The following is a 144,179-nucleotide window of genomic DNA, read 5'->3' as shown; positions in this document are numbered from 1 at the left end:
GGGTGTGCTTAAGCACTGGTGAAATGGGAAAACATTCCTAATGAATTTTTAGGAGTGACTAGTATAATTGTGACTATGCATGACTAGTATAATTCAGAATTGAAGAATTTTACATTTAATTAGGTGATGTCCACCATATTGGTCTTCCTTCTCATCTATCAGATCAAGCTTTTAACTTTACTGTTTTTGGTTGTTTGAATGCTGCTTTGATTAAACCCAAGCAGATAGGCAGTAGTTTTTATTTTGGTATCATTAAAATGAGAAGCAGAGTATAACAGCAGAAATTTTATATTTCTTACACACATCAGGCTACATATAAGGATAGGAATTGTTTTGTTTCTGAATGTTTTTTTAATTTTTTAAATGAGGAGCAAAAGAAAAATTGAGTGCCATAAATTTTTTTCAAGTTTCTGATGTAAAGTCAATGATAAGACAGTTACTGATTATTGTATTTGAAGATACTCTCAAAATATTGAAAACTCTTAAGTAATTTCATTGAATAATAACTAAAATTTGCTTACAAATCAGTGTGATGTATACATTACCTTAAAGGCAAGATTCTTGCTTCTTCATATATTTGGGTTAGGAGAAGTTGTCATTCATCAATCATTCAGCAGGTTCCTATGATGTCTAGATACCATGCAATACACTAGTGATAAAAGATGCCTAAGACAAGTTTCCTATCTAAGAAGCTTAGAGTCTAGATGAAGAAGACAGGCATGGAGACTAATGAAAGAAATGAGGCATTATAAGAAATATGATAAAAATCTGCACTAGGAGGTAGTTGGGAGCCCAAGTCAGACAGGAGAGATGAGAGAAGGAGAAGCTGATGAAGAGTTGAATTTATATTTGAGGGAAGAAAGGTAGGAGATGAGATCAGATCTTTTCATATAAGAGGTGCTGAGCTGAATATTAAAAGATAAGTAATCAGATGATCTGGGTAGTTGAAACTGGATAGAGGGAGCAGCATGAGAAGGCAGTGATCATAAAATAATCTCGCTGCCCTTTGGGAAGTGAAATGTAGAGTGATGTAGCTGGAATGTAGACGCAAATAGGGGAAGAAAAGAGGCCGTCAGCACCTGGCTAGGAAAAGCATTCTGTGCCAGACCAAAGCCATGGCAGATTATGCTGTAGGCCGTGGTCAGCTATAGAGGATTGTTTTTCTTTTTAAGCAGGGGAAAATCACTGAATTTCCCATTGTAAAGGCAGGATCTCTTGTACATTGAATGAATATTATAACTGATCCAAACTTACTAGGTACTACCCAACTAAATACTTTCCAGCATTTTCTGTAGCACAACTGTTTTTTCTTTTTTTCCAAAAGAAATCTTGCTGTGCTTCAATAAGAAAAATAGATAAAATGAAAAGATAGGGTCCTTAACAGTTTTAAATCTTGGTTTAGAGAAAATAATTCCCTTTTCTAACAACCCCTGATACTGCTAAATTGAAAACCACTAATGTGTCCCATCTCACATGCACAGAAATGACACCCAATTTTCAATTGACGGAGGCGACAGAAGAGAGCAGTACAGAAACGTGAAGCCCCCTTTCAGGTGGAAGGCTCAGATTCCTAAAATAGGCTCTGTTTGGACTTTCTTCCCTTTTTTTACGTTTGAAAGTCTGACTATATTCTTATAATTGAGGGGGCAAAACTACCTTGACAAGATCTAGGAGAATATCTTACAGTATATTCAGTTAATGAATTCATTAAAATCCATACAGCAACACATGTATGATTAACCGTTAACGATTAACAGTTTGTGGTTGAGGATTGCTTTCCTAAATACTCCTTTACTTCAGTGTAGGATATGCAAGGTCTTTGCTAAGGCATTAGTTGGTTTCTTCGTTTCAGTCTTGCTGTACTCTGCCCTTATGGTAGGTTTTTTTTTCTTTTTTTTCGGTACGCGGGCCTCTCACTGTTGTGGTCTCTCCCGTTGCGGAGCACAGGCTCTGGACGCGCAGGCTCAGTGGCCATGGCTCACGGGCCTAGCCGCTCCAAGGCATGTGGGATCTTCCCGGACCGGGGCACGAATCCGTGTCCCCTGCATCAGCAGGCAGACTCTCAACGACTGTGCCACCAGGGAAGCCCTATGGTAGGTTTTTTAAAAAAATGTATCTCAATCATTAATTTGCCATGGTGTTTCATTTTTTGAATTTCACTTGTTTAGATCATATTTTAGGTGCTTTATTTCTTGTCTCAGAGCAAAGGAATACACATGCCAACCATGTAAAAATTTGTTGAGTAGAACAGTCTTTAAAAGTACATCATTAAATCAGTATGGATTTATCTATTTTAAATTTTCTATTAAGTTATCTAAAGTAGGACTGTGTAAAACTGATAATCTGTTAAATTATAATAGGAAATGTACCAGTATTCCAAGTTAGCAGTTTTTTCCCATCTTACAGGTATAAGGTTTCTTTTCTAGTTATGTCAATATAGTTTCAACATTGTACATGTTGCTTAAGAACATGCAGAAGAAGGAGGACAGTAGACAAGAGTATTTGTGATATAGGAGATATATATAATTTAATAATATAATCGGTTATAATGGGGCTAGGCTGTATATATAATATACATTTATTTATATACTTTTTTTTACTGTGTCTTACAACAGTAAAAACATTATAACACTGTACTGGAATAAAAGACTTTTTAAGTGTCACTGTATTATTTTGCATATAAATATGTTCTTAGGTGGTATCAACTATGCTGATGAGGTGCTTCATAGTAATTGTTTAAAACTCCACAATGAGATTTGTTCCCATTCTAATCGAGAAGGATAAGGCATTTTGAAAAAAAAAGAAAAGATCGATTCTCTGGTAATTAAAGTTAACCATATGGCACCTGGCTGAAAAGGTTTGGACATCGTAAATCCACGTGGTTTTTCTACCCAATCCACAAGCCTAATGACTTTGATGATCCTGTTATATTTGCTTGTCTATTGCAAAGATAGATGGATCAGCCAGGGAATTCTCCACTAGCTCTGCCTTTCTGAAACCACAGTCAGGAAATGTAATCAGAGTGCTCGGCTGAACCAGAGCAAGAGCTTTCCTAATGGGTAACTGTGACTTGAGAAATCACATCCATTAGATAAAGTGATTAAATATACATCAGCCCTTTGGCAAGGGAGCCATGAAGATATTGCAATAGAACATCATCATGTGACCCATCTCTCCTGCTTGAAAAAAGAAACATGTTTTTACCTTTGACATGTATCAGCTCTAAATTCCTCAGCTCAGTTGCAGGGAGACATTTTTTGTGACAAGATTTATGCCGTTCTGATTTTCTGTGAACCATAAAGTAATTGTGTAGTTGATAAAACATTATAAAGGAAATATTTCTGACTTGCTCATTCCCCAACTCTGTTTTTGTTTTATATTGTTGTTCTTCATTTCTTAGGCATTTCACACTTCAGTTACTTCTTAAAAATTCTTCCAGTGGAAGCTTTTTGTGTCCCCAAATTAGGTTTTTTTTCACTTTAGGTATACACATCTTAAATATCTATTTAGAAAAAAAATTTTGTTGTGTCTGTGTTCATGCAGATTCCTCTTAGCTTTCCAAATAAGTTTATGTTAAAATAACATTTAAAGAAAATTTAGCTTTATAAAGAAATATCACCATCAAATAGCATTGACTTTGACTATATTTATAGTTCTAGAGATTCCTGTTTCTTACTCTTAGTTATAACCATCTTTTGGTTAATAATATGCTGCCCATCATATATTAGTATACTTGCTACTAACGTACTTGAGGTAATACATGCATTTAGAATGTTCTTTTTTTTTTTTTTTTTTTTTTTTTGCGGTACGCGGGCCTCTCACTGCTGTGGCCTCTCCCGTTGCAGAGCACAGGCTCCGGACGCGCAGGCTCAGCGGCCATGGCTCACGGGCCCAGCCACTCCGTGGCACGCAGGATCCTCCCGGACCGGGGCACGAACCCATGTCCCCTGCATCAGCAGGTGGACTCTCAACCACTGCGCCACCAGGGAAGCCCTAGAATGTTCTTTTTAAACGACGAATAATCTTTCACTTTTTCTGTGGTGACCATCAGCAGACAACTGCAAGATGACTGACAGAGCATGTGTTTACAATCATGGAGTCATAGATAACTAAGTTGAAAGTACCCTCAAAAATTATAATCGACTTCCTCACTTTACAGACGAATCCCTGAGCACTCAATTCATTGTGTTTAGCATAATAGAAAGCACAATTAAAGACAAGATTGAAAGTAATTGTCATTTTTAAAGTTTCATTAGTGAATTCCTGAGCACACCTCTATACACACTAATTCCTCTCCCCCAAATCAAGATTTCTCTTCATATTCTTAAATCTCCAAATCCTCAAAGTCAGCAGAGATGAGAAAGTGAAGCTCTGATTTTCTTGGGTTTTGTGCACATGTTTATTGGGTTCTAAAGCACATATAGGGATGTCTACTTTCATGAGACCAAGTGGTGGGGATATTACATACACAGAGAAAGTTGTCACAAACAAAACCAGACAGGAATGCATATGAAGTGCCTGGAAAGTTGTCTTCACTAACCTGTTTAATAATGTCTGCTGTTACGTAAAACACTCAAATTACCTGTAAATTATACATGCAGGAAAAATGGAATCAGAATTTTTGTACAGAAAGGAACCTTACAGATGTACTAGTATAAATGTTCTCTGTGCCAGAGATAGTTTAGCTATAGCATAGCAAGTTAGAGTCAAGTCTGTGAACCATTCATTGGTAGAAAGGCTTTCAACTGAAAATATAGCAGACCTAGCATGTTACTATGAAATATTTTTATGTACATGATGACTCTAGGCTCCTATAGTGTACTGCCCTCAGTGTCTACTTAGAGTGTCTAGTAAAGTTGTGCCCTAACTTAATGTAGTGGAGATATTATAATTTGCAGAATTGACAATATTTTAATTCTCTCTGACCACTGAGAATGTTTCACTTAATATTCCAAAACTGGGAGATGAGGGGAAAGTACTCAGTAGGTAAGTAAAATACGTGGTTCAGTGCAGAAATTGAAATAAATAAAATGGATTGTATAGAAAGTAATAAATATGAGAGAGAAGTGGAGAACTCATTACATAAGTTTGTGACATTTTTCTTTTTCTTTTATTGGGATCTTGAGTTTTGAGCTTTTTCTAATCTTTTCTGGAGTATGGAATAGAGAAAAATGTATATAACCATTGAATCAATGTTTGTTGTCTGCGTACTATGTGCCTCATTGGGAGTTGAAAGATGAATAAGATGTCAAATCACGATGAGAGTAACTACTTTGGAGATTTAAGGAAAGTGGTCCTGGGTGAAATAATCCTTGGACTGGCTCCTGAAGGATGAATGGGAATGCTCCATTGGACCAGAGCCACTTCTCTAGAGTTCTGAATAGGTGGGTGGCCCTGAATTTCATAGAATGAGGCTGGGGTCACTTAAGAAAGGCCTTTGTAGTTAATCTCATAAACCAACCATCGATGTTTTTTTTTTTTTTTTTTTTTTTGCAGTACGCAGGCCTCTCACTGTTGTGGCCTCTCCCGTTGTGGAGCACAGGCTCCGGATGCACAGGCTCAGTGGCCATGGCTCACGGGCCCAGCCGCTCCGCGGCATGTGGGATCTTCCCAGACCGGGGCATGAACCCATGTCCCCTGCATTGGCAGGCGGACTCTCAACCACTGCACCACCAGGGAAGCCCCCATCGATGATTTTTAAGTAGAGAAGTGAAGTCATTAGTTTTTATTTACCACTTTGATAGTAATGTGTAGTCTGTAGATTAGAGGAAAAGGGACTGGAAACCTAGACATTAGGAAACTATTGTGATAATGCAGATAAGAGGTAAAGAATAAAGAGAAAAGCTGTGGGGATGTAAAAGGGAATGAATTTAGGGATGGTTTAGGAGGAATAATCAGTAGGACTTGTTGATTGGATATTAAGAGTCTATTCTGTATCCCTAGATAGTGAATGATATTTGTTACTTCTAGTACTGACTACTGATTAACAGTGTCATTTAAGTGATCAGGGTAATATAAGAGTATAGGAAAAATAGATACCAGTTTGCTGAACCTGAAGGATGTATATAGGCTGGAAAATAGTTGTTTCTCAAGTTTTTACAGTGGAAAGCCTTTCTGTTCTTAGTTTGTAAAAAAAAAAAAGTCCATATGATAATCAACAAATAATTGCACATGTGCAGAGGTGGTATCTTAGCTGATTTCCATTGGCTCATGAGTTGACTGCTTCCTGGCGTCCTCTCTGAGAGTCACAGCGTGACAGTTGGGAAGTGGGCAATCTCTCACCTATGTGTTCTCCCTGCATGTGCACCTGATTTGAGTACCCACCATCTTATTATACTGAAAGAAAAAGGCCTAGTCCCTCTGGATCATGGTCATGAAAAGTTGCCAATTCCTTATGTAGGTCCTGGGTCTATTTGAAATTCAAATTCAACTGGGTACCGCATATTTCATCTGGCAACCCTATCCTATAGTTTAAAAAAAATGTTCATCCTTCTGTCTCCTCATGACCTCATTATATAAGCTGTAGATCAGAATGTATCCCTTAAATTCTGGGACATGAACTTCAAATGCATGTGAAGGGTGGGGTCGGGAGGATAGTCTACCAGTCAATTCAAGGTACTTAAGACACTAATTCCTGGATTTATTTTCAGTGTTGTTGTTTATTGGTGACTTCACATAAAGCCTTAATGTGTTTATAACTCAGGAAGAATGATGGAATAGTACTAACAGTGCCCCAGGTGTGTTTTGAGCATTAATTAGTTAATTATGAAACACTTGGTTGAGAGGCATCCTAAATAGCTCAGAACTCAAGGCTTTTCACCTCAATTGGGGGTCCACTTAAATAACACTTTACTATGCCAGGAAAAACAAATACAACTTGTCCATAAGGTACATCATCCACTAGGAAGGCTGATCTCCCAGTATGATCACTTGCATGAAAATATATCCCTTGGGTGTCAAAGGCTTTCTAAGAGAAATGATTCATGAACCTCCTGGATTTTTAGGACAATACTGTGAACATATTTTCATCTGTATTCTTTTTTTTTTTTTTTTTTTCTTTTTGCGGTATGTGGGCCTCTCACTGTTGTGGCCTCTCCCGTTGCGGAGCACAGGCTCCGGATGCGCAGGCCCAGCGGCCATGGCTCACGGGCCCAGCCGCTCCGCGGCATATGGGATCCTCCCAGACCGGGGCACGAACCCGTATCCCCTGCATCGGCAGGCGGACTCTTAACCACTTGCGCCACCAGGGAGGCCCCTTCATCTGTATTCTTTTTTTTTTTTTTTTTTTTTTTTTTGCGGTATGCGGGCCTCTCACTGCTGTGGCCTCCCCCGTTGCGGAGCACAGGCTCCGGACGCGCAGGCTCAGCGGCCATGGCTCACGGGCCCAGCCGCTCCGCGGCATATGGGATCCTCCCAGACCGGGGCACGAACCCGTATCCCCTGCATCGGCAGGCGGACTCTCAACCACTTGCGCCACCAGGGAGGCCCCATCTGTATTCTTAAACAGTTACTTGACATGATTAAAATATTTTATGCTTTGATCCAGGAGTTGTAGATGTCAGTGGAAATGAGAGAATACTCCAAAAATATAAAATCCCAGAGGAGATTAAGAAGTGGGAGAGGACAAATGGGCTAGGAGGATGGAGAGAGTGGTAGGCCAGTGCCTAAAGATTTTAGACAAACTTGCAGTACTAATCCTTCTAGTTTGTGTTCTCTAAATTCCATTCTTATTAATTCAGGGTCACCGTAATACATAAAAACATATTTTTAAAGAAGAAGACCAGTCAGGGATCAGCAAATTGATGTGGAGAAGGAGAAGGACGAGGAGACACGTGGGGGACTCAGCTCCAGTCCCAGTTCCCCATCCTGATCTTCATGTGAAATAGTCAACCCTTCAAGCAAACTGAATTCTGTCCAGTCTGAGGCTCAAATGATTTGAATGGTTATCTCAAAACTATTGTGCAGGTGTCCATTTTTCTATATTTTTGTGGTCTTTTTCTTCTCCTCACTTTTCCACCTACTGTTAGAAGTCATATTCTTTTTTTTTTTTTTTTTGCGGTACGCGGGCCTCTCACTGCTGTGGCCTCTCCCGTTGCGGAGCACAGGCTCCGGACGCGCAGGCTCAGTGGCCATGGCTCACGGGCCCAGCCGCTCCGCGGCATGTGGGATCCTCTTGGACCGGGGCACGAACCCGTGTCCCCTGCATCGCCAGGCGTACTCTCAACCACTGCGCCACCAGAGAAGCCCTAGAAGTCATATTCTTGATCATGTACATTTATATATTATATACCCTTTTCACTGAGCTTGATTCCCACCTGAACCCATGCTATAGAGAGAACAATGATAGTTTTCTCTGCACCTGTTCCATGTTTAGTAAGTTTCCAGTTCCTTTCGGTATCAAACAATAGATATCTCTGCAGTCCCTCAGGTCACTAGTGTGCTTGGTTTTGTTGTCAAGGTAGCAGCTGAGCTATATCTTTCACAAACAGGTGGTAAATTGTTTTCCAGCTTGAGCTGAGCACCTCCCATTCATTAGGTAGAAATGCCCCTGGAGGCCCATCTTTATGTTGTCGACAGGGCCAAAGCATTGTATACTTTAAAATGTCTAATACGTACGGTATTGAATTGCTTTAAAACGTTAAATATCCTTAATGTTTTAGTAAATCCTCTTTGTTGAGATGAATAAAAGGTGTCCAATTTCCCAAGGCAATACTGAAAAGATCTATGAGAAATGCCAAGTCATGTTGGATTCATTTGGGGAAAAAAGAGAAAAGGTTTGTGCAAAAGATCTATGATCTTTGGTATTAAATTTTGGAATTAAGAATAGGCCTAAATAATGAGAAGATTTTCTGATGATCTGTTCCGTATTCATATCCCCTGACCAAGCCTGTTTTCCTTTTGAGAAATTGGCTAAGGCAGGAAAGAGGGAGCAAGTGTCAGAGCACCACTGGTGCTTCTTTCCTTGTTTGTTTACAAGTGGTTTGACAAATTACCTACCACAGCAGCACAGGTTAATCAAGAGGCTCAGAAGAGCAGGAGAATGAGACACTCCTTACTGATATTTCAGTACAGAATTCTCCATCTTGGTGGTTTCAAGGCAGATGACAAAAGTTCCCAAGCCTGTAAGTCCCAACAAGCAGACCTAATGACATAGGACTTTATCACGTGTTCTATGGTGGCCATTTTAAGTGTATTCTGCACTTAAAATACTCCCTAGCGAGGATGCTAGGTCTAGCTGTTCTTCAGTAATATTGGAAAGTCTAATCCATAATACCTGTGTTTAAACAGTCTTGTTTCTAACAAGTTATATCTTTGGAAGATATTCTCTTGGGTGGGAACTTTAAAATACAGGGTAGGCAATGTTAGTTTTATTTTGGGAGGAGGTGGTAGTAGGGGAAAACGTAACCAAGGATATCATCCTCATTCCTAATCACGGCAACATGGAATTCTGGGAGCTCAGGAAGAAGGAAAGCAGCAAATACTTTTACCTTCAACAGGACCTTCTGGCAAATATAGCTGGGTTTGTTTGTTTTTTTGTTTCTTTGGATTTTGTTTCATTGTTTTTTTAATTCCTCTATTGATTTGAAATACCTATTTGTATTGTGTGTTATAACTTACACCTTTATGTCAGTCAGTATCCCATTTTCCATAGCTTTCTTTCCCCTCACCTTTTAAAGAGCCTACTGACCTCAATGTGGTGAAAACTTTCAAAACAGGGAGAACTGAGTTTAGCTTGCCTCTGCCCCTTTCTTGTAGTATCAAAGAAGTTCTCTAAGTCTCCATGAATTGGAATGAGGGTAATAATACATTCATAGTGTTTCTGAAAAGATTACATTTCTAGCACAGTACTTGATACAGAGTAGCTGCTTTATATATACATTAGCTTTCTTCTATAGCACAACCAAACTCGACCTACTCTCAAAAATCATATTCTTTGCTGATGGCATTTACAGCTTTGTAAAAACTCTCATGTCTAAGCTATGTGCACCACAACTCAGTACCAATTTTGTCATGAAATGACCTAAAGATAGCCTAAGAATAGAGATTCTATGAAAGAATTTTGGGTACTACTAAATCAAGATATGTATTATCAAGCAGCAATTTGCTGGCCGTTCTTCTATACGGATGAGAGGTGAGGTCTCTATTTAGGGCGCTTGATGCCCATCTTACACGACAGTTGTGATATTTTAATTCTTGCAGTAATTGGGGGAATACTTGCAATACAATCAGCTCAAATCTAATTTATCAATTTTATGAGGTCTGAAACATGGTCAGAGCTCTCTTTTGGAGCCTTGAGGAAAAGCTGCTTTGGCAAGACAACAAAGGGCATGACTCAGGGCTTTCTGACTTGCACTCCTGCTTCACATCAGACGCAGAGAATTTTATGTTTAGTGACTTTCTCCTCCCACGTATTTTGGATTTTCTCATCTAAAGGCACAGCTGTGACATCAGCGGTGGAAATTTCCATCTCTGGGTTTGTTATCTTGATTAGTTTTTCCTGCTTGCACAAAGGATTTTAGGTGGCTTTCCATAAAACACACGTGAAAGGGATCACTAAAAGGAATTTCAAAATAAATTATATATTATTGGCAGTGGAGAAAACAATCCAAGCAATAGGAAATTTTGTTTTGTCTTTGACAGAAGGTCTACCACATACTGATGAATTTCTAGTATAATGATTATTTTTACAGCTCAGATACATCTTCTTCAGGTTTATTCTCTAGTTTCTTTTGACCAAGCCCAGTACTCTTATAAGGTTGAATGAGTCTGATGATAGATGACTAGGAGGACCCCTTTCTAAGCCAATGTAAAAAATTATAAATCCTTAGTTTCATAAGATAACTTCGCACCAAAAGGCTTTACTTTGTGGTTTCTCATGTTTCACACTTCTGTTAACTCCTAGGTGATGGTTAATGGTATCCTTTATAGCAGTGCAATGTTGTTAGGTTCAAATGAAATAATAATACTAAAAAGCTTTACAAAGATAAAAAATATACAAAATGTGGTTTTAAAGATGCTTCATTTATTCTAAATAATATGATGTAGTTAATAATTTTTCAATTAAGTATGTGTCTGTGCCAGTTTAGTTTGGTTGATTGAAATATGATACTACTAAAGCTAATGCAATGGATTGGATCCATATAGGAACACTTAGCATTTATTTCTCCATGAAAAGACATATTATACTCTCAGGCACTCCTCCTTGACCCTAGCCGATTATCCACATAAGCATAGAATTGAACCCTAGCATTTTGAGCTTTAATATTTTATTGAGTGGTTCTTGTGTTCAACACCCCCTCATCACTTTATCTTATAAAGTCATCTATATAAATAGATGGCTTTATATGCAGTATCTATTGTAATGCACACAATAACATAATGAGGAAAGGCACTATTGTCGTCTCCACTTTTTAGGTGAGCAAACTTGATCTTAGAGAAGTAGAGACACTGGTCCATCACACACAACCAGAAAATGATAGAGCTGGACTTCAAAAGCTGGTTTGTCTGACTTATAGTTCCTAGTACAATAACTATGTTCCTCAATCCAAAGGCTCTCTCTTGGCTGCTTTTGAAATGTATAGAAAAATTCTTGGGGGAAAAGAAAGCAAGATTTTATTTAAAATGTTTTCTTTCCCAGAAAAGGTATCTGGGATGTATTTTGCATCAACTGGAACTTCTTTTTTGAAACACAAACATTTCCAGTTCTGTAAAATACTGACATATGTAATGTCTTCTAAAAACTTGGGGTTTCCATATGTAAAGACTCCTTGCTTTTGTTTCAAAATAAAATACCAGTCATAACTCTAAATGGGTTATCCCAAATATGTAATTTTCTCCTCTAAAACCAGCACAGGATATGACAAAAAATTTTATGTGTTCTCCTTTTCACCACACCAAGAAAAATCAGTCTTATCATTATTTCATATAAATATACATTTAGTGCAGATTTCGCCTGCACTAAATTATGTAGTTACTTTCACAACATCTAGAAAGGTGTAATACAGAAGATGTTACAATTAATCTTGATGTTGAAAAAAATGTTAGTTTTAAAACCAAAAGTACTCTGTGCACTATAAGTATTTTTGCAGTATGAAGGTAGGAATAGATGGGACATGTTTGCCATGGTTCTCCAGGGAAGTTTTGGTGATGGATGTGAGGCCTGAGTTGAGCTGGTCAAATTATGATTTGGACATGGGAAAGGTGTAATCTGCAGTCTCCAAGTGGATTATGCACATCTAAGAAGGATGCTGGAAGACTTTTTTTTTTAATTCTTGTCTTTAAATTTTCAATCTTATATGTACATATTTTTAATTTATATAATATTTTACAGTTGCACATGTAGATTCTTTAAAATTTAGCGATAGTATAAATTCATGTAGGAGATGCTCACTTTATTATTATTGTTATTTTCCTAGTAAAAATGAATCTGGGATGATTCATTCATTCATAAATGAATGAATAAATCATTCATTTAATGATTCATTCATCATTAAGGATGATCATCCTTAATGATAAGGATTGCAAACTTGATCCTATACGTATTATCATCTTAAGGAAAGGAAGGAAAACTAACTGCAGGAATTACCTCTTGGCATGTTGTAGGGGTCATGATTGGCCCAGTGTATCAGCAAGTGACCAGACACAAACATCTGCATATGGCATTGACTGAATAGACTGGCCCCACCTCTGATTTAAATCATTTGTGTTTCCTGTACAAATTTGAAATAACCCAATAATTCTAAATTATTTTAAAGTAAATATAATGTATTATTATATTATATATATACATATGTGTTCATATATGTTTATTTGCTCCTCTTTTTTCTATTTGTAAGACATCATAATTTCCCAAATGTCAAGGAGAGAATCTTCATGACAAGATTTTTGGAAAGTATACGCAGTCTTCTCTCAATTAATTATTATTTTGATAGATATTTATGCAACACACAGAGAAATAAGTCTGAGACATTTCCTGTGTATTGACCTCATTATTCTGCAAGTATGCTTACAAGACAATAAAAGAGAGACCAGAATCTCCTAGTTTTCTTAAAATTAAGATCAAAACTTGCCTCATATTTTCTGAATGAAATGACAGGTTAATATTATTGATGAAATGATTATGGCTTGGCTTCCTTGAAATATAAGCTGTTAGAAAAAAAAGGCAATTAGGAAAATAAGAAAAATGAAACAGCAATTCCTCTCCCAGTTTTTCCTCTGTATTGTGTCATGAGCAAAAGAAACATAATAGCCATTAGCTATAGGAAACCTCTCAGACTTTGTAACTGGATCTCTCATTTTTCCCACAGCAAGGGTGAACTAAGAATTTATTCACAGATAGGCCTGGTTCATTCCCATGAACTCTCATCAGTGTGTCTTTCTGAGAGCCTTAAAAAAAGAGAGACCCATGTACATATTTAGACATATTGGCTAAACTGCCTTTTTTTTTTTTTTTCTGAGAGCAATTATCTTTAGGCTTATTGTTGCGTATTCTTCCATTTACTATCCAAATGACCTATCTTAAGCAGAATGAAGTGGTGGAAGGCATGTGAACTCAAAGCTCAAAATTTGACTTCTAGTCATGGCTCCAATATCTCCTTCAACATGACTTCGCAAATACTAAACTGTAAACCTTGATGTCACCATTTATATATATATATATATATATATATATATATATATATATATATTTTTTTTTTTTTTTTTTTTGCGGTATGCGGGCCTCTCACTGTTGTGGCCTCCCCCGTTGCGGAGCACAGGCTCCGGACGCGCAGGCTCCGGACGCGCAGGCTCCGGACGCGCAGGCTCAGCGGCCATGGCTCACGGGCCCAGCCGCTCCGCGGCATATGGGATCCTCCCAGACCGGGGCACGAACCCGTATCCCCTGCATCGGCAGGCGGACTCTCAACCACTTGCGCCACCAGGGAGGCCCTGTCTTTGCTTTTAAGTCATATATATCAATGTTAAAATTGTATAGCTTGGGAGAAAACCCATGTCAAATGCAGTCGATATAAATTATAAAATTTCTAAAAGTACATTCTTTTCAGTTTGTATTATTGGGGAATTTTGTTTTCACTCATTTTCATTAAGGAGACATTTCCCGTTTGCTTGCTTGCTTCCTTCTGTCCTTCCTTCCTTTCTTCCTCCCTCCCTCACTTCCCTCTCTTCCTCCTTCCTTCCTTCCCTCCCTCCCTCCCTTCTTTCCTTTCTTCCTCTCTCTTTCTTTCTTTTTGCTGTAATGCTGTAGAATAAAACTAACCAGTTTGTCGACACGCTTATCTCATGCCTTCTTCCTAACAGATTAGCCAGATAAGTTCCTCACCACTGAAATGGGATGTAGAATTCCTGAGTATCTGAGAGAATAAATTACTTGCTCTTTATACGACAGTGTGAAGCCAACATTTGGACCTGTGATTTTGTGACAAGAGTGCTTATGATTTGCTAGCTGTAATATGCTACCTCTCTAGACAGTGGACTTTAGTTTCAAAAAGAAATATCATAGGAGATGTTGTATGTACTTATATTCCTCACTAAAGTTCTCATTTATTTAAAATGTTTGCCATATTATTATATAGAGGTTATTTAAATAAAAGTCATCTTAAGATGATTTTTATACTATCATCAAGTTTCTTCTTTGCAGTGGAGAATTTACAATTCATTAACCACTACTTATTGAGTAGACACTTAGATGCAAGGGACTCAATTTTGTTGTTAATATATTTCTTTTTTAGTTAAATATAGAGATTCCATATCAAATATTGGGATGAAAAGTAATAGATTTAATAAGCTTCTCTTCCATCTTCATAAATTCATTACACTTAGAGGTCGGGGCCTGTAAAAATACAAGGACCAATAGATTTGTTGTACTTCAACAAAATATGAGAAAATGTGTTTCCTTCCCAAGGTATTTCTTTAATATTCTTTTGTCCTCACTTATTTTTGCATATTTACTAATCTTTAATTACAATAATTACAAATTTAGAAATTCCCAAATTATGTTCCTATCAATAAAAGATTACTGCCTACGAAATGAGCTTTTTCTTTGACACATGAAGTATCAGAGAGTTTGCAATTACTTGTGCATGCCTTTAAGGAAGTTAAGAGCAACCTGCCTGTCATTTTAAATTTGATTTTCAAAGAGCAGTGTGACAGAAATGTGACATAAGCACCCCAAGAAATTGTAGCTTCTAGGTGTTACTGATGGGTAGACATTCCTCAATTAAGTTTCTGGAGATTGTTTTATTTAATTACAAAGGCAGTTTACTAGATAAACTACTTGCTGATTGAGTTTCTAGACTCAAGCCTGCTGAACAAAGCCAAATGAGTCATCAATTAAAAACTTCAGTGATTCAGATGCCAAGACCTTTGTGACAGGTACATACTCTAAGCCATATACTTCTGCATTTTGAACTTTTAAAAACATGAACATCCCTTCTCTAACGTTATCTTTTTTTCTACATTGGGGATCAGCAGACCTTCGTCCTCGTCCTGACTCTGCTTTACACAGCTCTGTCATCTTGGACAAAGTCACCCTCTAGATGACACTTCAGTTTCCATATTTGCGAATTGAGAGGTCTGACTTAGATTTCCTCTAAGCTCCAATCACTGTAGAGTAGTATTTTTAAATGGGATTAGTGAGTTGTAGTGTGTAGATTTAACACACACACATACACAAAGACAGTGAGGGTAGACTAGAAGAGAGAACCTCCTGTGAGTATTACTCAACAGTAAGAATATATATTGTTTGTGAAACTTTGTTTCAAATATAAGTGAACATGTATACTCAGCCACAGTGTAAAACATAGTTTGCACTGTGGGTCATGGTCAAAAACTGTGAGAACTTCTCTAGAATCTTACCCATCTTTCCCACTCTGTTTATAATGGTTGGTTTGCAAATGAAAACTTAAATAACACCTGTTCCCATTACAGAATTTTAATTGTCACAGCCTTAAAAACACCATGTCCCCAAACAGTAAGCCTCAAAACAAACCCAACACAAACCAGGATAATTCATGCCTGGAATATGTACAATATAGGGTTTTTTGATTATCCTAAATGTAGCCATGGAAAAGCAGAATGTGTTCAAGGCACTAAATAGTATTTTGCCCTGTTAAGGTGAGGTGCATTTTTAAGTATTTGCTGCATTCTAAAAGTCTGATTAGTGGTTAAATTTTAATGTTGGCTTTGCTGCACCCTGTTCCTTTCAGAATAATGAGTCTGATCATTGCCATCTGAGATTTGCATATTAAATCAAGATGATTAATAATTGTTGAGCCTCAGTAGATAGTAATTAACGTAGTCTTCTTAAAGTATTCAAATTGGCTTTTTATTTCTAAGCTATAAAATAGATTTTAGCACTGTTGGTCTTGGAAAACTTCAATTAGGAAAATTTGTTTTAATATAGCCATTTGTATGCAGACCCTTTGAACCAAGGTCTGTATGCACTATAATTTTTGGCATCTTATTAAAATATTACCTCTGGATTCATGGGTATAGTCCTTGAGATTTTCTTATAAGTGAAGCTGATATTTTGCTGTACCTTGAACTTCCTCTCAAATGGCACCTAAGATCTAGTTGCTCTGTGCTTCATTCTTCTCTTTGGAAAAAATAATATTAATTATGGTATTAAAGTTATTCAATTATGAGATTGGTTTTATAGCCCTCTGCATTTCATAAGGACTGTGCTTTTTGAGGAAACCAACTTGTGTGATAACATGTCAAACACTAAGATAATTTTTAAAAGTTAGGAATAATTATGAAAAATTAAAGTTTGATAAATGTAAAAGAACAGAAGCATGTAAAATGTGTTTCAGTGTTGTATATGATGTTATTAAGAATAACTTCATTCAGAGTTAATCAGTTTATGAATCAAATTAATATCACTTAATTGGATAGGTATTCAATATTGCTTTCGTGTCATTTGGAATTAGATTCAGCTGCTAATAATAGCGACCTGAACACAGTAGCTCAAACTTTCAAGTTGTTATGCTTTCACTTAATGGAAGGCCAAGATAGACATCCAGGACTGGTCCAATGGCTGCACAAAATCAGTGGGTACCCACCCAGATCCTTCTTCCTGCTCTGTTACTTCTGACTTCCAACCAGAAGTTCACATTATAGTCCAGGATGGTTGTTGGAGTGCTAATATCCAAATTCAAGGCAACAGAAAGAAGGGAAGACTCAACTTCTCCCTTTCCAGGCATCTGCAAGGAAGTTCCATTAACATTTCTTACCTTTATTTAGTCAAAACTAGTCACACCCCTACCTATGAGGAAAACTGAGTAAATATGGTTTTTCAGTTGGGCAGATAACCCGGGATTCTCGTGGAAAGAAAAAAAGTGAGAATGAATATTAGAACACATACATTTCCTCTTTTGTTACAAATAATGGACCCATGTTGGGTTTTTTATTTTTTCAAAAAGCAGTCTCACTATCAAGTAATACTGAAGGGTTTATGAAATAATCATTTATAGACACTGTGCTCTTTATTCAGAACAAGTTAAACATATTCTGGTAGTATTACTAGTTCAGAGAAGCTATTTAAATTAACTTTTTAGACCAGAAAAGAACTTAAAGATCACCATCTAAATTCTGTGTTTTCTAGGTGGGATAACTGGCACCAGGGTAAGCTGAGTGACCTGCTCAGGGTCTCATAAGTGACAAGAGTAAGAGCCAGGACAGAAATATAGGTTTCTTAAGGTTCCTGCTAGTACTCTTCCTACTACATGATGGCATAAAAATTGCTGAAAAGATTCCCTTAGAAGGGGAATGCCTGTCACCACTACTCTGCTGCTAGCAAGTTCTGGTTCATATCATCTGTTCCTGGGTTTAGGGCTACCAAGTACTCCACAGACCTCTCTTCGTTTCCTTAACTTACTCTGCATGTTTTGATGCATCAATGCCCTGGTTCAGTTTGTTCCCTCTGCCTGATTAATAATGATAATAACAGCAATCATCATAGGCATTTATTAAGGTCTTACTGTTTCAGATACAGTTCTGAAGAGCTTATATTTGTTGATTCATTTAATTCTCCATCATCCTTTTCATACTCATCTTACAAATGAGTAAATTGAAATGCCCAATTAAGTAATTTGACCAAGGTGACATAGCTTCTAAGTCTTGAAGTCAGGATTAAAAAGAAGGTATACTGGCTCAGACAGTCCAGCCTTGAGAAATACACATTCAACCATGTACTTCTGCAGAATTCTGACTTATCTTTCCTGTACTAGCTCAAACCCACTTCTATTTCCTTGTGTTTCTAAAGTACTTTTGAAATACTTCCATTCAAGTAACTATATCATCCCTTGTATTATGGTAATTTGCATATAAGTCTTAAAGGCTATTAACCTATTAAGAGTAGAAATTTTCCTGGTCAGTGTCAAATAGTTCTTTGTGCTGATGACTCCAAAGTTACTATTTCCAACCCAGGCTCATGGATTGAGTTCTAGAACAACATGGCTAACTATTTATTGGACCTGTACACTTTATGTCTCCAGGCATCTCAGACACATTATGACCAAAACTGGAACCATCATTTTTCCTCCCTTGGTTAAGCCTCATCCTCCTAGTTTTCCTACCATAAGAAATTATGAGAGCATTTCTTTGTTGACCAAGTCAGATACCTGAAAGTAATCCTTGATTCTCATCTCTTTCCTAGGGTCCCACATTCCAGTGTCAATTCTAACCTTTCATTATCTCTCAAATATGACCACACCTCTACATCATGATATGCTACAGTTTCACATTCATTTGCTAGCTGATCTCTGTGTCGTAAATTCACCCTCTGCACAGTGGGAGACCTGAGCTTTACAAAATACAGATTTGATCATTTTCCTGCTTAAATCAATTCACAGTCATTGCATCTACCTTCTTCTCCAACCCCCTTTCTCTCCACTCTATTTTTTCAAAGACATAGTTCCTTTAAATATAATGGAAATGGTGAATATTTCCCAAGTGAATTAGTGTCAGTGTCTAGGGTCTATAGCTCTGCACAGATAGTCTCTATAGAGAGTACTACAATAGGAGTACCAAAGGTTGGACCAAAGGTAATGACAATGTAATGATTATAAATGAAAACAGTGGAGACTGGATTTATTGACAGGCTACAATACCCTTCAGGAGATAGAGAACTAAAAACTGAGCCATCTGCTCGGGGTGTTTACAATGTAAACAGCAAGTAGATAATGTAAAAATCAATTAGAGCCAAATTAGCAAGTAAGTTCCTAAGAACCCTGGTCAGGGCTGAATCAGAGAGGCCTACAGATGAAATTGTGGTTTAAGCATAGGTTTCTCAACTCAGCAAGGTTGGTATTTGGGCCATATAATTCTTTGCTGTAGGAGGCTTTCCTGTTAGCAGCCTTCCTAGACTCTTCCTACCAGATGTCCATAACAAACACTCCTTCCTCTTATTGAGTTAGGAGTTAATCATAAAAACTGTACTTCTAAAGCAGAAACTGATACACCATTGTAAAGCAATTATATTCCAATAAAGATGTTTAAAAAAAACAAAAAAAAACTATACTTCTTTTGGTGGAGACAATACAAATATAATTTGGTGAACGTTTGCCTAAAGGTGTGTTGTTTATTCAAAGTTGAAGCAAAGTATAAATGAGCCTCTGGGTGGTGTTGGCTATTCTGCCGTATTGTACATGATGAACAACATCTGGTGTCCTTTATATTGACAGTAAAGTAATTGTCATGGAATTGTTTTCTTATTTTAGGATTCTGTTCAAGCAGAATGATTAGAGGATTTTTGTGTTTTTGTTTGCATTCCTTATTCTTCAGTTCTCTTGCATTCTAAAAAGTTAGTGGCTCTCTAACAAATGAGGTGGAGAGAATCCTCGACTATTGAAGCACTGAAATCATACATTAATTCTGAAAAGGCCCTACAAATTCTTGCTGACTTTTTAAATATCTCATTGTGTGAAGCCTACCTATTTCCTGTTTATGGTTTTCAATTTCTCTTTACAGTAGGATTATGCTGTTTGAAAGAAGAGTAGAAAGTATTATTGAAGTATTCCACTGCTTTAAAAAACTTATTGAATGAAAAAAATGAGTGAAAATGTTACTCGTTAAATGCCAAGGCTGTTTTTAAAAGGGACAACATTACTTAGGAACACGTGGGGAAAAAATCCATTTGAAGTGAATGATTTTTACAACAGTTTTCATGACTGTATTTTGAAATGGATTCTACCTCTTGAAGAATTGGATTCTTGTATATGAATATTGCTAAATACTCTTCCAGAATGGGAATAATTGGAGTCATGTGTAGTCAAAGAAGAGAATAAAAATTCACGACATTGCTCTTGTTTGTCAGTAGGCAACATTTTAAAAAGTTGTAGATCAAGAGATACAACTTAGTCCTGAAAAATACAAAAGCAAGTTATGTCATGAAAGATAACAACTCTGAGCCTTGCTGTTTCTAACTTTATATACATATGTGTTCAGTATCCCAGCTTGTAAGGCTAATATTGACCATGTTTTCTCATTAATGAATGTACAGTGGACAAAAGAATGAAATAAGTGGATGTGACCACTATGGCAGATATGTTACAGTGTAAATGGAACATAGACTCTAACTGCAAGAAATTTTATGAGAAAATTCTGCAAAGCAAGGAGCTGTTAATGAAAGCCAAATCATCAGATATTCAGGAAAGATATATATATATATATATATATATATATATATATATATATAGTTTAGATACTGATCATTTATTTCCGATAAACAATGAATGAAGTTTTAGAATAAGTATGCTCTGTGTATATGTTTTATTTATCTCAAAATGTGCATAGGCAATTAGAAATAATTTAAATTTAACTGAGTGTTGTGATTTTTTACTTCCTAACTTTGGGAACCCTATCTGAGAGGTGAGTAGGGAAGAATTGCCCTGTTGAGAGAACCACTAATTTAGGCCAAGATCAAGTAATATAGTGTTCTTATGATTATTTAAATTACTTGATTATTAGTCTTTATATTTCTCATAATCACAATATTCCTGTATGTCCCAGACTTTCCTGAGGATGAAAAACTACAAATATTTTATTTTGAAATGTATTAAAAATGTAACTTTAAAAGAAATTTTAATTTTGAAGTATTTTAATCACTTAGCAAAACTGCCCTGTCTAAAATTAGGCTGTTCTTATCATAACCTAGTTTCCACACAGTGAGTAAGAAGTAATTTTCCCTTATTAAACAAGAATATTGGTTGACAGCAAGAGAAATAAACATTGGCTATCTCAAGCCAAAGGGAGATTTATTTAAAGATTCTGGATCCTCACACAGTCACTGGAAGGCTTTGGGTATCTGGACGAGCTGACTGGGGAAATGAGCAGACCAGCGGGAGGGCTAGAGGCTGTTTGGCAGACTCATCTGGCCAGGACAGAACTGCTGGATGATTCTGCCGGAATTGGGCTCTACTGTAGTTGCACAAAGGAAATCCAACTAGACCTTCCTTCATGTTGGCCTCACTCATTCCGGGATCCAAGTAAAGGGAAAGTTAATCCATTCGGATTGGCTTAGGAGATGCAGCCTTGCCATACTAGCAAGAGTAGAACGGAAGGATAATTCACCTTAGATTTCCACAGCAAGAGGTAGGACTCGAGTTCCATCACCACTACTCCCAAGGGGAGATCCTTGTTCACCCCAGTTAAGAAGGAAGATTGGGGCCTCCCTGGTGGCGCAGTGGTTGAGAGTCCGCCTGCCGATGCAGGGGATACGGGTTCGTGCCCCGGTCTGGGAGGATCCCATATGCCGCGGAGCGGCTGGGCCCGTGAGCCACGGCCGCTGGGCCTGCGCGTCCGGAGCCTGTGCTCCGCAACGGGAGGGGCCGCGGCAGTGAGAGGCCCGCATACCGCAAAAAGAAAAAAAAAAAAAAAAAAAAAAGAAGGAAGATTGGCTACTGGATATAAATATAAATATATACACATATACACACATATGCATAAACACACCTATAATTTGCTTTGGGGTTTAAAAATGAAGCAGATTAATATCTGATTATGCAAGATTGATCAGGTATGTGCAGTCAGACATTGAGTGACTGAATGGTTAGAATGGATATACCTTATATACTTGAAGCAAAGGAAGGCATTTTACCTCAAGTAGTATAACGATTAAATAAAGTATCATTTTACATTTGAGTTTAAATAATCTGGTGGCAATGGATGTCCCTCCTCCCCAAGGTAATAGATAATTTGTGGTGCTTTTCTAATTTGTGAAGTTATCATTCTATAGTTCAGAGAATTCTCAAGTGATTTATACCCAACTATGCCTATTCTCTAATTTGATAAGTGAACTATGAAGTAGTATATTATGAAAAGATGACGTAAGTGTGAAAGGTAATGCACTAAAAGTAAGTTATATTAAAAAGAAGCAGTTAAAGTGGAGGGCATGGCATTTTGTCTTTTTTTATCATTGAATTCCCAGATGTTATGCAGTATCTGACATAAAGTGGTTATTCATACTCTATATTGGTGCTTCAAGAAAAGAAAAAGAAATGAGAAAAAATTGTCATTATTTCCAGAAGATATAATCATCTATTCAGAAAATATAATTGACAAACTAATAGAAATGAAAATTAAAGATCACAGGATATAAAGTCCAATCAGTAGCAATTACCAACTAGAATGTATGTGTTTTTAAAATAGGACCTCATTTACAATAGCAACATAAAAACTATACAGTGTCTAGAATTAATTCATTAATTTAAGTAGTAATATACAAATCCTTATGTAGAAAAATTTAAACTTTAATAAGGGACATATAAAATTATTTAACCTCTTCAGATGGGAAGACATATTATAAAGGTATAATTCCTTCATAAATTATTCAATGGCTTCAATTCAATTCAATTATTCACAAATTATTCAAGCCAATTGACATTGGCTTTTTGGAGAAATTGATAAAGTAGAAGACTAAACGATCATGTATAGGTAAGTTAACCTCAATTAGAGAGAAAAGGAGAGGACATGTCTCAATATGGATGAAAACATACTATAAGAAAACTTTGTGGGAGGAGAGGTGAAGAAGCCTATATGAAGCAAGACTTTCAGAACATTAAAATAAGGCCAATTAAAGATACCTGTTCAATGAAGAGAAGATACCACTGACAAAGTTAATGATAGAATAGAAGATACTTGCAATTCTGAAACTGAGGTATTACAGTCTGGTTTATATGGGAACACCTGCTAATCAACCAGTGAAAGACAACAATCATAATAGAAAAATTGGAAAAAGGATAAGAACAAAGAATTCACATAAGAAGAAACCCAGAAAGTGAGTAGGCATACAAAGAGATGCTCAACATCATTATAGACCAGAGCAATGGTAACTCAGTTTGAAAAGTGATAGGTTTTTCACCTCATAGCCTGATAAAAGTTAAAAAACGGAATAATGCCATATGTTGTTGTTGATATAGAGATATAGAACCTTCTCTGGAGGGAGAACAGAAAAGTGCAGCCATTCTGGAGAGGAACTTGGCATTACTTAGTCCAATTAAGTATGTATGTACCCTAGGACCCAACAATTATGCTCCCTACCTCGGGAGATTGCCAAAGAATTCTTACACAGCTCCATAAAGGGACGCATACCAAGTTGTTCATGACAACGTTATTTTGTGGTGGCGACAGAAGTGAGTTTAATGAGGAAATAATAAAGTTTAATCTAGGAGGAGCTTTAGCAATTTTTTCACATGTTACCTATTTTGGTAAGATTTACAAAAGTAAGATATTTTAACTATCGATATTACCATGATTTTCCCTGCTATCAAGTAGTGTTGGAGTAGCCATGACCATATCTGGTTTGTAGCAAAGAGGAGCTGAGTTGGAGATACATTTAACTTGACTTTATTTATGGGGTTTATAGTTACTTCCGTGTACATTTATCGCACACACTCTTATAAAAACACTAAGTATATAGAATAGGTGCCATGTTCAGCTCTTTAATCTTGCCAGAGAAGCTTCCCAGTAACTGAAATCGTGATTACTTTGGTATTTTTCAACAGTTACATTTTTTTTTTTTTTTTTTTTTTTACTGATCACATTTCATAGATGGCATATTTGAAACACAAATGCCAACTTGGAATTTTCTTTTATTTGCTCTGCCTATATAAAGCTTCCCAAACTACATGAAATAGGTACAATGAAATTCCAAAATATATCCTTAATATATATTTTGGGTTTCTTGAGAAACCCAATTACAAATGAGGTACAAGATATTTATTCACAAACACAATAAAGCTCAAATATGACAGTTTAATTGCAATTTAGAAAGATATATAAGAATGCTCTAAGTTAAAAATTACACATTAACTAAATATATATAATATATGTATATATATGAAAGGCACTTTCTTTTTCATCTTTAACTTTTTGTATTAAAATACTGAGAGAAAATTTAGATATACAATTAGTGGAATATGAAACAAAAATTGTAAAAAGCAAGGAAATCATTATATATTAACATTGAACAATGAAATATAGCAAGCATTTTGTCATATCAGAAGCAAAAGTAAGAAACAGTATTTCTCTAAAAGGAAGAGGTGAATTTTTAATAGAAGTATTAAATAGTCTCTTGGATTGTTTGATAATCCAGTTAAAGAAGAGTGAATCATATAAATATGTTGGGGGAAAAATACTTAAATTTCTTGCTGGTTGGCCATGAAATACCCAAACACATGAGATGACATGAAATTCATTGTATATCACTACAATGAGGACGTCGATGACAAAGTGGTTAATGAGTGTTGTCAATTCAGAGTATATTAAGATTAGCCGTTGAACAAGGACACTCAAATGCTCTGGTATCTTAAAGCTCAAATATGAAAGGAACTTGGTGGAGGTTTTCCCAAATCTGACAGTAATACTAAAAATGTACATGCCATTACCAAGACACATTCCAATTAGTTATACTAAAGGAAAGACTAAATTGCCTCTGTTTCCCTCATTAAAAAATTGTTACCCTGTGTAGAGATGGTCAATGAGAATGAAACCAAAAGTGGAAGAAAAGTGTTAAAAGAGGTGTACTAGGGAGTTAATTCATTAAATTTTGGAATTTATGGTGTTTCTGGTATATTCGTTAGTTTTTTTGTTTGTTTTTTTTTTTTTTTTTTTGCGGTACGTGGGCCTGTCACTGTTGTGGCCTCTTCCGTTGCGGAGCACAGGCTCCAGACGCGCAGGCTCAGCGGCCATGGCTCACGGGCCCAGCCGCTCCGCGGTATGTGGGATCTTCCCGGACCGGGGCACGAACCCGTGTCCCCTGCATCAGCAGGCGGACTCTCAACCACTGCGCCACCAGGGAAGCCCTATTCATGCATTTTATTCTACATAGTCTTAAAATCCATGATATAGAATTATTATTGCTTTGTATAGTCATTCATTTTTGTAGAGTCAGTTTTTCCTTTTATATACACAGACACGTACCCACTCCAGTGTTCTTCATTTCTCTCTGTATTTCCACTCTTCTTCCCTTAGGATCTTTTCCTTCTGCCTAGAAACTTCCTTTAATGTTTAATGTATATTTTCATATGGTGATGAATTCTCTCAGTTTGTGTTTTCTGAAAAAAGTTTTTAAATTTTACATTCATCTTTTTAAACTTTCCATGAAGTACAATATACTTACAGAAAAATACATGTATCCTAAATATATAGTTCCATGAATTCCTCCAAACTGAACAAACCATTCAACCAGCAATGGGGTAAAAACACAGAACTGCTCACTCTAGAAGGATATTTTTATACCTTCTAATGTTCTGGATTGTCAGTGACCATGAGACTACAAAACCAAGTGGCAGGTCTACTTTGTTCTAAGCACAATTACAGGCTAAGGATACACTGCTCTCTAGGATCATATAATCTTAGAGATTCCTAGAGACACCTAATTCTAACAGTCAGTCAAGTGAAGCTATATATTTATGGGCTATAGTTCAATGATGACACATATTAGTTCATCTAACCCATCTTGTAAGGGAAGGCTCCTTAGTACCAGCTAGATGTGAGGAATGACTAGGATAAATCCACAATGAAGATAGGCAATTAAATGATAAAGTGTACTATATTTAGTGACTACTGATGACATTGTAAGAAATTATATAAAGTTAAAAGCAAATTGAGGAAATAGAGGATTGCATATAGATTCCTAAAGGCTGTCTTAATTCTAGTCTCCTTACTGCCTACTTAAGTGAAAAAATTTTGGTTAATTTTTTTTTTTTTGCGGTACGTGGTTCTCTCACTGTTGTGGCCTCTCCCGTTGCGGAGCACAGGCTCCGGATGCACAGGCTCAGTGGCCATGGCTCACGGGCCTAGCCGCTCCGCGGCATGTGGGATCTTCCCGGACCGGGGCACAAGCCCGTGTCCCCTGCATCGGCAGGCGGACTCTCAACCACTGCGCCACCAGAGAAGCACTGGTTAATTTTTAAATTCCAGCTAACGAAACAAATAATATGGCCATCACCTAAATCCCTAAACATAATGGATTACAGCCACTGATTTTACTGAACCGTGACCTGGCAAAGGGTAAGATAAAGCATCAGAGGTAGAACAATTGACAATTTGAAAATTTGTACAATTTTCAAAAATGATAAACTGATAGGAAGTGTTAGAGAGAGTCTGCCCAAATTAGAGCTAAAATTATGTATTTATTTTGATCAAAATTAGACAGATATATCAAGACAGCAAATTAAAAGATTAGTCAAGGGGTTTTATAGACCTTTTATTGCATATTAAATGCAGTGCCAAGCAGTATTTGAATATAAACCATGGTGCTTCCAGCCTGCACCTGAAGCTGGGAATCTTCAGTTATCTGAGGTCCCAGGCTAGAAGACTCCCTGGGATGTCATTTAAGCAAGGTGTAGGATTTCCAAAGAGTAGCAATGTCATTATGATTAAATCTTAAGAATTTAAGATTTAAGTTCTGCCTATGTTTATTTTGGTACTGCTGTGCAGCCATAACGTCTGTCTTTCAGCAAAGCACACAGTAACTGTGGTACACCTAGACAAATAATGATCAAAACAGTTAGTCTTATATGCTCCCATAAAAAGGAAAGTATTACAAAGGAATGCCTTGTAAAGATCTTAGGTCCTTTTTGGTAACTTCTAGGATGTCTCAAAAGTAGGATGAGCATATATCGAAGTTTGTCCAGAACAGTCCCAATTTATGTCTTGGTGTCTGATGTGATGTAGCATTTATTCTTGACAAAAAATCTTGCTTCGCAACATAAATGCCATGGTCATCCTGCCATGAATGGAACAAAATTTGTACAGCCAGGGCATATCTGTCTATTGCCTTCCTCCAGTGATGTTATCAGGTGTTCACGTATCAGCAAAATGAACGTCTATTGAGAGGCCTTCTAATTACAATTCAGGGAGCAGCTGGGAATGGACTCGAACCTGGTTTAGTTACTGTTTTTTTCCCTATACTCTCCAGATTCAGTCCTCCAGCAGCTTTCACTTTCTTATCTAAATAGTAGAGCTACTGGCTGATTAATGTACACTTCCTCTTATCTTTGAGTGTTTCAGCTTCATCTTCCTTGTCCCTGACAGATAGGATTTGTATGATCTAGGTATTCCTCTCATGTACTGCAGCTGGGTATAGGAAGGATCCAAGTGTTTCCTTTGGTGCCAAGATGTAGAGCAGAACTTCCAGACTCATCTGTAGTTTTGTAGTTCTGATAAAAGAGAGCTTATATCATAACAGTTCATACTGGAAGTAAAGGTTGCCTCTCCCATCTCCTGATGATGACTTTCTCTTTTATCATGGGATTTTAGATTTTATGAGTAGAAAAATTGTAAAGGGGATGTCACTGAACATAGATGAGGGTTTTAAAATGCTATGGTGGCAACAGAGGACTTTCGTTATAAGAAATGGTTAATTAAGTGTATCCCTGACTATTATCAGGTGTTTAGAAGTCAGTAAAATGAGAATTTCTGAGTCAGATAGATTTCCTTCATCGCAGTGTTACCCCACAGTTTCTAAAGTAATACAGAAACCAAAAGAGAGCCTTTTATAGCTTAACTGCATCATCATGACAGACATATAATAATGCATTAATTTAACAACTTAAAAAATACTTGGTATGCTTAACACTACCGAGTGAGCTAAATTACCCTTATTCTAAAAGAAAACACATATGAATCCCTTATAGATGAATTTTTTAGCCTACTTAGTCATAATGATCTCAAGTATAATTAGGACTCAGACATTGTGACTCCAGTCTAGTTCTGTGTTTATAAGTTGTAAGCGTATTCCTTACCCAAGAGGGCATATTTATAAAAATTACCCTCCCAAGCATAATAACTTAAAAATTGTTCAGCATTTCTAATGGATCTCCTGTTTATCAAAGTGATGCTATTTTTTACTATGCAAAATATTTTTATGTATTAATTATAACCCATTTTAATTAAAGTAGCTCTGTTTTGTAGGTCTATTATCACTTAGGTACATTCTAAATAATGACAATGTATTTACTTGATAAAATAAAATTACTGATACATTGTTAACTTTACATAATATTAGTGTAATTTTACACCTGTGTTGTCTCTTTTTTTTTAAATGAACTTTTTATCTTGGAATTGTTTTAGATTTATGGAAAAATTATGCAGGTAGTACAGAGAGTTCTCATGTACTCCATACCCAGTTTCCCCTATTAATAACAATTTACATTTTTATGGTATATATCTTGCAATTAATGAAACCATAATGATACATTATTATTATTAAGTAATAATACTTTACTCAGATTGCCTTAGGTTTTCCCCACTATCTTTTTTTCTCATCCAAGATCCTGCCCAGGATACCAGGATTACATTTAGCCATCATGTCTCCTTAGACATCTATAGGCTGTCACAGTTCCTCACAGTTCCTCAGACTTTCCTTATGTTTGATAACTGATGATTTTGAAGGAGTACTGGTCAGGTATTTTGTAGAATGTCCCTGACTTGGGGTTTTCTGATGTTTTTCTCATGATTAGGATCAAAGTTTTGAATTGTGGGAGGATGACTATACAAGTAAAGCACCATTCTCATCATATATCAAGAGAACATATCATCAACATGAGTTATCACTGTTGATGTGAGGTATGATTTATTTTAAATTGCCCTTTAAAATGCTTGTGTATGGATTCCATGGTGCCTTGAGAAGGCTTTAAAAATGAATGGTACTCCAGCTAAAATTTTACCTGTGAGAAAATATCACTATCTGTTTCCAGACAAGTGACATTTTCAAAGCAATTTTTCATTTGACAACAGTGAGATCAATATAACATCCTATTTTACTTATTTTTACATTTGCCCGCCCACTGTCTTAAATAATTTAGATTTGACCAAAGTTGATTCAGATTTTGGCAGATCTTCAAAATGGTTTATTGGATCTATTTTAATTTTATATAAATTTAAGTTAGCTATAGGTAAGAGACTCAGTGATGGAATGTAAAGCAGAGCCTGAGTTTATTATAGAATTACAAACATGTAATTATTCTCCTGTTCCTTGAAATGAGGAAATATCATATCTTTAATTGTCTAATCACAAAGAAATAAGAAATTCAAATATTACCTGATCTCTACAAGAAATGTTGAAACTTGTCAAATGAAACTAACTGCTAAAGTAATTCCATAGGAAATATTTTAAGAGAATAATTCTATTTTTAAATATATATTACATGGGTAAGACAAAGTATGCTGATAATCATTACAAAAGCCCATTGCTTATTACAAAATTATTTGGACATGATATACACATATCCTACTTGAACCACAATAGAGTTGACACTCTGGCATTAATAAATCAATTGGGAACTGCCATTTAGAGTTCCAGTATTAAGCACCTGCCATGGGGCTAAGAGGCCACTGAGACCTTTACCAGCACAAGATAATGGGCACAGACCACATTTTTTCCCTTTTCCACATTTAAGTAAAAACTGGTGTTGAGATTCACTTCATTGATTTCTGGGAGATTCCCAGTTTGGACTGTAAACATCTAGGGGAACCCACACCCATCTCACTCTCAGAGATTATCCCTATCTGAGGGGCTTCATAAGACCCTGAGGACTAAAGGAATCCCCCAAAGCAGCTTTGTCATGGCTGCTGCTGATACATGACTACAAGAATATAATTTTTGGAACAGTATGTTCAGAGCCATAGAAGGTACCCAGAGTCCCTAAAACTCTCTAGAGACTGGGATATTTCTTTGCTTGAAGGAAAGGATCATTCCTGTACTCTGTTCAGAGACTCCATTAATGATACTTAAATGCTTCTCAGAAGGTGAACCAAGTGGTAGAATTCACTTCCTTTTGAGCCTGTACAGAAATACCACTTCAGTTAAAAAAAAAGAAAAAAAAATCTTAATGATAGTTCTTGAACCACATAATTTCATCTAAATAAAAAATTATCTCACAAATGTTGATATAAAGTTCAAGGCAACAAAGGCAAAATAATGGGAATTTACTTAGACAAAGGAAACTCAGCAGCAGTCTAAATCTCTGAGCAATGAGGATTCATTCTAGGGATACTTGTAGTATTTAACATTATGTTTTACAAAGTAACTGGTTCTGTTGTAAATGCTTCAGTGTCTTTTAGGCTCAGATAGGTTGCATAACTTGGATATACAAGATCACATAACTAGTAACTAGTAAACCCAGGATTCAAACTCTAGGATTTCTGGCTCCTGAACTTGCACTTGAATCATGTCTCTAAATCAAATCTCTGCTTGTGTTATACATATATGTGAACTATGTTTCTTGTTTAAAAGGCTAATAAATTTCTATAAATTGAAATATCCTCAAGTTTATTGTAATTAGTATATCTTAATTACAAATGTATGATGTAAATGACCAAAGCAAGGAATTCAAATGGAAAGATGGGACAAGTTAATAATATTAACGGCACCATATATGGTTACTATGTGTAAAATTCTCCTAAACACTTTATATACACTTAACCATGCCAACCCTAACCACTCTTGGAGGCAGTGATTATTAACCCCATTTTCAAACTAGGAAACTGAGGTTCAGAGAAATTAAGTCATCTGTAAAGGGTCAATAGCTATAAAATGTGGAACATGGGTTGTGATGGGAAAGGTCAAGATGATGACTGATCTGTGAGCTACTGAAACCAGTTTGAGTTTTTCTGTATTGAATACAAGTACACTTCATGGTATATATTATGAAGGATTTTGTCCATTTTACATTTTTGGAAATTGAGCCATATTTTCAATGTCTTGCAGAAACTCAGATTTGAAGAGAAACTGGAGAAACTTATGTAAAATGAAAAAAAAATTTTTAAAGTGTGTACATTGCTAAATATTTAGCATTCATAAATTAATACATACCTTTAGTTCTTAAGCTGATAAAAATGTTTCTTTTAATATCTTTGTCTTCTTTTTTTGCAGCGCTGTCATTTATTCCTAAAAGTTGAAAGATCAGCTTTTTTAAAATTGAGGAATAATTGACATATAACATTATATTAATTTCAGGTGTACAACATAATAATTTGATATTTGGGGTTCCTGTCTTAATAGAGATGAAGTAATATGAGTAATATGACATGAATGATGCTTAAAATTGAGAATTAAAAATAAAAATTAATATGGTGAAGACCTTGCTTTGTTTTTTTTTATTGTCTTGGACTTTGTAGCCGGAAGGGAGCTAAGGGACCAAGGGTATTTTTGTTAGTCTCTCTCCCTTTCACCCTATTACACTCTCCTTTCCTGTTCACTTTGTTTATCATCTTTTCTCGTTCGACCTTTTTCATTTCCTTCTTTTTTCCCCTCATTCCAAATCTTCTTTCTTTAACTGAGCATAATATAGATTCAGAGTTCAAAAAATGTGTTGTTTTTATTGAATAGAATTTATGTTTATCTTTTCAATTTTAAAATGGAGACTTTAAACTTTCATATTTTACATTCCTACTACATACTCTTCAAATAAAACAAAATCCGAAAACTTTTGTGTGCTTTTAATTGTATTTGATTTCTCTTATTGAATAATAAAACCTGGTCATTAATTTATATGTATTCATCTGCTGTTTTTGATTTAGTTCATTTGTTGCTTTAAAAATGGTGCTTAAAAGGGGAATCACATCAATATTTCATGCTTTTTTAAAGTAGATAAACTTAAACCCTCCCTCAAAAATTTTATTTCAGCATTACTTAGATAAGCCCTGACAGCTCTAGTTTTTAAGTTATTCAGATGATTCTTTTATACACCCAGGTTGGGAACCAAAACAGAGTATACCTTCATTCTGACATACATTTTTTGGCAGCAATAGGGAAAAATGACACTTAGCTGCCTTTTTTTTTTTTTTTTTTTTTTGGCTGCATTGGGTCTTTGTTGCTGTGTGTGGGCTCTCTCTAGTTGTGGCGAGAGGGGGCTACTCTTCTTTGCGGCACGTGGGCTTCTCATGTGGTGGCTTCTCTTGTTGTGGAGCACGGGCTGTAGGTGTATGGGCTTCAGTAGTTGTGGCACCCGGGCTCAGTAGTTGTGGTGTGTGGGCTCTAGAGTGCAGGCTCAGTAGTTGTGGCTCCAGGGCTTAGCTGCTCTGCGGCATGTGGGATCTTCCTGGACCAGGGATCGAACCCATGTCCCTTGCATTGGCAGGCAGACTCTTAACCACTGTGCCACCAGGGAAGTCCTTAGCCGCCTTTTTACTGTTACCTAAGTGAAATGAGCTTTTAAAATAGTAGTATTTAAGAAAATAGTAGGGAATAGGACTCATTAATTTTATAATATGGGTTCTTGATATTGTTTAACATGATGCCAGTATCCATACCTAGTTATGGAAGAATTGGTGTGAGATTCAATGAAAATTGATACCATTGGAAATCATACATTCAGCAAGCCAACCATAGGTGGCACCTAATAAAGCTTTCTGTATTCATCTAAGCAAAGAAAGTAGAAGAGACATTCCTGACCCTGTGGGAGTTTGCAGTGTGACACATTGGTCCCTTGAAAGGAAGATATTAATAAAATAAATTTCAGACTGTCTCCAATTTACCCTAAAGAGATCAAAACAATGGATCTAATATATGGATGTTTTTCAAAATCTTGTCTTTCTTATTGGAATTCTAAATTTTCACTAGAATCGACCTTTTTAATTGAACCTCTTTTGTATTTTCAGCCTGATGACTCTTGATTAATTTTCTTCTATCTTTTTTAAATTATTATTTTCTCTTTTCCATTTGCTGCTCCCTCTTTTGGAAGCTCAAATGAGACTGATGTTGGGACTCCCTGGATTATTCTATATCTCCTGAATTTTATTTTGAGCTTTCCTTTGCTTTTTTGCACTACTTTTTAGGAGAATTTTTTGACACAAATCCAAATTATAGAACTCCATTAATTTTTACATATGTACGTACCCATGTGACCATCACACAGATCAAGATACAGAACATTTCCACACCTTAGAATGCTCACTTATGCTCCTTCATGGTAAAGTGCCCTTGAAAGGTAACTAAAATTCTGACTTCTAGTTCTTTTCAGCAAACATTCTATTGAAATTTTTATTTTGACCATCATGCCTCTAATTATCAGGAATTTTTGTTTTGATACCTCTTTTTTTTTTTTTGTAGCCTATTCTTTTCTGTAATAGATTCTCTATCCTCTCATATTTCTCTGGGAATACTAATTTTAAACGCTTAATATTCCCCTATGTTTGCTTTTTCCTTTCTTCTAGAGTTAGGAGTTTGGTCTGTTCATCTTAGTCCTTCAGTTTTATGTTTGGTAGTCTTTGATTACCAATTTATCCTTAATTATCTATTAATAGTTATAAATGAAAGGCTATGCTGTTGTTGGTCAGGATTTCTTCTGCCTTTATGTAGGCCTGTTTTCCAAACAAATACTCCCTTGAAAGAGAGGGATGACGGCAAGCTCTCTGTGTGTCTGGTGTGTTGATAGGCTGGCTTCCTTTTAGGATGTATGGGCAAGAAGAAGAGTCCACCTTTCCCCAGTCTCCACTCTGCTTTCAGCTAAAATGGAAATGGACACCCTAGGGGTCTTATCTCAATTAATTCAGAGATTAACTTTTTGGTTTTAGCCTGGGGATAAATTCTGCTGCTTTATACTTGAATATAGAGGGAGTAGTGGGAAATGTGACCTGCAAGTTGTTAAATCGGTAATCCTTGGGTTAGTCAACTTGTTTTCTGACATCTTTGTTTTCAGTGCAATGGGAATTTGGAAGCCAAGGGGTGGTAAACACATGGGTCAAGACCATTGTCATGAACTGGAAGCTGACATTGCTTTGACTGGAAAAGATGTATGAGATAAAAATAGGTAGATGATAGAGAGAGAGAGAAATGCATACATACATAGATAATAGCTAGAAAATAAGAAGAGTTCAGAATAAATATTTTCATACCTTTTATAATTGTAAGAAATCATAGATACAAGGATAATACCTTCAGTTTGTATTTTCAGAAGTTAAGTATCTTCTATTATGAGATTAATGGTAAGTTGGCAAAATAGTCATGAGAACACAAAAATATTGTCTTCATGTGCAATATTGTGATCTTACTCTGAAGAAGATGCAGTCATAGTGATATTAATAAGTGGAAACATGGTAATTTTCAAAATTGTAAACTAAACATGGAAAGAATAAACAAGGGCTGATTTCATTAAATATATTAAATCAGGTCAAATAAATTTAAGTGCTTCTTTTTAAAGTACATTTTTTTGGATAAAAACGCATGACATTTTTATTGTTAAAATTTGAAAAATAAGTATAAATAAATTAATAACAATAACTCATAAGCCCTCAGCTAGGAATGACCTTCATTAATATATAGTGTATTTAATTTCAGAGTTTCTTTCTATACATTTTTTCAAATTAAGATGAATATAAATATATGTTTGTGTACATGTACCCTGTATTCTATTAATTATCCTTTATAAGATTTTTAAAATTTATTAGTCTTTAAAAGCATTCTTTAAATGCCACTCAGTTTTTCATTGTATGTTTATTTTCATTTAATGAAACCCTGACTGTTAGACTTTTGGATTGATTACAATTTTTCAGTATTATAAAAACATTGCAGTAAACATCTTCATAAATGTTTGAGGATATCTGAGATTATTGCTTTTGGTTACATTCCTAGAAGGGAGGTTATTTGGCCATAAAAATGAATCAACATATTTGAGGCTTTTGATAGATATTGCAAAATTACTCTCAAAATTTGGTACACATTATTTTTTCCCATCATCCAGACAGGAGGCAGTGATTTCCCCTCTACCCTCCAAACTAGAGGATGATTATGGAATCTGACCGGAGTCTCTTCAACTTAACTTTTCAAGGCCCTGATGTTAAGCAGGTGCTTAGTGTCTTCCTTCAATTTAGCCTGAGGAAAATATGTCCCAGTGGTACCACTGACTTGAATCACCCACCATCTCTGCTATTTCCATATACTACAGTGACTCAGAAACTGTATATTGAGAATGTGCATGAGCAAGGAGAAGAAAAAGAGGGAAAAAGAGAATAGGAATATTGAAAGAGTGGAGCTGGTGACTGGACATCTGAGTTCATGACATCTACTTACCTGGATTTCTGTCAAATAATTCTTGAAAGAGGTGACACCTTCATTTGAATGTAAGATGTACAAAAATACCAGTTCTTCAGCCATCTCTTCCCAAAGGAGACCATGTATGTGTACACTGAAAGTCAGTTGACACAAGTAACCCCTCCTCGCCTTTGTGATTTCCAAAAGTGTTGAGGAATCTCCTAAGCCCAAGTGGCAACTACACTCACCGCCTTGCTTCTCAGATTGATTTGTGACCACAGTTTAAAAACCTGTACCAGGCTTGGCCTTCAAGTGCTAGAACTAAACCTTAGCTTCTCCTGAATTAATCTTACACCAAGAGCAATCCCATGTTTATACTGAGACTACAGAGACATATAGTGATTGGTGTTGAGTATGTGCATTTGTTTCCATTTTCCTAAACCACTCTTCTCAGCTCAGGGCAGTTTTCACAGATTTCATGATTCAATTTTCTTAGAAAGCTTTTATAATAATTTTATTGAGGTGTAGCTCACATACCATAAAAATCATCCTTTAAAGTGTAAATTCAGTGGTTTATAGCATATTCACAGAGTTGTGCAATCATTGCCATTATCTAATTTCAGAACTTTTTATCACCTCCCCAAGAAACTTCATTCCTATTAACCATTAACCCCATAACCATAAGGTCTCTGCTCACTACCCCCTCCCCCCAGCCTCTTGCAATATCAATGTACTTTTTGTCTCTGAGGCTATGCCTGTTCTGGACATTTCATACAGATGGAATCATCCAGTATGTGACCTTTTGGGTCTGGCTACCTTCACGGGGTTTTCAGAGTTCATCCATGTTGTAACATGTATCTGTATCTGATTTATTTTTATTGTCGTATTCCGTTGTGTGGATACACCCCATTTTGTCAGTTGTGGGCATTTGGATTGTTTCCACTTTTTGGCTATTAAGAATAATGCTGCTGTGAACATTCAGGTACAAGTTTGGCGGGGACATGTTTTCAATTCTATTGAGTACTTACCTAGTAGTGGAATGCTGAGTCATGATTCATTCTTTCATGAGTCACTCTATCCTGCTTTTGAATACGCACATGCAGTGTCCCTTATTTTTCACTACGTTCTTCGAAATTCATCTCAACTTTAGTTTCCATCAAAATATATATCTCTTCTTACTGGTTTGAATTTATAGAAATAACAGAATAAATAATCTTAGTCAAATACTTTAAAACCCAGGGCAAACCAGCAGACACATAGTCAATTAACTATATGAATTTTGTTCAAAAGCAACAATTTTAGCTGCTTGTGGCCAGGAGAATGGACTGACTTTGCTCTGCTTTTTCATAATTATAAAATTCCATAATTCTGAATCCATAAGTAGAGATGTGTTCTTATTTCCAAATATGCCATTGCATGGCTTTCAGCAAATTCTCTCCCATGAACTATTTCTATATATCTACTATTTATAAGATGTTTTGAGTTCTCCATGTTTGGAGAGGCTCCTAAAAGAGTCCTGGAATTTATGTCAGAAATGTTTGAAATTTTGTACTTAAATCGCAGGAACTCGCCACTTCCTATTACCTATGGTACCCTCTCTCCTGGCACATGCCTATATCTCTTTCTCTGTGTCTACATCAGGGTATAAAAGAAGGCTGTGAGTTATTTAAGCTGATTGTATTCTCCTGTAGTATGGTCAAACCAGGCTTGTCTTTGCTGTATGATTTGGTATGATTGGTATTCCTTTTTAGAATGTAAGGTCCTTAATGACAAAAACTGTGTTTTCTCCTTACTCTCACAGCTTTAAATATCTGATATAGGAACATGCCCAGATTAACTATTTGGTAAAAAACATTTTAAATGAATATGGGTTAGCAGATTTAAAAAGAAATATGATGATACATACCATGGCAAAAACCAGACTCAATTATGTGATAAAAACATAAAAATGCATTTTTCAGAAAAGCTATATTTGCATTATAAGCCTTTCTATAATTTTACATTGCAAAATGATTTTCTGTTGTTTTTAAGCTGGTTTTCCACCTTAAAAAAATACATAGATTTCTGATAAGGGTTATTCTTATACCGTGCCCAGATAACTAAGGGGAAAAGTCATCCATTTTGCTCTAAACATAATTGAAGTAAATTTTGTTTGACATGGGAATAGGAAAAATCTGTAAAAGAATAATTAGTTTCAGCTTCTTTTCACTACTTTTTCTGAATCTATATAACCTGTGTTGTCACTATTGTGATTTGCTTAATTTTTATGTTTCGCATTGGAAAATAAAAGAACAGACCATGGCTTCTCTTAGCTTATCCTCCCTCTGTGTGTCATGATATCACTTAATATACAACCTTTCAATTTGTTCACAGTGGGTTGACATACTAGAAGTTGGTGTGTCCCAACTCTCAGGCAATCCTAATGCAGAAGGACTCATTTTTATTTTCCAGTGGAGGAATTATGAAGTTACCTTAACTCATTGAAATAATAAGTCTGTTATTTTTAAAATAAGAACAGTTGTTTTTTATGCTCTTTTATTTAGAATATTCCAAAATAATAATATATAGAAGTTTGAATTTTTTATTTTGTATTTTTCTTTCCTGTAGTTCTTGTAATGTTTTGTATACACATGTAAGTTAATTAGGGAAGTCATAATTTGGATGCCTATTATAATGTTTTTTTTACTTTTTAAATTGAATCTATCCCAAACCTTTCCCAAATTCCTTGTATCTTCTTTGTTCTTCTGAAACATTTGCCTAAATTGTTTTTAATTCAAAATGGAAATATATTTTTTTCTGATTCATAAAGGTATATGTATTTATTGTAAGAAAATCTAAATGTGTAAAATAGAGTAAAACAATCTTCTACCACCTCACTTCACAGAGATGAGTTTTCTCAAGAAAGAGAAGCAGAGGGTGTGAGTATATTAAGAGATGTCAGACAGAAGAGGATCAGGTGACCAGAGAGGCAAGAAGGGAACCTGGAGAGTGGTGCTATCAGAAGCACTGTCATAAAGATTTTTAAACAAGGAAAGCTGAATTGAATTGCACTAAGAGTAAATACAGATGAAAGATAAAGGGAATTAAACATATTTTTCATTAAGTTGTCACTTTAAGATCTGTGAAGTGTTAAGTTCAAGTTCTTAAATAAAGATCATTAGAGAGCATAGAAAATAAGTCATGTACATAGTAGTCACTTAATAAGTGCTCATTCAACGGGATGATAATTCTGTGAACAGAGTACTTCTTGTAGTTGAAACCAAAATCTGTTTTATTATTACTATTACTATTATTATTTTTTTCAAGTGCCGTCCCTGGCTGGCAACCACTTAAGGCTTTGTTTGTTTCTACTTAGGCCTCTTATGTAAGGAGCTGAAGGGGAAATAAAATATACAGGATGAAAAGATGGCAATGTTGCCTCCCCCAGGACCTCAGAGCTTTGTCTACTTCACAAAACAGTCTCTTGCCCTCATTGAACAACGTATTGCTGAAGGAAAAACAAAGGAACCCAAAGAAGAAAAGAAAGACGATGACGACGAAGGGCCAAAGCCAAGCAGTGACTTGGAAGCTGGCAAACAGCTGCCTTTCATCTATGGGGACATCCCTCAGGGCATGGTTTCGGAGCCCCTGGAGGACCTGGACCCTTACTATGCAGACAAAAAAGTGAGTTTATTGTGCCTGCAATGGTGTGGTCTCTGTTTACCTCTTTTGTACAGAAAGATATTTTAAGTTGAGATTAAGTGGAATTTAGTGAAAAGCCACATCATGACAAAAACATTTAGTTAAATAAATATGTAGGCTCTTTCAGAATATGTACTTTTACTAATTTTTCATCAAAACTGGTTCTGTCACTGGCATACTATTTTGATTTTTTTTAATTTAATAGTGTTCAGTATAATGTTCTGCCTTTTGAGACATAACATAAGGGCATCCTGGTAGGAACAAAATAATTGTCAGTTTGAGAAGTAAGACCTGGGGATATGTCCAGAATGCATTTTCATGGAGATGACAGTTGAATCCATGGGAATATATAAAATCACTCAACTAATAATGGGATTTAGAGGGCCACTCATTTAGGGGGTTGGAGAGAAAGAGTCTGAGATGGTCAGAGAGGCAAGACATTATAAATCAGAAAGTTTTCCATTATTCAAAAAAAAAAAAAAAAAGGGAAGAGAGTATCTCATAAAATTATCTAGAAAGTTGAGGCTGGAGAAAGGCTATTGGAATGAACAAGGAGGATGAGTTGGTAACTTTTTGGAAGCAGTTTGTGTTAGGTGATGGAAACCAAAGCAAGATAGTGGTGGATAGCAAGTAAAAGAGGAAGTGGGTGGCAGTCGATGCATGCTGAAAAATTTGAGAAATTTCCACCAGAAAGATGGTCATCTGAGGCAATGAATAAATTGAAAACCTTTTCAACGTAGGGTATAAATAGCACGTTTGAAAGTGGAGAAAAATTATTCTCAGAGAAAAATACAGAGGGTCGAGTAAGTAGCTAGTTGCTGATGTTAACAGAAAAGGGATAAGCCACAGGGCAGCTTGTATTTGCATTAGAAAAATGGAGCAAAGCCTTACTGTGTGAGCCCTGAAGGGCAAATGGGAGGATGAATTTGAGTCCTGATACGTTGAAGTAAAGGTAGGCACATCTGAGGAAATGCATGTTAAATCGTATCAATATTTTCCGTACTACAGGAGTGGAAATTGTCCTTTGAGAGTCAGTCTTGAGAGCAGCAGATCTGAGAAGGTGTGGATTGCATTAAGGAAATGGGAGAGTTTGAAACAACTGCTATAAAGGTTATTCTACCAAGAAAATGAGAAGGGGATTACAATCATTTCTGCGACAGTAGCAGATACAACCAGATTGAACTTGACAAAGAGGAGACAGTAAAGGATTAGATCAGCACGTTCCATAACTTTCTCCAACAATGCTTTGCTGCATGGCAACTGCAGAGTTATCTTTAAGGGGTCAAGAAAGGCAGGATAAAGTCCATTAAAAAAATTATTTTGACTTAAGATGTAAATAAAAGATTATTTATTGATAACACATCTAGGAAATAAAATAAAGGTCACTGAAACGTCTTGAGAAATAGAAAATGTGATGAAGTTAATTTTGATGGTAGAAACACATCTTCTTTGGGATATTTGCTATGAATAGCAATATGTAATATTTTGCTTCACATTAAAGCCAGCGTCTCAGCAAGCTGACAGCACAGAAGGAGAAAGCAGAACACCTGAGAAGCCTTTGAGATACTACCCAGCATTCCAATTAACCAATCAGTATTCTGACACAGGAAGGAAGAATGTTAACACCTATTCAGGATCTCTGCGTCAGGCACTAGACTTTTGATACAAATTAGCACACATATTTACTATAACTTGGTAAGACAGGAAGTAACAAAGGACCTGGGGAAAATAAGTAACTTACAAAATGCTACATGCTAGTAAGTTTTGTCACAAATTTTTTAGTTCAAGTTGATTTGACTCTCTACTGAAATATTCTGTTGTATAACATCTCTTAGTTTAATTTCTGTTGTATAGCAATCACCATGCTCACAGCTTTACAAAAATGAATGGAAGAATGAATGGGTAAATAATGAAACCGGCAATATAAAAAGTACTTTCTCATTTTACTTACTGCTTCATCCTGAAAAATGCCTGGCTCTTCATGGATACCTCCTGCATTTCCCATTTCTCAAGGGGGCCTGGATGTTACTTAACCAGGAACCCCTGAAGGAGGAAAGGAATCTTCCTGAAATAAATCCCAATTCAGAGATATAAACTAATATTGGTTTAAAGTGACTTGGGAGGTAAGGAGAAAATGTTTGTATTTGGATGGAGGATTACTTAACTAATGGAATCATTTTAGGTATGTGGTAGACAACTTTAATGGAGAATATTTAGGGGTGGGACTCCAATCCCTCACCTTGGCCCCAGCTCCTTTCAAATATGACGCCAACCACATCAAAAGCCTAACGCACATCTGCATCAGTATACTTGGGTAGAGCTAGGTCAAACGAAGTAATCTATTTTTCATGGTCCTCTATTAACAGATGAATAAATACCCACAGGTATCACCGAGGCTTTTTATTTTATTTTTGTGGTTTCGAGCTTTAAATGATCAGCTTTTTGTACCATGTCCTAGCCCTTCAATCATTCTTTTTTTTTTTTTTTTTTTTTTTTTTTTTTGCGGGCCTCTCACTGTTGTGGTCTCTCCCGTTGCGGAGCACAGGCTCCGGATGCGCAGGCTCAGCAGCCATGGCTCACGGGCCCAGCCGCTCCGCGGCATGTAAAATCCTCCCAGACCGGGGCACGAACCCGTGTTCCCTGCATCGGCAGGCGGACTCTCAACCACTGCACCACCAGGGAAGCCCTCTTCAATCATTCTTGATTAAAGTAGTTTTTTGTTGTTGTTGTTGTTGTTGTTGTTGTTTGCGGTACGCGGGCCTCTCACCGCTTCACCCTCTCCCATTGCGGATCACAGGCTCCGGACGCGCCGGCCCAGCAGCCATGGCTCACGGGCCCAGCTGCTCCGCGGCACGTGGGATCCTCCCAGACCCGGGCACGAACCCGTGCCCCCTGCATCAGCAGGCGGACTCCCAACCACTGCGCCACCAGGGAAGCCCCTAAAGTAGTTTTGACTTCCACTTGCAGCTTCAGGATTGAGTTCTTTGTGGATTGATTCCTTAATGTTTTGGGTTATTCACACCAATTGACAAGAACTTTTTTTCTGCTACATTATAATCACTGCTTGGATTAAAAATCTAAATGACTCCTGATTTGACCTGGGTTCAGATTTTCACTTATATTTGAGTGTAATTATCAATGCTTTGTTAAAAAAAGACACTTAATAAACTAATGATAGAAATTAGGGCTTCATTTTCATGTGTGATGAATATATTAAGTGCTTTTGAATAGTTTTATGCAGGGCCTTTATTAAGGATGAAAGTTTGTATCTTTAAGAAAGAATAAATTACCAATCACCCTCTGCTGTGGGTATTAAGAGGACAGGTACAATGTCTTGTTATCTTCATATCATTGGTGCCTTATATGTTGCCCAAAATATCAGCAGCTGTTCCCACCATTTACTAAGAATTTACAATATACCAGAACTTAAAAGCTTCACAGACATGAAGTGCTAGCTCTCAAGTTGTGAAATGGTAGATCAGGTATTTAGAATCCTATCTGTCCAACTCTAACGCTTATACTCTTTAAGTACCTTAATTCTCTAATTTTATGTTCAATAAATTATTAAATAAGTGAGCAATATTAAAAAAATTTATTCAGACCTTGACATCTATGCATTTCCTAGTAGGATTTTAGACTTTGCTAAAGAGACTCATTCTGCTACCCAAAATTTCATAGACATATCTATTCTTCCCACCTGTAATTAACTCCTGGTTTTTTATAAACCTAGACAATCCTAAAGAAGTTTTTAATGAAAATGAAAATTGGGAATCTGAATTTAAAAATAGTAAACCAGTTCTTTTTTTTAAATTTCAAGTACAGGGTAACTTTATCTTGCCAAGTTGAGGCAGTAATATGATTTTCACATTAGCTCAGATGACCTCTGGTTCATGAAGTCCCCTGATTATTCTGACAGACATGTGACCATGCCCCCTCTTTACTCTCATGCTCTGCCATTTGTATTTCTCTGTATGCTACTTGTCACATCTTGCCTTTTATTAGAGTTATTGTGTTCTTATCACTTTTCTAGGAAGCTCCTTGAATGCAAAACTCATGCCTCATTTATGTTCAAATTCCTTTCATTGCCTCTTATGCCATAGTTGCTCACTTCACAATTGTAGAATATAATGGCTGAACAAATTTTAAAAAGCACAGTGTATTAAGATTTAAGAAAACAATAGTTGGACTCAAAGGTAAGATATTAATTTTAACACTAATTTTCAATGTAAAAGTGAACTTTATGTTAAATTATGTTTAGACATAACTGCTATAGTAAAAGGGACCAGGAATATAAAAGGGCATCTGAAAATAATAGATTCTGTTTGTTTTCTTGGGGGATCTGCCACATACAAAAGCAAGATTACCCGAAGTTACATCTCCAATTTAGTGAAAAATATTTAGTACCCGAAGCTCCCTTATAAACTTATATAAAATTCAGAATCAACAACAAAAAGAACAAATCAGTGTCTTCTAGATAACACAAGGAATTTGTTTGCCAACCACAGAAAAATAAGACAAGGATTTGAACTTGGTCTTTCTGATTTCCAAGCCAACTCCTTCGGTTGTTTTAATGTTTTGTTGTTATTGCTGTTTGTTTGTTTGGGTTTCAAATTTTTCAACTAAATACCAAAGACATGGAAAATGTCACTCATTATGCAATGGTTACATAACATATTTCTTAAATGTTTGGTTCTATTCGTATTATTTCAAAAAATTGCCATGGATAGTAGCAAGCAAGTCCTTTAATTTATGTTCTTTTATTTTAGCTGTTATTGGTATTAACATCTAAAATAGGAAAATCATATGGAGTAGTAGGATTCTTTCAACCCTAATATTCCTTAAATTTATGAAAATATTTTTGAAAACTCATATTTTGGAACATTTGCTACTAAACCTGACAATAGCCAAGAAGTATTAACATTCTCTAAGTGATATGATAAAAATCAAGGATAGCTAGTTTCTATTTGGTTTGCATAAAATGCAATGTAATGAAAGAAGGAAGTTGTATTTAAAATATTTCCAGTGGCCACAAGTTATTGTTACTGATTTGGGTGTTGAAGGGATATGAACAAGTGAAAACTGTATTTTGAAAGCTCTAAATAATACATGCTGATAAATGGCTCACTTCTTATTTTACTGAAGAAATGGACAATGGACTTGGAGTTCATTGGCCAACATGACGTGAATAGCTGCATTAACGGTATTGGAACCACATTGCTTGAGTCTGATAGCAGTGTTTCTTTAATATGACCCTACCACATGGAGAGGTAAATTGCAGATATTAATCTACTACATTGAAATTTTGGAGTGTCGATTCATACTGTTTTCTTTTTGCTCCTGCAGACTTTCATAGTTTTGAACAAAGGGAAAGCAATCTTCCGTTTCAATGCCACACCTGCTTTGTACATGCTCTCTCCTTTCAGTCCTCTCAGAAGAATATCTATTAAGATTTTAGTACACTCATATCCTTTTTAAAATGCTTACTTACAATGGTTTTTAAAATGCAGTTTTTGTTATTTTTTTAAAATATAGATTTTAGTCCTTTTGTACCTGAAAAGACTCTGGTTTATCAATCTCAATATAATTTGGTGTAGATCTGTGAGTAGATTGGGAGAATGGCAATTTTAGTATTTTAGGAAAAATTGCTTTTGTCTATTACTCCCTTGTTCAAAGAGATTTTTTTTGTCTATAGACGTGCTTAGAATTTTTTTCTAAGGAAAAATTGTTAGCATTTCAACAAATGTCTTTATCAAATATTCAAAGTTCCTACCGTGGTCTTTTATCATATTCCTTGATTCTAAGCTACCGCATTCAGCATGCTTATCATGTGCACTATTCTGACGAATTGCATATTTATGACCATGAGTAACCCTCCAGATTGGACCAAGAATGTAGAGTAAGTGGGTTTAAGTACATTTTAATATAGTCTTAGTATGATCATTTTTATCCTTTCCTTTTTATACCAGTAAGTTATTGCATCTATAAAAATTGTGGTGTTTATCTTCCCGTGTTACATAGTTGCTTTTCTTTCAATAATTTTTTTCTCCACTACAATATTAACCTGCTAATATTAGAATAGAATAATACATGCTACAGTCTTTTCTAGAAAAAAAACCTTATCAGATACCCTGCTTTGTTCTTAGACGTATCTCATATCTCTTGTCCTTGGGTATATTTCTGATAGGAACAATACAGGAATTTTCTAGGCAGATCTAATACCTGTGTTCTTAGTAATTTTTAAATACCTCTACTTTCTGAGAGTGTTTCTGATATGTACATTTTAAGATTTTCTGTAAAGACCTTTGCTGTAGTTTATTCTAATAGTTAGAATGGGTCCATAAACCAACAGCCATACTCCAATAGATGCCTTCCTTTGGTTGATCAGAAAAAATTGATTATAAAGATTCACATGGTATTGTATTCTTTTCACACTTAATATCCCAATGGATTCTTGTGCCTAGGTACACTTTTACTGGAATATATACTTTTGAATCACTTGTAAAAATCCTTGCAAGAGGCTTCTGTATAGGAGAATTCACTTTCCTTCGTGACCCTTGGAACTGGCTTGATTTTGTTGTCATTGTTTTTGCGTAAGTACTTTCAGTTTTTTGAAATGCCAAACCCATGAAAGTCTCAGACAGCACAGTATTCCAGTAAGAACAGACTTTTGGGGTTTGACTTTTCCTGCATATAATGGTTGCATTTAAAGGATACTGTATGAAATTTAGTCAGCAAAAAAATATTAATATTTTTTCAGATAGAGCATTTTCTACTCAAAAGTGTGTGACATCATTAAGATAGATGATCTTCCTCCATGCTCAGTACTTGGATAGATAATGTATGTGGTGCTAGTTAGGGTCACACTTTTTCCAAGTTCTTATTTAAAATCTTGTAAAACCTATAAGAAAAACAGAAAAAACTCAGACATTTATTATAAGTATGGTGCTCTTTTTTTTTTATTAACCTATATTATTCAAAAGCTAATAAGTATATTTTAATATAGAAATAAATCTTTTTATAAGGGCTGTCACTGCATACTAAACCTAACATTAATGCATTGTGTATGCATTACATAGGCATCCACAGTTTATCTTCAAGGGAAAAGTATCACATTAAGATATAATTTTAATTTATTCATATTGCTGCTCTTTTCCTAGATACATTTGTCAGAAACATTTCTTTATCTTTTAAATCTCAAACCTAGATACAGTATTTTCCGTCTGTCATTTTGAATTGTAAAAGTAATACATGTTCATTGGAGGAATTTAGACAATACAGAAGGGTCTTGAATTTCTAGTCTTCAATTCCTGCACACGTGTCCCACCTCTTTGTCCTTCAGGCTGGCTCTTTTTGTGGTCATATAAGACTGCTGTAGTGCCACCCACCACCTGCTAAGACAACACTGTGTCAAAGAAGGCTGCATCTTCTCAGGGGTCTCCTTTTTAAAATTTATGTGCCATAAACTTTACCATTTTTAAAGTATAAAATTCAGTGTTTTGTAGTATGTTCACAAAGTTGTGCAACCATCATCACTGTTTAATTCCAGAATATTTTCGTCACCCCAGAAGGCAGTCACTTCCATTCCCTTCTCCCCCCAGTCCCTGGAAACCACTCAACTGTGTTCTGTCTCTATGGATTTGCCTATTCTAGACATTTCACATGAATGGAATCATACACTATGTGGCCTTTTTGTGTCTGGCTTCTTTTAATTAGCATACAGTTGTCTAGGTTTGCTGCTGATATTTTATAGAATATTAAATATCTATATTACCATAATATTGAAGTTTAGTAATTGAAGCATTTAATTGTTTATTTAGGCATTTATGTGTATGAAACCATTTTAATAATACATTTGTATTTTGCTCACATCAAATGACTCAAATCAAATCAAATTAAATTAGTAATGATAGAAGCAAAAGACTTGCAGAACTGTAAATTTAAATAAGAAGTCCCAAACATAGGAAACACCTTGACTAAAGGCACAGGTAAGTATCATAGACTCTATCTAAATTCTGAATAACTCTGATTTAATTCTACAGGTATTTAACAGAATTTGTAAATCTAGGCAATGTTTCAGCTCTTCGAACTTTCAGAGTGTTGAGAGCTTTGAAAACTATTTCTGTAATCCCAGGTAAGAAGTAATTGGTGTGAAGCATTAGGCCACTCATAACTCCAACTATTTGGGAGTTGTTCTTTGTGTGTGTGTTGTTACCGTGTTTGTGTATAAACTCCCCTATTACAGATATGTGACAGAGTTTGTGGACCTGGGCAATGTCTCAGCGTTGAGAACATTCAGAGTTCTCCGAGCTTTGAAAACAATTTCAGTCATTCCAGGTGAGAGTGGGGTTAAACACCGGGGCTGACTTTGATCTTTTGAAGGAAAAACAAGAAAAACTTTCTCTTATACAATTTTCATTAAATTTGATCTCTTATGTTTTCCACAATCGTTATTAAAAGTCAGCCTTTGAGTTTAATCAGTTGCATGAGTCTTAGGCAATGAAGATGGCCATTTGGTTCACATCTCAACTTGAAATTTTCCCTCCTGTCTAACAGTTCATTTTCCATTTTGCTTATCCAGGAATGAAAATTTCAATTTGTTTTATTGCTTTTCACATGGTTAAGAAAGGAGATATAAAATATCAGCATGGGGAGGATTGCATGACATAATGTTTTTTCCTTTCCTCAACAAACCATTTCTTAACTGAAAATTAGTAAGTTGTCACTGTGTGCTGCAATTCAGCCTCTTTTCTGTTATGGTGTCGTTATAAAGAGATGTTTTGTCTGACAAACATTCACTGAATTGACACTTTTTTTTTTTTTAAAGACACTTTTTAAAAATTATTTTTTCAAGTGAGTGTGCATATGGTTTGAGCAACCAAATTATTCATTTTGACAGTTTGCTTATTCTCCGGAAATATTTTAAAGTTTTTAATCACTTGCTGTAATATACAGAAACAAAATATATAAAACAGCAAGTCCACCCTTTTGAGCTGGTAGACTTTTTTCCAACTAGGTTATTTAAGATCATTGGTTTGATAAAATGCATGCATTTCTAGGAAAGCTTGTGTTTTGTTTTCGTTTCTCATTCAGAGGCTTTATTTCATTTTGAACACCTATTTCTCCTCCCCGTATTCAGGCCTGAAGACCATCGTAGGGGCCCTGATCCAGTCTGTGAAGAAGCTTTCTGACGTCATGATCCTGACTGTATTCTGTCTGAGCGTGTTTGCACTGATTGGACTGCAGCTCTTTATGGGCAACCTGAAGCAAAAATGTGTGCGGACTCCACTTGAAAATAATGAAACAATAGAAAGTATATTGAATACTCTGGATGAAGAAGACTATGGAAGTAAGAATGCCCTTGTAGTTATTAATAGGTTGAAATAAGGCTAAGAGCATTGTTCTCTTCTGGCAATGAAATGTTGCTTTCATTTTAATTATTTCAAAAACACTCAAATATAGAGAAAGTTGCTATAATGTGAATTTGGATCATGTTATATTTTCATAAATTTCCCTGGATCTAAGCTTTTTAGCAGTTCTGGTATTAAGAACATGGGATAGTTCCATAATTCTCAATTTCTGTAAGATAAAAAAGAATAAGTTTGCTCTAGAAAAATAAATTTAGCTATGAATTAATGATATTGACCATTAAATTTCATAAGTTATATATTTATATACTGTAGTTTTATTGAGTAATTTATACTTATGTTTATTTTATAGTATAATTTATTATATAGTAATATAATTATATTTTTACCCTTGTATTTTTCTTATGACTATAACATTGTACAGTCATGTTAATCATGTTATAATGATATTATCACATACTAAAATGTTTGTCTCAATAGTATTTCTAAAGATTTGTATAAGCAGAACAGTTTATTCAGCTTTATCAGCACTATCGTCATACTATAACCAATGATGAGTTTTACAGCTCTTTCTAATGGCTTCCCTCGATCTAGCTAATGACCATCAAAGTTTAATTCATCAGAACTAGTTCTGTAGATACCATTTAAGATGATCTGTACACACAGTCTCAGAAGTCTACTTAATTCACAAGTGTATTTTAGAGTATCTTACAGAAAGCATAAATGGCATGTTTTCTAAATAGTTATCCCCTAACACAGTTTCTCTCACCAGAGCTGATGAGTTTGGGTGAGAATGAAATCTAGCAAGATTGTAATTTCTGTCTAACACTTGCAGTGTGTCTGTAAGATGTTGCCCACGTGAACCCATAAACCTTAATAATTAGATCCAGAGGTAAGGTGGACATGCAAGTGCCTTTGATAGAAGGAGATCAGGGAGTAAAGGTCAGGTGTTAATTCTCCTTAAATAATAAAGAGTCGTATACATCATTTTTTTTTTTTTTACTTTACTCAATGTGTTTTTTCCTACTCACGGAGTAATATAAAGGCAAATAAAACCTAGCTAATATAGTAAAAGACTGTAAATAAAGAAAACTGAAAAAAAGGAAGCCTAAAACAAGAAAACTGAAGGTTTTCAAAGTAAAATTTTTAATGTATATATTTTTTACTACCAGCATTTGATGAGGAATGTAGCATATTTTCCTTTCCTTTATTTTTTCAGCTTCTGCTTTTTATTAATATGACCTTAAATTTTATTCCTAGTTTCCAAAGGATTTTATTTCTTAATTTATATACCATGCAAGTTATAGAGCTTACAGGTAATTGCTGACATTTGTACTCTGTTTTATGAATCAGTTTACAGCACTTACTTAAACTTGACTTTTTTTAAACTAGGATCATTACCAGTCCTTTTATTCTGAATCTTGGTCTCATTCCTGAGTTCATGCTTTGAGTGATTTTTTTTTAACCTTCTGGAATTGCTTCAAGCAATTTTTTTCAAAAGGAGTAGAAAAAGCTCTTGGATTTTGCAGTGTATCTTCATATTGCATTTACACATGAGTAAATGACAGCTTAGCTAACAATGAAATTTTATACCACAATCTTCTCCCTCAACTCTATACATTATTCTTGATTTTCTTCTGAAATATAGTTTCACAGCAGAGATGATTGTGTTAAGTCTGAGTTTGGTTTCCACCTGTTTCCTGTGTCATAGAAGCCCAGTCTCACTGCAATATTTATTCAAGTATTCATTTATCATATGGGTTTATTGAGTGCTTCCCTGAGCTAAGCATTGTACAAGTTTCTGGACCTGTAGCAGTGAGTATGATAACCTCAGCCCCTGCATCCACAGAACTTATCTTCTAGGGAGAATGAAAGAGTAAAAGGAGGGGAACAGACAAATAAAAAATATTGCAAATTATAACAAATGCTATGTGAAGAAAATAAGTCTCAGGGGCTGAGATACCAACTAAATGAGAAGCCCTCTCTGAGGAGGTGGCATTTAAGCAGAGATCTAAAGGATAATAAGAAGCCATAAAATAGTGTAAGTGTAAATGGGGGCTGTTCCTTGAATTAGAAGGAAGAGCTTGTGGAAAAGCCCTGAGACAAGAAAGATTATCATGTGTTTAAGGAATGGGAAAAATAGCAGTGTGGTTAGACTTTAGCAAAGGAGAGGCAGAATGACAACTGAGAACGTTAGAGAAAAAGGCAGAGGTCATATCATGAAGAATGTCTTAGCCCATGGAAAGGAGTTTGGATTTTATTTTAAATGCAGTGGTTTTAATCACTTTACCATATGGGGAGCTGATTGGGTAAGAGTAGATGGTAGATTAGAATAAGGAAGACCAGTTAGGATGATGTTTCTATCATTCCAAACAAGACAAGTGGTTTCATCTAGAGTGGCGGCAGAAAGTGAAAAATGTGAGTTCAAAATGACACCTATAGAACCCGCTGATGAATTAGAGAGGAGAGAAGGGCTTGGGGATCTCGTCTACGTTTCTGGCACAGTAACTGGATAGGTGGCAATGAGAAGTGAGGGAAGAGGGGGCAGGTTTGTAGGAGAAAGTCACAATTAACCGGTTAAAACTGAGATGTCATTGGGATATCCAAGTGGAGATAGAAAGTAGACAATTGGAGATTTAAGCATAGAGATCAGAGAGAGTGCCTAGTTTAGAGATATTCACTTCGAAGTAATCAGCAAAGGGAAAAGATGTGTACACACATACACACATCCTTCTGAAGACCCTGATGTTTATAAGTAGGTAGAGAATGGGAAACCTGGTGTTTAAAGCAAATTTGGTGTTTAGAAGATGTTCATCTCCACAACCCTAATGTCTAGAAGGCAGGTAGAGAGGAGTTCCCCAAAAAAGATGCAGAGAAAGAGTGGCCAGTAAAGCAAGAAGCAAAGATATAAGTAGGAAAACCAAGAGAAAAAAGTATGCTGAGAAAAAGGGAGTGCTTGTGTTGAGTGACGCTGCAAGATCAAGGATTAAGATCAAGATCAAGGATGATGAGGATAGAGAAATGTATATTAGCTTAAACAACATGGAAGTCATTAGAGACTTTCATGAGCAAATTTTCGTAGAGCAGTAGGACACAAGGTTGGATGAAGGTGGTGACGGGTGAATATGACGTCAGAAAGAAGAGAAGACAGTATGTGTAGACAATTCTTCCAAGAAATTTGGCTGTAAGGGAATCAGAATAAGAGGGGCAATGGCCGGCATTTTTTAAAAGATGGATTTTGATAGGGATGTTTTTCTAGTGCTAGAAATGAATGAGTGGTAAAATATGGATTAATAATTCAGGAGAGTGGGGGAGAGCAAGTCCTTGAGAAAGTGAGAGAGCGAAGGGGAGAGACATCTCCACCATAGAAGCAGGAGGAAAGATGGAGGAGCAAGCTCCAGCGTAATCAGAGGAGGATTAAGTCAAGCCCAGTAGCTTTTATTTCCACAGAAAAATGTGAGATGGGATCATTGGCTGGGAGTGCAAAAGAGGAATTCTTCTCTTGGTATTACATTTTCCCTTTACATGTTAACCTTAAATTCTCTTGAGGCTAATTATCCTAATAATTTACTGTTTATTTGTTTGGGAATTATTTTCAAGTGTTCTGCAAGACCAGAGTGAGCTACTCCCATTGCTACACCTTTCACCATTTGTGTATTGAATTGACTATTTCAGTCCTGCAACATGCCCATACAGGCAGCTCTAGAGCCCACTTTTATAAAGCAGCTCCTCAGTGATTGGTAAATGTGAACTGGTATTTCTTTAAAGGATAACTCTAAAGTAATCCTTCCACAATAAAAATATCTCACAGGTTTATGTGTAAAACGTTGCATGATAACCTCCTCCATCATTCTACCATGCCTACCCTCCCTAAGGCACAGGATTTTTTGCAAAAATGAACACTGAGAGTTTTCACCCCAAACTAAGAGGGCTTATTGGTTTATTTGTGTCTTTTAATATTTGTATCTTCTACATAAGCCCAAACGATGGCATATAAATCAGTTAGTCTTATCTGAAGTTGTTTAATAAGAGCTGCTGCTCTTTTAGCATCGATGTAGAAAATGTGGGTCACTGTGTTAAGTGTTTTACATGCAATAGCCTATTAGTACTAATTCAACAGCTCTACAAAGTAGGTGTTCTTATCCACATTTTACAGATGCAGAAGCTAAATCTTAAAGTGATAAAATAATTCACCTACATAGGAAGGGGTAGAAACAATATTCAAATCCAAGTACATCTGACTTCAAAGTCTTCGTTCTGCTGTTACTCCAGAGCCTCCTAGAAATTACATCTTTATTTATTTTGACTTGAGCCAGATAGGAAGTTGGGCCCTTATTAAAAAAATTATTTTTGTCCTTTATACCTTTACTGTATATGTTTGGATCAGCCCCCTGTATTAGAATAAGTCATTATAGTAAATAAAGGAAGAGTTATGAGTTCATTTGCACCTGAAAATGGGCACAAAGGGTACCATGAAAGGGGAAAATTTACATTTATTTCAGTTCTGTATCCTCAACATCCAGAACTTAGTAAGTCCTAAATAGATGTTGATTGGTGAGTAAACAATGAGAGAATTTCCGAAAATAAATTTCCTTCACTTATAGTGTTGCCTTGCCAACTGTACCCCTTCTGGAATACTTGGGGCTGAGCTGGGGGCTCTTTTCCTTCTCTTTCCCTCTCTTGCCTCCCCTTCCCCAGCTCCACTTTCTCTCTGGGTTAACTCATCAGGTCCCAAGGCCTGACGATGACACCCATCTTTGTATCTCCATAGTTGATACCTTCACTGACCTCAAGACTCATATCAATCCAGTCACTTACTTGACAAATATAATTTAATACCTAATAATCATCTTACGTGAAGCACAGCTAAAACGGAGCTCCTAGTCGTCCTTCAGGCCATTCCTTGCCCCACTCTTCCTTATCCCAGTAACTGGTACCACTCTTGACCAGTTGATACATCCTTGTGTCTGCTCTCTTCCACACACCCCACATGCACTCCGTCAACACATCCCATCCACTTGATTCTATCCCCTTCTCTCCGTATCCACGGCTACTCTCTGAATCGTAGCCATGTCACCTGTCACTGTAGTCACTTAGCTTGTATACCTGCTTCCACACTTGCCCTCCTATAGTCCATAGTCCACAAAGCAGCCACAGCAACATTCAAAAATGTTAATTATTGTCTCACATCTCTACTTCCTACTTCTATTACTTCCTATCATACTTACAATACAAACTCCTTTCCATGGCATGCAAAGCCTTGTTACGTGGCCCCGGCATACCTCTGACACCACAATCCTCCCCACTCACTGCACTATAACTGGGCTGGCCATTTTGCTTTTTTGTTTCCATATACCAACTTCATTTCTACCTTGGGGTTTTGCTCTTTGCTCTTCACTCTGTCAAGATGTCTCACGAGGGTCCTCGAATGGCTGGCTTCTCTGTAGCATTTAGGTTCCAGCTCAAATGTCATCTCTTTAGAAAAGACTTCCCTGACCACATTTTGTCACATTGTCTTATTTTCTTTAGGGCATTTATCCCTATGTGAAAATACCTTGTATATTTACTTATTTACTTGTTAAGTGTCTTTCTCCATCCCCAACCTCCACCCTTACCTAAACATAAAGAAAGCTTCATAAAATTGATGATCTTATTTATCATGTTGGTCATCATATTCACTGCCTGGCCCATAAGAGGTTATCAACAAATATTTGAAGGAAAAAATATAAGAATACAATAAATAGGGCCTCCCTGGTGGCGCAGTGGTTAAGAGTCCGCCTGCCGATGCAGGGGATACGGGTTCGTGCCCCGGTCTGGGAGGATCCCATATGCCGCGGAGCGGCTGGGCCCGTGAGCCATGGCCGCTGGGCCTGCGCATCCGGAGCCTGTGCTCCGCAACGGGAGAGGCCACAACAGTGAGAGGCCCACATACCGCAAAAAAAAAGAAAAAAAAAAAAAAGAATACAATAAATAAATGAATGCCTATTGCCTGGCACTGGGCCTGAATATGTTTGTAAATATATCTATATTAATTAACTGACCTGCTGTGTCACTCTTAAAGCTTACACTCCATAATGTTATATTGTTCAATTTCTTCCTAAACAGAATATTTTTATTACCTGGAGGGATCCAAAGATGCTCTCCTTTGTGGTTTCAGCACCGATTCAGGGTATGTAATATTTGTTTTCAGTTTAGTCTAAAGGCTGGGGGAAAAAAGAAAAATCAAACTCAATCAGTTTGCTAATAAGAACCTTTGATCCTATATTATTTTCATATATTTCATGGCAGTTTTTGACTCATTTTGTCCCACAGTGAGTCCAAAGTTTAAAACTTTCATGGTTAATGCATACCATGCATTTGAAAGCAATACTTTGAGATAGTGCTTGAATTAAAAGAAGATACAAATCATATACATCCTAAGAAAGTAGAAAAAAATTACTTCCAAAAAACCCCACCAAAAGTTGGATGGATAGTTTCCAGCCTTTCTTCTTTCTGGGAAGAAGAGTGACAAAAATCAACTTTTCTTTCCATCCCCAAATTATACTCATTCTCCCATCAAGTATGGTTCATAGGTGACAGAATGCAGTGACAGTTTGGCCACTCTAAACAAAAGGATCCCATGGACTGGGGTAAAGATATTTTAAGAATGTCGTATTTATGTAAGTACCCATTTTGTTCTTTCTCCCACACACCGACTCTATTTCTGCTGCAGGGCCTTTGTTCTTGCACTGCCCCCTGCCCAGGAGGAGGCTCTGGGTACACTGGGAACATAAAAACAAACAAGATAAGGTTGCTGCTCCTAAAGACACTTCAGAACACTGTGTTTATTTGACATCATAGATACCAATCCACTAATTTTAAAAAGAATAAAGGTCTTAAACTAGAAATCTCTATGCATTTACACAATTGTTATCTATTGACTGTTCTTGATTCTAATTCACCCCAAGAATAATTTGGGAAGACAGTTTTATTAGAGGCCTATATATCAATCTTTATGGGTACAAGAACGACTATATGACATCTGGTGAAAGTTTCCAAGTCTTAATGATTGATGTTGATGATGATACTAATAGAAGCTACCATTTATTAAATGCTTTCTATGTGCAGGAACTAGGCGAGGTAATTTGCATACATTATCTTCTTTAAACTTAATAACAGTCTTAACCTTTGGAGGTAGGTATTATTATCTTGTCTCACAGAAAGAAGGAACTGGGCCTTGGAGAATTTAAGTAATTTGACAAAGTCAACAACTAGTAAAAAGTAAGGATGGGATTCAAACCCAGTTCTTGCTGACTCCAAATAATGTGTTCTTAATCATTATTCAATATTGTCCCCCGGAAAGGAAACCTTGAGTTTCCGACTTCTCTGTAGTACCCTTTAGCTTGCATCCTGAAGGTACTCTGACCTGTGATATCCTTTTTCACATGTAGTCAGTGTCCAGAAGGGTACACCTGTGTGAAGGTTGGCAGGAACCCTGATTATGGCTACACGAGCTTCGATACTTTCAGCTGGGCCTTCTTAGCCTTGTTTCGGCTAATGACCCAGGATTACTGGGAAAACCTTTACCAACAGGTGAGTGCCAAGAGAAACATTCATTGCATTCATTGCACAAAAATCTGATGTATGTTCCTTACCAGCTTTATATATGAGATGTTTTATTCAATTTCGAATGGAGAAAACTATTGTCTTAGTACTAAAATTAGACATGTTCTATTTCTAGCACTATTAGAATGGATAGTTCTTAAATCATAAATTATTTTCTTACTCTTCTGGGCTTTTTGATCTCTAGATCTCTTTCCCCCTTTCTGAATATAGCATCCCACAGGGTCCTAGGTAAATAGCAAGAAATATACTGTAATGTTCTCTCATAGCACTCCTACACACACTGTGCTTTCCACACTTGCCTCCCTGCCTGCAGTGCCCTAAACACCAGGCTCTCCTGTGCTCACTGTTCTTTATTTTGTGCACTCCCATGTACAGTTGTTCTGGACTGAATAGTATCTCCCCCAAATTCATATGTTGAAGTCCTAACTCCCAGTACCTTAGAATGACTATATTTAGAGTTAGGGCCTTTAAAGAGGTAACTAAGTTAAAATGAGGCCATTAGGGTGGGTCCTAAACCTATCTGATGTCCTTATAAGAAGGAAACATTAGGACATGAGTAGAGATACACACACACACAGAGAAAATACCTTGTGAGGACTCAGTGAGAAGGTAGCCATCCGCAAGCCAAGGGGAGAGACCACAGGAGAAACCAAACCTGCCAATACTTTGATCTTGGATTTCAATCCTCTAGGACTGAGAAAATAAATTACTGTTGTTTAAGTTACCCAATTTATAGCATTTTGTTATGGCAGCCTGAGCAAACTAATATGAGAATGGAAGACTCAATTCATGTCTCTGAGATTTTCTCTCTCAACTCAGTTGTTCCTTCTTCTACACCTCCATGCCCTTTGACTGTTCTTCAGTTTATAGCATCCATCTCTTGTCCTGGAATTATTCATTCATGTGAACATCTCTCTAACTTACATGTGATCCTCTTGGGATTGTGGCTCTATCTTTTCACCTATATGTTATCAGTACCCAACCCCAAGAGGAAGGAGACCAAAAATGATTATTCTATATTATAAAAAATAATGAATCCCTTCTCAAATTGCTACAGATTCTTCTTTTGGCCTGTTTTATGTCTATTTAATTTCTGAGAATATTATAAATGAATGTAGAAATTATATAAAAATCTTACTTCACAGGAAAAAAAAGAAATACAAATGACTTTTTAAGTATGCAAAAAGATACTCACCTTTACTGCAAATTAAAACGGGAGTGACATATAACTTTCACTTGTCGGAATGACCAAAATCAAAAAGTTGATCAAAGGAAAGATACTGTCTGACTAGATGTGGGGAGGTAGACTTTCTCACACATTTCTGGGAACCACTGGAGAAGATATCATGGCAATTTCTATGAAAATTAAAATGAATATACCTGTTGACCTAAGAATTCCACTACAAAGAATTTATCCAAAAGAAGAAATCAGTAACAACAGTAACTGATAGAAAAGGCAATTGAGTTACCATGCATCAGAGATAGAATAAAGAGACTTATTTTTCATTTAATATCTGTTTGTACCATTTGAATTTTTTACCATGTATCACAGTTAGAAATTTTTAATAAATGTTAATTAAAGATACATAAAAGATGGATGCATAAATTCATATATTAAGGCTATCTACCTTGTGTTAACATAATCATTAATACTTCTTAAAGATATAATTTTATCAGTAAATGATACTATGGAAATTATCTAGTCCTATAATTTGAAAATGAGTAAAGCAGCTAGTTTTTGAGTAATTTTCAGATTAGGGGAGAAAAAATCCAGGGTTATTGTTATGCTTACTAATAGTCAAGAATCATACTTAATTTCGGTACAAGCTTAATTAATTGCTATATCTTTTGTACTGAAAAAGTGTGTATTTTAATACTGATTGTTTTCAGTGAAGATACAATTTTATTCCTTTATATTTTTGATAACATGAGAGTATACAGAACTGTACGATTTACATACCTAATATGCCATTCAAGTTGAAATGATTTACCAAAAAAACCCTTTGTGTTATTAAAATAATAATTACCATTTTTCCCTAGACACTGCGTGCTGCTGGGAAAACCTACATGATCTTCTTTGTTGTGGTGATTTTCCTGGGATCCTTTTATCTGATAAACTTGATCCTGGCTGTGGTTGCCATGGCCTATGAAGAACAGAACCAGGCAAACATCGAAGAAGCTAGGCAGAAAGAGTTAGAATTTCAACAGATGTTAGATCGACTTAAAAAAGAGCAAGAGGAAGCTGAGGTATTGTTATTTGATTTAAAATTCTTCCTAGAAGTAGAAAAGCAGCGGAAACAGCAGAAGCCCTGTGGCCTATGCTCAGCCTTCCCCGGGAGATTTTCCTTCCTGGTTTCCTTTCATTTTTATAAATGAAAACTGAATTTTCATTCTGGTATGGTCAAAGGAAGCAATTCTGGATTGAGTTAGAACTGACATCTGCCACATTCCACCTTCCCACATAATCAGCTCACTCCAGCACGGAGAATGTTCTAAACTCTTCCTCCTAAACCTGTTACTCACAATTCCTCTGTGTGTATGGCATTATGCAAAGTCCCAGAATGTATATGATGTATTTCCCCAGAGTAACAATTGTACACAAATGTTTAGGGAAAATTATTTGATGTTAAAGTTAGATACTCTGTGGGGTAGAAAGCAAAATGTTCATCAGTTTTGGTTAGTGTTGCAAGGATTTTAAGATAACATGTGAGATGTTAAGGAAATCATACTTACGATTGTAGCCACTTTAGGTTAAGTCACAAATTCTTGAGGATTTCTTCTTACTCCTCCCTCCAAAGGGGTACTTCAGTGGAAAAGTTTGAGGAGGCTTGTACTAAGAGAACCAAAATTTCAAATATTCCACACGTGTTTGATGATTTGACCTAGCAAATCTCTTCAAGCAATCTAACCTATTTGGGGGAGGGTAGTAATCTGTGATGCAAAGAAACTTTGAAGCAGAAAGATGTTCAAGACAGTATTTAAATAATATTAAAAATCAGAAAGCATTTAAATTTCCAAAAATTAGAAAATGGTTAAGAGGACTATGATATGTTTGTGTCGTGGAGTATTATTCGGCCATAAAATGATGTGTTTTAAGAATATTATGGCAGGAAAAGGTGTTAATATAACAATATATTAAGTTGTAGAATACAAAATAGAATATAGGATACAAACAATTTAAAAATTATATATATAAAGAATGGAAGAAATGTTAACACCAATTATTGCTAGGATGTAGGTTTCTGACTGATTTTTGTTTTTTATTCACAATATCTTTATTTTCCAAATTTTTACAAGGATTGTTTTATTTTAATAATAAAAATTTAATTTTTATAAAAGGGGTAGCACTAGGCTATCCCAGGAATTTCCTAGAGAACCCCTAAAAGGCTCTTTCATTTTCTTGAGATATTATTCTGTAATAATTTATTTTATTTGCAAATAATTCATTCTTCATTAAAGTATAGCTGTACCTGAATTTATTGATAATATTGAGTTAATTACCGGAACATGATATACAAATGAATTATCACATGGTTTATGTGTTTTATGACCCAGAGTTACCTAAAATTAAAACTTTTACATGGTTTATGTGTTTTATGACCCAGAATTACCTAAAATTAAAACTTTTACATGGTTTATGTGTTTTATGACCCAGAATTACCTAAAATTAAAACTTTTACATATACAATTTAAAATTCCACATATACTACTTAAATTGATTTACTATATAGTAATAGTGTGTAATAGTTTAATTCCAAGGCACAGTATGGCTTTATTACAATGCAGGAGAAGCAATAAACATATATTTTCTAAGCTCTCTATTCAGAGTGCAAAGAAAACGACATTACTTCCCTTACAAGGGACGTGATTACATGAACAGTGTAATTGAATTTGTAGTAAACAGGTGCCCCATAATAGGGTTTCCCAGACTTTGGAAATGATTCACTGTGTGTGTGACCTCTTGGTGCAACAGGCAATAGCAATGGCAGCAGCTGAATATACAAGCATTGAGAGAAGCCGGATAATGGGCCTGTCCAAGAGTTCTTCCGAAACATCCAAACTGAGCTCTAAAAGTGCTAAAGAAAGAAGAAACAGAAGAAAGAAAAAGAATCAAAAGAAACTCTCCATTGGGGAAGAAAAGGGAGATGATGAGAAATCGTCCAAATCTGAATCCGAGGAGAGCATCAGGAGAAAAAGTTTCCACCTTGGTGTTGAAGGTCATAGGCGAGCACGTGAAAAGAGATTGTCTACCCCTAACCAGGTACCACTGACACCGTCACATGCATATCACCAGAGGTGGCATCATAGAGCAAAGTGTTCTATCTGAGGGAAGGGACCTCAGGAGAGGAGTGAGTTGTTGTTGTAGCCACTGACTACAGAACAAGACCCACATCTTGTCAATGCCATGGACTGGCTTCACCTCAGTCCTACCTTTCTCAACCTTCGTGTACCCTCAGTCCCTCATGATTGTTTACTCTCACCTACATACCCTACATTTTCATTTCTTTATTACTTGTTACACATGGTCTCCTCTAAGTGGGATGATTTTCTTCCTTGTTTGCCTCCTGGCATAGGACCATCCATTCTTTACCCATTAGCTTAGATGCCACCCATCCACAAAGATTCCTCTGTCCTCTCCACTCTTCCCAATCTGTTCTTCAGTTACCCATGCAGAATTCCTATCCTTTTTATCTACATCATCATTTAAAATTTCTATCTTCTACTACTTAAGTCTGTAAGACCCTTCCAGATACATACAATTATAAAAGTCCCTGCCTTCAAAGATTTCATAATCTGGTTGGGGAGACAGAACTTGAATACATGTGATATCAATAAAAAGAAATATGACAAGAGCAGTCCAAGCTAGTTTTAAGGTAATGACCCTGTCATACCCATTTCCCATTATTCACTATGCCTACCACCTTGTCCTGTATATAGCAAGCACTAATGTTTATTCAATTAGATACTTCCAAAGAATATGCAGTTTGGTCTATATACATGGTTTATCTTGGACATGAGTCATATACATGGGACTTTTTTCCCCTCTTTTGTACTGGGCAGCTTCTTTTCCAAGTTCTAATATTTTATGACTTTGTAAACCCACTAGTATTAAAAGGTCTTTTAAAAAAAATATTTATTTATTTATTTGGTTGTGCTGGGTCTTAGTTGCGGCTCGCCGGCTCTGTAGTTGTGGCATGTGAACTCTTAGTTGTGGCATGCATGTGGGATCTAGTTCCCTGATCAGGGATCGAACCCATGTCCCCTGCATTGAAAGGAGGATTCTTAACCACAGAACCACCAGGGAAGTCCCAAAAGGTCTTTCTTTTTTTTTTTTTTTTTTTTTTTTTTTTTTTGCGGTATGCGGGCCTCTCACTGTTGTGGCCTCCCCCGTTGCGGAGCACAGGCTCCGGACGCGCAGGCTCAGCGGCCATGGCTCACGGGCCCAGCCGCTCCGCGGCATATGGGATCCTCCCAGACCAGGGCACGAACCCGTATCCCCTGCATCGCCAGGCGGACTCTCAACCACTTGCGCCACCAGGGAGGCCCCCAAAAGGTCTTTCTTAACACACCTTAACCAAGCCCTCAACATGCAGGGTAGAGTTGCAAGCAATGGAACGCAAAGATACATACAGCATGGTCTTGGGCCTCAAGAAAGTTTCAATACTTATGGAATGTATAGGTTGATATATGAAAAGCTCAGTAACGGGCATCAATACCAAATTCTTTCTTTAAGTGATATGTTCTTTATAGCAACATGAATGGTACAGAATGAATGGAGAGATCACTCTAGGCCAGAACTGTAGAGAGCAGTACAGCAACAAATAATGTACCTGGTCCTGAAAGGATGAACTTTTCCAGTCTCTTCATTCCTTATTTGGAAGAATTTGTCTTTTTGCTGAATTTCTTTGTTTTTAAATATGTTTCATTTAAACCTGTACAGAGCCACCTGCCCTCAGGCCAGTGGTCTCAGTGGAAGTTACGGGAAATGAACTTCTGTTTTGGGGTGCTTCAGCAGATACGTGTCATCTCTTATTTTTTCTGCAGTCACCACTCAGCATTCATGGCTCCTTGTTTTCTGCAAGGCGAAGCAGCAGAACAAGTCTTTTTAGTTTCAAAGGTCGAGGAAAAGATATTGGATCTGAGACTGAATTTGCTGACGATGAGCATAGCATCTTCGGAGACAATGAGAGCAGAAGGGGCTCACTGTTCGTGCCCCACAGACCTCGGGAGCGGCGCAGCAGTAATATCAGCCAAGCCAGTAGGTCCCCCCCAGTGCTGCCGGTGAACAGGAAGATGCTCAGCGCCGTGGACTGCAATGGTGTGGTCTCCTTGGTGGATGGACCCTCAGCCCTCATGCTCCCCAATGGACAGCTTCTTCCAGAGGTGATAATAGATAAGGCAACTTCTGATGACAGTGTAAGGACGTTTTAAATAGCTCAGGCATGGCTCGGCCCTTACTCTTGCATCCATCAGTTTCTCTGCTGGAGGGTTCTTCTCTCTGGTCCTGTGAATGCCTCTGCATCTTGCAATACTTTTTATGTTAGAAACACACCTTTAACTGATTAACATACTCTTCATACTATTGTTGTAGGTATCTAATTCCAAGATATTTAAAACCCCATTTTTGAAAAAAGGTACTTATCTACTGTTACTGTACTTGATTATGAATCATCCCCTTAGAAAACAATTTATAAAAAATCTATATATCAGCACAAAATGCATTGATAATGCTGATCTTATTAGTTGATAATAAGTCCCATGTCTCTAAGGAAATTTGGATTATTTGTCACCTACTGCTATTTTTTTCAAGTCACTACTTAATATATATACCTTATTGCAAGGATCTTATTTGAGTTGTTAATAATTAATAATAGTAATAATAATAGCAGACACATTAGTATTTACAACAGCCCTATGAGATGATATATTATTATTCCTGTTTTACAAATGGGGAAACTGAGGCACAGGGAAATAAAGCAGTTTGTGCAAGGTCACTCAGCTAATAAATGGTAGTCCTAAAGTTCAAACAGAGACTCTCTATTTCAAAGCTTGGGCTTTTCACCACCATACTTTCTCTCCAATGTGTGGTAGGCTTCTTGGAAATAATTTAGAATAACTGTGCTTTTTCCCATACATAAGTGAAACTTACTGTTTTCATTAAAAAACAACAAAACTCTCTTATCTGGAATCTATGAATAAAAACATAATATCCAAAACACATACAGAAATGCAAACATTATAAAGACAAAAACAAAACACCTTTCCAAAACAACAATTTCAAGAGTTTAGGAGTCATTGAGTGGTTTGAGAAAAGGGTGTGATGAGGCTTGAAAGTCTTTCTGGTTTATGGAGAATCTAGGTAACCTCTTAAGGCCACTCACTATGTTACACTGCATTACTCAGTATCAGCAAGGCTTTGACTTTGAACTTGGGCTACCTATTCATAAATTCATAGTTGCAGACAATGTAGTATTTCAAGTGAGAATAAAGTTTCATCAAAGCCATGGCCACACACATATTTTCGTTTGGTTTGAAAGAATGCATGTGCTTTTAGGTCACCTGTGACCTCTATGCTTGCACGATACAGCTTCAGCCCTCTGTCAAGGTATTTTTCCTTATCAAACGAGCATGTTAAATTTCCATAGAATCAGATCTTTGTTGTGTTTTGCTTTTCAACAATGTGTATTACCTGTAAAAGATTATATAATGTGTATCAGATTTGGAGATTATTTCCTATTTTTAAATGAAATGTTTCATTTAATACTTTATTTTTACCCACAGAAAAAATCAGTAGCACTCTAAATCCTGAAACTAAAACTACAAAACTTGAGTAATTAGTGGATACTTTAAGATTCAATAGAAATGCAAAACATAATAGTGTGGAATAATGTACAGTTTAGATGAAAAAAATTGCATGAGAAATAATCTAAACTTGACACCTGAGACATGTCTACATGGAGAACAAATTATTTAATCAACACAGCTGATTGTTCGGGGGAAAAAGAAATCTCTGCTTCTGGGAAGTCAGTAAATTAGAGAGTATATCAGAGAAAACATGGTTATAGAAAGATTTCTATATAAAGCCACCTGCATTATGTGTGTGTGTCTTTGCACGTAAACATGCATGCATACATACACACATACATATATTTTTGCCTGTTTGTCAATGTTTTAATATGTACAAGTATAACTATATCTAAACAACCATACAACTTTACAACTCTAGATTTGTATATCTATATATATGTAGAATGGTATGTGTGTTTGTGTGTATACACATGTACATACATACCACACACAACTAGATAGATAGATGATAAATGTAGACTTGTATAAGTTGTTTGTGTGTATATATATGTGTGTGAGCATGTGTGTGTGTGTGTGTGTGTGTATTGTTGGCCTGCACCGAACTGGCATAGTGTTTTAACTTTGAATTAGTTGCTAAGATTTAGAAATAAGACATCTTCACATAAAAATGGGTATACCTGGTAAGACTGAGCTCATATTCCTGCATAGCAGCAATCCTTTAGAGCTGGAGAGTGGTCACCTCTTTTAGATGGAGCTTATATCTCCATTTTGCTACAGTTTCCATCAGTCTTAATTGTCCTTTTCCAACTGAATCATTTATCCTCATAGCCTCAGAGCAGTTCATGAGATCTTCCTTGGCAGTGAGAAACAGTCATTACAGTTGCCTCTGTTATTGCTGAACCTTAACAAAGAATAATTACAGAAATTTAATTTAACCTAGAAATCCAGGTTCTACCCCTTTACGCACACGCCACTTACAACAATTGTGTAGCTGTTTACATGTAGGATTCTTACATAGTAAAACTATCTGAATAAATTGGAAATACCCTGAAAGATAGATAATGATAGTGAATTTAACAATGAAAGCAACTCATTTTATTTTTTATTTCCTAAGTACTAATTCATTTAATATTCATAGCAAGATTGTAAGGCAAGTGCTATGATTATCCTCATTTTACCAATATGAAACGGAGTCACAGAGGTTAAGTAACTCTCCTATGATACACAGCCTGCAAGTAGCAGAGCCATGATTCGAATCAACAATCTAGACTCTACTTTTAATTACTCACTACAACTCTGTGAGCAAGATTTTATTTTCTACCTACAATTTATTAGAATTCCATTCTTAAAACTGTAATTAATCATCTTTTTTTTTCAGGGTACAAACCATCAAATACACAAGAAAAGACGTTCCAGTTCTTACCTCCTTTCTGAGGATATGTTGAATGATCCCAATCTCAGACAAAGGGCAATGAGTAGGGCAAGCATATTAACAAACACTGTAGAAGGTACGGAATAATATTCTCTTTACCATACAGATTTTTAACAAAATTCAGGTAAGTCCTAGTGAGCCTTAAATAGATGTAACAAGTTCTTAGAAACAATTCAAAGAATATAAAATGGTTATAAACAATGGTAAGGCTAACCAATGGACACTAAAGGAATTGTCTTTATGTGCTTAAAAAGTGGATAAAGTTATTTGTGATTAAAGACAGGCTTTGGGTGATATGCCTTTCAAAGATAGATAGCTTTATGGTACTAAATGAAGAAAAGGAGGTTAACCCAGGCCTGTGTGGTTCTCTCACTATGTATTCTTCAAAACTTTATCTAGTCTCTTGGAATTGATCATCTTTCTGAAATGTGAGAAAATAATACAAACTTCCAGGTGTTTATAAATTGCTGCCTCTGAGCACCTTCTATAAAATTGCAAAATGGTAATATGGGACATGATGTCTGTTAAGATTGTGATCCAAAGGAATTAGAGAAAGCAGTTCAGAGAATATGATGTGAATAGTAGTGGTTGGTCAAAGGGTGGCAATTTAAAAAATGTGTTGACTCCCATCTTCTCTCCCCACAATGTGCCCCAGGTCTTACCTTGTCCATGGGCTACCACCTCATCCCCCGACATACCCATGATGGGCCCAAAGTTTTCACCCACCTCCTAAATATATGATGAGAACTAAATGGGCTAATGGTGTTTAGTGCCTATTGCATGAGTCACTCTATAAATTGTTTCCAGTCTCTTGGTTCTGGGATTGTTTTCACCTGTGAACTAACAAGAGCTTTTCCTGGAGAGAGTAGAGGTGTGTTATTGTTGTAATGGGTTAAGGACACAGGGGAAAGTATGTATACTGATATACATACATTTATCTTAAAAATATACATATCTCCATTAAGAAAACATCAATTCTCTTGTTTACTGTCATATGTTAAGTATATGTTTCTCTCAGAGATATCCATATCTGCTCTCATTCATTAATTTCACTGCCTTCTCCTTGGTTGATCTAGTAAATGAACGTGTGATATAAGATTTTTCTGTAACATGCTATGCTTTCATAGAAACAGTACTGTTAAATTTGCAAAGTCTAAACAGAAGACTTGTTTCAGTGTTAAAGTATACTGCTGATTTGTATCTGGTGAGGAATAAAAAGTATACAATAAGCAAATGATTGACTTGGTGTTCTCTGTTGTTTTTCCTCCCAGAACTCGAGGAGTCCAGACAAAAATGTCCACCTTGGTGGTACAGATTTGCACACACATTCTTGATCTGGAATTGCTCTCCATATTGGATAAAATTCAAAAAACTTATCTATTTTATTGTAATGGATCCTTTTGTAGATCTTGCTATTACCATTTGCATAGTTTTAAACACACTGTTCATGGCTATGGAACATCACCCAATGACTGATGAATTCAAAAACGTGCTCACTGTGGGAAATTTGGTAAGTCTCTTAATGTGGGTTATGTTCCCAGAGCTGCTCTTTTTGTTTGTCATGATTGTTGTTTCTTTTTTTGAAGTCAGATGGATATTTAGCTAGGTAATTAGGCATCTCCAGAATTCACAGTATGAATCATTGTACAGAGTCAAGTTTCTGGTGATAGTTACTATTTTAAAATAATTTTGCAGTAATATTGAGGCCTATAAATAACAATACTATTTCCATAACGAGTCACATCTTGGGAGTTGATAGTGTGTTCTGTTTTTCTGCTGGCATGTCTCTTAGTAGCAACACTTTGAAAATTTGATACTTCCTTACCCATTTTATAATTACACTGCAGCTTCCTTGTGAGTACATACCCTACATGTTTTCAGAAAAGCTATGGATACTTTGTTTTGACATAATAGGTAAAGAATCTAGACCTTTGGAGACCCAAAGTCCTGAGTTTGAATCCTGGTTTTGCCTCTTACTGGTTATATGACCTTGGGAAAATGTTTTAATATTTATAATCTTTAATTTTCTCATTTATGTGATTATAATACTTTATTTATAAAATAATAATAATTCATTAATATAATGATAATGATATTTTATATATCATATTATTGAGAGGAATAAACACTTTCTGCTTATCATCCTGGCATATAGTAAGTACTCAACAAATCAAACCTATTGTCGTCATCACCATCATGCTTTCAATGAATCAGCAGAAACAAGCCTTAAGAACAAGAATATTTAGAAACCAGAATGATTAAACTGGACACAGAAGACATAAGGGCAGACTAGGAGGATTCTAGTAGGAAAGTTGATGCTCTTTAATGTGCAGAGTTGATCACACTCAAGTTAATTAATGCCTTATGGCAAATAGAAAGTGCTAGTTTCCAACAATCTGCATGAACCAGGCAGAAGTACTATTTCACAGCCAAAAGGTCCCAACTTATGACTCTTCATAAATCATGAGAGACTCTGGACGTCTTTGCAAATGTCTGTATGAGATAATTTTACTTTTGCCGTGGTCCCAAACCACTTGGTCTTTGAAGTCAAAGAGTGTTTCTGAGTTGATCGTCTCTCTAAAATTTCTTATGAATATTCCCAGTCAGGATGTTTAAAACTCATGTGCTCTAAGTTAGCATTCTTCTTTCTATTCCTCACTGGAAAAAGGCAGGACCGTCTAGTTTCTAATTGTTGGTAGAGGTCCAGATCATGAAAATCAGTACCTTCTTACTGAGTTGACTGCATCACTGTGAATCCAAAAAAGACTCACCATGTTTCTTGTCTATAGCTACAATCCCAAGTCTGGGTGCTTCCTGCTAGTCTTCTTGATGCTGCATTATTTTAAAAATAACTCACGCAGTTATAGAGCTATTTCCCTTTGAACCTTCTTTGCTCAGTTTCTTTGAATCAAATTGTACCCGAATGATTCATAAGTCTTTCACTGTTGCCTTTTTAAATGAGTCCTTTGATGCCATGTCATGAATTAATGATGTTTTGTGATGCACTTTTCAGTCAAAACTTTGGAAGTCTTACTTTAGCTGCTACTGTATCAATTAAATACTTTTTCCTTTACTGATAAATCTTTAAAGAGTGAGTCAACTTGTTCCTTATTACCCTAAGAGTAGTCAGACCAGAAAAAAAGACTGGCTCCAAATTTTTGTATCAGTCTGTTTCCTTTATATTATCTTCCAGAATAACTTGTTGACCCACAAAACTTGTTTTGCAAAGATTGCCTGTGTTAATTTTCAAAGATTTTATTTATCTGAAATTTTAGTATGCTTTTCTATGTTGCTGTCTAAAGGTGATGCGAGCTGATAGGTGAGTTAGAGCTTCATAACCCTTCGATGCTTGTATTAGAGCTATAGGACTAGTGATACTTGGTTTGTAGGATTGATTGAAATAATAATATGTTTATAAAGTATCTAGCACATTGTCTGAAACACAGTAAATGCTAAACATATAGTCATTATTATCGTCAGCTTGATTCCATTCCTTCTAATAATACTAGAAAATATTATATTTTTCATGTAGGTCTTTACTGGCATCTTTGCAGCTGAAATGGTTTTAAAACTAATTGCCATGGATCCATATGAGTACTTCCAAGTAGGATGGAATATTTTTGACAGTCTTATTGTGACTTTAAGCTTAGTGGAGCTTTTTCTAGCAGATGTGGAAGGATTGTCAGTTCTACGATCATTCAGACTGGTAAATATAAACCAACCTTACCATTATATTCTATATATAAAGGGGTGTTTCTTTGGTTTTGCATTATTATTATTTAAAACTTTTGGAGGCTTGAATCAACAGACAAGATTAGGTCTCAATATCTAGTAAAATAAAGCCCATTCAGTAACATGCACTTAGAGCTCAAAATCACAGAGATATCTTAATTTTAGGACCTTGAAGACATATTCAGTTGTATGCTAGTATAATTGTAGGGTGATGATTTATATCGCAATAAGCTTATGGTTTATAGAATTTCAACCATTATAATATGTTCATTACTTTGTAGATTTGATAATTAAAGATTATACCCTCAAAATTGTTCTCTGATATCAAAAATATTAAAAAGTGGGCTTCCCTGGTGGCGCCATGGTTGAGAGTCCGCCTGCCGATGCAGGGGACACAGGTTCGTGCCCCGGTCTGGGGAGATCCCACATGCCGCGGAGCGGCTGGTCCCGTGAGCCATGGCCACTGAGCCTGCGCGTCCGGAGCCTGTGCTCCGCAACGGGAGAGACCACAACAGTGAGAGGCCCTCGTATCTCAAAAAAAAAATTTTAAAAATTAAAAAGTAAAGACTTCCTAATGCTTTTTTCCTCTAACATGTTAGGCTTCCTCCCTATGTCAGCATGAAAAAAATTATGAAAGTACCAGAAAATAGAATTAAGGATAAATTTTCAATTTAAAGGATATAATATCTGATAGAGGTTCTATAACAATCCTGAACTAAAATTACAGTTCCTTCAAAATTTGCGTGGTAATTATATGGTGGCAAGTATAACAAAATAACAGGAATATTGAGAGTAGATGAAAATGAAAAGTAGAAATAATCGATTTTAGCTAGGTAATAATGACAATATTTTAGAACTAAATTTTGGAACAAAATTCAAGATTGGAAACATTGAGAACTTTTTCATAAAAATTAATATTAAGCTTTGTGTTGACTTTTAGCTCCGAGTTTTCAAGTTGGCAAAATCTTGGCCAACACTGAACATGCTGATCAAGATCATTGGTAACTCAGTGGGGGCTCTGGGTAACCTCACCTTGGTGTTGGCCATCATCGTCTTCATTTTTGCTGTGGTCGGCATGCAGCTCTTTGGTAAGAGCTACAAAGAATGTGTCTGTAAGATCAATGAAGACTGCACACTCCCACGCTGGCACATGAACGACTTCTTCCACTCCTTCCTGATTGTGTTCCGAGTGCTGTGTGGAGAGTGGATAGAGACTATGTGGGACTGCATGGAGGTCGCCGGTCAAGCCATGTGCCTTATTGTTTACATGATGGTCATGGTCATTGGAAACCTGGTGGTATGTAATCTGATGTTCATACATTTTAAATTCTCCATAGAAAATTGTTACATGATGATATGATCAGTTACTTTTATAATTATACAATTAATTAGATCTAAAACTGTTAATTATAATGGAATATTGACTATTTTAATTCAGTGAAGAACAGAAAAGAAAATGAAATATTGTCTTCCTTTTTGTGCCAGATAACCTATATTTATATTTTTCACAATATTTATTTTAATGGAAAGTTTTCTATTTTATTCTTTCATTTTGATAGTGATGTCATATGAATTACATCTGTGGTTTTCATGTCTCTTAAGTGTTGATTCAAATGTGAAGCTATACTAGTAAATAGAATATGATTAAATTAACAATAACAAAAATGAAGTTATAATGGAACAAGGCAAATGGAAGGACTAGTCCTGCTCTGTTAAAGTCACATATAAGACTAGCACCTATAACAAGTATCAGCAAACAATATGGCCCATGGGCCAAATCCCACACACTGCTTGTTTTTGCATAGCCCTGCAAAACTGAAATGTTTTTTACATTTTTAAATTGTTAAAAAAATATAAAGAAAAATATTTTTTGGCACATGGAAATTATATGAAATTCAAATTTCAGTTTCCATAAGCAAAATTTATTGAAACACGGACATGCTCATTCATTTACATATTGTCTTTGTCTGTTTTACTCTGCACAAACAGGTCTGAGTAGTCTCCATAGAGATTCTTTGTCCTACAAAACCTAAATAATTTATTATCGGGCCCTTTTACAGAAAAAGTTTGCCCACCACTGCTCTATAGCATCTCTTTTACAAGTGATCTGCTTCTCCATTAGTGTTTTCCTAGCTTGTACGCCTTCACTGTTTCCTTCTTTCTTATACGTACCTGTTGGTAGGAATTTTCAAGCTTAGAGGCAGGAGATAATTGGGATAAGATGCTCTTCAATGAGTCAATTCAATTTTCAAAGCCACCATGTTGGTTTGGTTTAGTTGGTCAACCTAGCATCAGACTCTTCATCAGGTATCCCAGGAGGTTGTTTGTGATAATAGCCATATAGTTAGTACCTTCACTTCCCACTGGCTTGAAAATAAGTTGCTCATTTTTTTTGTCCTTGCAGCCCACATGCCAACTTGAAAGTTGCTAAGAGAGTAGACTTAAATGTTCTCACTACAAAAAAATTATGGTAATTATGAGACATGATGGAGGTATTCCCTAATATATAAGGATATCAAATCAACATGTTGTACACTTTAAACTTACACAGTGTTGTATGACAATTATCTCTCAGTAAAGCTGGAAAAATGAAATGTAATTAAAAATTTGAAGGAAAAAAAAAATCTATTAACTTTTGCATTGATTAGGGAGACTAAAGGGTAAAATGAGCCCTTGGCTTCCCATCAACATTCCTATTAAAACATACACATAAACAAACATGCATTTCATAGTGAAATATATTTTTCATTGACAATAAAAACCAAAATGAAAATAACCAATTCAGAATTCCTTAATGATTCATCAAATTGTTTTCTATGCTTTTCTTTTTCCCCTCCCTCTCAGATTCTTCTCTTAAACTAGACATATTAACACAGACATTTTTTTTTAAATTTTTATTTATTTATTTTTATTTTTGGCTGTGTTGGGTCTTCATTTCTATGCGAGGGCTTTCTCTAGTTGTGGCAAGCGGGGGCCACTCTTTGTCACGGTGCGCGGGCCTCTCACTGTCGTGGCCTCTCTTGTTGCGGAGCACAAGCTCCAGACGCACAGGCTCAGTAGTTGTGGCTCACGGGCCTAATTGCTCCGTGGCATGTGGAATCTTCCCAGACCAGGGCTCGAACCCGTGATACCTGCACTGGCAGGCAGATTCTCAGCCACTGCGCCACCAGGGAAGCCCAACACAGACATTTTTAACTTGTGCTTTTCTACTTACATTTCTGAGAAATTGTTTTATGTGTGACCAAAATCAGGGGTGAGTCCCTTTTCCTCAGTTTGGTCTAATTTTGATTGTTTAAATATGAGGTAGATGTTTTTGGCCATGAAGAGACTTAAATGAAAGTTTATTTAAATTATCTTTTTGTTTTTTATATAAAACACTTTTAAAATATGATTTACATATTTTTAGCCCTCTGTAAGAATTCGTTTTTTTTTTTTTTCTTTCCACAATGTTCAGTTCACCTGGACCCTTACCTCCAGGAGGAAAAACAGAAATAGTTTGCACACAAACAGAACTTTGCTTCAAGTCAGAGTTGTCTTGACCTGGAGTTGTCCGGGGCGAAAATGATTGGCAGTGAAGCCACCCAATCATAATGCCATTGTCTCATTTGAATTGGGTTCAATGGGCAGGTCTTTTTCTTTGTTTTAAAAGCTTCATTAAGGGACTTCCCTGGCAGTCCAGTGGTTAGGACTCCATGCTTCCACTGCAGGGGCCACGGGTTTGATCCCTGGCCAGGGAACTAAGATCCTGCATAACACACAGCGCAACCCAAAAAAAAAAAAAAAAAAAAAGCCTCATTAAGTTGCAAGTTGGCAAAATTCTCAGACAGAATATTTTATTACAGGAGCTCTGCAAGTATTAATGTGTTCCATTTGTTGTAATAAGTGACATTTATCTCCTGGGAAAAGTGAACACAGATCTTGGCTTAAGTTACCTTCAGCACAATAGACACTAATCACAATTTTCTTGTTCTACTTGTTTCTCACAGGTAACAAATATCAATTAAAGGTAATGTTAGGAGAGCTATGTCGACCCATAAAAGGGAATTTGGACAAGGGATTCCTGCTGTAGAAAGGAACTTAGGAATGACATCATGGTAATGGTGAGGGAGCATTCTCTTTGCTCCTCATACCCTTTAAAGGGTATGGCTGACCTCTGCTCCCCAGAGTTCACAGAAGCTCAGACATAGAGAGACTGATGAGGACTCTAGCTTCTCCTCTACACCTATCGTATGTTCTTATCTATGGGTGAAAAAGTGCAGGGCTCTTCATTGCTGGTTTGGATTTTGGCCTGTATTTCAGAAAACTGCACTTATTTTCATTTTTATTTCCTGTCTCCCTTTTTCTCCACACCCTATCCCCACCCTGACATAGGTCCTCAACCTATTTCTTGCTTTATTATTGAGCTCATTTAGTTCAGACAATCTTACAGCAATTGAAGAAGACACTGATGCAAACAACCTCCAGACTGCAGTGGCTAGAATTAAGAAGGGAATAAATTATGTGAAACAAACCTTACGTGAATTTATTCTAAAAGCATTTTCCACAAAGCCAAAGATTTCCAAAGAGATAAGACGAACAGAAGATCTAAATTTTAAGAAGGAAAACTACATCTCTAACCACACACTTGCTGAAATGAGCAAGGATCACAATTTTCACAAAGAAAAAGATAAAACCAGTGGTTTTGGAAACAGCATGGACAAATACTTGGTGGAAGAAAGTGATTGTCAATCATTTATTCATAATGCCAGCCTCACAGTGACAGTGCCAATTGCACCTGGGGAATCCGATTTGGAAATTATGAATACTGAGGAACTTAGCAGTGATTCAGATAGTGAATACAGCAAAGGGGTAAGATTGTTTTATACACATTTTGTTTCATGTTATTAACTAGTATGAAATGAGTTAAAATTTCAGATTTTTTGCTGTCCTAAGTTTATTCTAATATTGCATACTAATGAGTAGTTTGTGTGTATGTGAATTTATACTGTAGCTTCCTGAAGGTTCATATGGTAAGGTTTTACTTACTGGTTCTTCATAACTGATATAATCCATTTAGCAAAATTTGAAAATACCAGGTATCTTTAAGTCTTCCCTCCCTTTATCCCCTGTTTGTTATCAATCGTAAAGTCATATACCATCTCCTTTCACAGTGTCTGTTGAATCCACAGCTCCTGTTCATCACCTTTGCCTTTGCCCTCTCTACTTCTTGCCGAAACCATTCCACATGGATTCCCCACTGGTGTCTCTGCCTCCATTTTCCATCTACTCTAATCCACTTGTTTGATTAATTTTACTTAGGTTCAATCCTAATCATACTTCTCCTTTGAAGTATCCTTGATCCCCAACGTAGATTTGAATTGTGGACCATACATAAAGCCTTCACACCATGGCCCCAGCCAGCTGACCAGCTGTCTCTCCTGGGCTTCCTAGGGCTCCTATGCCTGAACCAAGCCAGTTTCCTTCTGGGCCACATACACTCACAACCTGCATGATTTTGCTTGGGGTTTCCTTCTTCAGTCAAAATCCTAAACATGTACTTCAAGACATAGCCCTCAGCTTCCTCATGTGTAAAATTATTAGCCCTTACAGCATAGGGTTAGGTGAGGGTTAAATGAATTAACACATGTAGAATGCTTAGGACAGTACTCAGAGTGCTCAAAAGTGGTAGCTGTTGCATCATTCCTAGTTTCTCTTCAAACAGATATGATCTCATTTTGAACCCCACACAATTTTATGCCTTTTCCTAGATTTATTATTTAGCCTTGTATCTTAATTTTTTTGAGAAATTATTATATGCATCAAATGGTACTGTAAACTCATTGAAAGTGGGAAACTTTTATTAAAACTTTTTTTGTATTCTCCTTCCCCACACCTGGTTGCATATATTCAAAGCATTATTGAGCTGTATTTTTATTAATATGGAATATAATAATCATAAGTGAGTTTTATCACAAAGCATTTTTTATGGCATCTCTTTAAAGTTTTAAGATATCACTTTAAAATATTTTTCCTTTCTCTAGGTCATATTTGAAAGTATTTGACAGGTATTTCCCAAACATCTTCTATCTTCTTAACCTTATATTAAGACCTATCCTCCATGAATTTATAGTAGATTTTGGAACAAAGATACACAGCTCTGTGTCTGTGTATGTGTGTGTGTTTGTGTGCATGCACACCATACAACCAGTACTAGGTGCAGAGTAAATGCTCAATACTTACTTATTGAATGAATAGATGATTAAATAAATTATGAATATATATATTTTAAGTAGCCAAAAAAATTATTTCCAAGATCGCAAAGTAAGGAATAAAATATTTTAATTTTTATTTTAAAAACCTTTACATGGAAGAAGTAATCCAAAATTCAAAAGATGTGGTTGTTTTGGCTTGAAGGTAGAAAATTAGATTTCACATACCCCACTCAGGAACAGTAATCTGGGTCTAGTCTCATGTGAAAATGAAAACTAATTCAATTACCCATTTTTCTGCCTACGAAGATTATAGTTGTAAAACCCTAACTGCCTGGCAGACTTTCTGAATAAGTTTGAGATTCTGGGTGTTAAAGCACTTTGGTAGCTTGATTTAGTTTAACAAATACTGCTTTCCTCTTAATATTTGGGAGGAGTCATTTCTTACCTGGTCGTTTTTTCTTTGCTCAAAGACTGTGACTCTCCCTACATGGATCTCCTTAGTCGCTGGCAAAAATCATATTCTTAGTATGTTGAATTATAACATTGTAAAGGGACTATAATAGACCTGCCCCATTTAGCACCGCATTTCCTAACTGAGAAAGCCATTAAGAGGAAGCGACTTTATCTATAGTTATAAAGCTGGTTCAAGGCAGAGCCAAGACAAGAATCCCAGTCTTGTTATTCATAAGTCTACCCTCCTTCTCCTGTCTTTGTCTATTTCAGGGATAAAACCCACATTCCTATTGGGATTAATACCCAGTTTGTCTCCCCTGGGATACTGAGCCATGCTTCTGAAGAATTTACATACCCTGTAGTGTCCAGAGGAAGTTTCTGATGTCATAGTATCCAGCAGTCTTTTATAATTAATGATTTAGTCTATAAACTATTTGGTTACTGAAATAGACTATTTTAACCATCCATAAAATTACTCTGCCACCTAGCCCATAAATCCTTCCTAAAAAGCGTGAAATTTAGTGCACTTAAACTGTGTTATCCAAAGACCATTTGATGGTAACATTTTAATATTCTTAATTATCATTGGGTTTTTTTTAATGAGATTATAGTCATAACTACATGAGAAAAAATACACTTTTTCTAATTCATATCTGTGGTTTACATGGTATAATACTCAGGAGCTTGAGGCTACCTCATAGGTTGTAATAAGAAATACATAAGCTAGTCTCTTTAAATCATTTAGCACAGTATTTGAGTTGGTAAGCCCTAAAAAAATGTTAGGTATTGTGTTTATTATTGAATTCATCATCATTATTAGCCTCTAAAAGTTCAGATATTAAATTATGGATTTTGAAAGTTTATCCTTCTACATAAGACATTTTCCATGGCATATCTCAAAATGTGTCATCTTGAGTACATTCAAACCTACTTGACTATGTACTGGATTTGAGAAGTAATGAAATTTCAAGCTCTACAGGAAATTTGTTAGATAATATTAAGCTGTTGCCAACTGTGACACCCTGTGTCTAGAGCCTTTCTCTCCAGTAGCTTGAGATTTAAATGTTCCTAGTTATGACTTGTTGGTTTTATTTTTCAATTTGGACCACTAAAAAAATGCAGATTTCCTTATCACCTAAAGTGGTTCTAACGCCCTGCCAGGCTAACCTCCCTGCTCTAATTCCCCTAATCTTCAGCTCTTACTTGAGTTCCCAATTTTTTAACTGCTATATAACTTTCTTATTTTTCATGCCTCAGATATCTTTGAAATAATGATTCCATGTTCTTGATGAACCTTGCCCAAAGAGGCAAATCATGATTAGCCAATGGAAAATAATGCCCAGTTGAATATATGTAAGTTATTTAAGTCTTAAGCACTACCTTGGAGTATGATGAAGAATGCATCCTCTGGAGATAGAATACTTGCATTAGATCCTGTATTTAATATTTGCTAATAACTCCATGATCTTGAGCAATTTTAAAAAACCTCTGTTTTTTTCTAGTTTACTTGTATGCAACATAGAATTGTAATAAAGATTGAATGATTTAGATAAACAAGTGCCTGTTGGAAAATAAGTGCCCAATTAACAATTATCATGGGTATGATTAGTAGTCATGTACACACTGTAAGTAGCTATTTGCTACAGGTTAAATTTTAGTGTGTAAAGACAAACATAAGAGCTTGTTACAAATGCCTGTTCTGGTCCATATCCTCCAAATTGTCTCTGCCTAAGCCTGGATGCAACCTCAGAATCCTTACCAGCAGGGTTCTCAGGGGCCACTGTGCTGGATTGAGTTTGCATAGGAAGTGAACCTAAATTCATCCCTCGTTTATTTTGATCCATGTTTCTGAGAAATCATTTTCTTTATTCAGGGGCTGGGGTATTTTCCACTTTTACCTGTTTAAGAATCTGCATTTTGAACAGGGGGAAAGAATATCTTTGACCTTTGACACCTTTCCCTCTTTCCCTTTCCCCATCCAAAAAAAAAAAAAAACAAATCCACCCTCTCTTTCATGTCCTAGCATACTTTTTTTCCCATTGTATTTTATGGAGACTTTCTGTCCTCTTCTAGTGTCAGCTCTCAGATAGGCAGGTTTCCATGTTCTGATAGACAGATATACACTCCAGATTGAAGTCAAAATATTTTGTAATCAAACACCTTACCAGCAAATGACCAAAGAGATGAGTTCAAATAAGGTGTTGAGTAACATATCTTAAAGAGTTTTGAGGCAATATTTGGCAATAGAACATCAGCATTTCTCTGAAGATAGAGTCTGTCTCAGAATCGAAAAAGACATACTGTCATCTCAAGGGGACCCATGAGAGTAAGACTCCTGTCACGGATTCTCAGAATACACTCTAAACTGATGGCCCCTCTCAGAATCAGCCTCCACCTGAGGCAGCCCTCTAAGCCCTAGGCAAACATGAACACACTGCAGATTTTCACCATTCACAATGAAGTGCTTCATTATTATGAGCCTCAAATGAAGCATGAAATGCACCCATTCATTCAATAAATATTTATTGAGATCTACTATGCTCCAGGCACTGTGCTAACCATTGCTTAGAGAAAAAAAAAAATTTTTTTTTTCACCCAGCTGCAGTAATTCAATGTGATTGGTGTCTGGCTTAACTAAATTCTTAAGAAGTGTAGTTTTTTTCTCTTCTTTAAATCATGCCAAATCTCAAAATTGAAAGTTCTAAAAAACTAAATTAATAATTTTTTTTAAAATGGAGAGCTCTTTCTTGGAGAGGTAAAGAGACCCTTTGTTTTCAGTTATTACAGATTACTTATTTATTTGCTTTAAAGATTAAAAAAAAGAGCCATTTTACAGAATTGCAACGTTGATTTCAAAGTGTATGTAAATTTGGGGGAAAAACGTTAAATTTATCCAGTTTACTGCTCCGAATATTTTAAAACATAACAGCCTCATGTGATTTTGGAGTGGTTAAACTCTGACAACTTTCAGAGAAGCTACTAGCTGTGAATCTAATACCCCAAATCTTCTTTACTGCTCTTTTGACAAATGTATCTATTATCAAGCCTGGCTTAAGTGAATTTGCTCCTGTTGTGTACTCAGCAGAAAGGAAAACATCCTGTGTAAAGTTTTCCTGCACAGAAAGATCCCCTATTCATTCCTCCTCCAGTCAAACACAGAAACTTTAATCAGCTTTACTCAGTAGTTTTTTAGTGTTTTGAAACACTGTCTCCAAGTTGTGATGGAGCTAGCTGAAGTCCTTGAAGAAAGGAAACCAATGAAACCTTCAAATCTTACATAATCAAACTTCTAACCTTCAACAGAGTGTCATTTAAAACACTGCAAACACAGTTATGCAAAATTTTTGTTCTTAAAGGAAGCAAAGTCCATTCACTTTGATCATTGTGAGAGAAAAAAATTGTGAAGGAATACATGAGTACATATTCAGTAAACTGTGGCTATTCATTTTTTCAACTCACATTTCCTAAGCACCTGCTTTTTGCCTTATGCCTGCTGACACTAGAAAGATGTCATCGGTGTACTCATTTCCTCAGTAGATGTAGGCTCAGGGTCTTCTTGCTTTCTGGCACTGTCTTAAGTGATAAAGAGTAAAGCAAGGTCCCTGCCTTTGAGGAGAAACATGTATGGAAATCAGAAATTATAATTAAACATATAAAAAAGAATTAACATTTTTAGAAAAAATATTGAAGCAGGATAAAGATATGGTTAATAATCTTGAAAATAAACTGGAATACTTCACAGGGGAGATGGCACTTGAAGCGGATTTTATGGTAAAAAGACAAATCATCAGGAAAGAGAGAATGAAAGAGAGGGAGCCGGAAGAGAGGGGGAGGAAGGGAGGGAGACAGAGACGGAGACAGAGACACCCTTCTGGTAGATGTAATGGGCCCAGCATGTGGAAGCATCCAGATGCACAAAAGCCCATTAAATACACACGAGGATGGCCTGCTGGGAAGTAGTAAGTGACAGAGGTAAATTGGAGCCAGATAGTAAATGGCTTGAATTACCATGGGCAAGAGATTGAAATAGGTTTCTTTTTATTTAACAGAAAGAGGAAACTTTGTCTTGTTTTGTTATACTTTGTTGTTAGCAAACCTCTGATTTTAAAGAAAGTTTGGTTGGGGGTGTAATAAAGGGGAGAGGATGAAAGGCTATTGCAGCCATCCGAAGCACACTTGATGAGGGCTCAATCTAAGGGAGTGATGGTGGCGTGTGGGATAATGGTAAGACACCACAAGTTAAAAAATAAGGGCTCAGGGTCTGGATATGTGGGTGGTGAGCCGTTTCAAGGGGTATATTCATTTCCTGTGCCTGTCATAACAGAGTATCACAAACTTGGGGCTTTATACAACAGAACTGTATTCTTAGATAGTTCTAGAGGCTGTAAGTCTGAAATGGAGGTGTAGGCAGGGCCAAGCTCTCTGCAGGCTCCAGGGAGGATCCTACCTCACTTTTTCCTAGCTTCTGGTGGTGGTACTTCATCCTTGGCCTCCCATGTGTAGCAGCTGCATCACTCTGATCTTTGCTTCTGTTGTCACATGGAGTTCTCCCTATCTGTCTCTGTCTTTTCATTTTATAAAGACAATAATTATATTAGATTAGGGCCCACCCTAGTGAATTCCTCTCAATTTGACTACATCTGCAAAGACCCTATTTCCACATAAGGTCATATTCAGAGGTACCAAGCATTAGGACTTCAACATATCTTTTATAGGAGATACAAATTAACTCATAATCAAAAGTTTTGGCTTAGACGACTGGATGGATATTGATGCTATTAAAAATATACAGGGTGGGGGGAGGGAAGAAAACTTGGGGGGTAAGATAGAGACAGAGTTTAATTTGGGGACATCTTAATTGTGAGCTATGTGCAGTATAGCTAAGTGATGTTGAGCAGTAGGTATTTGGAAGTTTTAAGAAGATAAGTCAGAGTTGTAGACAGATTGGAATTTTGTATGTTAATTTTGAGGTCAGGTTCCCTGGGAAACCAACACTGAGTAGTGTTCTCAGGTTCAGCACCTAACACCTGTAAGAAGTGAGGGAAGTGAGATGATTGCACAGAGGGAGAAGCTGAAATGCTCTGCAGTTGCACCAGAGGCCTCAGCTGACCCTGTAGACACCTCTGGCACTGGAATGACCCTTGGGAGTAGTCCCAAGTTGAAGCAAGGGGTCAGGACTTTGTGTGCTCCACACCAGTCCATCACTGGATACAGGCTCCCCCTCCACTCTTCCAGGCCAGGGGAGGGGATGTAACCTTGAGTAAGGCAGCTTCCTTCTGTATTTCAATTCCCAGAGAGGGACTCAGCTGTGAGCCTTCAGCTGCCAACACTCCTAGCAGGTGGAAGAATGAGTGGCTTGTCTGAAAGGGGGACTGGGGCAGTGCACCACAGCATCCACTGCAATACAGGGACCATAGAAAGGAAGAGGACAAGTGATCAACTCACCACTTGAGAAGTGGACACAAGAAAGCACCAGAGAGACCAAGGAGAAAATGTATACATTAGCCACTTTCATATAAGCTATATAACTTTCCTCCTTAAAACAACCCAGGAAAGTGGATAATATGAATCTATATTTACAGATGACTAAGATGCTAAAAGATTAAGAAATGGTGCTGGTTAGTCACTGATGTTTCTAGGGTTCTTTTAAAATTTGAGCTCCAAGCTTTAAGCACCATAATACATATCATAGGAAGGCAAGAGAGCGGATAGGAATATAGTTATTTTCTGTTATATCTCTGTAATGTTGCAATTCAGGATCAGATTTTCTGTTCTGATGGTATTGTGCATTTGCTGATTCGTGTTCAGTGTCTAATCTTCCTTAATGTTAATTTATTAGCTGATAGTTTACTTTGATAATATAACAGAGCAGAGCAAAGTACAGTCCATAGAGAATAATAAACCAGTCCATTGAGGATGTATTAAGTAAGGGATTATATCAGGTCGAAGGCACATGAAAGGAGGTGGCACCTAAGCTAGACCCTAAAGGATGGAAATCATTTCATTGTGTGAATGTGGTGGAGAAGGAAATCCCAGGCAGAGGAACATTCATGTTGTTCATCTGATTCACTCATTCATTTATCCATCCACCTATTCATCTATTCAGTATTCAATTTTTGAAAGCCATCATCTTTGGAGAAACTTAAATGTGCTTACTTGTTATTAAATTCATTCCTTTTATTGATTTTATAAAAAGTTGTTTAAATATTTGTAGTCATCAAGGTTAAATATTTTATTTATTTTTAATATACGTTGGTTTTAATTACATTGTTATTAGGTCTATCTCTCCTTAGATTTTTTCTGAAGTTTTTTCCACAAAGAGGCAGTTGCAGGCAGTTTAGATTTCTTCTCTTTACTGCGTTTTAGAAAATATAATAATCTTCTCCAGAAATGCATTTGATTTGGCAAGATTTAGGGATTAGTTTCAATTATACCTTTGGGGGAAGCTGACATTTGATCGTATCTTTTATGCATAGATTCTTGCAAAAACAAAACAAAGCACCCCTACAGAATTTTACTTAGATAATTTCTTTTTTGCAGATTGGTTCCAAACTATTTGAAATTATTTTCATCTTCATTGGATTTGTTCTTGTGTCTAAAAACAGTGAAATTTTGGTCTGACATTTAAATCAATATTTCTTAATTTTTATATTTTGATAAATTTGAAAACATTCCTTTCCTGTAATGCTGTTTGAAATGTCAAAATTAAAAGTAGATCAAGAAATGCTAGGATATGCTTCAAAAACCACATACTCTCAACTCTCACCTCATTCCAATATTGAGGATCACTTATTTTAAAATGTTTGTTATGAAGAGCAAGCAGAATGCAAAAGATTGCTGTCGGACATTATATCAATAGTGTTTAAATTCATCTCCTAAATAACAGAACTATATAACTGTTTAGCTCATTATTTCTAAATCTATGTTGAATGATATTTAATCTTATTACTGTGTTTCAAATATATTGCTTTGCGTTGAGCATGTAGCATGCATTGTCAAATATAACTAATTTCTACTTACAGGTATGTGACTTTAAATATTTCAAATCAGTTGATTAAACTGTTCCATCATGCTGCATTTACAGACTTCAGTACCTGACCTTCTTACTTCTCACAGGGGTAAAAACAAACTGGATCCATCAAGGATGCAGCTCTGTGCTTTTAACCAGGCACAGACATATGTGACCACTTTTACACAGGTTACCTAAAAAAAAAATCATACATATGTATATGATATTTTTTTTCAGTGTCATGCATGCTGTTCAGCTACAAAATCTCTCTGCCTGACCCATTGCAAGAAAGTTAAAACATATACAATTTTTCCATAGATAAATTGACATCACAGCATGTCACTGGGGCAATTCCATCGTTTTTTGTTACTCTCTTGCTTAATTCCTTGATACATCTCTCATGTCCTTAGGTGATTTCAAGTGCATGATCTATAAATTTTATTGGCTGGATTATAAAAGTTAGTATGTAACAGAAGCCACTGAAGCAGCATTTAATTAAAAAACCTCTATCAACTTCCCCTCGTAATTTAAGCTATACAGTTGACCCTTGAACAACAGGGGTTTGAACTGCGTGGTTCCACTAATACTGGGATTTTTTCAGTAGTAAAGAATACAGTACTACACGATCTGTGGTTGTTTGAATCCACGGATGTGGAACAGAGGGTGCTGAGGAACGGTGGGTGTGGAGGGCTGACTACGAGTTATAATCAGATTTTAGACCTCACGGAGGGTCGTGCCCTGACCCCCATGATGTTCAAGGGCCATCTGTATATGTATAGATGTATGTCATACTAAATTGTCAGGTTTATTGCAATAAGAGTAGAGTTTTAATATTCTCACCATAATAACAACAAGGAAATGGTAATTATGTGAGGTGAAGGATGTATTAACTAACCTTATTGTGGTAAACATTTCACAATATATACATGTATCTAATTATCACATTGTTTACCTTAAACTTACACAACACTGTATGTCAATTACATCTCAGTAAAGCTGGGGAAAAACTAAAAATTGTCACCTTCAAATTCAGTAAATTAAAACTCAAGAAATAATTTTTGTGGGAGAAATATTTCAGGCATAAACATAAAATTCTTGTAACAGGAAAGGACCTTTCTAGTGTTAGTCGTGTATTCACAGGTAAGGAAATTGAGACTCATACAGTTTCTGAGTACACATGTAGAAAGTTGGAGACAGAGTCAAAGTACCCAGCTTCTAGGCCAGACTTTGAGTATGTTTTGAAATTATTTTAAGCACAGTGATAACTAGGACTTTATTTCTTTAATTAATTCAGTAATATTTGATTTTTATTTGGCAGTATATAAAATGTATCAATTAATAATTTACTGGGCTCTGCCAATGAAGGAATGAGTTGTAAATGCCTGAAATGATTAATTTGATTCCAGAAGCAGATTTACACACTGATGAGAATAAGTTTCTGATTATGTACATTTGGCCCTCTGTATCCATGTGTCCTGCATGTGCAGTTTCAACTAATCGGGATTGAAAATATTCGGGGAAAAAATTCCAGAAAGTTCCAAAAACCACAACATGAATTTGCTGCACACCAGCAACTATTTACATGCATTTACGTTCTATTTACAACTATTTACATAGCATTCACATTGTATTAAGTATTATGAGTAATCTAGAGATGATTTAAAGTATAAGGGAGAATGGAAGGATGTGCATATGCTATATGCAAATACTACACCTTTTTATATAAGCGACTTGAGCATTTGCAGATTTTGGTATCTGCTGGGGCCCTGCAGCCAACCTCCCAGGATACCGAGGGATGACTGAATATATTTCATGAGGAGATAGATATACATGTTGCCTCAAGAAAGATAAGAGGTTTAAATGGAACATATTATGAAGTGAACACTAAACCTGTCAATAAGACATGAAACACTTTCCCTAAAATTAGAAAGATTAATATGGATTGCTGTATCTGGCTAACACGTATAAAAGAAATATACTACTCAGATATAATATCTTGTTTTAATTTTAGTATAACCTGTTGAATGAATGAACTCTAAAATTCCTTGGAAGGAAAAAAATCCACATTAATAAGAATCTTGCCTTTTTAATATTTAATGCAGGTCATATTTTCAATTTCTCTGTCATTGTTAGGATGTTTGTATTATTGTTTTCCATTTACAATGATGAAAGCAAAACTCTATCCTAAAATTGATACACTCTAGGAATAGTAATGATAGGAGTTTCAAATTTAAAAAGAAACATATAATTGTTCTAGTTTACTTGCAGTTAATTTTAAAGGTGGTCCTAGGTAAAAGACATTTTTCTATTTCAAATTGATGGTGATTTACAGGCAATATTTTAGAGAACCCTTTTATTCCAAAATGCAGTAAATTTCCTCCCCCTAGAACCTAAGTAAAGATGTACACATATACAATAGTATCTATGTACAGCTGAAACACAATTTTTGAGAAAACTGTTTCTAGAAATATATATGAGTGTGTATGTGTGTGTGTGCTTAATTCCTAAATTATTATAACTTTTTTTTTTTTTTTTTTTTTTACCAAACTACTGTTAGAAAACATGAGGTACATATTAAGGGGTGGTCATTCTCCAAATAAACAAAAATTCAGTTGCAAAAAATTGACTTGAAATACAATAATTTTCTTTGGCAGAAGCTACCTACATAAAGGTTAGGAAAAATATATTCTATCTGTGCCAAATTTTATTTTACATTGTGTTTGCAGTATTAAAAGCCCAGGTATTTAAAAACTATTGGAATCGTTCCAATTGGAATTGTTCCAGTTGGAATTTCTTTGCTTGTCCTTCCTCATTATGGGTAGTTTTAGGGAATACCGTTAATCATTCAGATGTACAGGTAGTTTGTTTTTTGTCATTTCCTTTTTTATTATAAATACTATTTAGTGACCTTGAGTCATAGAGTATATGCTTTTACCTCACATTTTCCTGTCATGTTTGCTTGTGTTCCAATCCGTATTTACCTTCTTGGAGTTTCCTAGCAGGCCTCAAAAGTAGAACTATTTAAGTGTTCGTTCCTAAAGTTTTTAAGGTATTCTTTCTGATTTGACCCACTGTATTCCAGCTATTTAAATAACTGTTCTCTGCAAATAGCAGTTCCGTGTTAGCACACAAAGCCTTTGACTACCAGTGGTTGCTTTACCTTTCAAGACCTTACTGGTGAATGCCATTTGCCTTTCCATTAGAAAGAAGTTGATGATACTGTAGGATCTGGCTGAGAAATCTATAGCCGGTCGGATCTTATATGACCAAACTTTGCTGCATTTGTTTGTTTTCATATGCAAGATCTTGATCTTGATCTTTCAGTCACATAAATTTTCCTGTTATTGAATAGAAAGTACCCTAGGTAGAAGATTCTGGGAAAACTAGGAACTTTCAGTAAACTATTTGCTTTATTTTGAATTCCGCTGGTGGTGACTGCGATTTGACCTCATTATTTCTCCATCAAAACTAATACTATAAACCATTTGACCCTGTGATGGAATTGTTAAGTAGATTTCCTCCTGAATGAACAACTGTTCCCAAAAAGCCTACACAGCTTCTCCAGTAGCAATAAAACACTAGGAAAGGAAAAACTCCATTTTCTTGCCCTTTATATAAAAAAGTGCTGGAGTTTTAGTTGCCCATAATGTGAGAAAAGAATTTACTCTAACTAGTAAATAAACTGTTTTCTGCTAACTTAAATGGAAGTGAAATGAAAATCTAGACCGCAGAGAGGAAAAAAATATTTAATTTTCCATTGATGAAGTGTATCTGGAGTACTTTTTAACTTTGGGCATTGCCTTTTTTTTTTAACATCTTTATTGGAGTATAATTGCTTTACAATGTTGTGTTAGTTGCTGCTGTATAACAAAGTGAATCAGCTGTATGTATACATATATCCCCATATCTCTTCCCTCTTGCGTCTCCCTCCCACCCTCCCTATTCCACCCCTCTAGGTGGTCACAAAGCACAGAGCTGATCTCCCTGTGCTATGCGGCTGCTTCCCACTAGCTATCTATTTTACATTTGGTAGTATATATTAGTCCATGCCACTCTCTAACTTCGTCCCAGCTTACCCTTCCCCCTCCCTGTGTCCTCAAGTCCATTCTCTATGTCTGTGTCTTTATTCCTGTCCTGCCCCTAGGTTCTTCTTAACGACTTTTTTTTTTTTAGATTCCATATATATGTGTTAGCATATGGTATTTGCCTTTTAAAAATAATTTTGAGAGAAAGCAGAATTCCAGAGAGACTGGAAAAGGATTTGAGGGACTTTGAGGGGCCCAGAAGCTAAATCATGTAAAGAAACTAAATATCATTACTCTCAAAAACAAAAAAAAACAAAAAAAACCCCACAAATGGTAATACCATAGGTAATCTTTAGTTTTAAAAGGCTGAAAGGGGTAGTGTTTGCATTTCTTCAGAAGGCAAAAAAAGAGCCTAACAATTGCAAGGGAGAGGAAAGCATATTTTGGCTTTAAAATTCACGTTATCCCATAATAGAATGGTAAACTTGGAAAAACATTGGACTTCTCTCACAAAGCATAGTAGCTATCTGTGGAATTCCTCTGTAAATGTTCTTTGATCCTTATTCTAAACTTTACCATTTTACTCCTCATTATAGATTCAGAGCCCTCATTATTGACATCAATTGTAAAATTAGGCTATAAAATTAAAAGATGGGTTTAATTGATTTGAATCTAATAAAAGTCTTTCTTGTTTATTGGCATACAGTGGAGCTTAGTGTATCACTACTGTCTCCCATAATTTTTCTGCCCTTATATGCCCATCCCTTCCTCTTGATTTGCTTCTTTCAATCTTCTTGCTGTCCTTTGGGTTTTTTTGTTTGGACATTCAGGTGAAATAACTATTCTAGACTCTGCTACTCGAAGAATACCTTTCTTGTGTTGTGTGAAGCAAACAGCCTTATAGCACGTACTTTAAACATGACATCTTTGGGATGTTTTCAACACCAACCATCCTCTTTGAATAAGGCTTTTGTTGAGTTCTGTGTTTTCTACAGTGCTGCTATATGTTGATAGTGTTTTTGATTTTGAGTGCCAGATGGTCAAGTTATTAGACAATCCTACTTCATACCTCTCGAAATAAATGACCAACTAACATTAACCACCATCCATACTAGCATCAAATAGGCTTACAATGAGATCGCCTATTTCAGGAAATGACAGTAACAAATTTGTAAGTGACCAGCCTAGGGTAGTTTTTCATATGACACCTATATTTAACAGAGTTTCTACTTATATGCAGTGTTGTAGAAAACACACCTTCAAGACAAAAGGAGATCCATGAAGAATAATTAAGCTTTAATTTGATCATATTTTCAATAGTGAAATAGCTACATAAGTTTATAATCAAGAGTAGGATGTTTCAAAACTACTTCAGTGTTTTATGGATGTTCATTGAAGAATATAGAAAGACATGTCAAAAAGTACATATATATAGTATAGTAATTACCTAAAGGAAATAGAATCAGGGCGAGAGTGGAGGGGACTTGTATTTTTCATCACATGCTATTGTACATTTGAAATTTTTGAATCAAGTGTATAGGTTTTATTTAAAGGAAAGAAAGAAAAAAATTAGAAAGTACCTACAGTCAATACCATATTATTTAATAAAAAGGCAGGAATACTAACTATAGCATATTTCCTATTCTATACTATACTAGTGAGTCTACCTTTATGGTCCTATTTTTACACTTATTTCTATTTATATGTAGACCACCAAAGATTAAAAATTATCTTTGTTGACAAGCAAAGAAGTAATAGACAAAAAGTATATTTCACATTTTACTAAAAATAAAATCGACGTGAAATTTTAAAATGACCTATTTATAAAACCAGAAGGGAACTTTTTCATACTGAAGTATTTATTTCACTGCTCTTAGTATAGTATAATTATTCTTCCATTTCCAAAATCACAAGAAAACTAATAGTAAATGATTGAGTATACAGAAATGAAAATAATCATATAATTAATTATATAAAATGATACAAATGATTGACTTGATCTTCACTGTATACTAAACAAGAATAAAAGAAGATTCAGTAGTTAAATCTAGCAATGCCTACTATGAAATTTAAAAGAATTTACCTTCAAGAGAAAACCTTTGTAATAGATGTTAACCTTTCTATTTAAAAATATCCTTTCTGGACCCTGTTAAAGAAACTTCTGCTTTAGTAGGTATGAAGTTTAAAAGCTGAATAGATTAAAACTAAACTGTCTATATTGCTAGGACATGCCCATAAATATTTAACATTATATGCAGTACTGAAATAGCTACTTGTGAGTACTTAATGCATTCCCAGGAAAACATTGAATTCCTAAAAACATTCTAAACATTGAATTTGGCTTGTGATACAAATTATAGTTCATATTAAATATTTTGATAATTTCTGTTCCAATGAGGAATAATTTTGAATAACTCATTTATGATGTAAAATCCGAGCCAAACTCCGAATTTAATTGACAAAAAATTGCCATAAAAGTTATGGGGGGGGGGAAGGCTTCAATGGCAAGAATACACGTCATAAAATCATCTTAATTTTTACTTATAAATTAACTTGGCATAAGTCTGCTTTGTTAATGCTCTTTTAAAGAGTGAGAAAACCAAATGTTGAGGTTGAAGATGCTTTCATTAATTTAACATAAGTCAGGGTTCTTCAGATTTGAAACATTTTATTTAAAAGTTGTTACAAGGTGAGAGAAAATCATTATAACTATATCCTAGTTGTCAGTATTTTGGCTAGTAGCAGGGAGGAGCTTTGTATTCTATCAGCTATTTCACCCACTGCTTTTCCTCAAGGTCCAAGCCAATAACTTTTTTTTCAGCATGGAAATGTTTGGTCTCATCTCCACAGAATCATAGTGCCTTGTCCTTCAGTTCCCTAGTGACAGTTCACTTGCAACTGAAAGGTCAAGAATTGAGGACATCAAATAATTGTAGTCTTTTAGATATGGTACTTAAAATGGGTTTTTGTGTTAATTGGCACAATAGAACATATTAATAATTATAAGTTTCCCCATTGTTTCCTGGAGTAATATATATTTTGAAACCTTAAGTCTTACAGGATATTGTCTTACAATTAATTTGTATTTGCTTTATTTTAAAGTAATTTTAGATGAATTCAATCAGTTTAAATAACATGCTTCTTAAGTGAAATTTCATATTGATACTGTTAATGACATAATATTTTAAAACCCGTCGACTATGTGGGAATAATACTTCTATGCCAATGTAGATTAGAAGTAGTAATTTAATAGAGTGTTCATAATGCTTTACCTCAGTTATACAAACCACTTTGCTTACATCATTCCTTATGTTCAATTCTTATCAATGCCTTTTTTACCGATAGTGAATACTGTGTGATAATAATAGTGCTGAGAATTTAATGTGGTACCCATAAAGTATACTTTTAGCTTCCAAAGTCATTCTCTAAAAGTTAATATTTTAGTTTGGGCCTATGATCTTAATGCAAATCAATAGATTGAAGAATCAATTTAAATGAGTATTTCCTCATTTTTAGCACTTACATTTGTTTGAAGTATTCTTAGAAAAAACAAGTAAAGCTGTAATCTTATTAAGAGAAGTACATGCTATAATAACTAGTAGTTTTCAATATTCACATGTCGTTTAGCAAATGAGAATGAAAATTGAACTCTTCCATTGATGTGCTGCTCTACCCCTTATAAAATAATATTAGGAAAATTTGACACAGTTTTGCTACAATTGCTGTGTGTATTTTATCTAAAACTTTCTGTGTATGTGTATGTGTGTAAACATCATGTTTGATCACAAAGTTCTGAGTGGGAAAAATTTGTGTTATGATCAGTTTTATGATCATAATGACAATGAATTCATTCCTCTCATGTGTTGGTCTGCCATGTTCAATTTCATGGAATCTTTGTTTCAGAGTTTGCATGTGATGCTCACTTTAGTAGCCACTATCTCTTGACATTATAAATAATATTTATGATCTCTTCTACTGTATCCTGAAATTCTATCACTGAAATAGGTGGTATTGGACAAGACAATTGCTATGGTCTTTGACATTTTGATTCCAATACAGTATTTGACTCTTTTTGTTTTGATGAAAGGCCTTCTATCTATATCATCCTGATACATATTCTCAAATCCAAGTGTTAATAGAAAAAATATGTTTGGATTTCATTTTACACTGATTTTATTCTTTTTAAAAATGTTAAGTACCAACAAGCTTTTTCTGCCAGTTGTCAGATCTGACCTTTCAATTATCAGGTGTTGGCAATTTGGCACTTGTATATTATTTCTATCAGGGTCTTGGTTGTTCTAAGATAGTAATTATTGGTGTATACAAATTTATATTAAACATAAAACAAAATAAAAATGTGGCCAATACTTTGCAGATGTTATAGTTTACATAAAAATATTACCTTAAGACTAATTCTGTCCATAACTTGTTAGCATACTAAAAATAAGGAAATGTATTTTTCACAGGATGTGTAGATAGAAAGATCAAGCACAGATGCATTGTAAGGTGACCTGACCTCAATGTATGTTTATATGTTTTTATGGCCATCATACTGTTAATCTTTTTTCATAACACTTTGCATGACTCTGATTATCAAATATGGTTTTAATGCAAGATTTGAATGAACCCTAAATGAACTCTCTGGTGGGGTGGTGAATTTCTTTTTAGAGGCTGAACGGATCGAGTTCCTCTGAGTGCAGCACAGTTGATAACCCTGTGCCAGGAGAAGGAGAGGAAGCAGAGGCTGAGCCTGTAAATTCAGATGAGCCACAGGCCTGTTTTACAGACGGTAAGAGAAAAATTGAGACCTCAGTTAGCAGCCATTTATTAGTGTTTTGGCTTTGGTCTTAAAACCTAATACTTACTGGGGGTTGATGAGTAAAAAGTCAGAAGACTCTGTTCCATGCTGATTCAGTCATGGCTCTGTGACTAAGGGCAAGTTGCTGGAGCTTTCTAAGCTTCAGTTTCCACACTTATGATATGCTACTAACAGTAATTTATGACAAAGACGCTGTTATACTATATAGCACTCTACTTACTGAAAGATGTTCATATTCTCCTTTAGATCCTTAATTCATGTTCCCAGCTCCATGGAACCAGTAAACAAATTAATGGGATAGATGGTACTGTTGTCCTTTTCATCAAAAGCTGGAGCTACTCTGTCAGGAAACCATTTGATACAGTTGACCATAGTCTGTCTCAAAATTCTTCCTTCCCTCGGTTTCAGAGGCCACACTCTATTTTTGTTCTTCTTTTACATCACTGAGAATTCTGAGTTTCTTCCCCTGTTTCTTTTAGTGACTATTTTTTATGCACAAACCTTAAATAATGACGATCCCCCACATTTTGATGCTTGGTTATCTACTTTTCTTATTCTCTAGCCCTAAGCGGTTTCATCCATGTCTGTGGTGTAAGCAACCATTTTTGTGTTGTTGCTCTTAAATCTTTATCTTTACCCCTGACTTCATTCAAGTTCCAGCTCCCCATTGCTCATTTCCATCTGTTCTTTAAACAACAGTTGAATAAGTTCAAAACAAACTTCATTGGGGTTTCCACATGTAATCTACAGCTTCTTCTAGTCTCTATCACATTTAGTGACGTCATGATCTATCTTGCCTCTCAAGCTAGACTTTAAGTCAGTCCTAACCTCTCCCTTTCTAGCCACAGGTTGATCACAAAACACACAAGTTGATCAGAAACGCTGGAGATAGGGTCCGAGTCCTTCAGGGGATTCTGATGCACACTAAAATTTGAGAACCATTGGTAGGATAAAACCTGAAGTCCTTAACTTGGCATGTAAGGCCCTTTACATTTGGCCTCAGTGTCTTATTTTATAACAGTGCCTCTTTTCATTCCTTTTCACTTTCTATCTTACTGAACTTCTTACTACTCCTGGAATTTTTCAGGGATTTTATTCAAAGCAGTAACTTTGAACTTGACTTGGGAAAGTATGCAGTTTTCTAAGCAAGTATTGTGTCATCTAAGTAAAAACGCAAACCTAGAGTAGGGTTACAATGTAATACAATAATTTATTGTACAAGCTTTGGAGCGTGATAAATATGTGTTCTAACTGGCCTACTGCTAACTCTCTATGAGACCTTGAGCAAATTTTAGTCTTGTACCTCAGACGCCTTATCTGTAAAATGGGTACATTTTACATCCATATCATAGGGATGTTGAGATTAAATGAGATAGCATTAATAAATTAATTAGCACAGTACTGTCTTTCAACTCCTTCTAGTTTCCTTATTGTTTTTAAAGTATTTTGTTAACAATCTTATCTAGAAGCAATGGTAGCCTTGATGCTAATGACTCACGATCTACTCATGGCCTTAAACTCTCAGCATTTGTGTTTTTTTGTAGAAATCACTGACTCACTTTCATTCTTCAAGATTTTCTCAACCAGTCTCCTGTAACACTCATGCAGTAAACAAAATGACCAGCAAATAAAGATATCTGCAAACTACAATGGATGCATGAATTCTCTTTAAATAAACGCCAAATGTCATTTTTTGTGTGTGTGAGAAGCAAAAAAGTGTGACACCCAATTAATAGAAATTTGTGTTAGCTCAAATTAGTACCATAAGCAAAACACATGGAGTTTTCTTTAGAAGTGTTCATATTAAAGGCATTTAAGAGTATCATCATGTATTTCAGCATCACGATAAAATTAAATTGTCTAGTACCATGTAAACTTAAATTTGTACAGATGCTACCAAGATTTCTTCCACACATTTTATGAATGACCCTGACTTAAAATTCTAGGATAACCAGAAAGAATTTGGGCTTATCAAACAAATTATGGCTCTATATCAGAAAAGGGCTTTAGAAAAACTTAAACCCTCTGCAGAAAGTATTAATGCTAAGCTATTTCAGACTGTAAGTGCTATCTTACTGAGATCAAACTTTACAAAGCTATTTTAATCCTATAAAACACCAATGAGAATACTTATATAATGACTTTGAGATTATTCATAACTTCTAATTTGAGTCTAGTATATAAGAGATATTATAGAAACACATTTTCACTGAATTGTGGTCTTGACCACTGAAAATTTACTGAGAACCAAAGTTTCAGTTGTACAAGATGAATGCATTCTGGAAATCTACTGGACAACAATATGAGTATAGTTAACAATACCATGTTGTGTACTTGAAATTTGCTGAAGGTAGATTTTAAATGTTCTCAACGCACCCAAAAAGAAGAAATTGGTAACTATGTGAGGTGATGGCAATTTAATTAACTTGACTGTGGTGATTATTTCACAGTATAAACCTATATCAAATCATCAAGTTGTACACCTTAAATATATACAATTTTTAATTGTCAATTATACCTCAGTAAAGCTGGAAAAAATGGGCAAAATAGGAGAAGAATAGGCAAAATCAATCTACAAAGATAGAAGTCAGACTAGTAGTTACCTTTAGGGGGTACAGATTGGGAAAGGGCATGAGGGTGATTTCTGGGTGCTTGGAAATGTTATATCATGACCTACATGGCTGTTACATGAGAATATCAATCTATATACTTAAAATATGTGTACTATACTGTATGTATGGTCTCAATAAAAATTTAAATAAACAGATAAATATATTTCTTTAAATGACAAGAAAATCTACTAGCAAACACACATCTCTGAGTCATATCACTTTGAACAGCTGTGCTCCACTCGAGACTTTATACTCACCAGACCTGCTGGGCTAAGAGGCTCAGCCTGATAAATTAAACAGGGCAACCAATTTTCTGAGCCCTTCAACCCTTTATCCACTTAATCATTCTTTTATCCAATCAACAAATAATCCTTAAATACCTTCTGTCTGCCAGGCCCAGACCTGAGCACTAGACAGAGATAGAGCAGGGGAAAAAAAACAATGTTTCTTACCCAAATAAATATATAAATATTTAGTAGGTCCGATAAGTGATACATGCTATGGAGAAGTAAAGTGAAAATGGGAATACTAAGATTGAGGGGTAGAAGCCTACTCTAATACAAATAGAGTGGTCAGAGAAGGCCTTTCTAAAAAGATAACATTGGACCATGCAAATATATGAAGGAAGAGTATTTTAAGCAGAGTAATGAAGGCACATACCCTGAAGTGGCGATATGCACATTTGAAAACAAAATCAAGAGGCCAGTATGAGTAGAACAGATTGAGAAGTGGAAAGGGTGATAGAAGTTGAGGTTAGAGACACAGTAGAGGCCAGATCTCAAGAGCACTGACAAACGTAAGAATCTCATTTAGAAGTCTCACAAAATGCCATCTTAAGAGCAGATAGGTGGATAGCAAGGGCAGAAGCTGGGAAACCTCTTGGATGTCCCTGCGGTTATCCAGGTGAGAGATGATGGGAGCACAGACTACTGTGGGAGTATTGGGGATGGTGAGAGTATGAGATTCTGAGTATATTTTCAAGTTAAAGCTGAAGGGATTTGCTGGTGGATTAGATGTTGGGTGTTAAAGCTTTCTTCTCTTTAGAAGAGTCAAAGATGACACCAAGCTTGGGGCGTCAAGAAACTGGAAATATATGGTTTCCACATGAAGAGTTCAAAATGAGTGGGCTTGACAGGATGGAAAATTGGGAACTTGTTTACTCATAGTGGAAATGACCCTTACCAAGTCGTGATTGGTTGACAAGTGTTGCGCTAGAACCAGTGCCAATTTAGAGCAGCATTTGGCCTCTAGAGGTTTTTGTTACCTGAAAGGCAGCAGAAAAATCAAAGGAAGTGGGAGAGTTAAATCAGAATAGTTGTATTTCAGTGAAGATGAATGCTAAAATGATTTTGTTGTTCATAGCCTCACATCCATTGATCCTTTTTAACTTCATAACTATCACTTTATTCATTTGCATCTTGTTCCTCTTCACCTTTTTCTCCTCCCTCTTATTCTGTGTTTTTCCTTAGTTCTGTTTCATTAGCTTTATCATTCAAGACTTCAGGTACCTTCCCCAGATCTGGTACTGTTCTTCACTATCCTTAATTCTACATGTCTTTACAATCTATATAATTATGAACATGACATGACTCTGATTCTGCTTGGTTTTATATTATACTCCTTTTGGATTATACAATTAGTAATTCACAAAATCAAGATTAGGGTGTGAGAAGGATACACTCTTTTCCTTAAAATAATGTATTTTCTATTAATTTAGTAGGAGGAGCTAACTCAACTTTCCCCCAAAATGTTCTGAGTTCCACTTCCTATGAAATAACTAATAACTAATTCTAACTTTAGTAACACAATAACCAACTCCTTTGTGCCTATTTTTTTCTTTTTTTGGAAAGAAAATGTGGACAAAAAACTTATTTTAAAGGATTTAGAAGTTTTTAAGAAGTGTTTAAAAAAGACATGTTTTCCTAATAAACTTTTATATTAATTATACTGATCATGCTGTTATATTTTTATTAATGGCTAAACTTAGAAGAGGCCTGTGGTTTCTTTTTTATTTGAAAGCATTAGTTTAACACGATGAAACACAATAGAGGTTTTATTTAATGGATCACAAGAGCAAATTAATGAAACCACCCAAAAGAAATAGCATTTACCCATGGGGACCTATTAAAATGTTTGAGACATTCTCTGCTGAATTTACATTTAATTAATAGTCCTTTTAAAAAAGAAGGTGTGATAACGTTGCTAACCAGCTAGGTTGGAAATATCTTAGGATATGCCTTTGCATAAAAGCTAGACAGGCAGTGGTCCTATTCTCCTGCCTCAAAATAAGAGAGAAACTCTCTGAGGTGTGATAAATCCTGAGGACAATATTTATGAACCTTCATCTCAGATAAAAAGTTTACTTACTTTTCTAATTAGAATATATAGTGCCTTTGCCTGCCTCGATCATAAGAATAATATTTCTCTTCCACCTTAAGACCTACAAAAAGAAATCCCAAATCGTAAAATCTTCTTAACCAGAGATAACTTTCTCCTCTGGTAATTATACTTGATGCAGATAGATTCTGTTCTGCACAAGATCTTTGTTTTTAAAATAAATTCTAAAGTCTCAAGCATTAAGTTAATTAAAAAAATTCCATCTTAAATTTTTCCAGTCTATCTGGTGTTTTCTTTTGCCCTGAAAAAGATGATCTGGTGTCAATTTTTGGCCTTACCTTTTACTATTTTTTCATATCATTTTATAAAATATTCTTTCTTTACTAAAGGCATTTGAGATATAAAGTAATTGTTTTAGATACAATGAAGATAAATTCTTTCAGATCTGAGTTCATGTGAACTATAATTAACAATGGATAAATGAAACCATGTGTATATTTTCCTTTCATCCTGTTGGGTTTTTTTTTTTTTTTCTATTTCATCCAAAGTTTGTGTAAGTTCTAGAATTCACAAAGACATGACCCTTCAGATCATGACTAATGCTTACATGATTTTAGAACTCTTTTTGGGGGGATTATGTCTTTTAAGTCAACTATCCCAGCATATGAATCTATGTAGAGGATTGTAGTAAGTACTGTGAGCAGAAAGAAAGGGCAGAACAGGCACAGTTCAGCCTTCTGGGAACTTAGAAGTTTCCAGAGAGAAAGGACAAGGACACATAAAATTGTTAGCAAAAATGTCAGACTTGGGAGAAAAACATAACTTGCTACATTTCTATAAAACTGGAAATTAAAGTACTAGGAGATACCTCATATTAAGGATCAATGAATAATTTCACTACAGAATCATAAAAGAAGCCATAACAAGACATTGTCCAAAAAATGTATTTCATCAAGAGAATTCTAGCTTTGTTGTTTCAGGACAGACAGCTTATGATTATATGCAGTTATTACTGGATAGGCTCAATATTTTTAATGAAATATATTGTTTTATAGACAAGTAAATTATTTTTAGAGTGCCTAACTTGCAAACTTCTAAAACAAGTCTCTAAAAAGTCCTGTTCATTCTTGCTTTCCCACCTTCTACGTTCCCTCCAAACGAGGTTTTTGATCTAAATTTTTTTTTTTTTTTTTTTTCGGTACGCGGGCCTCTCACTGTTGTGGCCTCTCCCGTTGCGGAGCACAGGCTCCGGACGCGCAGGCTCGGCGGCCATTGCTCATGGGCCCAGCTGCTCCGCGGCATGTGGGATCTTCCCGGACTGGGACACGAACCCGCGTCCCCTGCATCGGCAGGCGGACGCTCAACCACTGCGCCACCAGGGAAGCCCTGATCTAAAATTTTTAAGAGAAGAATTCACTGTAGTTCCTCTTTTTAAATTCTTCCTTTTTGAAAGTAATTTTGATTGTTTATTTTTTTAATCAACTTTAATTTTTTTTTTTAATTTCAATCATTATCTCTCTGAGCCTCTCTTGGTCATAGCTGTGTTCACCAGTCCTTCATGAAACTCTTCCCTGACTTTTCTTTTACTACGGCCTCTTGTACAATTTCCCCACCCCGACTTTGTCACCTCCTTCAGGGTTTTCTCATCTTCCACCTTTCCCAGTGGTGGACAGGTAAATGTTTAACAACCAGTTCTCCAAGAAAAAGAAAGTATGCCTACATCCATCAGTTTACTGTATATTTTACTGATATAAAGGATATGTGGTATGCAATTTACAGGCAGTAATATAATCAACATCCTTCATTGAACATTCAATATAGCTAATCTGTTCCCACAGAATGCTTTTGTTGAATTTTGCCAAAATTTTGTATTTATAAACAACAGTGGTTGCAACTGATGAACAAGTATAGTTTTAACCCGAAGGTTGGTTGGTATTTTCATTTATGTTAATCAGTAAGATGAGAGTGAAACAAAAAGGCTGTGTGTCAGAACTTGAATCATTCATCAGTGATGTGAACGAATCTTTGCTGAATCAGATAATAGAATTCGAATAATGAAAGAATATTTCCTCAATTTTTTGTGCTATTCACAGTGTAATGGCTACCAATATGGCATACTTTTCCAGTTTTATTAACATTTTCTCCATCACTTTCTTAATTCTACTCTAGAAAATCAATAAGCCTGGATTTATAGCATTTGATGACTTTTGTAAAGATTCCTACCATGGCTGATCTCAAACTACTGGTGTGACTTTGCTGCATGTAGAGTTGGGAAGAGATACATAGTAGCCCAACAGTATAACATATTCTACCAACCAGATAGAATGCTTAAATATATTCAAGAGCATAGATAATAGTAAAATGTAGAGTAATATATTTTTAGAGTAATATATTTTTAGTATTTATTACCTTTTTAAAGTAAGTTATATTTTTAAGTTTATACAGCTACATTTAACAACAGGCTAGCAAAATTTCCTGGCAATTTAACAATAAGTTGTCAAGAGCAAGTATGAGTTGGCTCCAGCATACCACTGAATTCTGTCTCTTAATGTTGCTGTCCCAGAATGTTCCAGACTTGACCCTTTTCTCTCCTCACCCTAAATACTTTTTTGTGTGTGACCTCAACAACTGTCCTGATCTCAGCTGACACATATGTGCTAATGATTCCTACACATTCTTTTCCAGCCCAGACTTTTCCCCTGAGCTTCAGCTTCACACCTCCAAATATCTACAGGATATCTGTATTTAGAGTTTTCACTGGCATCTCAAACTCATTACCACCCCAAGCAGCTCCTGTTCCTGTGGTCTTCATTTCATTACTGACATCCACCCAGTTGTCTGGGCTTCTCCCTTCCTCTTACATCCCATATCCAATCAGTCAGCAAATGTGTTGATTTTACCTGCCAAATATGTCTTGACTCTGTTATTGCTCTAGTTCCTAACCAGAGCTGCCCAAATCTATCCTTCTTGTTGGGGATACTGAACCAGACCCTAACTGGTTTTCTGGGTCTTTCTTTGCTCCCCACCCCTCCTTCTTCTTCTCTTCCAACTTATCCTCCACAGTTGCTGGAGACATCTATTTAAATTACAATCTTCCTATGTAATTTTCTGCTTACAACCCTTCACTCCTCGTTAGGATTTAGGATATAGCCAAATTCCTTAAGGTGGGAGAAAATGCTTTCCATAATCTGACCAGTTTCTCTACCTTATCTCTCATCCATGCCTTTTCTGTACACTTTGCTTTCATCAAAATTCTGAACTACTTGTAAGTCCTGTACACGGCACATTTTGCTGCCTCTTGGCCTGGAATTCCACTCCACTCTTTTTGGCTACTACTTTGATTCAATTCAGGTCCCACCTCTTCCAGAAAACCTCCTCTGACCTCACTTTCTCAACAAATAAGCCAGGTTAGGTGAATTTCTTCCAAGCTATCAAACATAACCCCAGCATATCTGTCATTTTAGTTGCATTATCCAGTTATAGTCATTTATTTCTATATCCAGCCGCCTAACCAAAAACCAGTAATAGATATCTTGAGGAGAAGAAACTATGTACACAGCTGAGTAAAAAGGTTAATCAATAAATGTTTGATGGATATATAAATGAAGTAACCTAAACAACTTTAAATAAAATATTCTTCAATTTTTTATAGCAGTGTGTTTTGCATCTGGGATTCCAAAGTCAGATTTGTTTTTAACTTATAGTATTTGAAACAGTTTCATCTGATTCTTGTAATCAAGATCTGTTTTTTTTGAACTGAATTATAAGACCTTCTACTAATTTTTAAAGTATTACATAGAATGCTGTTTCTCAAAGGGTTTTTTATAGAGGAGTTGAAGCAGCACCAGACTGTAGACTAAATTCATATCAAGAAGGCCATGAAATACATTTTTGTCTTGAGATTTTAGTTCATTCGTTAACCAATAATTATTTACTGCTCATTGTGTATTAGGATTGCATTAGGGCTGCAATAATAAAAAGAACAATATGTGGTTTAAACACTGTAGAGGAGATTGATGAGAAACTAGGGAAGAACAGAAAACACGAATACATCCCAAGTTAGAAATTACTGATACAAGTATTAAGAAAACACCAGGGAGAGTTAAGAGATGAGAAAAGGCAGCATCCAAGTTGAAACTGTTTGAAGCTTCAGGTGTAAGTGTTAGAAATTATTTGGTTAACAAAAACCCGGAAGAACTGTCCTACATAAATGATTTAAATCACCTCTTCACTGCGCTCCTCATTCAGGATGCCCCCACTCCTCTCCAGGTGGGTATTTCTGCTTTAAATAAATAAATTGTTTCTCTGTGTGCTCTCCCCACCCAAAAAAATAAATTATTTCGTTGAGGAACTATTGTAGGGAGTGCTTTGCATTAAATAATGTATGTTAAGTATTTTATGTATTCTGAATATCCAGATTTTACATGCCTGTCTTTCTTGCCAGGTTGTGTGCAGAGGCTCCCATGCTGCCAAGTTAACACAGAATCAGGGAAAGGAAAAATCTGGTGGAACATCAGGAAGACCTGCTATAGGATAGTTGAGCACAGTTGGTTTGAAAGCTTCATTGTTCTCATGATCCTGCTCAGCAGTGGTGCTCTGGTAAGTGATCTGACATCTAAGGCTTAAATCAATTAAGTCATTATTTTTAGTAGATGAGTTGAAGACAAAAGTATCATGGCAAATGGTTTTACTTAAAAATTAATCCCTCTGATCAGTCCCAAGGACAAAATTTTAGTTAGCTCAGTAAATATTTACTCCATGCCTGGCATTATTCTTGCTGCCCTGAATGCAAAGTCAATTAAGATCCAGGTACTTTTCTCAAGGAGCTCAGAGAGCATTAGGGAAGTGAGAGGCACAAGTGATACAGAATTGGGATGTGTTTGTAAGTGAAGTATATGCAAGATTAAGCTCTGGAGCAGGAAGTGTTGTCTGCTTGGGATTTCAGAACGGTAGATGTTCCTCCAGAACTCGGAGAAGGGAAGCAGAAGAGTCCTGAGGGCTGGACTTCCGTTCTTGCCTTTCAGTTCCATTGTCTTTCAGAACCTCTGCTAGCTGCTAGAACCTTCTCTCAGCATCTTCATGGATCTGTCCATTCTCTCTGTTCCAACTTCTCTGTTTTCTTCAATATTGAGGATTACATTTCTCCAAAAGTGCTAAGGATCATTTTTAAAGTATTGATATAAGAACTTGGAATAAGAAGAATAAGAATGGCACAAGCCCATGACTATGGACAGGTAGTCCAGTGTTACCACCAAGGATACAGGTCCTTTTGCTTTCATTTTCTCCAACAAAGTGAATATTGTTTAAACTTGAAAGAGAAAAATTTAACACTTTAGACCTGTTTAGGTCAGCAGTCATTTTCAGTGGCTTCAGTGAGATCTGTTCTTTAAGTCCATTCAGATTATTTCCCACGGGCCTTGTGGCTATGACCACAGTATCATCGTCTATCGCTTACTAAAATTTCTTGGAAAGTGTTAAAAGATGTCACATTGATGGAATAAATATAACAGTGATTTGTAGAGCTGAAACTTTTAATGAATGCTAAAGTATTGGTGCAAAATTCAAAGGAAGAAACCATCGTCTGTGTTCTATAGCCCTATTAAGCTACTGCATTCATTCATTTAGCAAACCTTTCCTGCTGTGTTCTTGACACAGTGCTAGGCACTGGGAATGTACAAGCACATAAGAGCTGAAGGAGAGGGCTTAAATCCTACTTCTGTGTCGAAGTAGAGTGCAGGGTTAGAGAGATTTATAAAGGGGCTGACCCTGGAATCATGTCTTTAATTACTAGGACTTACCTAATTTGAAGGAGGATAAAAGGGGAGTCAGATGAGTGGAAATCCCTGAATGTGTCAGAGATCATGGTTCTTTTAGGGGACTATAAATAATTTCATTCTTTTGCCCTCTCTTTCTCCTGACCTCTGGTGATCAGCCCCTGGCACTGGTGCAAAGGCTAGAACTAAGTGTTATACAGTAACTGTAAACCAGAAGAAAGACAGCTGGCCTGTAATAGTATTATATCTCAGTAGTCTCTTTATCAGAATTTCATTTCCTGTTTTTGTCATGAATCATAAGCTTTAAGTTGTACCAAATTTAAATCTGAATATTATTTTCACAGGCTTTTGAAGATATATATATTGAAAAGAAAAAGACCATTAAGATTATCCTGGAGTATGCTGACAAGATATTCACTTACATCTTTATTCTGGAAATGCTTCTAAAATGGGTAGCATATGGTTATAAAACCTATTTCACCAATGCCTGGTGTTGGCTGGATTTCTTAATTGTCGATGTAAGTACTTTTGAGTAAATTTTAAAAGGGGATTTATTCTTACAAATAAGTGTTCTCAAAAACCGTCACTAATGTTAAATATTATCATATTTAGATAGGTGATATGCAAAAAAAAATTTTTTCCAAGGCAGGCATAGCTATACGTTATATCTCCTATGTTCTCTCAGACTTCCTCTATGAGATATTTAATTTTTGATACTTTATGTTAATGATTTCATGTATGATTATTTTTTGATTCACCTTTTTTTATATACGTTACATAGTTAGTGCCTAGAAAAATGAATGGTAAGATGAACACTTTGTAATACAATAGTTTTAAAGAAAGGCTAACCAAAATAAGAAGAAATAATAGAAGGAATGTAGATTATTTCTTTTCTCTTAACCTGTAAATATGATTGCCTCTTTTAAAAATTATAAAATATATGATATTCAGAAACTTTTAAAAATATTGTCAGTGTTCTTTTCATCTCTCAGATTAAAAAAAAGTTTACAAGTAGAGTTGAATTTTTTTTTAGTTAAGAAAGAGATATGGCTATTTAATAATGAAATTTTTTTGTATTTGAAAATCTGAAGTAGTGCTTCTCAATATTTAGGGGTATGTAATATGCAGAATTCAGGGAAGTTATATAGCTTCAATTTGAAATATTTAACATTTTGAAAAAACTAACTAAATAAATTATATTATATATATATATAATGTTTTCATAATGCAACAGAGAGAGCAAAACTCCACTCAATTTTCTTGCTGATAGAGGTGCAAATCTAGGCATGTGGATTTGGAGGAGGAGCTGAGATTTTTTTTATTTCTCAGAAATTGAGTAATTTATCTAGCAGAGTTGCTCTCAGAGTGTAATCCCTGAACTAACAGCATTGGCACATGTGGGTGGGAACTTGTTATAGATACAAATTCTCAGGTCCCACTCAAGTGCTACTAAATCAGAAACTCTGGTGTTGGGACCCAGAAAATTCTTGTAATAAGCTCTCCAGATGATTCTGGTACATATTCAGGTTTCAGAACCTGATTTGATATTCTTTTGATTTGATATTCAGAGGATGGATTTGTTTGATTTCTGCAAGCTTCCTGATTAGTTGAAACTTACTTGATTGAGCATTATTCATCAGTAGGGACATATATCATGCACATACACATGTATACATAAATAGTTAAATAAATATATGCATATACATATGTTCTCAGTTACAGACTACATATATTCAATATAAAAACACTCATTTAACAATGGTTTGGAATCAGGTTAACCATTTCCTTATGGGTTATTCAATTATAATAGACATTTTAAACCTTTATATTTTTCTGATTAAAAAGGAACATTTATTATTCTGATTAAAAAATACACATTTTTTAAAAGCATACTTAAGTGGGAAATAATGGGCCTGAATGACTGGGTGAATTTAAGAGTGATACTGAGGATTAGTTAGTAATTCTGAATACATAGCATGAGGACCTAAAAACAAAGAGTTATGTTACATTTAGTGAGACATTTAGAAGTAACTGTATGTGAGCAAAACACTTCAACGCATCCTGATTCAAAAATCAGTTCACTGTGTTTCTGATAGCAGCACTAGTGAACTTGCAAGAAATAAAATTTTCTACTCCTTCAATAGTTAAACATAAGGAACTTGACTCTCCAGTTGCTCCTGATCTTTCCTGGAAAACTTCAATCTTTCAGTCATTACTTAATTCCAATGAACCGCATTGCAGACATTGTTCTTAGGCATTGCCTCCTGCTGCACACAGTGTGAAACAATGGATACTTTAAATGGAACTTATTCAAAGACTGAACACATTTACTGATCCAGATCCTGGGTCATTGAAGAGCTCATTGCTCCTTACCAAAACATGTATTGATTTTACTTCTGTCCTTGTTCTTTCTTCTGAGATAACTTACGATAAGAACACAAATTTCTGTTGGATACTGGTTATGGTGATTGTGGAGGGCCCGTCTAATATGATGAAGTTCTTGTGTGTCCCTGTTGTTTGTGAAGCCAGTGAGATCACCTACTTGTGTGCTCTCTTCAGTACAATTGAGATTTTCTCCCACTAATTATTGATAGGAAGATCTTCGGTGCCAATTCTGAGAAATTGTAGGTCAGAATAATCTTCTGGGGAATTTGCCTCATCTCAAAGTCATAAGTCTTCAGAGTGCTTTTGAAAAAGGTCTATACTGGGACTTAGATTTGGTTGAGTGATTGCCACACTCTTTTAACTTAGCTTCAGAATCACACACTTCGTTATGCCCTGGGCTTTATTCCAATTGAAATTTTGATAGTTGCTTTACTTAAATGTTCAGGATTAATAAGCAAGTACAAAACCATTGACTACAGAAGTGTGAAAAGCATGTGTGATTTTTTTATTCAGATATAAGAAATAACTTACTTTCCTTCTATTATTTCATCTTATTTAGGTTAACTTTCCTTTAAATCTATTTCCTTTAAAAAGCATCTATCTTATCCAATTTTTAGACAATAAGTAGATAACTTTATGTATAAAATCATATTGTTCTTGTTGAACTGCTCTTAGTGATTTTTGAAATTGACTTTTTCTCTTCATGCTTTATTATTTCATTGAAATGATTAATGAAATTTTTCTTCTTTTTTAGGTTTCTTTGGTTACTTTGGTCGCAAACACTCTTGGCTACTCAGACCTTGGCCCCATTAAATCCCTTCGGACACTTAGAGCTTTAAGACCTCTGAGAGCTTTATCTAGATTTGAAGGAATGAGGGTAAGAAAATACTAAACTTCTAATATAATATTCACACTTCCTAATGGAGTGTAAAATATGAAAAAATGGGTATGTAGGAATTATGGACTGTTTATATTTACACACATGTGCATATATATACATATATATGGTCTGTATATGTATATAAGTGTGTATACATGTGCATATAGACGCAGTATTTCAGTGCCTATTGTTTAACAAAGACTAAATCAAATACAGTAATGCCTCCATATTATATTGTGAGGCAGTGATTCAAATAAGTGACTTTTCCCTTCCTAAATGACAACCTTTCCTATGCTAGGAAACTCAGGTGAAGGGGACACTCTTAGTCCTGACAGTATCTCTCATATACAAGTCATGAAGGACTTGCCTTTATCAGGTGCTCAAACAGTTTTTTAAGGAACTACCCTGGGTGTGGGGCATAAGAAAAGACAGAGAAGTGAAGTAGCATCAGGCATCACTTTTAATTTCATTCTTTAAATACATGGCTCAGTGAAAGTGGAAATAGCTCCAAATTATATTTGGGAAAACTAAAGCTCTGATTTTACTTAATTTGCAGTAGGCAGCATAGTACCTGAAAAGAGATTCATTTGCAGAAACAAACAAGGTGAGATAAATAATGACTACCAGCTACTTAGCTTTAGGGCTGTATTAAACCAGCAACTTCTTCATAAAATCCATTCTTTATTTTCTCTAATGAGTCTATATCCTCATTTATTGCTTCTCTCCTTGAATTTCTTCTTCTCCAGATATATTCCTGCTTTCTCATCCCTCCGTTCTCTTGGCCAGGAATGTTTCTCTCTGCCCTATCTCAATCCTAACTCATCAACATAGTAAATACCTACTCATCCTTTAAGCCTCAGTTTAAATGTGCCTTGTCTGTCCACCACCAGGTATAATTAAGCATCCTTCCTATATGTTCAGACACATAACATCCTCATTATATTGCATCGTACTTATTTATTTATCTGACTGCCTCTCTAACTGTAGTCTCTGAACAGTTTGCTCACTGCATCTCTTAAATGTGGTCAGCATCATCTGAAAACTTACTAGAAATGCAAATTCCCAGGTTCCACCCCAGATATACTGAGTAATAAACTCTGGAATGGGACTCAGAAATCTGAAGCCTCAGGTGAATGAATGTTAGATGTGTTTTAGTCTAGCAGATCTTCATTACATTATGACTGTAACCTAATTATGACTGTAACCTCTACTTGCTGGTGTATCCGGTGTATGTTGGCCCCCATGTAAATATATGAAAGATCATGATTATACAAAGATTTTTTTCATAAGTAAAAGTCAAGTACTTTTGGTCATATAAGAATTGAAATTACAAGTTTCATTTTATACAGAACAGTAGTATTGGAGTTGACATTAATTTTTCTTTTTGAGCATTAGTAGAATGTTGCGATCTATTCAGAACTTATGACTGATCCCTGGACTCAAGCAGAGCATGTACTACATTCTCATGATCAAGTAATATACTTTCCCCATCAAGATATTAATACATCCCTCAGTGATTAAGCCACTCCATTATTTTACTCTGTTTGCTCTCTATTGTTTATCTAATATACAGGTGAATTGGATGCAGGAGAATGTTTTAGTATATTTAGAGGGACAAGTATGTCTACTTCATTACATTTATTAGCCGTGCAAAACAGGGATGTTTCTTTAAATTTCAGCGTCGTTTTAAAGAATAAATGAAATATGATTGGAGGCATTTTGTAGTTAGCTTCCTTTAAAAAGGCTTCAGGTTCTTGAACTTACTGACTTTTCCAGATGGCTTCTCATCAGAACGATACATATCCATCTCCTTCAGAAACTCATCATTACGCACATTCTTTCAGCACCAAAGCTATGTGTCAAGTTTTGTACTATAAAAAGAGTACAATGGTAAATAGACCCCAGTCCCCCAAGAGTGAGTCAGGACAGTGATCATGGAGAGACAGAGAGGGGAATAGTAGTTATTCTGTGACATCTGCTATAAAACAGTAAGCACACAATGCTACGGGAGTAGAGATGAAAGTGGCTGCCTGGGGAGGTCTGGGAGGGGCTTCATATGGAGGTGACCTCACAGCCATGACCGAAAGAATGGGCCCCAAGTCACAGGCAGGTGGGCATTCCAGGCAGAGATGCAACTTGGTAGAGGACGGAGTTGACTAGGCAGGGTGTGTTTGAGCAGTGACTATAAGAATCAGCGTGCCTAGGTTATAAGCATAGTGGGAGGGTAGCAGGAAATGAGGATGAAAATGTAGGCTTGAATAAGAGCTGACCACTTGGAATTCTACTCTCTAATTCTGTTCTTCCTAACCCCTTGGGGGTCATGTACATTGTAAGAATCTCATAAAAGTAGAAATCATTTCTCCGTAAAGAAAGCATACCCATAATAATGTTCTTCATATGATTTCATGCCCCCATGGAACCTCTCTAGGTCCATGTCTACCCATGAACCCCAGGGTAATAACTGTTGTTCCTGACCAAGAGTCAACAACCAAAGCCTACAGGCTGGATGCCTGTTTTATAAAGGAAGTTTCATTGGATCACAGCCATGCCCATTTGTTTATATATGATCTATCGCTGTAATGGCAGAATGGAATAGTGGCAACAGAAATCATATAATCTGCAAAACCTAAAAATATTTAAGAAAATGTTTGACAACTCCTTCTCTAGACAATCTCAAAAGTAGTCAGGGATCCTGCTTGATACATTGCAAAAAAAAAAGGGAGCACGTGCTCTTTACTTCACAAGTTATTCTTTAACACCTTTGCACTCAAATTCAGAGTAGAGGTCAACTGTAAGAAGATAGTAAGTTTGGAAAGGTGAGGTAATTTAGAAAATCTGGAGGGTGATAAATGCTACAGTGGTCGGCATGAAGGAGCACTGGGTGGCAAGAGGCACTGGTGATAAATAGTAGTAGAAATGCTGAAAAGCAGAAATAAATGGAGTATTAAAGATAAACTATTCTGCATTTTTTGTTTTAATTGAGGCCAGCACTATCTGTATTTAGCCAAGGGCTTATGTATAAAGTGTTTTTAGAGTTAGAATAATAAATTTGAAAAGATTGCTCTCATTCTGTAGATGAGGAAACAGAGGTCCCAAGGTCTTAATTAAGTTTACATATCACACAACTAGCAGAACCAGTTAAATCTACGGCATTCAAACCGTGAAAAGATTCCCAATCTTAACTCCAGCTTATATGTACTAGTAGTTTCTCTATATGGGAGAATTTTAGCACTGGTCATTCTAGGACTATGAACCATTAAATGTACATTTTACTTATTTTAATTGTTTAAATTTATAAATTTCTTTCTTTTCTAGAGCATGCAGATTTTATGACTTCACCTTACATATATCAGGTTTTTGGTTTATTCTTTTTATTTATTTTTTTCATTTATTTAAACTGTCATATAATCTTAGTGATTTGTTCTGTATTGTTGCTAATAGTTTCACTGTTTGATCCTCATGTACTTTTGTAAACTCATTGATCGAGGGGCTCCTGTCTCATTTTGTCCTGATGAGCACACAGTAGGCATTCAATAAGTACGTGTTGGTTGGTTGATTTATGTCTTAAACATGTAAGGGTGGCTTTTCTAACTTCTTTAATTCTGTATTGTGTTTCATTAATGTTGCCCGTTTAACATTCATACTAATCCTAATCATTCTTTCTTTTGAATGCTAGGTGGTCGTGAATGCACTCATAGGTGCAATCCCTTCCATCATGAATGTGCTACTTGTGTGTCTTATATTCTGGCTAATATTTAGCATCATGGGAGTAAATTTGTTTGCTGGCAAGTTCTATCAGTGTGTTAACACCACAGATGGGTCACCGTTTCCTACAAGTGAAGTTGAAAATCGTTCTGAGTGTTTTGCGCTTATGAATGTTAGTCAAAATGTGCGATGGAAGAACCTGAAAGTGAACTTTGATAATGTTGGACTTGGTTACCTGTCTCTGCTTCAAGTTGTAAGTGAGCCCTTTTATGAATGCTTGACATTTTGGTGCACACTGGATGGAGAAGCTGTCATTATTTATATAATTATTAACTAAAAATTAAAGATAAAGTACTTTGTGACTTTAAAAATAGAGTTGGTCTTTTTAGAACATGTGCCTATACACATGAAAACAGAACATGGGTTCTGTTGCATTTTAGAGTTATTAATCCACCTTTTTGGAGTCACCTGACCCCCTGTATTGTGCCATCTGAATACTGCGTCCAAAAACGAATAGTCATGTTTTGGACTGCACTTTTACACTACAGGGAAATGAGAAGGACTTCCCACTGGTATGGAGAATCCTTAAGATATGGAAAAAAATTGTTTCCTTTGGTATTCATAAAATTCTCCTTCCCACTCTGGAAAAAATTAAAGTTCATGTACAAAACTCACAGGCAGTTGTGACAACCTGGCAATAATTAACTAGGAGTCAGATTTAGGATGTGACTTTGTGATGTGTCCCTCCCCTTTTTTCCCTTGACACAGCATCTTACGTTAAATTGGTATTTTGAAATACAGTGGGCTCTCCTTATCCGTGGGTTCGCATCTGCCTAATGCAAGGGACTTGAGCATGGGCAGATTTTGGTATCTTCAGAGGGACCCTGGAACCAATCCCCTGCAGATACCGAGGGACGACTGTATAGTAAAACTCACTAATTTAGTATTACTTAATAAATGCTGTAACATTAAACACACTAAACTCACTTGTGACTATTTTAAAGTATGAGGTTCAGATTCTATAAATTTTATATTTACAGGCAACATTTAAAGGATGGATGGCTATTATGTATGCAGCAGTTGATTCTGTTAACGTAAGTATTGGTAAACATAACACTAAACTCTACAATTTTGAAAAGTTCCTTAGTTTAGTCAGGCTGTTTTCAAACAGCAGCTCTAAGGAGCCCTTGTTATGTGCACACACACTGAAGAACATCCACCTGGTGGTAGCCTAGTGGTTACCTGTGCAGCATTTGGAAACAGAGCTTGGCTTAAATTCTGGCTCTACCATATCAGACAAGCTTGCATATGACTTTGATCAAATTACTTTATCTCTCTGAGCCTGTTTATTGATCTATGAAAAGAAAATAATTCACCGCCTACCTCATGGGATTGTTCTGAGTGAGGATCCAACTAGCAAATGTTAAGTAGAGTGCTTAGCACAGCCTGGCAATAATAAGTGCTCAGTTAATATTTGTTTATCAAAATAAAAAGGAAATAACATATTTTATTCATAGTTTTTACTGCTTTTATATTTTAAAGTTCCTTGAAAGAGTTTTTGCAAAATTAGTCACACACTAAGAAAGTTTGAAGACTGCTGACTATTTCATATTGTCACAAAAGCCACAGAAGACATTGTTGTAATCAAATGGAAAAAAAATTTATATAAGTGTGATATCATCTCTTTTACTATTTTTTTCTGGAAATAAAAATTATGCATTAGGTCCTTTACTTACTAAATTGTCCTACAATCTGAGAATAAGTACTACAGTGGATAAGCCCTTTGTAGTAATTTGAAGATTATATTCATAGTAAGCATGTAATAAATATTTATTTAGTGTTGAATAAATTTTTAAGAATGATTATGTTGAACCTTGACAACGCTATGGCTTCTGAAAAACCACGTTTACCTAGGGTAGCACTGTTTGAATTACCTTGTCAAACCATGTGAAAAAGAAAATGATGAATTTTATTGTCAACATACTGCTAACTTTTGTTAATTTTATAGGTAGACAGGCAGCCCATATATGAATACAGCCTCTACATGTATATTTATTTTGTCATCTTCATCATCTTTGGGTCATTCTTCACCTTGAACTTGTTCATTGGGGTCATCATAGATAACTTCAACCAACAGAAAAAGAAGATAAGTATTTCAAGTTTTTGTCATTGCACTGAAAGAAATTAACAATTATTTTCCCAAAAATACAATGTGAAATTTAATTTGATGTCAGTTAGTAATTAGTTCATTAGAATTTCATTAATTTTCCAAGTAATTGGTTACTATACAATGATGGATATGCTTAATCTCATTCATCTCTGCACAGGAAATAATCATCTCCTAAGTCATAATTATTCTTAAGAAATACATCAACTATTCAGTTTTATTTTCCAATGTTCCCTGTAGTGGATTGATTAAGAAAATTCAACGAACTAATTATTTACTCAAAACATGTTTCATAAGTAGTTACTGTATTCTGTTCTGAGCCACTGTTCTGTGTGGTATGTATTGGGCTGGTACTTAAAGAGAACAACAGAAGCTACTTTCCTGAGCTCAAGAAGTTTATTATAGTAGAAGAAATGACACAGGTAATTAAAGTTAAGACTTGCAAGTCAGACACAATGAGATTTTTGTTTCATTAATGTTCACATCAACTGTATCAGTCTTAGGGCTGCCATAGCAAAGTACCACACACTGGGTGGTTTCGAACATCAGAAGTTGATTCTTTCACAGTTCTGGAAGCTAGAAGTCCAAAATCAAAGTGTTGGTAGGGCCATGCTTTCCTCAGAGTCTCTAGAGGAGGATCCTTCTTTGCATCTTCCAGCTTCTGGTAGCTCAAGTATCCCTTGGCTTATGGCAGCATAACTTCAGTCTCAGCCTCTGTGGTCACATGACGTTCTCTCTCTTTCTGTCTCTCTCCTCTCCTTATAGGGGCACCAGTCATATTGGATTAAGGGCCCACCCTACTCCAGTATGACCCTATTTTAATTACATCTTCAATGACACTATTTCCAAATAAGGTCTTTCTGAGGTATGAGGGGTTAGGACTTCAACATATCTCCTTTTTTTTTTTTTTTGGCGGGGTGGGGAGGGGGGTTAGACACAGTTTAATCCTTAACATCAACCATGAGAGGAATTATTATTATAGACTTTGTCTGATAAATGAGGAAAGGCACAGAGATTTTGAGTGACTTACCCACGATTATGCACCTGGTTAAGTTAGGGTTTTAATAGTAGTTGATCCCATGTACCTTGTATATTGCATAGGCCCTTTCCTATGCTGTACCCTCAAATACTATAATATGACATAGTGATATGTGCAATAAGAAAATTAACAACAAAAAATGTAAATGGGCAGTCAAAGGACAGCTAGATACAGCTATAGAACGTTTTATGATATATGTGACAATTGAGCAGGCTTTGGAAGATGGATCAAAAGACACAAAGCAAGTGGCAAGGGCTTCCCTGGTGGCACAGTGGTTGAGAGTCCACCTGCCGATGCAGGGGACACAGGTTCGTGCCCCGGTCCGGGAAGATCCCACATGCCGTGGAGCGGCTGGGCCCATGAGCCATGGCCACTGAGCCTGCACATCTAGAGCCTGTGCTCCGCAACGGGAGAGGCCACAACAGTGAGAGGCCCGTGTACCACACACACACACACACACACACACAAAAAGCAAATGGCAGGCAGAAGGATAAGTAAGCCACATGAAGGGTCAGAGAAGTGTGTGAGCACATGCACCATGCTGGCAAAGGAGGTGCAGTGCAGGAGAAATACCAGTCCATCCACTTTGGATGGAGTTTTGAGAAGAGAAATAGAAAAGATGAGGTATTTATTTGCTTGAGAGCAGATCTGAAAAGTCATGTTAGAGATTTTTCAGTAGGATCTGATGTGTCATTGAGGTATTTTGAGTACGGAAGAAAGTATAAGCAAGACATAGACATCTGTTAAGATTTGATGACATGTCTGATCGTGTGTAAAGTACTTTACACAGTAATCTTCGTCACATTTTATAAGTCTACAGAGCACAGTATCCCCACTTCACCTTTCAGAGGGGTTGTGTGACTTGCACATGGTCTGATAGCTAAGAAGTAGCTTCATCATGCATCTAACTCCAGGGTCTCTTTTCCCAGAGATTATGAAGACTCAGCTTTAATTAAAAATTTAACCTAACAATGATTCAGAGAATGACTGGAGAGAGACCAAAGACTAGGTCAGACCCTGCTTTACCTGCCACCTAGACCACACTTAATTCTCCACATTAGTCATTTGCAGCAATAGAGAATAGGGGATTCATTAAGTTAAGAGATTTTAGGGAGTAGGGTCTACAGTGTTGTTTGTGATTTGCAGGAGAAAAAAATGTCTAAGAAGTCTCAGTTTTCTGAAAGTTAACAGAGTTACTGTGGCTGTAGCACCACCCACAGGAAAAGAGACCTTTGAAGGGTGAGTGCTGGAATACCAGGAGGAAGTGATTTCAGGTACTGGATTAGCATCTAAGAAAAGACAGGTGTACATGCAGTGAAATGTCATCAGTGGCCGTAATTGACTATTCTCAGGTGAACGAAAATGTAGTAAATATTAAATGTTATTTATGCTTATATTTCCAAATACAGGTGTTTATTTTTCAAAGAATTTTTAAAATTCCATGTTCCATTCTTACATTTTATATCTGTCAGTCAAACTTAGCTAGCATGGTCATATATTCATGCCTTTAGGCAGAGGATCTTGAATAATTAATAATTAATTTTGAAAATAATTTCACAAATTATACCCTAATTTCCAATTTATTTTTCCTACTTTAGTCATTATATATGTGTATATGTGATATATAAGCACATACATATGGTTCTCCAGCATTCCCTATATAGAATAAATTATAGGTGTACCTAGAAAGAGCAGTATGACATGACAGGACAGCCACAGCCCTAATTGCTTTGATCCCCTTGCTCTTGAATGTTATTCTTACAACAAGAATTGCCACTGCAGGAAGATGAGTTGGGTAGACATCATTACCAGTAACGTCAGGCAAAAGTTACTAATTTCAAAGCAGTGACAGCTACGGTTATCCCCTACCATTCTTCCAGTGTTTCACTTGCATTCTAAGCTGCTTTTTATCTTCTGACCCTTTCTGAATGGTTTAGGGTTTCTTTCCAACCTACTAAGAGCATGAAAGAAGACAGGACCAATATGTCAATTAATAATCTACTACAGAGGAAGTCTCCTGCTAGAGGCCTCTATATGAATTCATCTAATCCATAGAACAAACAAATGAAAGTAGTATCTTTATACAAGTGTATAAACCGAGGCCTAGAGAAGATAAACAACTTGTTTCAAATCAAGTAGTAGGTCATTGGTGGTCAGGATCCAAAGTTCTGACTACAAAGCCTATTTTTTCCCACAATGCAATGTTGCCTCTTAATGCTTTTTAACTTCAATACTTTGGTCTCAGTTTAGGACCCTGCCAAATTCCCATACCTCTTTCTAATCACCAGCCCCACTTTACTAGTTTGCCAGCTCTCCATCATTCTTATACACACTGTTTTCATCTTTAACAAATCCATGTGATAATTGGGTTTTAATAGTTCATCAGAAAATATACTTCTGAAAATTAGAACATAAGTTATTAATGAGTTCAAGTTATAAAAGGGAAATATATGCAGTGTATTTACACAAATGACTAGTACAGACCTGGGTACATATGAGTAAATTCTAAGTAACATCAACCCTTTTCAGTAACTATAACTGTTTGGAAGGTTAATAACAACAACAGAAGTTATAAATAATTACTGAATGTTTGAAATACAGTATCTTAGTTGATCCTCACAACAAACCAATGGGGTAGTTACTCTTGTAATGATGAGATGATATAACCTTAAAGAGATTAAAAAACTTGCCCAAGGGCAACAGAGATGGGGATTGAACAAAGATGGTCTTACACCAGAACTGGGATCTTCTTAACTACTATATAATACAGCCTTGACAGAGAGTAAAGACCAGCCTGACTTACAGAATGTCTGCCACCTAGCTTTTAACGGGATGCATTTTACAAGGTCTGTATAAGCTACAGTTAAATAAAATCACAACACAAGTTTCTCTACTGGAGCATTCTGTAATCTCCTCTTAGCTTCATCCCGTACTTCATTATGTTGACAACCAGGGTATCGTCAAGGGAAGACAAAACCTGCTACTTTGGTTTTTACTTCTAATTCAGAGTTATCTTCCCAGTGTTTTCCTAGCTTCTTGTAAGTTCTTGACCTGCTGTGATATTCAACCCTCATCACTGAGGAATAAAGGGTCTGGGCTTCTCTTAACATTGGCATGAAAGTTCTCTCTCACGCATCAATAGATCAGATGAATGCCAAAATTGCACAAAGACTGCCTATCAATTAGAGGAGATGTAAATTAAAACACATAAGACAGAAAGGGAAGCCTGGTTATCGTTAGGTATTTGATAAGAAAATGCATTCCAGGAAAACCAGCAGGAAACCATGAACAGATCACCTTAGCTTCAGGACCCTACAAGTTAAGTAAGGATTTCAGAACTGTAAATTCCCCAAAATAAATTCCTAATTACATGGATTGTACTAATTTATGCCATAACTAAAAAGTTTATATTGTGGACCGATGAGGAATATGCGTGAATCTGTATAAATTATAGATAATTTTAAGAAATTAACAGAGTTTAAAAGAATAGGCAAAGTTTCTAGGCCTCCTTTGTGAGATTTAGACTTATACAGTGTAGAAAGGAACAAAAACTTTATTTAGATGTTAGTTTATTTACTGTTGAATCTTAAATGTTGTATATTCAATTAGAAAATCCTTCAAGTCAGAAACCCTGGATTATTGGTAATTTTCTCAACATCTAAAACTCTATTACATGTAATGTTTACACCCAATAAAGTGTTTATGTTGAAATTCCTTGTTTGGAATTAAAGAGGTAACTAAAGAGTTTTTTTTTAAATAAATAAATAAATTTATTATATGTATACCAAATATATGTGTGTGTGTGTGTATACAGTATTTATGGATATGTGCTATACATGTATATAGTATATTCATTTATTCTGCTAAGGGAATATGATATATTAAAATGAATGCAAGTGAATATAAAAATAATACTACTTTAGCTACCACTTTTGGCCCCTACTCCCTACTCTTTATGAGTCAGTATGGCTAATAAGTAAACGTTAGCCAAATTATCATTCACTACTGATATATTTGTTATTTAGCAATGAAATGCCTGGTGAGACAAGTAACAGATAAAATGAGATAGCAGGTTAGGCTACTAAAAGATAATTGAGCCAATCATTATTGCATGTAATCCATATATTTTATGTATTATGCATACTGCATTATGTACGGAGAGTCATGTGCCTACACGTAGGTAATCCTTTAAGACAGGTTTGATTTATAGCTACCTTGCACATAATAAAAGACATTTCATTTCTTTAAATTGAAGTGTAATTGATATATAACAGTATATTTGTTCCAGGTATACAACATAATGATTTGATATTTGCATACATTGTGAAATGATTACCATAAAAGTCTAGTTACCGTCTGTCACCATCTGTCACCAAAACTACGGAACGCTTCACAGATTTGCATGTCATCCTAGATCAGGAGCCATGCTAATCTCTGTATGGTTCCAATTTTAATATATGTGCTACTGAAGCGAGAAAACATTTCATTTCTATATGAATACGTTTTTAACCTGAATAATGATCTGAAGGAAGATCCAGACAATGATTCTGGTTTTAACTAGATTTATTTTTTATTTCTTTACCTTGGAGGTCAAGATATCTTTATGACAGAAGAACAGAAGAAATATTATAATGCAATGAAAAAGCTGGGATCCAAGAAACCACAAAAGCCAATACCTCGTCCGGGGGTAAAAAAAAAAAAAATTATATTTAGCATGTAAATTTTTAAATTATTTTCAATTCATCTTTAATATATAATTATTTCTTAAACATGAATGCATATATTTTAATATTTTGAAGAAAAATTCTTATAAAACTGAACATATGTATTTTGAACACTATCACAGCTCATAATATGCCTTCATATAATTTCTTTTTCTATAAAAATGAAAAATAATTATATATGCTTTTATCTCTACCTTAGCTATACAACTTACTATTAGTACAAATGGCCTGTAGAGAATCAAAATAAAATGTACTTTTGATTGAAATTTGATTTTCTTGATGGCTTTATGATGGCTGTCTATCAGTCAGGTGAAACTAACCTTGTAGATCTTTGATATTACAACAAATAGCCAGAGAAGCAGTTGGACTGATCATGAATCTAAACTTTATCATACCATAGGGTTAAAGACCAGAATAGGCTCAGATGTAAATAGTGAGTCTTAGCAGTTAAAGAATAGTTTGTATTCCTCTAACAACTAAAATAATTTTAAATGCATTACATGTTTTTCAATTTCTATTCAACATAACACACCTTACCAAAAGTCATGGCTGCAGACAGAGCGTCCTAAAGATGGGAATCCACTTAGTACCAGCTGGCTACATGAGGATTACTCAGCACTTTTTAAATGGACACATGGCCAGGTTTCACCCAGATCCTACTGAATCATAATGTATGAATTTAAAGCTCTGGTATTTAATTTTTTCAGTACACTACTTGACTTTGAATACAGTACCTTAAAACTTGCCTATGCAACTAATAACGTGATTTTGAAATTGGGTTTCCTGGAAAGCATAATACTATCAGTGAGACTGACAAGAAAGGTGATGTGTTAAGTATGGCTATGTTTGGAAATGTATATTCTATACGTGGAAGAGATAGGAAAATATAGATCTGATATTATAGCAGTAATATCAGTACAAGACAGTGCCAACACATTAGTCAAAATAACGTGACAAAGTAGAAATTTAGAGATGTCATTTTATTACCTTGAAATACTCTAGGTCGTAGAGCTGAGGTTTTCTTAGTAAAACTTACCTTGTGATCCTGGCAACTCCTATATAACATATTAGGGGTGGATATGCTTAAAAGCAAATGTTAGTTTACAAGGCTTGCTGAAGACTTGGTATACTGAAAGTCAACAGCAACAAAATGTTTTCATGTACTCTAAGATTTAATAATATTTCTTGTACAAAGCAAGAACCTATGACCAGGGATAATTTATGCAAGTTTTGAAGACTGATACCTTAAAAAAAAATTTTTTTTACTAATTAATGATTTATGGATACTACTTGTAAAATTTACTGTACATTTCCTATTATTTTTGTTTCTTTGCAGAACAAATTCCAAGGATGTATATTTGACCTAGTAACAAACCAAGCTTTTGATATCGCCATCATGGTTCTTATCTGCCTCAACATGGTAACCATGATGGTAGAAAAAGAGGGACAAAGTGCATACATGACTGAAGTTTTATATTGGATCAATGTGGTTTTTGTTATCCTTTTCACTGGAGAATGTGTGCTGAAACTGGTCTCCCTCAGATGCTACTACTTCACTGTAGGATGGAACATTTTTGATTTTGTGGTTGTGATTCTGTCCATTGTAGGTAAGAGCATTTATTAATCAGATTTCCATTTTGAATCAAACTAAACATCACACATACTCAGAGAAGTTTCTGAATTCTTGAATGTAAACTTACTTTTGAATAAGTTAGTAACACTGAAAGAGTGAAGGAACCTTAAAAACAAAACTAAAAAAACAAATACCTCTGTGTCAGAATTCCTAGGTTCACACAAGCCTCAAAGCCACACATATTCTCTTTGTTGGAAGCACATAAAACTCCTTGATATTTGATTTCCAAGATTGCCCTTCACAAAGGTAGCAACTGGGTCTATAGGTAGGTATGTCTTAGAAGACCAATGTAGAATCTGAAATCACTTCCAGTTTTTACACATATGAGAACTATCCTTTGATTAATGATAATATAACTAGCCAGAATATTGGTGACTCTTTGTGAAAATTATTCCTGAACTCAAAGTGAAGTTAAGGTCTGAAGAAATGCCAGCTTCATTTCTTATGGCTTCATACTTGTCAAGTTTGTAATCATTTCTCAACCACCCCAGTCATATCTGTGAATCACAGTATTTGATTTTATACTTGCTCTCATTTCATTACCATAGCTGTTTTTTCTATCCTCTTGTTTTTTTTTATTATTTGTACATGCCTTGCCCAGTAGTTTAGTATTACACTTATTTTCATAATTATGAATTTTAGACAGAGATTGTAGAGATTATTTAATACAAACTCAATTTAGAGATGCTGAAACAGGCAGGACAAGAAAGGTTAAAAGTCACATAACTTAAAACTGCCATATTGAGTAATATAAGTTAGAATAGGGATTCAAAATCAATTTTTGCAAATGGAGTATTATTACCAGAGGTGACATTAAAGTTAATATATAAAAAAACGAATTAAAATTTAGGTAGGAATCACATACAACAAGCAAAATGGTGGAAGCATTCCAGTTAACTTAGGAAGAAGAAAAGAGTGTCCCTCTATCACCTCTATTTGTAACAGTGTTGGCTGATACAATTAGATAAGAAAACAGAGAGGTACATATATTTGAACAATGGAGCAAATTTTCCTTTTCAGATCTTATTATGGCACTCTAAAAATGCAAGAGAATCAACTGAAAAATATGGATTCAATTAGAATTCAGAAGGTGCAAATTTTAAATTGTACATACCAATGTTAGTAATTGTTTTATATGTGAAGCAAAAAATTAGAAAATATGCCTAAAGAAAAATTTCATTCACAATTCCAATAAAAATAAAGTAAAATACCTAGTAACAACTTTAACAAGAAATGTATAAGGCTTCTATGAGGAAAACTAACAGAAACAAAAGAAGGTTTAAAACAATTGAAAGGCTTTTCTTGTACTTGGATAAGAAGGGTCTCCCTGTAATCATGACCATTTTTTTAATAGATTAATCTATAATTCCAGTGTTATCCCAATGAGAATATGAGTGTCTTTTTTTGTGTAGTGGGGATAATAAATTGGTGATATAAATCTAATGATTCTAAAATTCACCTGGAAGAAAAATTAGAGTAATGAAGGGTGACTTACATTGCTAGATATTAAGATTATTATTACATTGCTGAAGTAAAACAGTGTTTACTAAAAAGCTTAATGGATTCAAATGAATAATCCAAAATTAAACATCAATATATAGAGAATTACTAAATTACTCAGTTAAAAGATCTCATGGATCAAGATTTATTAATTGATGTGTAAAAATTAATGTATTAAAAAAATGGATTCTAGTTGAAATAGATTTATAACCATGAGCTTGAATAGTCCTTTCTATTCATGACACACTTGACTCCATGAAGAAAAAATAATAGATATGACTACATAAAAATCAAAATATTCTATGGAGGAAAACTCACTACCACCACCAAATTAAAAAAAAAAAGTTGAAAGACAAATTAAAAACAGGACTATTGTTAATGTAACATTTAAGGCCAACAAAGGATTAGCACTTGTAATAGAAAAATAGTCCTCATAAATCAGTAAGAAAATAGTAAATCTCCCAATAGAAAAATGGGCAAAGGACTGGACTAGGCCAAAAAGGGAAAGTTGAAAATAGTCAACAAGCATACAAAATGTCCAATAAATAATAAAAAAATTTTTGGATTATTTTTTCCCAAAAGAAATGCAAATAAACTACAATAATGAGATGTTTTAAACATCACAAGTTTTTTTGGGGTAAAATTATAAAGAAAAATGATAACACTGGTGAGCATGTGGAGTGTGAGCACTTTCATAGACTATCATTAGGAGTGTTAATTTGTACAAACTTTCTGGAGATAGATTTGCAATATATAACAAAATTTTAAATATACTGTTTGACCTACCTTCTTTTATTATCAAAATATGCCCATGCAACTAAAAGAGAATATACCTGCTTGGATATTTGTCTCAGCCAGAACAATTGGAAACAACATAAAATTCTTCAATATGTGGTTATTTGGACAGAACATTATACAGCTATAAGGAATTATTCTGTTGTCATTTATATGAAAATATGTCCATAACATATGATGAAGTAGCTAAAACAGATGACATAAAAAAGCTCCTATATCATGATTACATTTGTAAATGTTTGTGTGCTTGCATAGAAAAATGGAGTGATCATCAACAAAATATTAACAGTAGTAAATGGTTGGTTGATATTTCAGGTGATTTATATTTTCTTTTTAGCATTTTACTGTGTAGCTTTAATTTTTCTACCCTTACAATTAAAAAAATTGTTGTGGAGGAAAAAAATAAGATCTACAAACTTAGTAAGGGAGAGAAAATTTCACAATAGTAATTCTAACCATTTTCCCGTGGGATTGCTTGATCCTTGGGTTGTTATGAAATTGCTTTCAATGTAAAATGACAATCCTGAAATCATAAGAGGTAAGATGGCACATAAAACTATTTAGAGTCATGATTTTCTGTAGCATGGATATTTAAGTATTTTCTTTGTATTCCTTCCCTCTCCACCAGGTATGTTTCTAGCAGATTTGATAGAAAGGTATTTTGTGTCCCCTACCCTGTTTCGAGTGATCCGTCTTGCCAGGATTGGCCGAATCCTACGTCTGATCAAAGGGGCCAAGGGGATCCGCACACTGCTCTTTGCTTTGATGATGTCCCTGCCTGCATTGTTTAACATCGGCCTCCTGCTCTTCCTGGTCATGTTCATCTACGCCATCTTTGGAATGTCCAACTTCGCCTATGTTAAAAAGGAAGCTGGAATTAATGACATGTTCAACTTTGAGACCTTTGGCAACAGCATGATCTGCCTGTTCCAGATTACCACCTCTGCTGGCTGGGATGGATTGCTAGCACCTATTCTCAACAGTGCACCACCTGATTGTGACCCCAGAAAAGTTCATCCTGGAAGCTCAGTTGAAGGAGACTGTGGGAACCCATCTGTGGGGATCTTCTATTTTGTCAGTTACATCATCATATCATTTCTGGTTGTGGTGAACATGTACATCGCTGTCATTCTGGAGAACTTCAGTGTTGCCACTGAAGAAAGTACTGAGCCGCTGAGTGAGGATGACTTTGAGATGTTCTATGAGGTTTGGGAGAAGTTTGATCCCGATGCCACCCAATTTATAGAATATAGCAAACTCTCTGATTTTGCAGCTGCCCTGGATCCTCCTCTTCTCGTAGCAAAACCAAACAAAGTCCAGCTCATTGCCATGGATCTGCCCATGGTCAGTGGGGACCGGATCCATTGTCTCGACATCTTATTTGCTTTTACAAAGCGTGTTTTGGGTGAAAGTGGAGAGATGGACTCTCTTCGTTCACAGATGGAAGAAAGGTTCATGTCTGCAAATCCTTCTAAAGTGTCCTATGAACCCATCACAACTACACTAAAACGAAAACAGGAAGATGTGTCTGCTACTGTCATTCAGCGTGCTTACAGGCGTTATCGCTTACGGCAAAATGTCAAAAACATATCAAGTATATACATAAAAGATGGTGACAGAGATGATGATTTGCCCAATAAAGAAGATATGGTTTTTGATAATGTTAATGAGAACTCAAGTCCAGAAAAAACAAATGGAACTCCATCCACCATCTCTCCACCTTCATATGATAGTGTAACAAAACCAGACAAAGAGAAATATGAAAAAGACAAAACAGAAAAGGAAGACAAAGGAAAAGATGGCAAGGAAGGCAAAAAATAGAGCTTCACTTTTGATATATTGTTTACAGCCTGTGAAGGTGATATATTTGTGTTAATAAGACTCTTTTAAGGAGGTCTATGCCAAAATTCTTTTTATCAAAATAGTCTCAAAGTCAGTGCAGTCGCTAGCTCTGATTCTCTAACATAGGTGAGCAGCATTAGCAGTGGCTATTTTTGCATTGGTAAATGAATCTATAAGAATTCTTAAGAGTAACTGTACAGGGATTATTGATTACAGCAAACAAAGGTGATTTAATTTTATTTACTTTTAATAAATCAGAAGACCATGTAGAAAATGTTCACATCTTCCATCTTTTCACAGGATTGTAAACATTCATGTTTTCCATGCAAATACACACACGTGCGCGCATGCGCGCAAATATCTATCATTTGGATATCTACAAAAGTATTTTCCCTTGGCTTTGCCATGAAGTGCCCTGATAGAAGGAATGAATATTAGTAATGAATGTTTAGTTAAAACATCTTGTTATTATTAGGGGGCAAGACTCTTTTATCCATCTACAGTGGTCCTTCTATATTTTGAGGTGCTTAAATTTATTCATATTGCATCAAAACCAATTTATATGTGCCTATTAAATGCCGTGGGATTAAAAACATGTAGGCTAGTCAGTTCAACAAATGCTTTTTATCCATCTTGATTCATATACCAACTAGGATAAGAGTTACCTTTAGAGTATTGTGCTTCATAAACTGCCTTTTTCTATATCCTTCTTTGTTCATACAATAACTGTAGAACATGAAAAGAATATTTTAAGTACGTATCACATTCCTTGAAAGAAAAAAATGAAGGTAATTGAGAAAAGAAGCAACTGAAGAAAGTTTTATTCACTTTTATGTACACAATGTAACACTGGACTGTGCTGCCCCAAAATACCAATAATGACCCAACTCTTAGTCATTTTTGTCACAGTTTTCTGCTTTCTGATTCAGTATTGTTAAGTCATTCTTTAGCACTAAGCAAAGTTGATATTTCTCTTCCGTGGAGTGCTTCCAGATATGCAGATAGATATTTGATACCATGGAACATGTTTGAGCAGATAATGACTTGGGCACAGTATTAACTGTGTCTCCTGCATACCATCTTAAGTGTGTATGGCAAGCTTTCAAGTCATAATACATGGCATACTTTCAACACAGACTTGTGTGTGAAAAGGATGAAATAGCATTCATCCTCTTGAACTTTTATGCTTTCATCTACAAAATGAGAAAGATGTCACTTTCTCCATAAAATTCTATGACTATGAGGAATATTATGTATCAATCAATAACATATCCTGAGCTTATAGTTTACCAAGCACACATTCATTTTGCTTTAGCTGTTGTCCTTCTACCAAGGATTATGAATCTAGTTTTTTAAAAATCCTTGTTAATAGTGGCTTGAAAAGAAACAGCCATGATGTATTTTTTATGAGTTTATTACAGGAATATGAGATCTTTCTTCTATCGAGTTATTCATGCACACACAAAAATCGAGTTACATAAGTAGAAAGAATTTTATTTAGAAGATTTTGTGGGAGTTTTCAAAGCAAATATATACAACAATATTTCATTCATTTGCTTTCTTAAATTAAAAAAAACATAAATATATTTCTATATTAAGTACTTAAAGCAATTTTTTTGTTGTTCTGGCTAGTTAAAAATAAAGGAGATTTAAGCATACCTATAGAGATGAAGAAGTATAGGTAGAGAATGAGAGGCAGAGAGGCAAAGAAACACAGAAATGAGAAAGATAAAAACAAAGAAAGGGACATTTCCACAGAACTTCCTATCTAGAATATTTTCAGCATCTGTGAAGGAGATTATCACGTCTAGACATTTGTCCTAAGGCACATATGAAATTAAACCTAGGGCCAAAGATTCTTTACACCTAAGTTCAATCACTCATCTTACATTATTTGAGCCTCTTTTTTATTTAATGTATAAGATACCATGCAGTGTTTTCCTAGACTATGTAGAGCATTGCATCACATCCCTGCTAAGTCTGTTAAAAATAGGTTTTGACAATTTAATTAGAGAACCATACAAAATATATTACATTTGTAAGATATTTTAATACATTAAGTTAAGAAATTAATATTACCTTAAATTTGAATGCAGTTTATCCTCATCATTTCAAATCCATATAAATATAACTGCACTTTGCATATTTATATAATGCAGTGTGAAAAGATGTATACTGGGTAGGTTTATGTGTGATTTACTACTAATGTTTTTACATTGCCTGATTTTTATGTGAAGAAAATATTGGCAACTGGTTCCTCAACACAATTTCTTCTTAGCGTTTCAAAAAAAGAAAAACTTACAAAGTCACACTTCTATTTCATGCTGAACCTATTTCGTGCTGAACTATAATTTTTTAAAAATATAACATGCTTAGGTTTTGTATATGCATGTTTTCCCAGGAATGTCTAGTTGTGACTTTTTATCAATTACTAATAATATTTGGAACCAAGAGCTCATTTAATACAGTACAAGCTTGAAGGAAAATTAGACTTCTCGTTTCATGTAGATTACTGTTTGGTACTGATTATAAGGTACCACCCTCAGAAAGCACTGTCATGCTAATATTTAAGTCACACAATCATTGAACTCATTTAACCTAATGATATAGAATGGCAGTTACACTGTAAAATTTAAATTGGAACAAAACTGAAGTGAACAGATCTGAACACAAATCCATTCATACAATTTGAGTAAAAGTGGGAGAATCTCACTTTACCCTTTTGACTGTTACATAGTTTGCAAAAGATATAAGTGATTTGTGAGCTGTTTCTAAATGCTGATTGTTGAAAACCTCAACCCAAAATGTTCAGCATGATTTTATAGAATTTTAATAGCTTTGTTAAAAAGAGTTAAGATAAAATGCATATGTAAATAAAGCAGTTCTAAATAGCAATTTCAGAGAAATGTTAGTGGGAGTGATGAAAAAGGGCCAGCTAAATTAGAATGCCCAAGTAACTGGCTTGGGTTTAGGACCTATGTATAGAGGCCATCAATTTCTGTTAATATCTGAGGTTTATTATGTTATATTCTTGAGGAAAATAATCAAGAACTGCTTCATAAAATTCAGTGAATAGCCATGAATATAATAATGCTGTTTACATAGAATTCTTTACAAATTTCATATATCTATGAATGCTCAAAATGTTTGTCATAAATTATATTGTAGTTATACTTGAGACTTACACATTGTAATAGAATCTAAAAATAAAAGTCATCAAAAAAATAAAATCATGTTGGCATGTATTTTCTGTTTTTGTGAAAATAATCTTTAAGGGGATCAATTCAGTGCCTCCCTAAATAAGTTGTAGCTACTTATAACTTTTTCCTTTTTATTGAAAAATGGACAGCTTCAAATGTCTTCCATGAGAAGTTTTCCAGGGTAAGAAAGATGGGGATAAAGACTATAGAATTCCAAAAGAATTCACTGAAATCTACAATAGAGTTTGTGCAGGAGAAGAAAATTGAGTCAGGAAGTGAAAATATACAACATTTAGCCACACAATGACAGTGTGTATGTTTTTTGTGTGATAGTGTTGAGAGGTAAGATAGCATACATAATGGCGAGGGCTTGGGTTCTAGATCCAGAATTGTATTTGGATACCAGTTAAGCCAGGACTGTTCAAATTTCCTTAATACATTACTTAACATGTGCCTCAGCTTTCTCATCTGTAAAATGAAGATAATAGTACTACGTTGCCATATGGTTATAAGGGTAGACTGAGAAAATTCACATGAAGCAATTAGAACAGTGCCTGACAACACAGAATCAAGGATTTATATTACTAATAGTAATTGGTGTGACAGTCAATTCGCTGCTAAAAGTATGAGCCCAAGCCACCTCTCCATCATACAGGAGCACAATGCAGTCTCCATAAATGTTAAGTGATGATATTTCTATTTTATATGGATAAGTGTGAATATAGTATCCCAGAGTCTCATGCATCCAGTTGGTATGTAGTGAGCATTCAGTGCACCAAAATATTTTTATATCAAACTATTTTTTTAGATTTATGAATGCAAACAACATGCTAAAATGAGAAAACATGCATACTGTATTTACAAAGGTTTAGCTTTTTCCAGGAGAGTATTTGGAGGTAGTAGTTCCCATATTAACTAAATAGTCCATCCAAACCTCTATTTTAGTTTAGCTGTGAGCATCCAGTCCTGTTATTTGTCTTTAAATAAGATATACTAAAAAGAATTTCTGCTGAGCTGGGCCACTATTTCTACCTTGTGTGTTAGTATAATGGCGTGTAAAAAGGTATAAGATATTCCTAGGGAATCTCTGTACTGGCAGTTGTGATAGTCACTCTGCAGAATAAAATTATAGTCCCTCAACAGTACCATCACCTCAACCTGACTGGCAATCACATAATCACATGAAGTGCCTACAACAGAACAGCTCAATTCTTCCTTGCTGTAGATAACATTATACCATAATCCAGGCAAAATGAGCTGCAGAGTACACGGTAATAATCTCTCTCAAGGGAAGGAAAAGTTGCATACTGATTAGAGCAGAGGAGACCTTTGCTGCAACAACATTTAATGCATACAGGAAGAGAAACATGAATAACTGAGAGCTATAAACAAGCAACAGAGCAAACATGCTACACTTTATTATTCTAAGACTTGTATAATTAGGTACCTACATTAACAATGAATCCATCCCAGAAAAAAAAAGCCAATTTTAAGAGATTTAGGAGGCATGTGTCATGTCTGTATCATGTGCTTACGTTGATTCTCAAATATTTAATATATATTGTCATAAGCAGTTTAAATGCAAAAACATCATAGATAAAACTATAGGCAATAAGTATATAGAAATGATTCAGAGCTTGTTAACAATTTTGAAAACCTAGTGGAATTGAGGAAAAATTACTCCTGTTCCAGATGCTATATTTGCTGGCATGTGCTAGTTTTGATTGTAATTCATACAATACAATATGACTTCTATTTAGTTAATTTCCACTAGGTGACTAGCAACACTTTGGGATATCTTTATGGGCCTATCAAAATAATTAAAAGCAAAGACAAACCGTATTACGAAGTGAAAGAAACTAGTCTGAAAAGGCAACATACCGTACAAACTAGCAGGTGACACCAATGGGAATACTTCAACGCAGAACAAACTGAGATTTCATAACCTTAGGGAATTTAAAATAAAATTGATTTTAACTGCATTAGACCCCTAGCAAAATTGAAAAGAGAACTACCAAAGAAAACTGCTGTAAAGTATTGAGGGAAAAGAACGCAATTCAAAGACAAGGTCTGTGAAAGACTCCTGACAAATTAAGACAACAAAAAAGTGAACTTTTCCAACCTTCCCCCAAAAGTCACACAGACCCCATCTACTTTTTGTCTTTCTGCAGAGTTTTAGAGCTGCTGACACCTTCACTTCCACCTCAGCCTATGGAAACAAATCCATGAATTCAAAGCTTTTGTGACTCCTAATTACTTTCAAGGGAGTCAAACTTAGCAAAATTCAGTTTATGTTCAAAAAGAGCTAAACATCATATGTGAATTGTTCATTCATTCAGTGAATACCTACTGAGCACCTTCAGTCTGACAGTCCCTGTTTCAGACAATGTAAAACAGACAAATCCCTTCCCTCGTGGAGATTTTATTTGAGGAGAGACAAAAATGATGACAACTGAATGATTATAAATATCAGAGAGTAATATTATATTAATTTATCATTCATTATAAATCATGTATATATGAGTTAAATTATATTTTACTATTTCTTCTATTATTATGTTATATACTATTTTCTTTTATGATACTTTGAAAGAGTATCAGGACATTCCACTCTCAAAAGCTTCATAATTTTGGTTCATAACTTAAAGACAGTGACTTGAGGTTGTGCAGATTCTTTTACTGCAAATTTTGTAACTGTAGAAATACTTTAGCCATTCATTCTAATAATTTATAAGCTGTTTTGCCAGAGAAAATCACTCTGGAGCTAACTTTTCATCCCTAGTAGGTATTTTACTTCTCACTCCTACAAATAAGTGATTTAAAAATCAAGAATACAGAATAGTTATTTCACTTTGGCAGTTCAGGCCAAATATTTAATGAGAAAAGATTAAAATTTATAGTTAGAATGTGTGCTTCTGTTTGAAGCTAGGATATTACTATTGTCCTTGATGTTCTTCCCAATCCTGGAAATTAAGAACTAATTTTGTAGTAAAATACGATGAATGAGACATAGGTATCAAAGCTCTACAGAAAACATATTTTTTTCTTAAAAATCCTGTGAAACTCACAACTACCAAACTTCTAAATATCAATATCTCCCTTTGATTCCCTTTAAGAAAACAGTAAAGATAGAATTTTCTTGTGATCTCCCTAAACAACTCAGCCTGTCTTGATATATTGGTTCTAGTTGATGCCTTCAATAAAATCAGCTCTGTTAAGAGAAGAATTGGGGGAAATAGAGGTGGGAAAAGAATTTCTCCATGCTTCATCTTCCTGCCTAATTTATTTTCTTTTATAAATTCATCTTTCCCTACCCATCTCATTTCAACCCACAAAGATTGAAAATTGGTTTAGAGTCATCTAATTTGGCCCTGACACTTGCAACTAAAAAAAAAGATGTTTATCTCTAAGGAATCACACAGTCTGTTTATTTGAGAGGTAAATGGGTCTGCCTCCTACAAACCTCGGCCAGAATACCGAGTGTAGAGCCGGGTTATGGGCAGAAAGTGATCTGGGAGGGAGCCAGGGAGAACAAAGGAAACGATCTACTTTAGCTTCATGATACTAAACGACAGACTATATGAGAAATCGGAAGAATGACTTCAGGCAAGAAGTGAATGTGGATAAGCATATTTAAAATTTTTCCTTTGAAATGAAGCTGAAACTTCACTTAACTCTCAGGCCAAGAGCTATAACGGGCATGATTAGTTTGGTCTTAAGAAGCCAATGCTTCTATAGAAAAGCAAAGCCCATTGACCCGAACAAAGCTAGGGAATCATTCTGGCAGCTTAAAATGGCAGCCGTTGGCATTTTTTCCCCCACTGGCATTTCTTCCTGTCTAGTTATCTCCTTCAAGAGTAAGAGAACTCTTTTTTTTCTCCCCTGTATCTGTCATCTTCAGAGCTAAAACTAACAAAACAAATCTTTTCCTCTTTACAAGATCAATAAAGAAAATTAGACATGACTTTGAAAGCACTTAAAGAAATCTAAGCTCTGCTTTTCAGAGTGCAATACCATCTTATGCCTTTAAGGATTGCCAAAAAATATAAATATCCACACATATACACAGCAGCAGCCTATTACATAATATCGTGAGTTTAAATCTTTCTGTCACTTACTAACAATGTGGCTATAAACTTGAACTTGAAATACATAAATATTGGTAGAAACTTAAAAGGGCAACAATTTATTATGCATTTTCTGAAGTATCTCTCAATGTAGGATTCAGTAATAAATTCTATAAAATAATATTGAGCATCTACTGTATCTTGGAAGAATCACTCAACAATGATAGTATGATGCTTTACTTCCATATTGTACCATGCGAACATGATGAAGACGAGTTAAATCTAGCCAGGGTAGACTAGAGCTGAGTATTGAAAAGTGAGTAAGAGTTAGTTTTGAATGTGTTGAATTTGAGGTACTATAGGTCAAAGAAAAAAGTCCTGAAGCCAATTGAATATAATAACTTGTAGTTCAATGAAGACATCAGGGTTAGAGACACATATCCAGGAGTCATTGCTTTGTAGGGATGGTAGAATCTAAAGACAGACTAAGCGAACCAGGAAGAGCATATGCAGGCTGAGACGTGAAACAGAGAGTTTTAAGGAGAACCAAGAGAGTATTAAGAAAGAGAAAGTGAGCAGCATTACAAAATGCTGCAAAGTTGGCACACAACTAAAAGTATCAGTCATTTAGTGCAAAAAATTTTCGAGGAATAGTGCATGCAAGAGCTATGTTGCACGAATCAATGAAAAGTATGTTAAGGCTTAATATGACCATTAAACACCTGTCACGAAATTCACCTTTCCAGCACATAGCAGTGTAGATAGTGTAAGAATAGAAACTTAAGGAGCCAAATTGAACATCCTCTTTCATGAAGTATATGCTTGCATTTTCTGCCTATATTTAAATTGGGCTTTCAGGACATCAGTGGATTTGTCAGAGTAAGGACTTCTGAAAATGCATTTCTCCATGAATGAATAGGAGCACCAGCAAAATTGTCAAAATCAACTTTTTCATGACTTTGAAAATTAACCAAAATTAACCAAAGAAACATTTATTCAAGAAAAATGGCTGTATCTCAGTAAGAACAGCAAACTTCATAGTAGCCTTTGAAAGCCAACAGTCCTACAATCACAGTGAAAACCTACAGCCTAGAGATACTGGAGGGGAAAACAGATTTGGAGCTCCCCAAAAGCCATTACCAGAAAATTGCGTGGCAGTTCCCTGGTAAATCCACTTGCACGGCTGTCTTATTTGGCTTGCCTCAGAGCTCAGCCAGTACAAAGAGCCTTTACCCTGCGGTTGTTAGCAATTATTTAACACTGCATCTGCCCACGGCAGTGATAACAGTCGGGGTGAACAAGATTATAAAAAAATTTTAAAGGAGAAACTGGAGAATGAGATGTCCACAACTGACATTGTAAACAGGTGGGAAGAGATGTGCACCACGGGCCCCTCCAGCCAGTCCAAGCTGGCTCCGGCACACCACTTCCGTCTATCATGCGTCAAGAACAGAGTGGAAAATTTCTGTTCAGTCTCTCCTATCTTAGAGTAACCCATAAATTGATAGTCACATGTCAGAGATGAGGACATAAACTTAGGTAACTTGCTCATGACTATACATCACAAAAAGGATAATACGAGAGTTCAAATCCAGATCTCTCTGATTCCAGAGACCACATCTCTCATTTGTTTCAGGGAGTGGTAGTCAAAAAAGCCACCCAAAACCTCAGCAATAAACAAAACAAGAGTTTGGTTAAATGTTGAGTTGCTTCTTAAGATCATGGTTATCTTCTGAATATCCTGGATGTCTTGCAGATGATGGAAATTTTATTGCTAGCATCAATTATATGCAAAGTATACAATTAGATGGATTGAGAATCTTTAGAGTGGACGATTAATCAGAGTTCAGTGCACCAACAAACTCTTGGGACCCCTCTTTCTAGTCCTCTTTCTTGCTTTGTTTGCTAGCTCTTTTTTTTTTTTTTTTTTTGACCCTTTCCTCCAAACATTGATATCTTAGACGTCAAGGGAGCAGGCATTGAAAGAAAAAGTGAGTAACAGGATGTGTCTATGTGTTTAGCAATTCTGGTGAAAAACAAAAAATGGATCAGTTTCAATGGTAAAAATGTCAGTGAGGTAGTGAAGGAGTTCCATCCCTTTGGGAGATCGAGTCTCCACCTGTCAGGAATAAAAAGAGAAGAAGATTGGTCCCAAGTTAGACCAGTGATTCTCAGATGTTAGTACGTGACAGATCACTGAGTTGCACGACCAGTTTCTGATTCACTAGATCTAAGGTGGGGCCCCAAATTTGTATTACTAACAAGTTCCCAGATGATGCTGAGGCTTTTCATCCAGTGACCACAATTAGAGCAGGGATGCTTCAGATACCGGTAATTTGTGTACACATTACAGATGGAAACGCACTGGTAAAGATCCCTTCTTCTCAAATTTCACTGCACATTGCAATCACCTGGGGACTTTAAAACAAATGCCTAGGTCCCAACCCAGAGATTCTGCTTTAATTAGTCTGGAGTGCAGCTTGGATGCTAGGAATGTTAAGAACTCCACAGGTGATTCTAATGCACAGCTAAGTTTGAAAATTAGTAGAAGTTGCTCTGAACTTTAATCCATGGATGCTATATTCTTTGCACATGACTCTCAGTGTTTACTCCTAAAACTGGCCCATAAGAAAAGCACTTGTTCCCTCAGTGTCCTAGCTTGTTTCAAGTGTGTGTTGATTGGTATAAGCTGGAGTGCCAGCTGGGAGATCCAGTAGACTGTGCCTGAGTTATGAGTTAGGAAGCTCTCTTTTGGGTCTCACTCAGTCTCTGCTACTTACTGAATGTGTGACCTTACTTAGTTGAATATGACATTTAAGTTCTCTATTTTGTCTCCTGTTCTTAGGTATAGATAATAGTGAGCAGTATATTAAAAAAAAAAAAACTTGGAAAATCATAATATAATAATATATTATTTCTCTGCATATGGGAGGTTAAAACATGTTACCTCCTTTCCATTAAGAACAAAATGATATTCAGCCTACTCAGATTGCATAGAATGGTCTAAAATAATAATATAGTAAAGAGAGAATTTGTGGTTCCATTTTGGCTGGCAAGTTTTAAAAATTCTTTATATAATGGCTCCATCTTCTGGTCAATGAAATAAAGAGTTTTCAGGCTCCAAAATGCAGTCAGGTTTCACGCTCCACAAATTAACTAGTCTAGTCTGAGTCAGGAAAAGAATAAGGTGACTTTTTATTAGAAAGCTTCCACAAACTTGATTTAATTTCTTCCTTGAGAATTTTACTTTGTTTATTGTTTGAATCAAGCCCAATCTCTGTAACACTGCTATGTAAAAGTGAACGGTGTTGTATTTGCATATTTCCCTCTGATTTCCTTCGTCATTGTTCCCCATCCTTCCCTCTTGGTACTTCTTCCTCTGGCGCCCAGTCCTGCTGCTACCCCTGATACTTCAGGCAGGCTTGATGTTTCATGCTCTGTACCCAACTTTTCATTCTAATTGGGAAGAAATTTTATGAAATTTATGCTAAAATAGCAATGAGAAAGTATGGATAACTGACCCGTGAACAAAGTGTGGTTCCTAGAGATGGAATATCTAGCAGAAAGAAAGAATCTCAATAGCAGATCTAGATCCAATAACTATAAGAGATCTTTGGGGGCTTATGGGCTTAGCTTAGTAGGAATAAAGACCTCTTGAAAAGTGAGATTAATTTTAAATGAATAGAAAAGATGTGTACTTGAATGGGAAAAAAAAAACCTATGAACCCACTTACCGTTTGGCTATAAATCTCATGGAAATGTTTTACTCTCCCTGTGCCCAGTGTATTTGATAGCAAATATAGCACCAGTTATCCATATTCTTTAGTTAATACAATACAGTAAAATAGTAGACCATTTAAAATTGTATTTCAATGTCTATCAGAGCCTTAACAAATATAACTTACTGGTTCAATATAACTGAATATTAATATACACAGCTAGGTTAGTATTTTAGAAATCCAGTATGAGCCTATTGTCGTTATAGCTGTTGTTTTGCTTTTTATTAAGAGGAACACAATCTTTTCTTAGAATAGGGAGACAGGGACATACTTGAATAGAAATTATATTTTTACTTCTTATATTTATTTTATGGAAATTGTGATTCACTTTGGTATGCATTGGAATGTTCTGAGCCACAGTAGATATTATTCACATCAAGACATATTGAGTCTAATAGGATATTATTTACACCAACACATATTGAGTCTATTAATATGTCTCTTGGGATAAAGTGAGTGCAAGCAGTTAGTTGAATAATAAAAGAAAAGTGTTGGGGAGAAGTACCATACTTTTTGCTCTGTAACTGCTCTATAAGAAGAATAAAACTTCTGCTACTGTTTCATCCTACAAATATGGTAGCGAAAAACTTAGTCTCTTCTAATACTTTACTGTTGAGATATTTTAAGTGGTTTTATTGAAATGAAAGTATATGAAAATTACCTCAAAAGTATAGTAAAGAAACTAAAGAAGAATAAAGGATTAAGATGTTAAATGCTCTAATAGCAAAATAATCCCTGAGTCCCTTGTGAACCTCCAATGGACACAGTATTTTCACTAACTCACTAATAAGGTCTTACATTCTCTGATATGAAATGTACAAGGAAAAGAAATAACCGATGATTTTTTGGTAGGATAACTAATTCAATAGATATTTATTGACTGCCGTCTTTGTTAGATACTATTCTAGGCACCGGGGGAAAAAAAGAACAAAACAGAATAGAGTTTCAGTCTTTAGTAATAATAACAGGGCTTCCCTGGTGGCGCAGTGGTTGAGAGTCCGCCTGCCGATGCAGGGGACGCTGGTTCGTGCCCTGGTTCTGGAGGATCCCACATGCCGCGGAGCGGCTGGGCCCGTGAGCCATGGCCGCTGAGCCTGCGCATCCGGAGCCTGTGCTCCGCAATGGGAGAGACCACGGCAGTGAGAGCCCGTGTACCGCAAATAATAATAATAATAATAATAACAACAGTAACAATAGCTAGTAGTAGTTGGGCATAATTACACCAGATCCTGCATGACCTATTCATCTAATTTTTCTCTCAATTAATATTTATAACGAATTTCTTCTTGTCCCCTTCTTTTCTTCATTATCCTTCACTCCCCTCATTTGTGGTTAAAAAAAAAAATCACAACAATCCGAGTTCATTCTGAGCAATATGGCAGAAAGGAGCTTTGGGTGTAGGGAGGGGGCTGAGGCTTAGCGTGGTCCTGTTATAAATGTCATGTGCCTGGATTCTCCTCCTCACTGCAAGTTGTTAGAACAGCCCTGAGCAGTACTCAGCTTTCTGGGGATTTTGTTTCATCTTTCTGAAGTACTAACACAGTATTGGGATCTATACTTAAAATAGGCCTCTTGTCATGGTCCCACTTAAGTAGCCTGAAGAGTCAGGAGAACTAAGAAAAGTAAGGTATGGAACAAGCAAGCTAGAACAGTGAGGGAAAACGGGTCAGGGACACCTCAGTAGACAACTACAGGTTGCATAGATATCACTGTAAAAGTCTCCCCCTGCAGGATTAATGGTAAGAAATGGATCCAGAAAGTGAACTTGTGGACAGCAAGGCATGCCCTGTTTGGTAGTAGGTAAGTCTTAAACTGTGACATGGCCTCCGAAGATATGAAAGACAGCCAGCCTACAGCTCTGGATTCCTGTGGCCTTACAGCTTGCTCACTCTACTTATAGCTAGGTCTCTTTGGGTGTTCCTCTGAAGGGGGGAGGGCTCTGGGGAGCTGCATCCACTCACTCATTCATGCCTGTATCTGGTTTTTAATCTTTGCACCACTTGCTGCTAATTTGGTATAAACTAAAATGACAACAACTGTGAACTAAGTCTGAGTATACATCCCCTAGTCACTGATGACAGATCAGTTCCGTGTAGTCTGGTCAGCACAGGTAGGCTGCTTAACCACATTGCACCAGGCTGGTCACTTCAAAGGGATCTGCGTTGCCTGATGTATTGGGGGAACACATTGCACTATAGAAATACACATTTATTATTTCCTTAAAATCTAGTATTCACTCCTCAGATTGCAAAAATAACATGTTCTTTGTAGAAACTGGAAAAACACAGAAACCCAAAAAGAAGGAAAAAAATATAGTAAGTCCCCTACATATGAATGAGTTCTGTTCTGAGAGCATGTTCGTAAGTCCAGTTTGCTTTTAAGTCCAACAAAGTTAGCCTAGGTACCCAGCTAACATAGTCAGCTGTATAGTACTGTACTGTAATAGGTTTATAATACTTTTCACACAAATAATACATAAAAAACAAACACAAAAATAAAGAAAACATTTTAAATCTTGCAGTACAGTACCTTGAAAAGCATAGTAATACAGTACAACAGCTGGCATACAGGGGCTGACATTGAGTGAACTGGCAAGAAGAGTTACCGACTGGAAGAGGGAGAGGAGGTGGGAAATGGTAAAGTTGAAGGATCGTCAGCAATAGGAGACGGAGGGCAAGCTGCAATTTCACTCACAGCTGTCGGTGATGGCACAGGTTCTGCTTCCTTGCTGGATTCAATTCTATCTACCCTCTTGAAGAAACGATCCACTGATGTCTGGGTAGTAGTTCTTTTTTCCTCGTCATAGATGACATGGTAGCACTGGATTGCATTCTGAACGACTGCTGCAACCTTCAGCCTAGTTTGGGTCCTGTGTCTCAAAAACTAACAGTGCCTCCTCAGATAAACAAAATCCCCTTGCCATTTCCTGTGTTGTGAATCTCTTCGGTTCTTCAGTTACTTCTTCTTCCTCTTGTCTCTCTTCATCCTTTCTCTGGGCCTCCAGTTCCATCAGGTCTTCATTAGTCAGCTCCTTGTGTTGCACAGCAAGGAGTTCAATGAAGTCGTCCTCTTGCAGATCTAGCTCCAGCTTCTCGCCGAGGGTCACTAAGTTGCTGAAGACCTCTTTGGACTCCTTATCCACCTTTTCAAATCCACAAAAATTATGAATAGACTGCAGGCAAAGCTTCTTCCAAACCCCATTCATGATAATGGCCGTAACCTCATGTCAAGCAAAGTCAATGTTTTTTATGGCCTTGTAGATGTTATATGCCTTTCAAAATTGTCGCAAGGTTGTTCCTGACTCATCACTTGCCTCTACTGCCTGATGAAAAGTATGACGTAAATAATATTTCTTAAAAGTCGCTATAACTCCCTGGTCCATAGGTTGGATGAGCAACATAGTATTTGGTGGCAGATGCAGTACTTTGACGTTAGGATGAAAGTTTTCCATGAATGGGGTGTGGCCTGGAGCACTGTCGAGCAGCAAAAGAATATTGAATGGGGCATCCTTCTCCAAGCAATATTTCTCTACCTCGGGGATAAAGTGGTGGAAAAAACAGTTCTGGAAAATGGCCTGTGTAACCCAGGCTTTGGGGTTACTCTTCCACACACCAGGAAGAGAGCCCTTGGCTGTTTTTAAGTACTCTTGGGTTCACTGAATGAAAAACTAAGAGAAGATTCAGCTTCATATCTCTGGAAGCATTGCCACCAAACAACAGAGTTAGCCTATCCTTTGCTGCTTTATAGCCTGGCATCAACTTTTCCTCCTTACTGATGTAAGTTTGGTCTGGCTTCCTCTTCCAGTACAGTCCTGTCTCATCCACATTAAAAACCTGCTGGTGCAAATACATGTCTTCATCAATAATTTCTCGAAGCATTTCAGAAAATTCTCCGGCAGATACCGTATCTGCACTTGCTGCCTCACCACTTACTTTTACGTTGTGAAGTTTGGCTCTAGCCTTTAACCGATGAAACCAGCCATGGCTGGCATTAAAAGATGCACCGCTGATGCTTTGCTTTTTTTCTTCTTCAAGACGTCATAGGGGAGGAGCTTCAAGATGGCGGAAGAGAAAGACGTGGAGATCACCTTCCTCCCCACAAGTACATCAGAAATACATCTACATATGGAACAACTCCTACAGAACACCTACTAAACGCTGGCAGAAGACCTCAGACCTCCCAAAAGGTAAGAAACTCCCCACGTACCTGGGTAGGGCAAAAGAAAAAAGAAAAAACAGACAAAAGGATAGGGACGGGACCTACACCAGTGGGAGGGAGCCGTGAAGGAGGAAAGGTTTCCACACACTAGGAAGCCCCTTCGCGGGCGGAGACTGCGGGTGGCGGAGAGGGAAAGCTTCCGAGCCGCGGAGGAAAGCACAGCAACAGGGATGCGGAGGGCAAAGCGGAGAGATTCCCGCACAGAGAATCGGTGCCGACCAGCACTCACCAGCCCGAGAGGCTTGTCTGCTCGGCCGCCGGGATGGGCGGGGCTGGGAGCTGAGGCTCGGGCTTCGGTCGGAGCGCAGGGAGAGGGATGGCGGCGTGAACACAGCCTGAAGGGGTTAGTGCGCCACAGCTAGCTGGGAGGGAGTGCGGGAAAAAGTCTGGGGCTGCAGAAGAGGCAAGAGACATTTTCTTCCCTCTCTGTTTCCTGGTGCGCGAGGAGAGGGGATTAAGAGCGCCGCTTAAAGGAGCTCCAGAGACGGGCGCGAGCTGCGGCTATCAGCGCGGACCCCAGAGACGGGCATGAGACGCTAAGGCTGCTGCTGCCGCCACCAAGAAGCCCGTGTGCGAGCACTGGTCACTCTCCACACCTCCCCTCCCGGAAACCTGAACAGCCCGCCACTGCCAGGGTCCCGGGATCCAGGGACAACATCCTCGGGAGAACACACGGCACGCCTCAGGCTGGTGCAACGTCACGCCGGCCTCTGCCGCCACAGGCTTGCCCCGCATCTGTAGCGCTCCCCCCACCCCGCCACTGTCCTGAGTGAGCCAGAGTCCCCAGAGCACCTGCTCGTTTAACCCCGTCCTGTCTGAGGGAAGACCAGACGCCCTCGGGCGACCTACACACAGAGGCAGGGCCAAATCCAAAGCTGAACCCCGGCAGCTGTGAGAACAAAGAAGAGAAAGGGAAATCTCTCCCAGCAGCCTCAGGAGCAGCAGATTAAATCTCCACAATTAACTTGATGTACCCTGCATCTGTGGAATACCTGAATAGACAACGAATCATCCCAAATTGAGGAGGTAGACTTTGGGAGCAAAGATATATATTTGTTTTCCCTTTTTCCGTGTGGATGAAAGGCTCTTGGTGCTCCAGCCAGGTGTCAGGGGTATGCCTCTGAGGTAAGAGAGCCAACTTCAGGTCACTGGTCCACAAGAGACCTCCCAGCTCCACGTAATATCAAACGGCGACAATCTCCCAGAGATCTCCATCTCAATGCCAAAACCCAGCTCCACTCAACGACCAGCAAGCTACAGTGCTGGGCACCCTATGCCAAACAACTAGCAAGACAGGAACACAACCCCATCCATTAGCAGAGAGGCTGCCTAAAATCAAAATAAGTTCACAGACACCCCAAAACACACCACCAGACGTGGACCTTCCCACCAGAAAGACAAGATCCAACCTCATCCACCAGAACACGGGCACTAGTCCCCTCCACCAGGAAGCCTACACAACCCACTGAACCAACCTTAGCCACTGGGGGCAGACACCAAAAACAAGGGGAACTACGAACCTGCAGCCTGCAAAAAGGAGAACCCAAACACAGTAAGTTAAGCAAAATGAGAAGACAGAGAAACACAGAGCAGATGAAGGAGCAAGGCAAAAACCCACCAGACCAAACAAATGAAGAGGAAATAGGCAGTCTACCTGAAAAAGAATTCAGAATCATGATAGTAAAAATGATCCAAAATCTTAGAAATAGAATAGAGAAAATACAAGAAACGTTTAACAAGGACCTAGAAGAACTAAAGAGCAAACAAACAATGATGAACAACACAATAAATGAAATTAAAAATTCTCTAGAAGGGATCAATAGCAGAATAACTGAGGCAGAAGAATGGTTAAGTGACCTGGAAGATAAAATAGTGGAAATAACTGCTGCAGAGCAGAATAAAGAAAAAACAATGAAAAGAACTGAGGACAATCTCAGAGACCTCTGGGACAACATTAAATGCACCAACATTCTAATTATAGGGGTCCCAGAAGAAGAGAAAAAAAAAAAGGGACTGAGAAATATTGGAAGAGACTGTAGTTGAACACTTCCCTAATATGGGAAAAGAAATAGTTAATCAAGTCCAGGAAGCACAGAGAGTCCCATACAGGATAAATCCAAGGAAACACACCAAGATGCATATTAATCAAATTATCAAAAATTAAATACAAAGAAAAAATATTAAAAGCAGCAAGGGAAAAACAAAAAATAACACACAAGGGAATCCCCATCAGGATAACAGCTGATCTTTCAGGAGAAACTCCGCAAGCCAGAAGGGAGTGGCAGGACATATTTAAAGTGATCAAGGAGAAAAACCTGCAACCAAGATTACTCTAGCCAGCAAGGATCTCATTTAGATTCAATGGAGAAATTAAAACCTTTACAGACAAGCAAAAGCTAAGAGAATTCAGCACCACCAAAGCAGCTTTACAACAAATGCTAAAGGAACTTCTCTAGGCAGGAAACACAAGAGAAGGGAAAGGCCTACAATAACAAACCCAAAACAAGAAAATGGGAATAGGAACATACATATCAATAGTTACCTTAAATGTAAATGGATTCAATGCTTCAACCAAAAGACATAGACTGACTGAATGGATACAAAAACAAGACCTGTATATATGCTGTCTACAAGAGAGCCACTTCAGACCTAGGGACATATCCAGACTGAAAGTGAGGGGATGGAAAAAGATATTCCATAAAAATGGAAATCAAAAGAAAGCTGGAGTAGCAATTCTCATATCAGACAAAATAGACTAAAATAAAGACTATTAGAAGAGACAAAGAAGGACACTACATAATGATAAAGGGACCAATCCAAGAAGAAGATAAAACAATTGTAAATATTTATGCACCCAACATAGGAGCACCTCAATACATAAGGCAAATAATAACAACCATAAAAGAGGAAATCAACAGTAACACAATCATAGTAGGGGACTTTAAAACCCCACTTTCACCAATGGACAGATCATCCAAAATGAAAATAAATAAGGAAACACAAGCTTTAAATGATACATTAAACAAGGTGGACTTAATTGATATTTATAGGACATTCCTTCCAAAAACAACAGAATACACATTCTTCTCAAGTGCTCATGGAACATTCTCCAGGATTGATTGTATCTTGGGTCACAAATCAACCCCTGGTAATTTTAAGAAAATTGAAATCGTATCAAGTATCTTTTCCAACCACAACACTATGAGACTAGATATCCATTACAGGAAAAAAATCTAAAAAATACAAGTACATAGAGGCTAAACAATACACTACTTAATAACCAAGAGATCACTGAAGAAATCAAAGAGGAAATAAAAAAATACCTAGAAACAAATGACAATGGAAACACGACGACCCAAAACCTATGGGATGCAGCAAAAGCAGTTCTATGAGAGAAGTTTATAGCAATACAATCCTACCTTAAGAAACAAGAAACATCTCAAATAAACAACCTAACCTTACACCTAAGGCAATTAGAGAAAGAAGAACAACAACAACAAAAAAAACCAACGTTAGCAGAAGGAAAGAAATCATAAAGATCAGATCAGAAATAAATGAAAAAGAAATGAAGGAAACGATCGCAAAGATCAATAAAACTGAAAGCTGGTTCTTTGAGAAGATAAACAAAATTGATAAACCATTAGCCAGACTCATCAAGAAAAAAAGGGAGAAGACTCAAATCAATAGAATTAGAAATGAAAAAGGAGAAGTAACAGCTGTCACTGCAGAAATACAAAGGATCATGAGAGATTACTACAAGCAGCTCTATGCCAATAAAATGGACAACCTGGAAGGAATGGACAAATTTTTAGAAATGAACAACCTTCCAAGACTGAACCAGGAAGAAATAGAAAATTTGAACAGACCAATCACAAGCACTGAAATTGAAACTGTGATTAAAAATCTTCCAACAAACAAAAGCCCAGGACCAGATGGCTTCACAGGCGAATTCTATCAAGCATTTAGAGAAGAGCTAACACCTATCCTTCTCAAACTCTTCCAAAATATAGCAGAGGGAGGAACACTTCCAAACTCATTCTACGAGGCCAACATCAGCCTGATACCAAAACCAGACAAAGATGTCACCAAGAAAGAAAACTACAGGCCAATATCGCTGATGAACATACGTGCAAAAATCCTCAACAAAATACTACCAAACAGAATCCAACAGCACATTAAATGGATCATACACCATGACCAGTTGGGGTTTATCCCAGAGATGCAAGGATTCTTCAGTGTACGCAAATCAATCAGTGTAATACACCATATAAACAAATTGAAGGAGAAAAACCATATGATCATCTCAATCATGCAGAGAAAGCTTTCGACAAAATTCAACATCCATTTATGATAAAAACTCTGCAGAAAGTAGGCATAGAGGGAACTTTCCTCAATATAATAAAGGCCATCTATGACAAACCTACAGCCAACATCATCCTCAATGGTGAAAAACTGAAACCATTTCCACTAAGATCAGGAATAAAACAAGGTTGCCCACTCTCACCACTATTATTCAACATAGTTTGGGAAGTTTTAGCCACAGCAATCAGAGAAGAAAAAGAAAATAAATCCAAATTGGAAAAGAAGAAGTAAAGCTGTCACTATTTGCAGATGACATGATACTATACATAGAGAATCCTAAAGATGCTACCAGATAACTACTAGAGCTAATCAATGAATTTGGTAAAGTAGCAGGATACAAAATTAATGCACAGACATCTCTAGCATTCCTATACACTAATGATGAAAAATCTGAAAGTGAAATTAAGAAAACACTCCCATTTACCATTGCAACAAAAAGAATAAAATATCTAGGGATAAACCTACCTAAGGAGACAAAAGACCTGTATGTAGAAAATTATATGACACTGATGAAAAAAATTAAAGATGATACAAATAGATGGAGAGATATACCATGTTCTTGGATTAGAAAAATCAACATTGTGAAAATGACTCTACTACCCAAAGCAATCTACAGATTCAATGCAATCCCTATCAAACTACCACTGGCATTTTTCACAGAACTAGAACAAAAAGTTTCACAATTTGTATGGAAACACAAAAGACTCCGAATAGCCAAAGCAATCTTGAGAAAGAAAAACGAAGCTGGAGGAATCAGGCTCCCTGACTTCAGACCATACTACAAAGTTACAGTAATCAAGAGAGTATGGTACTGGCACAAAAACAGAAATATAGACCAATGGAACAGGATAGAAAGCCCAGAGATAAACCCACGCACATATGGTCACCTTATCTTTGATAAAGGAGGCAAGAATATACAGTGGAGAAAAGACAGCCTCTTCAGTAAGTGTTTCTGGGAAAACTACATGTAAAACAGCCACATGTAAAAGTATGAAATTAGAACACTCCCTAACACCATACACAAAAAAACTCAAAATGGATTAAAGACCTAAATGTAAGGCCAGACACTATCAAACTCTTAGAGGAAAACATAGGCAGAACACTCTATGACATACATCACAGCAAGATCCTTTTTGACCTACCTCCTAGAGAAATGGAAATAAGAACAAAAATAAAGGGGACATAATGAAACTTAAAAACTTTTGCACAGCAAAAGAAACCATAAACAATACTGAAAGGCAACCCTCAGAATGGGAGAAAATATTTGCAAATAAAGCAACTGACAAAGGATTAATCTCCAAAATTTACAAGCAGCTCATGCAGCTGAATATCAAAAAAACCAAACAACCCAATCCAAAAATGGGCAGAAGACCTAAATAGACATTTCTCCATAGAAGATACACAGATTGCCAACAAACACATGAAAGAATGCTCAACATCATTAATCATTAGAGAAATGCAAATCAAAACTACAATGAGGTATCATCTCACACTGGTCAGAATGGCCACCATCAAAAAATCTACAAACAATAAATGCTGAAGAGTGTGTGGAGAAAAGGGAAC

The 144,179-nt window shown here is 36.0% G+C and overlaps 1 protein-coding gene and 1 non-coding gene across 5 annotated transcripts; one reads left to right on the top strand and one right to left on the bottom strand.

The window, feature by feature from the left end:
* Nucleotides 1–38,875: 38,875 nt before the first annotated feature.
* Nucleotides 38,876–122,969, top strand: SCN9A (sodium voltage-gated channel alpha subunit 9). Of its 4 annotated transcripts, none has more exons than XM_060106755.1 (26): nucleotides 38,876–39,139; nucleotides 44,501–44,619; nucleotides 44,964–45,053; nucleotides 45,619–45,747; nucleotides 47,400–47,491; nucleotides 48,294–48,503; nucleotides 54,628–54,691; nucleotides 55,953–56,094; nucleotides 58,168–58,374; nucleotides 60,101–60,388; nucleotides 62,173–62,544; nucleotides 65,315–65,444; nucleotides 66,640–66,878; nucleotides 68,901–69,074; nucleotides 70,041–70,397; nucleotides 73,472–73,948; nucleotides 91,447–91,567; nucleotides 100,991–101,145; nucleotides 102,665–102,838; nucleotides 105,460–105,582; nucleotides 109,262–109,543; nucleotides 110,331–110,384; nucleotides 111,299–111,436; nucleotides 117,079–117,183; nucleotides 118,557–118,827; nucleotides 121,777–122,969. In XM_060106755.1, the coding sequence occupies exons 1-26, from the start codon at nucleotides 38,882–38,884 to the stop codon at nucleotides 122,967–122,969; spliced, it is 5,964 nt and encodes a 1,987-aa protein (XP_059962738.1). In that variant the 5' UTR covers nucleotides 38,876–38,881. The 4 variants fall into 4 exon arrangements, with proteins under 4 accessions (XP_059962738.1, XP_059962736.1, XP_059962737.1 ...); XM_060106753.1 differs by having other exon boundaries at nucleotides 38,882–39,139; nucleotides 62,173–62,511; nucleotides 110,331–110,388; nucleotides 111,303–111,436; XM_060106754.1 differs by lacking the exon at nucleotides 47,400–47,491 and adding an exon at nucleotides 47,197–47,288 and having other exon boundaries at nucleotides 38,882–39,139; nucleotides 62,173–62,511.
* On the bottom strand, nucleotides 116,871–116,976 carry LOC132495588 (U6 spliceosomal RNA). Its single transcript, XR_009533314.1, has one exon. It is a non-coding gene; the product is annotated as a U6 spliceosomal RNA (small nuclear RNA).
* Nucleotides 122,970–144,179: the final 21,210 nt, after the last annotated feature.

Source organism: Mesoplodon densirostris, chromosome 8 (genome assembly GCF_025265405.1).
Source record: "Mesoplodon densirostris isolate mMesDen1 chromosome 8, mMesDen1 primary haplotype, whole genome shotgun sequence".
Classification (NCBI taxonomy): Eukaryota; Metazoa; Chordata; class Mammalia; order Artiodactyla; family Ziphiidae; genus Mesoplodon; species Mesoplodon densirostris.
Note: the sequence above shows the minus strand (reverse complement) of the source record. Positions and strands in the feature narration are given on the sequence as shown.

Coding starts and splice junctions, on each gene's coding strand:
- SCN9A (XM_060106755.1), top strand. CDS start 38,882: ATGGCAATGTTGCCTCCCCCAGGACCTCAGAGCTTTGTCTACTTCACA. Junction 66,879..68,900: donor TGCTCACTGTGGGAAATTTG/GTAAGTCTCTTA, acceptor TTTTTCATGTAG/GTCTTTACTGGCATCTTTGC. Junction 70,398..73,471: donor TGGTCATTGGAAACCTGGTG/GTATGTAATCTG, acceptor ACCCTGACATAG/GTCCTCAACCTATTTCTTGC.